The 143,420-nt window shown below is 41.8% G+C and overlaps 5 protein-coding genes and 1 non-coding gene across 8 annotated transcripts; 3 read left to right on the forward strand and 3 right to left on the reverse strand.

Moving 5' to 3' along the window:
• Positions 1-383: 383 nt before the first annotated feature.
• On the forward strand, positions 384-8,232 carry SNRPF (small nuclear ribonucleoprotein polypeptide F). The gene is made up of 4 exons (XM_059080293.2): positions 384-522; positions 2,436-2,561; positions 7,447-7,511; positions 8,102-8,232. Exons 1-4 carry the CDS (start codon positions 520-522, stop codon positions 8,166-8,168), a joined length of 261 nt encoding a protein of 86 aa, XP_058936276.1. The 5' UTR covers positions 384-519; the 3' UTR covers positions 8,169-8,232.
• Positions 8,233-9,224: 992 nt separating this feature from the next.
• CCDC38 (coiled-coil domain containing 38) lies at positions 9,225-51,817 on the reverse strand. Its single transcript, XM_067010627.1, has 16 exons — positions 51,600-51,817; positions 48,564-48,723; positions 44,568-44,733; positions 43,050-43,114; positions 40,738-40,901; positions 40,546-40,626; positions 29,152-29,309; positions 28,418-28,439; positions 27,251-27,333; positions 25,000-25,057; positions 21,813-21,882; positions 20,149-20,300; positions 18,720-18,855; positions 13,690-13,895; positions 11,474-11,567; positions 9,225-9,415 (listed from the first exon to the last, which is right to left on the reverse strand). The coding sequence occupies exons 1-16, from the start codon at positions 51,815-51,817 to the stop codon at positions 9,302-9,304; spliced, it is 1,947 nt and encodes a 648-aa protein (XP_066866728.1). The 3' UTR covers positions 9,225-9,301.
• On the forward strand, positions 51,792-73,567 carry AMDHD1 (amidohydrolase domain containing 1). 2 transcript variants are annotated; one of them, XM_059080291.2, is made up of 9 exons: positions 51,792-51,952; positions 53,931-54,037; positions 55,428-55,492; positions 57,481-57,758; positions 59,854-60,079; positions 61,057-61,181; positions 66,338-66,431; positions 67,038-67,198; positions 68,504-68,613. In XM_059080291.2, the coding sequence occupies exons 1-9, from the start codon at positions 51,816-51,818 to the stop codon at positions 68,589-68,591; spliced, it is 1,281 nt and encodes a 426-aa protein (XP_058936274.1). In that variant the 5' UTR covers positions 51,792-51,815; the 3' UTR covers positions 68,592-68,613. The 2 variants fall into 2 exon arrangements, with proteins under 2 accessions (XP_058936274.1, XP_066866021.1); XM_067009920.1 differs by lacking the exon at positions 68,504-68,613 and adding an exon at positions 73,430-73,567 and having other exon boundaries at positions 51,800-51,952.
• On the reverse strand, positions 72,418-97,402 carry HAL (histidine ammonia-lyase). 2 transcript variants are annotated; one of them, XM_059080290.2, is made up of 20 exons: positions 96,792-97,402; positions 96,060-96,120; positions 95,926-95,953; positions 95,512-95,586; positions 95,347-95,419; positions 95,188-95,254; positions 94,856-94,893; positions 93,883-94,008; positions 91,576-91,715; positions 89,618-89,665; positions 88,820-88,967; positions 87,736-87,831; positions 87,580-87,638; positions 86,624-86,704; positions 84,132-84,197; positions 83,890-84,055; positions 81,228-81,362; positions 77,234-77,342; positions 77,065-77,134; positions 72,418-74,855 (listed from the first exon to the last, which is right to left on the reverse strand). In XM_059080290.2, the coding sequence occupies exons 1-20, from the start codon at positions 97,036-97,038 to the stop codon at positions 74,715-74,717; spliced, it is 1,974 nt and encodes a 657-aa protein (XP_058936273.1). In that variant the 5' UTR covers positions 97,039-97,402; the 3' UTR covers positions 72,418-74,714. The 2 variants fall into 2 exon arrangements, with proteins under 2 accessions (XP_058936273.1, XP_066866020.1); XM_067009919.1 differs by lacking the exon at positions 81,228-81,362 and having other exon boundaries at positions 72,981-74,855.
• A 3,666-nt stretch (positions 97,403-101,068) lies between these two features.
• Positions 101,069-129,720, reverse strand: LTA4H (leukotriene A4 hydrolase). Its single transcript, XM_059080286.2, has 19 exons — positions 129,412-129,720; positions 124,887-125,017; positions 123,107-123,227; positions 120,845-120,913; positions 118,461-118,565; positions 116,735-116,787; positions 114,244-114,316; positions 113,610-113,750; positions 112,741-112,764; positions 112,177-112,247; positions 111,617-111,728; positions 110,918-111,062; positions 109,842-109,945; positions 109,338-109,408; positions 107,285-107,339; positions 105,268-105,363; positions 103,128-103,210; positions 102,407-102,511; positions 101,069-101,472 (listed from the first exon to the last, which is right to left on the reverse strand). The coding sequence occupies exons 1-19, from the start codon at positions 129,568-129,570 to the stop codon at positions 101,355-101,357; spliced, it is 1,836 nt and encodes a 611-aa protein (XP_058936269.1). The 5' UTR covers positions 129,571-129,720; the 3' UTR covers positions 101,069-101,354.
• A 368-nt stretch (positions 129,721-130,088) lies between these two features.
• Positions 130,089-130,160, forward strand: TRNAD-GUC (transfer RNA aspartic acid (anticodon GUC)). Its single transcript has one exon. It is a non-coding gene; the product is annotated as a tRNA-Asp (tRNA).
• The last annotated feature ends 13,260 nt before the right edge of the window (positions 130,161-143,420 follow it).

A 143,420-nucleotide genomic window follows, 5' to 3' on the forward strand; every position in this document is an offset into this window, starting at 1 on the left:
ACAGATTCTGTGGGAAAGTGAGGAGGAAACCCGAGAGCCCCAAATTCGTTCTCCCAGGTGTACAAGGACAAAGGAACCCCCCACTAGCCAAGTTGGCAAGACATCACATCCACTCTACAGGGTACACAGTGCACCCTCGAGGTAGGTGAGCAAACGAGAAACCCGAGCCGCCTCACGGCCTTTGCAGCCTCGCAGGTATCCTCCGGTTGCCGTGGAGCAGCCGGTTTCCCACAGGCCCGCTCACTGCCAGGGAGGCGCGCACCCGCTTGGCGCCGCTGGTTGCCAGGAGACATGCCCAGCCACCTTCTCCAATCAGCACGCACCTCTTTGCGTCCAATCACAGAAGCCAGAAGAGCGGTAGTCGGAGGTGAAAGGTCACGCTGCTATTTGGCGGCCATTTCTCTGGAAGCTAAGCGGCTGTGTCTCTGCTGTGGCTACTGCAGTCACGAGGGTCGGACGACAGCTGGGTCGGCGGCGAGTATCCTGCAGCATTTGCCCACTACTGCAGCAGTAGTCGCGATGGTAAGGAGAAAGAGAGTGGCCAGTGTCCCGTGAGAGAGAGAGAGAGAGAGAGGGCGGGTGACCAGCCTTGCCGGGCCTGGTAGTTGGTCCGCGCGTTTCCCATTCATCCGCGTGAGGCGCGGCGCGCCGGGTGGCCAGCCGCTTTCTCCCTGCTCTGGGTGTCTGAGGCGCGCCCTCCTTCCGAAGCGCTCCCCTCCCCAGGAGTGCCCCTGCCCCCTTCCCCGTCTTCTTCGTTTTGTGTCCGAGCCTGAGGTGTCCTTGCTGCCTGGGGCCCCAGGGCTGGGGTAAAAATGCAGCGGTTTTTCACGTCCCACTTATCACACTCCACAATCCGCTTTCGTCCCGTGATGTTGGGGGGCCCTGCAGCCTTTTGGAATACAGAGACCAGGCTTTGAGCATTCTCCTGTTAGTTTAGCAAAGCTTTACTGAGCGCCTGCCACCTGCCAGGGCCAGGTAACGTTCTAGGTGCTAGGAATATAGGATAAAAAGTACTGATACGGACCCTGCTCTAGGTTAACTCAGACATTAATCAAACAACGATAAATACATAATTTCGAATAACGTTAACTGCTAAGAAGGGAGCAAACAGGGTGCTGTGAGGGGGCGCCGTGGTACGTTAGAAGAGTGGTTACAGATGGCATCCCTTGGAGGAAGGATTGAACCTGAAACCTAAGCGATATGAAATGCAGCCCCGTGAAGAGCAGGAGGAAGCGTGTGTACCTCAAGCTCAGGGAACAGGAGCACAGGCTCTGAGGCCGGAAGGAACACCTGAGTAGCTGGAGGAATTGAGAGAAAGCCACAGCCGCCTGCAAGGATAGTGGTCATGAGATAGGGTCGGGCAAGATCTCTTAGGCCGTTTTAGGAGGTCTGGGTTCCACTCCAAGTGTAGTTGGAAGCCATCGAAGCATTTTAAGCAGAGATATGGTATGATAAAAATAATACTTGCCGTGTGGCTAATAAGTTGGAGAAAGACAAGAGTGAAAACTGGAGACCCATTTGAGATCACTGTGAATGTGCTTATTCTAGAGGGGTTTATTTAGTAGCCAAGTTTCTTGGTTGTTTTCTTTCTTTGGGCCGATGAGTGAGCAGATGAGGAAAGGAAGAAAAGTCTGAATTCATTGGGGGTACTACCGGTTTGCTGAATAAACAAACATTAAGTGACTGCCCATATGTAGGAGGCACTGCAAAGACAAAGAAGACCCAGTCCTAGCTCCTGGATTTCAGTTGAAGTTCGTGGAGCATGATCTGCCCCTGCCTTCTTCTGTAGCCTCATACAAAACTAATTTGTGTGTCCCTGAGATCCCTTGTTGATTCACTCTTCCCTCCTTTTACATAGGTACCCCTCCCCCAACCCCGCCAGATCAGCCCTTTTCCCTCTGGAAATACCTCTCATCCTTTAAAACAGAGGCATTACTTATTTCAGGCAACCCTTCCTTTTCTTTTAACCCTGGATTGTTTGATTGTTTGGTACCCTTGTACGTAGCATATCTTCTCTTACTACATTGCAAAATAATTGTCTATTTGCGTGTGTTTTGGACCTCCCCCCTCCCACTGTGGGCCTGAGGACAGGGACTGTTACCTGCTTTTTTTTTTTTTTTTTCTTTTTTTTTTTCTTTTTTCTGCATTTACCTTTGTTTCTTTATGGCCTTGGAACAGTGAGTGATGTATATTAGGTGTTCAGTGTTTCTTAAGTGAACAATGAATACTTTTACAAGTCTTGATGGATTGAAGGTGAAATTGGCTAACTGGGTATTTAAATTTCTCTGGTGCTCTTCAACAAAAGTGAAAATTATGTAATAATTTGTAACAAGAGTTTTGCTTCATTTGGATACTATAAAATATTGGTGATTTGATAGAGAAGAGAATAGGTAGGAAAAATAATCAATTGGGTTCTTTTTTTGTTCTTTGTGCAGAGTTTGCCCCTCAATCCCAAACCTTTCCTCAATGGATTAACAGGAAAGCCAGTAATGGTGAAGCTTAAGTGGGGAATGGAGTACAAAGGCTACCTGGTGTCTGTAGATGGCTATATGAACATGCAGGTAAGCTGGAGAGTTACAAACATCATTAAATTGTATTTATTTTTCTTCACCTGGCTCCTCAAAGGTTTAGTGTGACTTACAAAGATGTAATTAATTTAATTGACAAACACAGAGCAAAATTCAGGGATAAAGTCAAGGCCAGGGAGAGTGTTGTAACTGTGATAACTATGTATGAGACATATTAAACCAAAATGCAAGCACAGATTTGACTCCTAGTGGTTAAAAGTAAGAAGAGCTCAGACATTTGATTCACAATGCCATAAGACAAATAACACTAGAGTTTGCAGAAAAAGCAAAACTTTTCCCAGCACTTAGCTCTGAGAGAAACTTTTGCAGTGAAATTCTTAAGTCTTTTGATGAATGCTAAATGTACAACATCAAAGTAATTTGATAAAAGCAATTCTTGAGGGAGAAGACAGACCGACCAAAAGAATTGATGAACTGGCTACTTGTCTGTTACACTAGCTTCTGTAAATGTTTCAGCCAGGCTTTGTTTTTAATTGAGGTAAAATGTATATAGCACAAAATTTACCATTTTAACCATTTTCAAGTGTGCAACTCAGTGGCATTAACTGCATTCACATGATTTTGCATCCATCACCATTATCCATTTCAAGAACTTTTTATCATCCCAAAGGGAAACTCTGTACCCATTAAACAATAACTCCCCATTCCCTTTGCCTCCTGGTAAACACTGTTCTTTCTGTCTTTATTCTAGGAACATCATATAAGTGGAATCCTACAATATTTGTTGTTGTATGTCTGGCTTATTTAATTCAGCATGGTGTTTTCAGGGTTCATCCATGTTGTAGCCTGTATCAGAGTTTCATTCCTTTTTATGGTTGAAATATTCCATTGTGTGTAGCGGTGCCTCAGTATCCTTGGGGGATTGGTTCCAGGACCTGCCTGGTATACTGAAATCCACAGATGCTTGAGTCCATAGTTGGCCCTCTGTATCTGTGGTTCTGCATCAGCTCGTTCATTCAGTCTAAAACCTGTGTTGTTCAAGGGTCAACTCTACCTCATTTTAATCATTCTTCTGTTGGTGAATATTTGAATTGTTTCCACCTTTTGACTGTTGTGAATAATGCCGTGAACATAGGTGTACAAATATCAGTTAGAGTCTCTACTTTGAGTTCTTTTGAGTCTGTATCCAGAAGTGGAATTGCTGGATCATACAGTAATTCTTTAATTTTTTGAGGAACTGCCAGACTGGTTTCCACAACAGCTGCACCATTTTACGTTCCACCAACAATGTACAAGGGATCCAGTTTCTTAACATCCTCACCAGCACTTGTTATTTTCTGTTTTTTTTAATAGTCATTCTAATCAGTATGAAGTGGTATCTCACTGTTTCAATTTGCATTTACTTAATGATTAGTGATGTTAAGATCTTTTTATGTGCTTATTGGTCATTTACATATCTTTGGAGAAATGCCTGTTCATGTCCTTTGTCCATTTTTAAATTGGGGTGTTTGGTTTTTTGTTGCTTAATTCAATAGTCTTCAGCCAAGTTTTTTGTTGTTTTTTTTTGTTTTGGTTTTTTTTTTTTGTGGTACGCGGGCCTCTCACTGCTGCGGCCTCTCCCGCTGAGGAGCACAGGCTCAGCGGCCATGGCTCACTGGCCCAGCCGCTCCGCGGCACGTGGGATCCTCCCGGACCGGGGCATGAACCCGCGCCCCCTGCATTGGCAGGCGGACTCTCAACCACTGCGCCACCAGGGAAACCCCCAGCCAAGTTTTTGAAGAAAGAGTTTGAGGTTATATTTTCCTGAAGTGCAGGTATTTATGTGACTGATTAATGGCTGATGAATGAATTTTAAAGGGTACCTAGATACGTGGTCAAACCAATCGTGGCTCCAAGTATTCCAAACTGGTAGTGCTGTAGGCAGAGTACTAATAGGAGCATTTGAGCACTAATAGGCCCAAAGCTGAGATTTTCCTTAATTTAAGAGTTTACCACCTGAACAGACAATGCTCAGGTCCCCAAAGTTCTTATAGAGCATGGTTTTGGCCTGGAAAATTCCCTAAGCAGGAATCATTTTACCAAGGCCATAGAGAAATTTGAAGACTATATCCATTGTGCTGAAAATGTTCCAGACTTAGACAGTGGTGATAATTACATAACTTTATGAATATACTAAAAACCACTGACTTGTACACTTTAAAAGAGAATTTTATAAGAATTATATCTCATTAAAAGAAAGGAATAAAGAATACCCACCAGATACTTGGTTTTAGAAGTAATATAGCTTCCTAGTGAACCTGCCAGAGTTATGAAATGTACCTCTGAGTAACTAACCACATTAGTGATGCTTTTGAGTTTGTTCACTCAGTGAATATTTACTGAGAGCCCCTTATGTGCCTGGCACTGTGAATGCACCAGTGAACAAAACAAAGTCCTTATCCTCAAGAAGTTTGTGTTTTAGTGATGGGAGATGGTAATATAATGTGATATGATATCAGGTAATGATAGATGCTATGGAGAAAAAGAAAGCAGAAATGGAAGAGGGTGACAAGAGTGTATAATATTAGATAGGATATCCAGGGAAAGCCTCTCTGAGGAAGTAAATTTAAACAGAGACCAGAATTGAGTGAGCACCTGAAGAGAGTGTTTGGAGAAGGAGCATCCCAGTTTGAGGGAACAGCAAGTTGCAGAGGCTTTGCGCCAGAAACATGCTTTTTCTTTTCAAGGCACAACAAGAAGGTGAGGGCAGAGTGAGTTACAGGAAGTATGATAGAAAGATTGGAATGGTAGTCATGGAAGACCTTTTAAGGGATTGTAAGAATTTTGGATTTTATTTAAAATGTGATGATATACAAACAGCTCATACAACTCAATATCAAAAACAAAACAAAACAAAAAAACCCTAACAACCCAATCAAAAAATGGGCAGAAGACCTAAATAGACATTTCTCCAGAGAAGACATACAGATGGCCAAGAGTCACGTGAAAAGATGCTCAACATCACTAATTATTAGAAAAATGAAAATCAAAACTACAATGAGGTATCACCTCACACTGGTCAGAAGGGCCATCATTAAAAAGTCTACAAATAATAAATGCTGGAGAGGGTGTGGAGAAAAGGGAACCCTCCTACACTGTTGGTGGGAATGTAAATTGGTGCAGCCACTATGGAGAACAGTATGGGGGGGTTCCTTAAAAAAACTAAAAAATAGAGTTACCATATGACCCAGCAATCCCACTCCTGGGCATATATCTGGAGAAAACACTAATTCAAAAAGATACATGCACCCCAGTGTTCATAGCAGCACTATTTATAATAGCCAAGACATGGAAGTAACCTAAATGTCCATCGACAGATGAGTGAATAAAGAAGATGTGGTACATATGTATCACACACACACACAATGGAATATACTCAGCCATAAAAAGAATGCAGTAGTGCCATTTGCAGCAACATGGATGGACCTAAAGATGATCATACTAAGTGAAGTCAGTCAGACAGAAAAAGGCAAATATCATGATATCACTTAAATGTGGAATCTAAAAAAATGATACAAATGAACTTATTTATAAAACAGAAACAGACTCAGAGACATAGAAAACAAACCTATGGTTACCAAAGGGGAAAGAGTGGGGAGAGATAAGTTAGGAGCTTGGGATTAACAGATACACACTGCTGTGTATAAAATAGGTAAACAACAAGGACCCACTGTATAAAACAGGGAACTATAACTATATTCAATATCTTATAATAACCTATAATGGAAAAGAATCTGAAAAATGTATGTGTAACTGAATTACTTTGCTGTGCACCTGAAACTAACAGAGTATTGTAAATCAGCTATAGTTCAATTTTTTTTAAGTGTGGTAGAAGGCCTTTGGAGCATTATTATAATTTAGAAACCAGTTTAAATGTTGGTGAACATCTGCTGGAAATAATCACTTTTAAAAAAAATTAGTTAATGTTAATATATTATTTCTGAGAGCTGTTGCATACAAAACTAATTGTTGGCAACAATTTCAGACAAAACCATATCCCCTCAGTGTAAGAGGTTATTTTTTGTTCTCTATAGGAGAAGGAATAATATCCAGTAGCATTATTAATTCATTAACATGTTTTAAATGCCTTACCTTATATCCTCTCTAAGACCTATTTTTCTTTCCCTTTGCCCACTTGCCTAGTTAATGAAGGAAACTTCCCTGTTTCCTTTCTATCTTGTTCATTTCTTTTGTGAGTCCCAGTAGCACTGATTGTAATTTTTTTAAATTATAAGTAAAGTTTATTATCTTTATGTAAAAGGAAAGCTAAACATTTTGATGTAAAATTAGAAATAATAGAGTTCTCTAAAGTAACTATAAAGGTCACTCTTAATTAAACCTACTCTTAAGAACTTATTTTTTTCCTCTTTATTAGCACGTAATTTTAAAAAATTCTTATTCAGTTCTTTAGTTTGGCTGTTGACTAATGTGAGTATTTGGTATTTTAGCCATAGCTTTTGTACCCATTGGGTTTCTCAATATGATATAATGCTATTACTCTGAGAATAGTTAATGTCTGTTTCTTTAGACCTGAATTATTCACAGCTTATTCATAAATTGGAGACTGTCTTCCTTGACATGTTGTTTTAATGTTTAATAGAAAGAAATATTACATTATTGTGATATTTTAAAAATTGTGTTGAAACGAGCTTTATTATATATCAGTTCTACATCCATCAATGTTAACTTTACTGAACGTTTATATGAAACCAGAAAGTACTACAGTAGTAATAGAAAGCTAATCTTCTAATTATTGTAGGTAAATGTGAGTCATTGGTACCAAAAGGTCTCAGTTAATAAGTTCTCTCACCAATATTAGGTGTATAATACTATTTTCCTCTTGTGTGATTATACTAATATATTTTATTTTTATTTAAAGCTTGCAAACACAGAAGAATACATAGATGGAGCATTATCTGGACATCTGGGTGAAGTTTTAATAAGGTAACAAAACATCAGTAGTTTATATAAGGAGTTACTGGTGAGAAGTAAAAATACCTGTAGTGCCCCAATCTCAGAATTACTTTTTTTAAATCACTATTAATTTAACATAACATTCTACAACTAGACTTTAAGATTCTTGAAATTGTTAAACTTGTCAAAGCAAATTTAAATATTTTGGAGCTGTTCATTCTTAAGGTTTTTCTAGTGTTGATATTAAACTTTCTGTCTCTTAACTATACCTTTTTCAGTGGTTTTAGTTGCAAAAGCTTGGTTTTGAATTTTAGGTGGGTCTGGCTGCTATTAGGGATTCGTATTATACTTATTTTCTAGAAGTAGCTTCCCATCTCAAAATTCTAGGCATTATTCCCTTTGGAAGATCATAAAGATACCATTTTATAACAACCGCATGGTATAAAAATGAGTGTCATGTGCTCTTTAACAAACCAAAGGTACATTTTTTTAAAAAAGAGAAGTGTATTGTAATTTTAGCATTAATATTTTTGTAATGAAAAAATCTGATAAAAGTAGTTATTCAGATCTTATATGGTTTCTTGTTGGAACAACAAAATGGACTGTTTTTCTGTTCACAGGTGTAATAATGTCCTTTATATCAGGGGTGTTGAAGAAGAAGAAGAAGATGGGGAAATGAGAGAATAGCATCTTTTGGGGGGAATTTTTTTTATATAGATTTGTAGACAATAAAGATTTGTTTGTTTTTCAACTTGACTGTGAGCTATTCATATTCAGATATTTACATGCAGAGCTCAAATGTTGAAACAGTTGAAAAATTATTCACAGAACTAATGCTTTAAAAGCCACCCAACTTTATTCAGGTTGGTTTTCATGTAAGCCCAATGCTGTATTTTTTTTTCTATAAGGGAAATTTATTTATATGCTCTATAAATGTTTATGAAAGTCAATTTTAGCCCTTGTAATTGTATATTAACTGAGACCTTTTAAAAGCAACTGTTTCTTTTAAAGTTATTTTTGAGCCACTTTTGACACATAAAGTTAAATATTTTCTTAGAGTTAATATAGACTGTATTATTTTACTTAGTAGTCAATAAATTACATGTTAATTCTATATCAATGTGAGCTAAATGATATGCATATTACAGCTAAAATTGAAACATCACCTGAAAATTAAAATGGTTTTGAGTATAGAACACAACAGAAATTGTGAACTGACATTTAGACTGAAGACATATGGTTTGTTCACTTAAGAGAATTAAGTTTTCTGAACAGAACCCCTTAATGTGAATTAAAAATCAGTCTCATAGTTGATTATGTCTCATTCTGTTCTCATGAGAACATAATCTAGTACTTTTCATTTAATTTTTAAACTCCTCAAATCAATATTTTAGAGTTGTACGTTGTTAAAATGTATACTCCACAGTGATAAAATTTACACTATGAACTTTCCTGTGGACTGGTTGGAAAAAAAAAAAGATTTAAAGTTTTATGCTGTCAGAATGCCATTATTGCACTTAAATGGTCATTCACCATACAGTTACATCTGTAAGGTCACTTTGGATGTATATCCCCACCTGGGACAACAGAAAGTATAAATGTTTAGCTATATAGAACAATGGTTAGGGTATGGATAATAAAGGTCTTCAACAAAAGAAAATAACTCACATTTCCAATCCTAAGGGCCTTTTAGAGTAAGGACCTGTCTTCCTGAAATTGGTTAGGCCTGTGTGTGGGGCAGAATATTGCCCTTACTGAAAAGCAAAAATCTACAAAATATGCCTAAAGCATTCTGGTTATAAATGTCTTACTGCTCCTATTCAAGTGAAAAAATATTCTTCCTCCAGTGATTTTGTTCTTGTATCCTTGCCTAAAAGTAGTTCACGTTTGTTAACACATGGAGGTTTTGAGCGGTAGAGAAGTCGTCTTCCCAGCTGAAACAAAAGAAAAAGTACTTAATGTTTTCATATGACCATTTTCTATTGAAATGTAACTAAAATACTAATATTAACTTGTTTTTTCCGAAGAATAATATAGTTTAAAATAGTAAATAATAATCCCAGTTACAAAGGGATTGATAACCTAATGGATGTCCATGGTATGCAGAAGACAGGGCCGTTAGGTTTTATGGGGAAGTGGGAGGATTTAGATAAAGTCATCAGATAGCTTGTGTTTCAGGTATGCTAAGCTTAGAGAAACTCCATGTTTGAGGCCAACACTTCATTTCTCAGTAACTGCCACAGCTAATTTCTACTCCATTGGTTGGAAGAGATCACTTTCCTCTGCTAAGCAACAGCTGACTGGCATTTAAAAATCCTGTTAAACAAAAACTTGAGAAAACCATGTACTATTTTCTTAGGCACTAGAAATCCTGTTGGTTCTTGGTCCCACCAGGAGAGGCTTAGGGATACCTCAGTTCATATCTATTTATTCTCTCTGGAGCATATACTCAAGTATATCATACTAATCTTTCTCTTTGAATCTTTTCTCCCCCTTCTCCTTATTCATTTATTTATTTTTTGTTTTGCCTTTTTATCTGAATTTGTATAAATTAAATGGATAAGAAAACTGTTCTGTTGGACATGAAATTTGATGGGACGTTTCCATTGTGCCTCAAAAGGGGCACCAACCCTGTGTGTGACTGTCCCCTGCATTGCAGAATGTTTGACATTCCTGACTCCAGGGAACTAAATAGCACTAGCAATCCTCCCCTCATTATATAACAACAAAAATATCCTTAGAGGACTGGAATCCTTGAATTCCTTTCCTAATGTCATATTTTTCCCCCCACTGGTGATGATCTCCTTTTATAACCTTTGTTATTAATTTCTGTCTGAGAAAATTGCCAGTGATGAAATGTCCTAAATGTTCTCTGAAAGAGTAAAATCTTTCAGAGGTCTTCATACATTGTTGACTTATCAACATTCTTTCTCCAATTTTCTTCCAGATCTAGTTTTCATTCTCATTTTTAGTCTTTTAATTCAGTAAGCATTTATTGAGTGTCCACTATGTGCCAGGCATTGGGGATACAAAGGTCATAAAACTCATTCATGGTCTAAAAGGAAAGATGGATATATTAAAAAATAATCACTTTAATTTGGTGAGTTTAGTAAATAATAGTATATACATGTAGCAGGGTGATGAATGGTTAATTCTCTCTTAGAAGAAGAGGAGAAGCTAGGTCTTCATAGGCAGAGTTGAACTAGATAAGTACAGACCCTTTTAAAGATGAAATGCTTATTTAAATAAAATTAATCATCACTTTTTGACATAGTACATATTAACAGTTACCATACTTCAGAACTTTAAGTACTTACCTCAAAGGCTGGTTGTGAGGCGCACAGCATTCACTATAGGTTAGCTGTGACTATGGTGAGAATCAATGTCCATATTAGCTTTGCAGATAGCTATGCGATTGCCTTCCTGGCATGTACTTCAGACTCTAGCTCGGAGGAGGGAGAGTGGCATATAGAAACAAAAGGCCCTTCACACCCAGGGGGAGTCATAGACCACATGCACTCTGTGACTGCCCAATTCTAAACTTATTGAACAGGTAATCTTGAAATATGAAGAACCTTGGCTTCTGGTCAGATTCTGCTGCTAAATCTGAAGTGACTCTGGATTAATTATTTTAACTTCAACTATAAGTCTCATTATTTTTACAGTGTGAGGATTAAAAGACCCTTCCAGTAATATGTAATTCACTTACTATTTTTTTTTAATTCTCTAGTTTCATGGCACCTGGAGCTACAGAAAAAGAGGAGAGGGGAAAGGTTTCTTTTACCAAAAAGTTAGTCTAATGGAGAACTATAGAACCAGTCATTTGAATCATTCTGAAAGTAGCAAGGAACCAGAGAGAGATCAATTTAAGCTGTTAGCAATCTTACTGAAGTTTAACCTGGATAAATTAGATGAGTTAGGTATTTTGTTTTTGCACCACAGAAGCCCTCACACATTGATGTAGTGGAACCTACTAATAACAAAACACAGACCTTTTTCTTTGGCTGTGCTACTGCTCTGTCCAGAGCAGCTTTTAGCCTTTCCTCCTGGTGTTTTTGTTTTTCTTTCACTTTCTCTTCACGCAACCTGTCAAGAGGGGAAGACACTGTTCTAACTATAAATCACAGAAAGTAAAAAAGACCTACATCATTACTATTTGGTAAAGAATTATCTAAATATTATAAAGTTTCCTTTAAGGTTAAATGAAAATAATACTTCATCTTCACCCAAATCTATGGGTTTTGAATATTCAGGTGAAATTTCAACAACAAATCCTGTTTGTGTTGAAATGGGAAGAAAATGGTTGTCACCATTTTGGAAGAAGTAAAATCTACCCAAATCTTGGTCTAAAACAAGCACCTCAGCAAAGTTTTCTCATCACTCCATTTACAGTTCAGTACTTCGCAGTTAATCCATATGGCAGCCACTTGAATTAATTTCCAGCTATTTCCCCCTCTTTTTAAACCTTTTTATTGAAGTATAATGTGCAGAAAAGTACACAGATCACAAGTGTATATAGTTCAATGGATAACCACAAAAACATACTTTCCAGTAAATCTTTTTGAATGTTATCCTCAAATTAAGGCCAAGAAATAGTATTTGTCTTTGTTCTCTTTAGGGTTGTTATGAGGATAAAATTAAATGAGCTGACTTATGCAAACTGTCTAGTCCAATGCCTGGTGCAGAATAGCCACTGGACAAGTGATAGCTTTTTTATGGATGTATATAATTATCAATGTAACATTCACTGAACATTTTTTATGCAAAATTAGGTGTTATGTTAGGTGCCTCCAAACCATGGGAAAAATCCAGTAAAATTCTCCTTTTGATAAGAATGATAAGTAATTGGAATTAGATTCATGTATCACTACTGGAAATAGTAGTAATTACAAGATTCAAATGCTCTTAGTGTAATGAGTCAAAGGTCATCTTCTGGAAGGAGTGATTTTTCATTTATGATTTCTTAAAAAATTTGCTTCATATTCAATAAAATCCTATCAGGATCACCTTAATATATTCTGGACTTTGTTTTTATATGGAGGAAACAATATCGCCCCCACCCCAGTAATGTAAGCAGTAACAAAGTATCTAATATTAATGGCTACTCTTTGAGTACTTACTATATGCCAAGCATGCTTTAGCGCTTTTACATAGATTATTTAATTTAATCCTCACAACAACCCTGTGAGATAAGCTCCATTATTACTGCCATTTTACAGATAAGGGAACTGAAACTTAAGAGAGGTTGTGTGGCCTGCCTAAGGTCACAAAAGTTGTAAATGGCGGAACCTGGATTGAACCCAGGGGCAGGTCAGCTCTAATGCCCATATGCTCATAGCTGTAGTTCTAGAATGCCTGCCAACATGTTTTTTTGCTATAACATGAACATTATTCCACCTATAAGCATTCTCTATATGCTACATTATACTAGGGCTCATATTATATTTATAATTATCATTGCCTCAAAGGTAGTATGTACATAAAATCCTTATTTAACTTGGTATGGAAATTTGTAAATCAGTGGATTCTCCAAGAAAGGCCCCAAGCTAGGCAAAGATGTGGGGACATGGGGGCTGGGTAGGGGTGGAGGTGTGAGGGTGGTGGTATGTGTTCCAGGGATGATAATCTTCATGAGATTATCTTGAGGAATAAATGAGTTAATGAGTAAATGTGATGTATGTAAGTGTTGGCAGTTAGGAACTGAGGAAAACCCTCATTATATGGCTCTAACTTTCAAACAATTCCTTCATAGATTGAGCCTCCCTGTAGTTTTCCAATGAAAGGCTCCTAATTCTAGTCTTGGGCCTTTCACCACAAGTATAGTTCTCCTTCTACATTATAGCCCTTTGAAAATTTTCATGTAAGTAGTGAATATTCACTCTGAAAATTCACTTTTTCAGGCTAGAAGGACCCCTTGCCCATCCGAAACTATGTCATTTGCCCCTGATGAACTCTTTCCTTCACAGTGCTCATTTTACCATTGATAACGAGATATTTATTTCATAAGAGTATGGATGTTATGTGTCTCCACACTAAATAATAGCTCCATGAGGAGGGCAGGGCTGGGTTTGATTCCACTGTGTCTCTATATGGAGTATAGTAAGAGACTTGCCATATAACAGACTTCCTTAATGTGTGTGGAATCCAAGCAAAAACAGCTTCTCACTAAGTCTTTCACTACATTTATATCATAAGACAGTGACTGTACTTTTGCCATCGTTCTTTCTGTTTCGTCCTCTCAATTGCCTCCACGTTTTCTTTGGGAATGGATTCAATGAGATCACTCAGTTCCACCAGGCGAGACTCTACTTTTACCAGCTTTTGAACTGCGTTGAGGCTGGCAACCTCAGCATCTCCAATGCAGACTTTGTATACTTGATTAATTTTTTTACTAAGAGAGTCTATCAGTTTTTCCTGAGGTTGAGAAGAAAGGAGAGCAGAAAACATAAAATTTCATTACTATTTTCTTGTTCATTCAATAAATGTAAAATTCCCTCTTACTATATTATAATGAAAAAGGCTTTTATGTTCTTCTAAATATTTCCTTTTTTAAAAGAAAAACTTTAATACAACATAGAACAGTGAGAAAATGCAGCATTGAATTTATATTATAATTTATAGTCAGATCATTACTATAGTAACAGCTTGGATTATTTTCTTTAAAAATATTTCAGTCTAGGTATAAAAAGTAACTTAATAGGACAGATTGTCTTTTTGCTTGAATGTTTTTGTGTATCATTCCCATTCAAGTAGACACTACATAAACATTTTAAATCCTTTTTTTTCCCACTCTAACACACTTCCTAGCAGCACAGTGTGTGAGCTCCCTTTTTCGTACTCACTAGTCTATTTGCTAAAACTATGATCCTGTATGATAGTTATTTGCATACACGCCTTCTTATATCTAAAGCAGCACCTTGCACATAACTGTGCACTTAATAAATGTTTGCTGAATAAATGAATGCATTCTCTAAGAGGAAAAAAAAAGTTACGAGCAAACAGATTCCTAAGCTGGCCAATTAAACCTTTTGAGTTTTCGTTCTCTCCACTGGGAAGCCATTCTAGTACTCTAAGCAGAGGCTTAGGCCAAACCTTGCTGATCCCTGTACCTGGCCACTGTGCCGTTTTAACTGTTGGTAGAGATGCTCGAGCTTGTAGGTAACATGTTTCGGGACCATAAGGAAACTCTGTCTCTCCACTGTGTACCCGGCATTCGCAAATAAAAGGATCTCAACAAACTTCTGGGCAAAGTAAATCGTTCTCCAGGTAGCATCCTGCCCCCATTCCTGCTTCTGCTCAGGAACACCATAAAGCCAAGGACAGATAATACTCAAGACAGATGTAGCTCCAGGAGCCATGGGAGACCCCTCCTGAAACCACAGACTCGTTACAGAGCCACCAACACTTAATTACAAGTCAAGATCTGTTACCAATAGTTTACTTCAAACAGCTTGTCTGTCCCACCTCCTAGTTTAACAAGCTTTCTGATGGTCCTGTTTGCCATAAAGTCCCCTGTTTTTCTTCTAAAGTAACACTTACTGTATTCCCTATTTATATTTAAAACATGCTTCTTCTAGGAAATTTGGAGAAATACAAAATAATGTAAAAGGAAAAAGTAAAAAAAAGCGAAAGTCCTATTTGCCATAAAGCTGCTTTTTTCTTTCCCTTTCTAAATAACATTTATTGTACTCCCTGTTTATATTAACACATTCCTTTTAGAAACTTTAGATATATATAAAAATATAAAAGGAAAAAAGTATAAGTAACTCATCAAGGGGCTAAAATATTGTACTTGGATATGAAAAAAATTACTGCAGTGTGGGTCATTAAATATATATATTCTGAGAAAACATCTTTAATATGAGAATGATTAGTAGTTGATGGAAGTTTTGTGGGGAAACTTCTTGAACACTTAGAAAGAGCTTTAGAGATGGATGGGCAGCGACCTTTCAGCATGTCTTGTTTTCTTTTTAAGTTCTGCCTGTCAAACAGGAGAGGAAAAGACAAGGAGAAATATTTTATTAAGATAACAAGTTAAGAACAGTGTAAGAAGTAGGATTGGGGAATGAGGTTAAAGAAAATACTCATGTATGAAAAAGAGATTGAGGGCCTGGCCCAACAGAGCTGAAGGACAAGGAAAAAGGGAGCTCAAAGGCACACAGATGACAGAGAAGTGAAGTATCAGTCCCATCCCTGGAGCTGCCACCAGGTGGTGGGCCCAGCCCAGAGCACCTCGGAGGAGGGGCAGCCAAGAGAGGCTGCAAGAAGTGGGAGGAGCTGCTGCTTCCTGCTGTGAAGCGAGGCAGGATCTTGACGGGGACTGTGAAAGGCTCTGAATACTGGATACAAACTGGATGCCTTCAGCAGTGAATGGGAAGTGATCTGACCAGAGCAATGTTTAGGAGAAATAGTATCAGAACTGGATAGGCGAGGGGGTAGATGTCTAGATGACCTTTAAAGTCCTTTCCAACTCAAGGATTCTGTAATTCTAATCCATGTTATGTTCTGCTGAGTGCTGACTGTAAACAACTTTCGCAATTGAACTTGATTAGCTCGCTGTGCCAAAGAACAATAAAACGAGAGATGAGGATGTTCTGCAAATTTAACAACGGAATAGCTTACATTCCATTTCATGTTCTATAAACAAACAACTGCACAAAACAACATGTATGAATCTCACAAACATAATGTTGAGAAAAAGAAACCAGACAAGCCAGACATATTACATGATTCCACTTATATAAAGTTCAAAAACATGAAAGCTAATCGATGGTGAGAGAAGTCAAGATAGTGGTCATCTTGGGTGTATGGCAGAGACTGGAACGGGGCATGCAGGAGGCTTCTGGGGGTGGTAATGGTGTGTTCACCTTGAGGAAATTCCTTGAGAGATAAACTTAGGATCTGTGCACTTTTCAATATTACATTATAGTTGAGTTTAAAATTTTATTTTAAAAGTAAAATATTGAATCAAGGAAAAATTTTTTAAATAAATTTATTTATTTAATTTATTTATTTTTGGCTGCGTTGGGTTTTCATTGCTGCGCACCGGCTTTCTCTAGTTGTGGCGAGCAGGGGCTACTCTTCATTGTGGTGAGCAGGCTTCTCGTTGCGGTTGCTTCTCTTGTTGTGGAGTATGGGCTCTAGGCACACAGGCTCAATAGTTGTGGCACACGGGCTTAGTTGCTCCATGGCATGTGGGATCTTCCTGGACCAGGGCTCGAACCCATGTCCCCTGCATTGGCTGGCGGATTCTTAACCACTGAGCCATCAGGGAAGCCCCGAAGGAAACATGTTTTTAGGGGATTAAGTACAGTTAAGAGTGTTGAAATTTTGAAAGAATAAAATACTCATAGCTCCAAAATACCTATGATAATTTATGAATATCAGAATTAGACACAGCTATGCTTATTCACTCATAAAGGATTATGTTTTGCACATTTCAACATGTGAAAAGAATGGGAGTGGGGAAGCTGGAAAATTCTTAGGAAAGAATACTTTCCCCTGCCAATTGTCCTCCTCTGCCTCTGCTTCTCTTCCCCAACATTTCACATTTTTTGGGAGACACTGTGAATTATTAGCTCCATTTTCCCAGAGTATATAATACACGGATGCCAAAATTATACTTGTGACCCAAATGTCATAGTCTTTAAAAAAAGTAATTTTCAGATCAATTCTATCTTCTCCAGTTAGGGCTCTGGTTGCTTCAAAGTTTGAGTATTGAAATGCCACTTTTTTTCATAGCCACCCTAAATTTGGATGAAAGGGGCTTGGTGGAGGGTATGGGGAGATACCACTGATATTTACCTGACATTTTTCATGTTAATCAGTTTCAGAATTATTTAAAACAGAATTGAAGGTTAGAAACAACCCAAGTGTCTGTCAACAGATGAATAGACAGACAAAATGTGGTATAAAAATACAGCGGAATATTATTTGGCCGTAAAAAGGAATGAAATTCTGACGCATGCTACAACATGGATGAACCTTGAAAACATGCTAAGTGAAATAAGCCATACACAGAAGTCCAGATACTGTATGCTTCCATGTATATGAGGCAACTTTATAGAGACAGAAAGTAGAACAGAGGTTACCAGAAGCTGGAAGGTGGGGGAATGGGGAATTATTGTTTCATAGGTACAGAGTTTCCGTTTGGGATGATGAAAAATTCTGTAAATAGATAATGGTGATGCTTATGCAATATTGCAAATATACTTAATGCCACTGAATTGTATGCTTAAAATGGTTAAATTGTAAATTTTATGTTATGTATATTTTACCACAATTTTAAAAAAGGTTTAAAAAAAACCCAGCATTGAAGAACTGAGAGGTGGCTGTCATCACACTTCCTGCTCTGGCAGTGCACAGCTCCATCACCTCCTACCTCCAGGTGTTATGCCACCCTAGGAAATGTGGGCTGTGAAGGAGCCATAAACAGGTTTGTCTTTTATAACCCTGCCCACCTATGGGCAGGGCAGCACAGTCATCTTCTGATAGAGTCCCCTTAAATCTAACTCTGTTTGAAAATCAAGTTCATAACTATAATTGTGATATTAGTCTCACATATGAGTTTTGAATTTTATTCATTTGAGATTTTTACAAGAAAACCAGTGTTAGCTGGAGTTTGTTATGGGTCTTAAAACTAACCTAATGATTCATTCAACAAACATTTATTGAGCATGTACTTTATGAGGACACTAAACTTAGCTGACTAGATAGGGTAAGACAATCCCTACCCTGGGGTTTGCATGGAGCTGGGAGAAACCAGCACACAAACAGATAAGCACACATGGATCTATGCAGACCCGAAAGAGGCCACAATCTATTACAAGCTCACTGTTGGGAAGATAATTCCATTCAGTGCTGATTCAGTGCTTCCTCTGTTAATTATTTGCCCCTCAAATTAATACCAAAATGATCACAGGTAGTGAACTACTTCATAGGTATGGTAATATGTATACTGACTAAAAGAAATGTATTTATAGGCGGGGAATCTCAACATCATACTTTGTAACATTTTAAGAGAACTCCAATGCCAATTTGAATGCTTTCTATCTACCGTGTAAATTAGCTATTACATATTGACAAGGTAATTAGTTCCAAGCTGCTTTCCTGGCTCTATCATCAACCTGGGACTTGTGGTTTGCTTTAATTCCCCTATTCCAATGCTTAATACACAGGGAATGCAGATTATTATTATCATGAGCCAAAATAAAATTACTACAGGCAAAGAATGATTACCTGAGCATCTGAATTAAATTCTCCAAAACTAAATAGTCTGGACCTTAATTCCAGTTCTGCTGCTTTTTCCTCTTCTCTTACACAGTTAGCCTTAAGCATTTCCTTGTGTTCCAAAAGAAACTCTATGCTGGTATTTCTATTGCAAAAGAAAGAGACCCTTGTCTGTAATTTGTGGTTTAGTGAAATAAGCCATCAGTCAGGAGCTTCAGCACTCCCTCCAGATCATGTGTCAACATCCTATGTCTAGCAAGCCAAATACAAGTTTATATTTTAAGACATTGACAAAGTATATGCAACTTTTCAGGTTAAAGTGAGAAAAATAAATGCACAGAGGCTTTTAAACTTCCATCAGGAAGCATTTTTCTCACCCCACCCCCACTTCTGTGGTTCCCCCGAGTCCCCCAAATAGAAAGCAGCAGAGCTGAGGTATCGGGAGCCCAAGCTGTGTGACCTAGTATGTCAGCGTTCTCAAACCTGGCTGATAATCAGAATACCTGAGGAGCCACTGGGTAAAGTACAGACTCCTGACTACTCACTTAGAGATTCTGATATAGATCCCCTTTTCCTGCCCAACCATACCCACCCCATCCCCTCAAATCATATTGGCAGAGCAGGGGCCCCATACACTGAGGACTGGGAGAGAGGAGACAAGGATTAAAAGGATACAGTAGTCTACTGGGTGGTTATGAGATTATGGTTTTAGGTTCTTAACTTATGAACAAGTTAATATGTTCCGAAGTTCAATGTAGTCTGACTTAACTATTTAAAAAGATTGCTGTCTTCTGATCCAGAAGACTCTTCCCAAAAAAGGTTCTACACATTTTTAGAATGAGTAGATATAAAGATCTATTCTCTGCAACTTGAAGCTATTTTCCAAAATTATAATCATATAAAATTTTAGAGTAGAAAGGAATTTTATGAGTCATCAAATCCAGCCTCCTTCCCAACAGAAATCCTTTTTTATAATAGCCCTGATATATCAATATGTACATTATAAAATGATATAATATTTAAGTCACACACACAAAAAAACTTTTGCTGAGAGTCACAGCCAAGGAGAATGCATTTATTAGCATTATCCAAAGCATGAATTGATTAGCCAGATGATAACATAAAACTGTATTGAAAAAAAATTAAGGCAGTAGGTGACATTTCAATTCTTTTTAATCTTTTAAATTGTCTTTTATTATGGCTAGCTAGGAAAATATTTTGACAAGTGAAAGTAGGGACTAAAATTAAACTAAAGCCAGTCTATTCTGTGTAAATATAACTTCTACCTTTTCCACTCTTCAATATAAACTATTATTGACAAAAATCCCATCCTAAATCCAGAGAGACCACAAGGAAGGGCCATACATAAATGAGTTGGACTTTATCTCTGGTTAGAAATCGGTTAATAGAATAAGTCTACATGTTTTTAATGACTTACATTTTATCCTGTATAAGTTTTTCTCTTTTATTTACATCTTCAAGATTTTCATCTATATCTTGGGAGTATTGTACCAAAGTAAGATTCTGCTCTTCCAGCTCTGTGAGGACCTGAAGTAACTCTTCGGGTTCTTTGAAATAAAGTTCTGGCTCCTAATCAATCAATAATGAAGAATATAATTCGCTTAAAAACATGCTGCCTGTGTACACGTGACATCTAGGAAAAAACCAGTGGGGTAAAGGAATGCCATTCTGATTATGAGGGAGACGTGGGCAGAGCGTGACAAAGGAGCCTATTTCCATGTGAGAGCTGGCCTTCAGGAAGAGAGCACTTTGGGTTTTGGGGGGAGATGAAGGTTATTAGAGAAGGGGAAAAGGAAGAGGGTGAGGAAAAGAGAAGGAAGAAGGGATGGAGCAGAGAAGGAGGCAGGGGCAGGAAAAAGGGAAAGGCAGGTCTAGGGAAAGGTGAGGGGAGAGGAACAGAAGAACGAGAAAGGAGGCTAAGTGAAGGTCATTTTCTACCCACATTTTAATGATTTTCTATTTTCCAAAATTTTAAGTGTAAGTTTATATTACTTAAGTAAATTTAATTATTAGCAAGATGACTTGGATATTTGCACACCCATGTTTATCATATTTACTATAGCTAAGAGGTGGAAGTAACCTAAATGTCCATCGATGGATGGATGGGTAAAGAAAATGTGGTATATCCATTCAGCCTTAAAAAAAGAAGGAAATCCTGTCATTTGCTACAATATGGATAAACCTGGAAGACATGAGGACATGAGACTAAGCAAAATAAGCCAGTCATGAAAAGGCAAATACTGCATGATTCCACTTTTACGAGGTATATAAAGTAATCAAACTCTTAGAAATGTAAAGTAGACCGTGGTTGCCCGGGGCTAGAGGGAGTGGGCATAGGGGAGTTGTTCAATTGGTGTATAGTTTCAGTTTTGCAAGGTGAAAAAGTTCTAGAGGTCTGTTACACATCAATGTGCTTATAGCTAACACTATAGTACCATACACTTAAAAATGGTTAAGATGGTAAATTATGTTTTTTCTACAATTAAAAAAAGAAGACGGATAAGGTATGTTATACATAATACATGGATGGTGTTTTCAAGTGTTTTTCATTCGTCTTGAGTTTCTGTGGTTGTATTTAGGGTGGGATTAGCTCAAAGTCAGGGCTGTAGCCAATTTATCTCACAGTCCAGCTACCCAGCATACCTCAAGCCCCAGTAAAATGATAAACAATCAGAAGGTGGTTATTTTTACAGGAAGATTGTAGATAATGTATATCTCCTAAATTGTTACCTTCTTACAGACCTTCATTTATTTATTTTTAATTTTTTTTTTATCTTTTGGCCACACCGTGTAGCATGCGGGATCTTAGTTCCCCGACCAGGGATGGAACCCATGCCCCCTGCAGTGGAAGCACGGAGTCTTAACCACTGGACCACCAGGGAAGTCCTGACATTTATTTTTCATTAAATGTCTGATGACAAAGATGAACTGTATATAACTGGAGAACAGTATCAAAATCATACTTTCTTCTGGAAAGTTGTGGAATATTTGGAATAGGACATTTTAATTTCAAAAGAAGAAATAAGCATCTATACTTTTCACCAAACACAATTTTTAAATCAAGAAAGATAATCTGGTTACCAGGTCATTGTCCATATCATCATCTAAAAAGAATTCCAAACTGTCTTCTGAACTGATACTTTCAGCTTGGCTGTAAAAGAAAAGAAAATGCCTGATTTCTGAGCCACTTTCTGTCAACAGATTTGCTTTCATTTCTAAATTGTCTTTGGAACCTAACTGTAACATAGTTCTTTTCAATAGCCTGTTTAGCCTTTTAGGGAATTGCTGATTGCAGGAATCCTTGGATTCCATGAGTATACAAAAGAAAATCAGATTCAGTCCCAGACAAGGGTGACATATGCAAACAGACCACAAGGAAGGGCCATGCCACATGATATCAGTTATTTGAGGTGCATCTATAAAATTTCAAATTTTAAAAAAATTTTAAAAAAACAAACACATGACAATCTACATTGCTACACCTGCTTTGTCCTTTTTAAGGCAGTCTTCTTGAGAAACTAAACATGTGCTCTAGTGCTCAAAACAAAACATGTGTTCCAAGTAACACAATATTTGTTTTTTTAAGAGTAGATTTTACCTTTTAAAATATCTTCTGATCAGGCTGAGGAAATGTTGGTTGGGGGGGTGGGTGATGAGGTACATCCTTAAAGAATAATTATATGGCTTGCAAGGTGGCTCTGGAAAAATGCTTTAAGAAGGATAAATTGAAAATGATTGGAATATTAAAAGGGGCAGGGACTAAGGAGAGAGAGTAAGTCGGCTGTTGGTGTGATCTAGGTAAGTAACACTTTCAAGTAGAGGGTAGTGATGATGGGAAAAGTGAGTAAATGGGTGGGGCTTGGGAGGAGAATCTAGAGATGCATGAAAGAAAGAATTCATGGGAACCAAGAATAGAAAGAGCTACTGGGGCCAAACAGAAGAGACAAAGATGACTCCAACTCTTGTAGTTTGTGAGCCTGGAATAATGGAGGTTGCACTAACAGGAAGGAAAATGGTTAAAGGATGGGATAAGAACAAGATTAAGATCTGCTTTGTTCATGTTGAGTTTGAGGGGACAAAATAACCTACCTGGAGCTGCCCGTTAGGCAATGGGAAATAAGTTGTAGGAAAACTGAGAAAGGGCCATAGAAGTAAATGAATATTTGGGAAACATCCCCTGAGAAAGCATTTGGTACTGCTGTCCATGCCACTCTTCTTGGACTCAGTGATAGCATTTTCTAATCAATCTTCTCCCACCTCTCTGATACTCTCTTACCTTTTGGGGTTCCTTTTCTTTGGGTCTGTGGTTCCTCAGCCTTCTTGCCTCTCATTCTAACCATTCTTTGGGGCTGATCTCATCCTCTCTCATAGATTCAACCACTGCTAATATACTGACTCTCACATCTCTCTCTCCTTCTCTTGAGCTCTGGACTTCAATGGCCAGCCTCTAACTGGACACCAATATCCACTTGGGTGTCCCCTAGGGAGCTCAAACAAACACATCCAAAATCACACTCCTTATCCTCCTCCCAGTCCTGCTCCCCTTACTGTGTTCCCAATATCATTGAATGACAACATCATACACCCGGTTGCCACACTAGAAATTTGGGAGTTATCTGTGGCCACTCTCTTTTCCTCACACTTCCCCCAAAGTGTAGGGGAAGCCTGTCAATACCACTTCCCTGATGTGTCCCACAGCCTTTCCTTCTTTGTTCCCGCTGCCACTGTCTGGTTGAGGCAGTCCATTATCTCTCACCTGATGAACTGTGACAACAGGCTCCTAACTGGCCTGTCCATTTAGGAGTTTCATCCCTGTCCATTTTATTTCTAGTTTCATCCCTGTCCATTTTATTCTCTAAAATACCACCATATCCAATTTTCTAAAATGCAGATCTGATTGGGTCTCTGTCACACACTTGCTAAAACCCTCAGTGGCTCCCCAGGGCACTTGGAACAAAACATAGACTCCTTTGCATGGCACCTGCTTCCCTGTTTATGATACAGTGCCTATTTACCCCTCAAGCCTCGCTCACTTGCACCCTGTGGCCCAGCCATTCTGAACAGAGCCAAACGCCGCCGTCACCCGTGTCCCAGAAGGCCCCTCCCTCTTCCAGAGCTTGTCCTCACTGACCCCTCCTCCTCACCAGATGCAGCTTAGATGCCACTTGATCTGGAGGGTGTTCACTGATCCCGCCCTTGCTTTCCCAGTCCCTCACCTTGTCTGGGCTGAGAGTCCTTCCTTTGCATGCCTGTGGCACCCTGAGCTTAACCTTCCAATGGCCTTATCACATTATAGTGTAACTGACGAATTCCTGTCTTCTATCTCCCTCACTAGATGGTAAGCTCCTGGAGGGCAGAGACAGTCTTTTATTTATTCCTGGCCCTGCAGGGCACTCAATAAATATGTGCTGAGTAAATGAAAGAAACTAGGAGAGTGGTGAGCTTTCTGAGAGAATGAATGTGACATTTGAGTATTACTGTGTGCATCAACATGAAGAATCCTTTTGATATTCTGTATTTGATTGTATCTTGACTCTGTTGATGTCAATATCCTGGTTGTGATATTATATTACAATTTTGTAAGATGTTACTATTGGGGGAAACTGGGTAAACCGTAGTGGGACCTCTCTATTTTTTTCTTACAACTGCGTGTGAATCTACAATTATCTCAAAATGAAAATTTAATTAAAAACACAACAAAACAGTGACTCCTAAATGCCACAGAAGTGCAGTCACCCCAGGGCCCCTGGAATTCAGAGCACAGTGTCTGTGTTGGCTTTTGTCATGGATAATACAATGCTGGCCCAGATTCTTCCTTTGGGGCTGGTGTACCCATCCTAGACATCAATATATTTTCTTAAAAGCTCCCCTGGGGTAGCTAGGGTTGAGAACTACCAATTTATGGAATAATGAGTATAAATGAGTCAATAATCAAATAAGGGAAGAAACAAAAAATGCTTTATAGTCTCATTGCAGAAATTTTGAATGACATGGTAAAATTGCAAACACACAAGTCAGCAGTGGATACTGAGAGGCAAAGACCCAAGATGCAGGGCGCAGGCAGTTTCTGCAAATAGCAGTTGTAGGCCCTCATCAAAGGATGCAGGGAGGCCTGTTAGAGCTTGGCCACATCAGGAGCACATGCACCTCCGGCATCTGTTACGGTGCGTGTGGATACGTGGTACATACGTTAAAGAAAGGCTAAAAGAAATATTTGCTAAAGAAAAAATTCACAGTTTCTAAGAGAGTTAATCAATATGTACTGTACTTTGATAAGGATGATTTCTTTTGCTCTAGGGTGGGAGTGGTCGTCTTGCGTGGTTTTGCTGTTCAAAATGTCCAGAAGTCCATGTCATTGGTGATGGTGGAAGTGAAAAAAATAACATGTAATTAGAAGTGAGTCCTTGTTATTTGGTACAAGATATTCATTTTTTCTGCACCGATATGCCCATTACTTTAAAAATATTATTATTAGAATAATAATTGTATAGGAAATAGAGCTCTTTTATTCTACTACTTTTGGTTCCAAGCATAAAATCAAAGGCACTGTTTGGGGTGGGGGGGTGCATTTTGTCAAAAACATGGCACAACTATTAAAGGTCACAAATCAGGGACATAGATGGTGAAATATAAACCATGGTTCTATTTTTACCTAATCATATGTATTTCTAATCACAGATTTAAAAGATCAATATATAAAATAAAAATGTTGGACTTCAATTATTACTCTTGTGGAGAGACCTACCATGGGCCCATACAAGTTGCCCATGCACTCATTCCCCTGACACCAGTGTCTGGGCCTGACCCTGGTCTGAAACTGAGAAGTGGGCAAAATTGGTCTTGGGTCTCTGCATCCACTGACCCCCAGGTCCCCCCCGCAGCCAGGCCACGCTTCCTCATACCTGTGCTCTCGTGACTTCCAATCACCCTTTCTGCTATTCTGTCTTGAAACCACAGCAGGTCCCACTCTCCCACCCTCTACCTGGGAAGTTCCTACTTATTCTTCAAAATCCAGCTCAAATATCACCTCCTCTTAAAGTCTCTTCTGGGACTTCCCTGGTGGCACAGTGGTTAAGAATCCGCCTGCCAATGCAGGGGACAAAGTTTCGATCCTTGGTCCGGGAAGATCTCACATGCCATGGAGTAACTAAGCCCATGTGCCACAACTACTGAGCCCATGCACCACAACTACTGAGCCCTCACGCCACAACTACTGAAGGCCGCATGCCTAGAGCCCGAGCTCCGCAACAAGAGAAGCCCCCAGTCACTGCAACTAGAGAAAGCCCACGAGCAGCAATGAAGACCCAACACAGCCAAAAATAAATAAATAAATAAATTTATATATATATTAAAAGAGACTCTTCTAAATGCCTCAGGCATAGATCACATTTTTCGCTTTTGCTCCCAGACCCCTCACTATCACTGCTGTATCGTTTGCCCTATTGTATTGTATAGTATAGGTCCAGGGTGCAGAATTATGTCCTATTGGTCTTTGGGTACTCAGAGTCTTAAAAAGTACCCGAAACATTGTATGCCTCCAATATATACATGGTGAGTGGGGGAAGGAAAGAAAATGGATGAGGAACCAGTGGATTCTACCACCGCCATAAATTACCATCTTAAGCTTTTAAACTGATACTGGAACACATATTACTAAAACGTCTTGTTAAGGGATGTTATTTAAACTGAGTGACTTCTATATTCAAGATTTTAAAGAGAAGAAGACATTGACCCCACCACCTACTTCCTCCACCCCCCTCCCCTGCACTCTACTCCAGATCCTCTAACAGGCAAAGTAATATGTCTTAAATAATTTGGGTCCTAATTGGCCTCACAGTCTGAAGGAACTCACTTTCTCAATCTGCTGGCCAAGTGCACTTATATCAGGGTTGTTTCTGGGCACGCAGACTGCACTGTTGAGCTTTACCTGCACCACTAAATACCTCCAGTGGTTGACAGCAGGATAAAGGAGAAAAGGAGTCACCAGAAGTCAGCCTGCATGGGGCGGGATGGGGGGGTGTCACAAACTCGAATGACTACAGGGCAGGGTAGGCTGAGGCTGAAGGCATTCTTGGCGTTGATTATGGGTAGAGCTTCCTCGGTTTTCCCAGTTACTTCCCTGAGTTACTGGCCAATGGCAGTCACCTGGTTGCCATTGACCTGGTTTGCTGGGCCCCGGGAATGGGTCCATCAATACCAGAAGGCAGACCTGAACCAGAGGAATGAGGAGGTCCAGCCAGGAAGGACCTCAGGGGATGTGCTAGTCAGCCAGGGACAACTTATGCCAGATCCTCTGCCCCTGACTTCTCTGCCAGTTCTGTCCATTCGCCCACCTCTCTGAGTTTTGTAATAATGTCAAGAGAGATAGAAACAGAACTCCTAGCTCCCCAGGATTAAGGGTGATGTGGACACTACCCTCTGTTTTCCAGGTTAGTTTATAAGTCCTGGATCTCCACTTTGAGATGGGCACCTTTTCTGGCTTTGTTTTTGTGAGTGAAGTGCCAAAGCTCCAGTGTTACCTTGGCTACCCCTTCCCAGAGAAGAGTCTTCTGAAAATGATATCCTCCTGGACTCCTCCATGTTGCCCTCTCTTCTCCTTGTACTTAATTATAGAACAGAAAATAAACAAGGTGGGGAGGGGGGAACACTTCTGAGAATGACAGCTTTGTTTCAGGGTGAAGGTAGAGTTACTGTGAAAACTTCCAGGGACAGAAATTTAAGATGGGGACATGGTAACCAGCAAATGTATTATGCAGACGGCCAGGGCTGGTCTCTGGAGCAGGCGGGATGGATGAGAACTGACTTGGGGGGCCTGAGGAGGTCTCTCTTTCCCGTATCAGTCTGTCAGAACTGCTAAAATCCAAATGTTAGCCATTCACTCCTCTGGACTGAGACTCACTGCTTTCTGAGCACCCTCTAGTTAGATGACAAGTCTAGGAGCACTGAATCTTAAGTTGTCAAATGCAAGTACTTCTCAGTTTTCCTTTCATGGCTTTTCTGTCTTGTCAAACATCATGTATTGAGTTTAACCCAGTGTCATCACTGTGCTTGATACTTTATACACATGATCTGATTTAATCACACTCAGCATAGTGAGGGACACAAGAGAACTGAGCAGGGCAGCCACCCCTGGTGTGCTGATAAATGTTTAACAACCGGCTCTCTGGGAAAAAGATTCTCCCTGATCTGTAATTTGCCGATTTCAGAGTGTAAAAGCTCTCACACCTAAGGCTCAGGATCAGCTCTCAGCTGAAGAATGCAGATCATCAGAATCCTTTTTCTGTGTGGCTCTCTCCCCTCCAGTACTCTGCTCTTGGAACTCCAGCCACCATGTCCTCCCTATCCCCAGCTCTGCCTTTTCAATCCATGGGGACTGCTGAGTACCCCATCCCCATGCTGTGTCCTGGAAATGCTCTCCAGGCAGTACACTGAGGCCAGCACAGGACTCATTTCATTTGTTTCCCCTCCCTCAGAGATTACTTTGCTTTGCTCCTTGATGTCTGATGTCTTAAAACTGTTGTTCCATATATTTTTCAGGCAAGAGGGTAAGTCTGGTTCTTGTTACCCCAAGGCTGCTGGAAGTATAAGTCTTCTTCAATTTGCGACCCTAGGTTCATCACTTATGAAATTCTTACATGTAATAGGATCTATTCCTGGTCCATTGAGCTGGCTCCTAATGCCAGTACCATACTGTTTTAATTTCTGAGACTGTGTGATAATATATAACATTTTAAAGGATAAGTAACAACACCTCCATTACATTCTTGCTTCAAACGTATTTGTTTATATTTCTAGATGAACTGCAGAATCATTATGCAAAGTTCTACCTAACCCAACTCCCTGACCAATTTTTTGGTTAACATTTTTATTATAATTCCATAAAGCTTATAATTAATTTCAGAAAAATTGGCAGCTTTACAAAATCAACCTTCCTATCTAAAAACATGACACATTTCTCATTTGTCAAATCTCCTGGTCACACAATTAAGGTTATTATTGCTTTCTTGGATTTAATTCCCTTGTATATTTTCTAATTAATAAAATTAATCTATTTAGCTTGACATATTAGGTTAATAAAGTATAATTGACTCTGTGTCCACTTACTCTATAGAACGCTTTAATAAGTCAACTTGTTTTCCAGGTTTTTTTATTGGGGAGAGGTTTGTAGGTATGCTATCATACTATCTACAAATAAGGTATTTTCTATTTTTCCATGTGTATATTTTTATTGCTTCATATCTGAAATTAACCTGAGTTTCCAAATTAATAATTTATAATATCAGAGATAGTGGGATAGTGGGATTGTTCAGGTTCTGCTTAAAATAAAAATTCTGACTATTTAATAGAAAACAAACATTGAGGCAGAATATTTTAGAATTAGGGATATTCACTTAATTGAATTTAAGAATATAGGACTTACTTGTCATTATACTTGGAAGCATGACATTCACATTTTCTTTATTCTTTGACACCCTTTTCATTGCTTGCTGGATTTGCCATTGTTTTGGAGATAATTTCAGCAGAAAAAATCCATAGTTCATGTACTCTTTAAGGAGGAATTCTGTTTTGGCTATTTCACTACTCAAAAGAAATAAAGATATGATTAGATATACCTGTGTGAAAGCATGTTCATTTTTTTAAAAAGGTTTTACAAAAGTCATTTTATTGGTCATGTATTTGAATAATAATTTGCTTAACAAATATTGTAAATATGGCCATAAAAATATGGGCTTCAATAAGATATGAGACGAGAGGCAAGAAACCTGTAGGACAGCTTCCCTCGTGGCACAGTGCTTAATAATCTGCCTGCCAATGCAGGGGACATGGGTTCGAGCCCTGGTCAGGGCAAATCCCACATGCTGTGGAGCAACTAAGCCTGTGCGCCACAACTACTGAGCCTGTGCTCTAGAGCCCACGAGCCACAACTACTGAGCCCATGTGCCACGACCACTGAAGCCCGCGTGCCTAGAGCCCATGCTCCGCAACAAGAGAAACCACTGCAATGAGAAGCCTGCATACCGCAACGAAGAGTAGCCCCCGCTCACCACAACTAGAGAAAGCCCCTAAGAAGCAACGAAGACCCAATGCAGCCATAAATAAATTTATTTTTTTAAAAAAACTGTAGGAATGTTATTTGAATAAAACATGCCCAAGGATATCCACACATAGAATAGATTGATGATCGTGTTACTGGACAAGGGCTCACTGCCCAATGTGCATAGATGCCAATACTATGGCACCAGCTTTTGAGAAAAGAAAGATCTTTATTGAGAGGTTGAGTGGCAAGACGACAGGAGGCAAGGCTCTCAAATCTGTCTCCTTGCCTGTCAACCTCTCAATAAAGCTCTTTCTTTTCTCAAAAGCCGGTGCCATAGTATTGGCTTCTATACGCATCGGGCGGCGAGCCCTTGCCTGGAACAATTTTGGCGACCACAAAGGGACACAGGTCTTCTGAGTGCCTGCCAGAGGCACTGTGGCCCTTAGTGTAGTGTGTGCCTTGCCACCAGTCCAGAGTGGCCACCTAGACCGGATCTGTCTAGAGGGTCACCTGTCAGGTTCCTGCTTCCCCAGCCTGGCACTCCAGCTTCCTTGGTGCTACTTTCACTTTTGAGAAAAGAAGCAACTCCTGGATCAGAGGTCTTTTGGGTGAGTAAGCTCATTAAAATGCACCTGTGCCTCTCTAATAACCTTGTTGGGATTATAGTTTAGAGCTCCAACCTGGGGAGAATTTTGTTGGGTTAGATTCCCGAACCTTGGGTTAGAGTCCCAAGGCTAAGATCGTGGGTTAGAGTCCCACACTAAGGGAGACCATATAAAAGGTTCTAGCCGCTGAGATACTCAAAGGATGGGGTTAGAGTCCCAAACCCTGGGTTAGAGTCCCAGGCCTTTGGTTTCATTGTTTAACTACGTTTGTCTATGTCTGACTGTTTTATTTGTTAGGATTGGCTGATAGCGGTTGGCTCTTGTAGGACTGTAACAAAACTTTATTAAACCAGATATGAATGAGGGCCCTCTGACTCAGGAGACCAAAGACATTGCTCCCTGACTAGAAACCTTGCCTTATGGAGGTGTGGGGTTTTTTTTCTCACTTGTCCCTAATATGATTGCCTGAAGGTATTGATACAGGGGTGTATTCTTAATGGAACCAGCCCTGATTACCTTGTTGGGGTGAAAGGGTAAAGGAGAAATGAGGGAGTGTAAAGTAGGAAAATCCTCCATCCCAGAGGAACATACCCTGTTCTTGGGTTAAAGGAATTCTATATAATTGGACACATTTTGGTTTTTCCCTTACTGAGAATTTTAACCCTATTTTGCATGAGCCAAACTAACAGGGTGTTAGCACTGAACTGCTTTTAAGTCTCTCTATATATAAAAGGAAAGTTTCCTTGGAGGAACAAACATTGGTGGTGGTGCTTAATGCCATGGGCTACATACATGGAGGCCTTGGGCTGAATGCATTCCACCTAGAAATAGCCCATACATCTAGATTAGCTCATCTGTGATCTCTGCTGTGGAGGTAAAATGTTTTGGTCGTCTACCAGGAATATTAAACCCCAACATGCTCAGAAAGGAAGTGAGGGCTTGGGTATTTCAGCCTGTATCTTCCTGAATTCCTCTCTCAAATTCAGCTCTGACTGAGTCTAAGAGAGCCTCCTCACTTCACTTTCTTCAAGGTGGTAAGGTCACCTCTTTCACCCTCCTCATCAGGTAAGTTTTCTGAGCTGGCGAGGGAGACAGTCTGGACTTTCACAGGCCCCTCTGCAATAGGCAAGCCTGCCCTTAGCACACAGGGGAAAACTATTAGGAGCCTCTGGCCAAATTGACTACAGTCTTGGAGCTGCTGGGCAGCTTCCTCAGCAGCTGGTAGCATGCGTGACTTTCAAGCCACAGTTCTTGGCAATCACCTCTAATGGAAAGTTTCCAGTGTTCCCTAAGAGAACCCTCACATCCACCCTGGCCATCTTTGACGCCTCATTGGATTCTCCAGGGAATTCATACAGCCAAGTTGGGAATAGTCACTACTGCATTTGCTTGCTTCTTTCCAGAAACCAAGCTAGGAGATGGAATCGGTTCCCAAATTGTACGGTTCTTGCTTTCTCCCTCACACCTCTTGAGGCTGTCTGCTGTTCTGGGTGGGTTGGGGTCAGGGGGAGTGAGGGAAGGCCATTTTCTAGAGGTTTGCAATCCGTAGACTGTTCTCGGCTCTTGGGTTTGAAATCTGGGGCACTGGCTAACTGTTGACTTATGAGTTGCTTGTTTGCACACTCTCTCCAAATGTCCATTCTCAGGGGGGCAAGCTAACCCCTCAGAATCAGCACTAAGATGGAGTCATTGAGGGGGCAAGCCCCGAGTGTGCCCAGGTGCTTCCTACAAAGGAACAAAGTATGCCCCAAGCCCCAGATTGGCAAACCCTGGTGCTTTCCTTCATCTCCCATGAACTCAAGGGTTTTCCAGGTGCAGCCAGCATTGCATCCCACGGACATCGAGTCTCTTATAAGACTGACATCGGGCCCAATCCATGGAGGCTGGGAAGAGGCGGCAGGCATTTGCTAACGGCAGTTGTTCCAGGCTCTTCCGTGTTTGCTGGCCAAGAAGTAAAGTACTTGGAGGACAAAAATGGAGGCAACCCGGTCAGCCAACAACAGAGCTCCTGCTTCACAAAGGGGCTTTTTTTTCCTCCAGAGGATGGACTTCCACATGGAGAAATCTTGGCTGTCCTACCATCAGCTCTGCCTTGCACTGTGAATATCAACTTTCCTCAGATCAAGAGGAAGCAGGTACAAGTCATTTGATGTTTTTTCTAACTTATTTTGCGAATTTTTCAGCAGCGTAACCAAATTAGGTCTTTATATCAGAATAAGAATTTGCAGAATAGATGTAAAATCATGATTCAGAGGCAAGACCCTCAGAAAAAGCCTGTCTTGCCTGCAGTCAGAGTCTAACGATGATCTCGACTTACTCCATTTGGCTCCGCCTTGGGCGCCCTGTGGCCCTCCCGCCATATGAAGGGGGAAGTCCTGCGTGGCATGCCAAGACTTCTCCCAACAATCCTCCTACAGCCGCAACCAGCTCTACCCTCGTACCCTCCTTACCAGACAGTCAGAAGGGATCGACTCCCCTCCCCGTACATGCCAGTGTATTCAATTCAGTCCACGTGGTCCTCTGCCTCAGGCAGGGCAATATCCCTTAAGACAAGTTCCTGCCGATCTAGATGACCAAGGTCAACCCAGGGGGTTGGTATCTCTGCACTCCCCCCTTTTCTACCTCTGATCTATATAACTGGAAAGAAAACATATTTAAAGCCCAGCTTTCTGTACATGCCTGATGCCCCTGTTCCCTTGTTGGGGCAAGATCTACTAACAAAATTAAATGATTTTCTCACCAGACATTAAAGTACCCCCAGATCAAACCTGCGCCCTCTGAGCTGCACTATTACAACTGGGAGGCCCGTCCTTGAGGAAATTCCACAAAAGGTAAGAGCGGGTGTTTGGGCTGCAGGAAGGCCAGGGAGAGTCAAGATGCCTGACTCAATAGTAGTAAAACACCATCCAGGCACCAAGGCTCCAAATTTAAAGCAATACACTTTAAACAGGCATTCAGAGAAAGGTATAAACCCTCTGATAACCACCTTTCTTAAATGCCAATTAATCGGACCTTGTCAATCCCCATATAACACTCTAATCCCGCTGGTACAAAACTCCGGGGCCAGAGATTATCGTTTTGTACAGGATTTGAAAGCCATTAACCAAACTGTAGGGGATATACATCCCGTGATGCCAAATCCTTATACTTTGCTTCTAGTAAAACTAAGGAAGCTTCAGACCAAAATGCAACCCTCACTTTAAACTTTCTGGCAGACTGGGGACAAAGTCTCCAGGGGAAAAGCGCAAATTTCTCAACCAACTGTAAAATACCTAGGATTTGAGTTATCAAAAGGAAAAGATCCCTTATTGTTGGATCGAAGGGAAGCATTAGCTAGGGTAGCTGTACCCACTACCAGAAGGCGATCGCTAGGATTCTTAGGAATGGCTGGGTTTTGTAATATTTGGATTCCTAACTTTGGACTCATGGCCAAACCCCTAAATGAGGCTCTTAAAGGAAATGACAATGAGCCATTAAGTGCACTATGGAATGCCATAAGGCATCTCATACCATACAAATGACTGAAGAAGTCTATTCTAGCAGTCCTAACCTAACTGATCAGCCTTTAGAAAATGTAGATATGGATATGTTTATGATCGGGAGCAGCTTCGTGGACTGGGGACTCCAGAAGGCAGGGTACACAGTAGTAACTCATCAGGAAGTCTTAGAAGCAGAAGCCTTCCCTCCAGGTACGTCTGCCCAGAAGGCAGAGCTCACGGCCCTCGTAAGAGCCCTGTGCCTCAGAGCTAAGAAAAAGGTAACCATTTATACTGAGTATGCCTTCTCTGTCATGCGTGCCCATGGGGCCATGTGGAAAGAGAGACATCTACTAACATCAGGAAGGGAAGAAATTAAACACACAGAGGAGATACTGGCCTTCTTAGACTCTATTATAATGCTGGAAGAAGTAGCCATAGTACATTGCCCGGGCCACCAAAAGACTGATACTAATACAGCTAAAGGAAATATTTTGGCTGATCAGGCACAAAATGGGCAGCCAGAACCCCAAACCCAGATCCTAAGGCCCTAGCACTCATTTCACTTACTCCTGTTTAAGCTCGGTATTTAGAAATGGATTTAGAGAGAACAGAGTAAAGGGGGATTTCATGCTGATTCTCAAGACTTAGAGGGTGATCAGTACCAAACAACCAAACAAGGCTGGATTTATACTGAATAGGGACTAGTGCTCATTTAATGGAAAGAATTACTACTCATCTACATCAAGGAAAGCATCATGGGAGGGAGGCAACCTATCATTGTCTACGACAGTTTATTGTTGGTCCACAGATGCAAAGGACCATCTAAAAGGTAGTACAGAATTGCAGGATCTGCGCCAGAAACAATACTAAAACCGGGCCACCCACAGTAATAAAAGGGGTGCAAACCCGACAGACAGAACCAGGAAATGACTGGCAAATAGACTTTAATATATGCTGGTATTTGTGGACACCTTCACAGGATGGGTCGAAGCTTTTCCACGTTGGACAGACAAAGCTTCCAAGGTAACAGAGGCCTTACTGAAAGAAATTATCCCTCGTTTTGGGTTGCTTCATTCAATTAAATGACAACAGAGGAGCTTTCATAGCCAAGGTAACTCAAGGGGTGTCTGGAACCCTCGGAATACCATGGAAGTTACATGCTTCATGGAGACCTCAGTCTACGGGAAAGACTGAAAAGATGAATCGTACCTTTAAAGACAATTGCCAAAATATGTCAGGAAATCCACTTAACTTGGGATAAGGTGTTATACCAGTTTCCCTGCTTAGGGTAAGGGTAGCCCCTAGAAGTAAGTTCCAGTTGAGCCCTTATGAAGTGTTATATGGGAGACACTTCCTGAAGACTAAGTATTATTGTAGTCTTGAAAATGATTGTATTATGAAAGAATTAGATACTATAGAATGTGTACAGTCTCTAGGTGTTACTTTATCTGCTATACCTAAATATGTTTCTAGTCCATAAATGTTTCCCACAGACATTCCCCTGCACTACATAATCTCAGGGGATTGGGTCCTCCTTAAAACTTGGAAAAATCAACACCCTGAGAATCAGCTGCATCCCGAGTGGAATGGACAATTCCCAAACAGGGCACACGGGAGGAAACAGGAGGACCCAACCGTCCTATCACGGAGGGAAACCCACTACCGATTTCCCCACGCTCATTACACTTGTGAACCCTTAACTGACCTTAAATTACTTTTCCAAAAGAAACAGGAGAGCTAAGGCTCCACCTGGCCAGGAAGAGAAATGCAGACATCTTCAACCCGAGTCCAGATCAGGCCTATATAAATCCAAATTCAATCACTAAAAATGTTAAAAATAATATGTTTTCTTGCATTCCCAAAGAAATAAGGCCCATTTTTGAAGGACTGTTAAAATTAGGAGTTATAGGGCTTCCCTGGTGGCGCAGTGGTTGGGAGTCCACCTGAAGATGCAGGGGACACAGGTTCGTGCCCCAGTCCGGGAAGATCCCACATGCCGCGGAGCGGCTGGGCCCGTGAGCCATGGCCGCTGGGCCTGCGCGCCTGTGCTCCGTGGCAAGAGAGGCCACAACAGTGAGAGGCCCGCGTACCACAAAAAAAAAAAAAAAAAAAATTAGGAGTTATAATTCTGTGTATCTTAGAGCTAATCCTTTTACTCATCAAATTTTGTACTTATTGTCTGCATTTTAAAAAGGGCTCCCCAGCTCTCGTGATTGCCAAGACATAAGAGTTGAAGGTGGGACTCATAAATAGTTACATTTAAGTGCAAAACAATTTCATTCCTCTTATAAAACTCCAAGCCCTTTAATCAGCAGGGAGCAGGTTGGGTGGTCTTGCCCTCTTTCCCTCAAGACTGAGGAGATGTACAAAGAAAAAGGAAACTGAAACAGCATGTAAAACATTGACCAGGGGCTTCCCTGGTGACGCAGTGGTTAAGAACCCACCTGCCAATGCAGGGGACACGGGTTCAAGCCCTGGTCTGAGAAGATCCCACATGCCGCAGAGCATCTAAGCCCGTGTGCCACAACTGCTGAAGCCCACCCACCTAGAGCCCGTGCTCCACCACAAGAGAAGCCACCGTAATGAGAAGCCCGCACATAGCCACGAAGAGTAGCCCCCACTCACCACAACTAGAGAAAGCCATGCGCACAGCAGCAAAGACCCAACGCAGCCAAAAATAAATAAATAAATATTTTTAAAAAACAACAACAACAGTGACCAACTTAAACTGGTTTGCCTCAAATAGGTTGTTGATTCATCAAACCTTGAGTTATTTTAAAGACGGCACCGCGCATGTGCTAGACAGGAACCCATGTCTCCAAGAACTTAAAGAATAGAAATGTTGCCACCAGAGCCCTTTACAAAGAGAAGAGTCCTTAAATGAGGAAAATCTGGCTTCCAGCAGCTCAAGTAGCTTATGTGGACTGACTTCAGACTAGCCAATCAGCTTATCCCCCCAACCCCTCACATTTCGCCCCAAACCCTGGATCAGGGAGACAGATTTTAGCCCTGCCTCCTGCCTCCTTGTCGGTCGACCTCGCGATAAAGCTTTCATTTCTCAAAAGCCCGTGCCATAGTATTGGGTGCTATGTGCATCAGGCAGTGAGCCCTTGCTTGGTAACAATAGATTTACTCTCATTATTTCTGAGGGAAATATTGTATTAAGTTTTAGACATAGGGAGAAATTATAAGACAGCAAAAGATGGCACTTATGTAAGAAGAAGAAGGGAAACTAACACTCAGCGAGCATCTATGTACCAGGTAATATGCAGGGCACATTGCATGTATGATTTCATCCTCAGTACAGGATAATAGTGATGATAACAATAATAATAATACCCATTATTATTCCTATCTTTTGGAAAAAGAAATGAATGACTTGCAAAGTCATCTGTGTGGTAAATGAGCAAAGTCAGCACACAAACCTGGGTCTGTCTGACTCAGGTGCTGATGCTCTCAACAATACCCAGTGACTTGGACAGAAAGCCTCCCCGCAGCCTTGCACTGCTTTCCCATAAAATCATGTTACAAAATGGACCCAGAAGGAATGTTGAAAATAACAATGAAGGTCTGTGTGAAAGGGAGCTCCACTCTTATCCTTCAGAGCCTGCCTTATCCATACCCTTGTCAATACCCTTATCAATATTACTCTTCTATCTTCAGCCTCAGAACCTCCCTTAAGCCCTGCTGGGAGTGATATTCAAGAGTCAATAAATGGTGGGCTCATGTATCACCCGTCAAAAGATGTTGGAAACCCCTCATTCTACCACCACCACATTTTATTTTATTTTATTTTATTTATTTTTTTTTTTTTTCGGTACATGGGCCTCTCACTGTTGTGGCCTCTCCCGCTGCAGAGCACAGGCTCCGGACGTGCAGGCTCAGCGGCTATGGCTCACGGGCCCAGCACGGCACGTGGGATCTTCCCAGACCGGGGCACGAACCCCTGTTCCCTGCATCGCAGGGGGATTCTCAACCACTGCGCCACCGGGGAAGCCCACCACCACATTTTAGACTGAAAGCCTCTCTGATGTGCTACAAAGAACAGGATTAAAATGGCTAGAACTGCACAGCTTCCAAGCAAAAGCTTCAGAATAAGCTCCCCTTCTCTTTGTAAACAGATGTCCAGCCCTCCCTTCAGCAGAGAACCTCTGTGCGTCATCCTGAGCCCAAAAAGAGAAGAGGAAATAAATAGCAGATGCTTGCATCCCTTTGCTCTGTTACCAGCCTGTTTTTCATGACCTTTTGCACCTTTTTAGGGTGACAAGACACATAAACGACAAGCAAGTTCTCTATGGCCAGGCTGTTTGGAAGGTTTAACTGGGTGGCAATTGTGTATAATTACTGTACTTTATGCAAACATATAGGCTGGTACTCTAGTTCTATAAAGATAATCTTCTAATTACATCATGGAGAGAAGGAAGGTAGGACAGGATTCTTCATCTTGGAGCACTTTCAACCTTAGGCTCCTGACGAAAGAGGCTGCTGAAGCCAGAATGCGTTTGAAACACACATTTTGTTAGTAGCAATAGTTTCCAAGAAACTGTCATCCAGTTCATTTGCTGTGTTTCAGACAAGCTATTGTCTTCCTCCCAAAAAAGTCTGGGATGTAAGTCTAGGACTTAGTTTTAGAAAAGAGAGAAACACTGAGTCCTCAAAAAGAAAAAACAAGTTTTAGCACGACTCGATACCAAGACCAAGTGTCTCCTGGATCGTGAAATTTCTATTTAAGGATGTGACAGAAGGAAGCTTCTTGAGATATTTAAAATTAGATCAAGTTGACATCCACTTGACCATAGAAGAAAATATCCGGGTTTTAAAAAGAGTAGCTGGTATTAGAATAATTTTATCCCAACTCCTGCTCCTGTAATTTTTGTCATTATAAATCCCAGTTTTTTACTCTTTTTTGAAAAATTTTATTTTATTGAAGTATAGTTTACAATTTGTTAATTTCTACTGTACAGCAAAGTGATTCGATTATATATATACAGGTACATTCTTTTTCATATTCTTTTCCATTATGTTTTATCACAGGATATTGAATATAGTTCCCTGTGCTATACAGTAGGACCTTGTTGTTTATCCATTCTATATATAATAGTTTGCATCTGCTAATCCCAAACTTCCAATCCTTCCCTCCTCCTCGCCCCTCCCCCTTGGCAACCACAAACCTGTTCTCTATGTGTTAGTCTGTTTCTGTTTCGCAAATAAGTTCATTCATGTCATATTTTAGATTCCACATATAAGTGATATATGGTATTTGTCTTTCTCTTTCTGACTTACTCCACTTAGTATGATAATCTCTAGGTCCATCCATGCTGCTGCAAATGGCATTATTTCATTCCTTTTTATGGCTGAGTGGTATTCCATTGTGTATATGTACCACAGCTTCTTTATCCAGTCATCTGTCAATGGACATTTAGGTTGTTGCCATGCCTTGGCTACTGTCCATAGTGCTGCAGTGAACATTGGGGTGTGTGTATCTTTTCGAATTATGGTTTTCTCTGGATTTATGCCCAGGAGTAGGATTGCTGTGTCATATGGTAACTCTATTTTTAGTTTTTTGAGGAACCTCCATTCTGTTTTCCATTGTGGCTACACCAATTTACCTTCCTATCAACTGTGTCGGAGGGTTCCTTTTTCTCCTCATCCTCTTCAGCATTTGTTACTTGTAGACTTTTTAATGATGGACATTATGACCATTGTGAGGTGGTACCTCACTGTAGTTTTGATTTGCATTTCTCTAAGAATTAGAGATGTTGAGCATCTTTTCATATGCCTGTTGGCCATCTGTATGTCTTTTTTTTGTTTTGTTTTGTTTTGTTTTTAGGCTGTGCCGTGCAGCATGCGGTATCTTAGCTCCCCAGCCAGGGATCGAACCCGTGCCCCCTGAATTGGGAACTCAGAGTCTTAACCACTGGACTGCCAGGGAAGTCCCCATCTGTATGTCTTCTTTGGAGAAATGTCTCTTTAGATCTTCTGCCCATTTTTCAATTGGGTTGTTTTTTTTGTTATTGACTTATTCGAGCTGTTTGTATTTTTTGGAAATTTAGCCCTTGTCGGTTGCATCATTTGCAAATATTTTCTCCCAGTCTGTAGGCTGTCTTTTCGTCTTGTCTGTTGTTTCCTTTGGCTGTACAAAAGCTTGTAAGTTTGCCTATGTCCAATCAATTTGTTTATTTTTTGCTTTTATTTCTACTGCCTTGGGAGATTGACTTAAGAAAAATTGGTACATAAATCCGGTTTTTAATATCAACCAAGTTAGTTTCAACCAAGTATAAGTATAAATATAAAAAATACTCCCAATTATAATTGTAAGATGACTGTAAAAATATAAAAGCACCCCAATTTCAGAGATGTTAAAATGGGGGAAGAACAGTGCCTTAGAATGAAGAAAAAAGGACACTTAGAAAATAACTTATTGTTTACCCCTAACATTGGTTTACTGCTTTTCAACTAATTTCTTGGTTTCTGTAACAACAAGTTAGAGAAATATTTCAGCCAGAGGTCACTGTGTCCTGGCACCTAGGTAGAGATAATCCTTGATCGACAGATTACTTATTTTTAAAATGTGATAATACTTATGAAATCATCAACTGATCAGGATTAGTCCCACTGAGGTCTGACCAGGCACAAGTAGGTTTCAGTGGGGCAAGGACACTTGATGAGGAGAAGACGGTGCCCGGCCTCACCTTTTCACCGACTGTATCTCCATACTCGCTTTCTTCAGCTCTGCTGTCATTTGGAGTTTGTTTATAGTTTCTTGCGCTGCACTGAAAAGAAACAGATTTGTTAGTTTGTTTTGTATTGGGCTGTGTTCTGAGAAACTAAAAAGAAGAAAGAAGGAGGGAAAAAGGCGATCTGGCCAGAGTGAAAAAACGAACATTTTCAGAGCATCTACAGATCTCTGGTCGTTTTCTCGAAGGAACTCTTCAAAGGCCATTGCGTCTTCTTTGAGCTTTTTTTCTGCTTTCATGAGTTGTCTTTCCTTCATTGTTGTGTGTTTTTCATACTTTTGAATTGTGTTTCTTTTGGTTGACAGAGCATACTAGGAATATTGAAAACAGAAGTGCATCAAGAACATGATTCCACATTTCTAGCACATGTCAACGGTCTCACAACAAAGGGAAAACTAACTGGCCTGGTCTGTGATCACTTGTATTAGAAATAACAGTATGCCCAATCTTGGGGCTACAACCTTCATTGCACGTAGGGATTTTATTTTCAGGATAGTTAGAATGAAGACTCATGCCTTTCTTTCACTTTTATGAAGAGGCTCAATGTTGTTCCAAAATGGTTCCACAGATCAAAATAGCTACGTATCCCCCCAGGCCCTATCCTAAAGAAAGGGTGGGGGGTCCATATCCCTCCAAATAGCAAGTCTACTTAGTATTATTCAGTGTCCCTCCAATACTTTCTGGGCCTTGGGAAATTGGGCTGTCTGTAGCCACAAAAGCTTTCCTGTAGGAAGGACCATGGGAGAGTCAGGTTCCAGTGATTCCTTCAAGGGGGTAGGGGGGTGGGGGGGGGTGTTAAACCAGCCTCAGAGCATCCTGTTTAGATCCCCAAATACAACTTTGATAGCTAGCTGCGGTTTTTTTTTTTTTAGTACATAATATAAGAATCCACTTGGGTTTTTAATGCCATGCATGAAAAATAAAGTATAAACAAAGCTACATATATTATAATATAAATGGATTAGAATATGGAAATGAGATAACTTTAAAGAAACAACAGCCAAAAGTTAGATACTCCAAGTTTACAACCCCAAAATATTTCATTTATTACTTTGTTTGCCAAGTAGTTACTGAGTGCCTAGTGTGTGCCAGGTCTGTTTTAAGTGGTACTGATGGAGCAGTGACCAAAACAAACAGCACTGCGTTTACGAAGTATTCACTCTAGTAGAGCAGGGTGTCGATTAAAGGAGAATAAGTGGTCCAGTGGGCAAGGGCAGGGGTTAGCCCAGGAAAGCCTCACTGATATGGTGAAAATTAAACAGAGACTGGAAGGAAGTAGGACGCAAAGCATGCAGATATCTGAGGGAGAAATGTTCCTCCCAGAAGGAAAAGCCTCCTGTGCAAAAGTCCTGAGGCAAGAGCATGATTGGTGTGTCCCAGGAACAGCAAGGAGGCCAGTGTGGCTGGAGCACAGTGATGGAGTAGAGAGTGGTAGGAATGAGGTCAGAGAGTGAGTGAGCTGGGGACCAGAAAAGTCACCAGAGGTCTTCAGCAAAGGAGGGGCAGGTGTGGAGGACAGACTGACCACAGGGAGCAAAAGTGGGAGCAGGAGACCCGTGTTCAGAAGTTCTAACAAGAATTCATACAAGAGCTACTGGCAACACGGACTATAGTGGCAGCAGAGGAGGTCATGAAAAGTAGCGTGATTACAGATATACTTGGAAAAAAATATATTCCAAAGGATATTTGGGTGTGGGCTGTAAGAAGGAGGAGTTGAGGATAACTCCAATATTTCTGGCATACACAACTGGAAAAATGGAATTGCTGTTTACCAAGATAGGGAGCACTGCCTGAGATTCAGATCTGCAGGGGCAGGGAAGGGTTTAGCAGGGCAGCTTTGGCAATGCGAAGTTTGAGATGCCTATGGAGCATCTAAGTAGAGATGTGAAGAACTACGATGACAGTTGGTGAGTCTGGAGTTGCGTTTGTGAGGCTGGAGTTTAGGAAAGGAGATTAGGCTAGAGAAGTAAACTTGGAAGCTGTTAACAGGGCAGTAGAATTTAAAGCCTCCAGCCTGGAGGAGGGTAGATAGAGCGTGGGGTGAGGTGTGAGCCCAGGGCATTCCAGCATTTGGAGATCAGGGTGAAGAGGAACAAGAAAATTATGAAGGAGTGAGCTGCCAGTGCCATGGAAGAACCAAGACATAGAGAGGCCCGGAAACCAGCTGAAGAAAGTGTTTCAAGGGAGGGTGATCACCTGGGCCAATACCTGCTGGAAGTTGAGTAGGAGGAAGACTGTGAAATGACCATTTGAATTTGGCAATAGAAGTGGTGTTGGTGGAATGATGAGAACAAAAGCCCCGAATGAAGTGGGTTGAGAAGAGGCTAGGTCTTCAAGGTAGGAAAGGCAATGTATCTGGGGCATGAAATGGAAAAATAAAATGTCCAGGTGAAAATTTGGCAGGTATATGCAGGAAGTCTTCTATTCGGCTAATGGGAGAAAGAAATTATTTTAACTACCTCGAGCATAAATCTGTCTCTCTGGTCATTAATAAATTCATGGACAGTCCTTTTTGTGTCTGCACCTTTAAAGAAAATTGAAATCGACTTAGGTTTGATTCATTATCCCTCAAAGATGTTGTATAAAATAAAAGGTATGTAATTAAATTATTGCATACAGTATGTATCTGACTTAAAAAATACCTTCAGATAAACCTTTTCCTAACCACTGAAAAATTACTTTAATAATATTAGCTACCATTTATTTTATGCCCATACTCCAGGAACTTCACGAGACTTTTAAAATATATAATTTAATTCTATTAATAATCCCAGTAAGGTTCTTATTACTATCCCCATCCTGTATGTGAGGTCCTGAAGCTCAGAGATGTCAAGATGCTTGCCCAAGACTGCACAGCTAACAAGTGGCAGAAAGGTATAGTCACTGGTATCACCATGTTGCCCAGCTTTTGCCTCTTTATCATACAATTACAGTGCAGAATATGCACCTCCAAGAGCTTCTAAATAAGTTAACCCGGCTTCCTTCTTCTACGTTAATTATTGAATTCAAAGTCCTTGCCTAAGTGATTTTCTTGTTCTCCGAAGATTTTTTTTTTTCCCACAATTTGGGAAAGTACATGGATTTGGGGAGTCAAAGAAATTTTTTTTTTAGTTACCACCGCAAATGCTGGGCACTCCAAGTGTGTTCATCCTTCCTTCCTTTTAATTTTCAATTTAAAAATTTGGACAAGACACATTTGGGGGAAGATTTTATGACTCCATCATCGTACCATTAACCACTTTAACCTCATTAGCTTCAAACTGCTATCAACCTCATTTATAGACACTTCTTGATTTGACGAGTAAGAAACGCCCATGACATTTTGATGACCAGATTGCCCTCATTCATAGAGCAATAATGAATAGCTTGTAGTATTTTAACAGGTTGCCTTCAAAGAACATTAAAACAGGTTATGTTTTTTTTCAACAACAGGCAAACTTGCTTAATTCTATGAGCTTCCCGATTCTGGACATAAGAGTTTTACAGTCTGGACAGTCAAGGCTCCACTTTAGAAAGTTTCTGTATTTCTATATCTGAAATGACATGAGTGTAAAAGGTAGAACTGAGTGTAAAAGGCCAGAGCTAATAGCTCCAATACTGTATCATTTTGGCCATGACCTTCTTCCTTAGAGCCATGAAAATGAGTCACAGTCTATTTCTTTTTTTTTTTTTTTTCCTGGCTGCACTTCGTGGCCGCTGAACTTCCCTGACCAGGGATGGAACCCGCGCCCCCTGCAGTGGAAGCATGGAGTCTTAACCACTGGACCACCAGGGAAGCCCAAGTCTATTTCTTGGAAAAGGTATGTTTTCTTATTTAAAATCGATTTTCTCCCAACTCTCCAGCCCCATTTACAAAGACCCCCTACCATATTATGAGACTGCATACTTTTTCTCACCTCCAGAAAAGCCCCCAAACCTAACATTAACAGTAAATTGTTCAAAACAATATTCTTAATCAAACAGTAATTTAGCCTTACCTTCTGTTAATCTGAGAATAAGAGTGGGATCTAGCCCCAGTTTTTCAGCTGAGGTACTACCTGTGTCAGCGAAGATTCCTAGTTGGCCCAGGTGTGAACGATTCTTCATTCGGGATGAAAAAGTAGACTTTTGGTAGATGTTCATGCTGCAGGTCATAAATTTTTCCTGCCCAAGTGAAAAAGTTTAACAGAATTTCTAATATATGAAAATAATGTTGTGTAAAAATAGTGATTGTATATAAAATTATCATCTGCAACAAGCCCTTTTCTCATTACTAATTCGTTAAACAAGCAACTTCAAGTTCTTTTGTCTGAAGGATTGTGCCAGTTTTCAATTCCTTCTCATATGAAGCTGAGCACAAAGATAGGAACGTTCAACCTTGATTAAACATAAACTTCACAAACAGGAGACTGGAAAGTGTTCTGGTTTTATTTTCACGATCTCGTCTTGCTCAAAATGCAGGTCTCTTGGAGATTCCACCGATATGAAAGGATTGGTTCTGTGGAACTGAAAACTTGAGAGCAAATGGACCTCCCCAGTAGACATTTTTAAAAAATCAGGCTTCCCATTTCTTGAATCTTTTCTCAATATCAGATACTTTCAAACTATAGAACACATGCAGAAAACCATGACCTCACAGCTGAATTGGTTAGTAAGCATTTCTAGGTTTTTTTCCCCTCATTCTAATTAGGATTAAAAAAATTTTTTGTAATGAACCTTTACTTCTAGTGATAAGCAAAGCAAACCTCATGAAATCCGAACCATGGATCTGCTTCTGTATTTGTATGACCCTGAGAGTGAGTGCCTTACTTGCCACACCTTCGTCCCAGCCCACTGATCTTGTCTTTATTTAAAATTTTGATATTTTGTTCATCGTGGATTTTTTTGCATTAATTTTAATTTCTTACAATAGTGAATTAAAATGTTGCTTATTCTGATTGCTGAGTTTTTGCCTCCCCCTTAAATTTTGCACCCAAGGCAAGTACCTCACTTGCCTCACGCTAATCCTTGTCCAGATTTATATATATATTTTTTATCATTCAAATTTCTCAATGAGCTTATGTAATTTTTACAATGAAAAAAATAGCAATGATGTTTTCATTTGAGGGAAAAAGGGTATTCAGGAGTTTATGTAAAAGGGTGTGCTCACAACAGGAACAATGGGACAAAACATCCTATCTCAGGCTGCCCGTTTAAATTGTTTTTGTTTTAATTAATTAATTTATTTATTTTTGGCTGTGCTGGGTCTTCGTTGCTGCACGCGGGCTTTATCTAATTGCGGTGAGCGGGGGCTACTCTTCGTTTTGGTGCGCGGGCTTCTCGTTGCAGTGGCTTCTCTTGTTGTGGGGCATGGGCTCTAGGTGTGCAGGCTTCAGTAGTTGTGGCACATGGGCTCAGTAGTTGTGGCTCGTGGGCTCCAGAGCACAGGCTCAGTAGTTGTGGCACATGGGCTTAATTGCTCCGCGGCATGCGGGATCTTCCCGGACCAGGGTTCGAACCCGTGTCCCCTGCATTGGCAGGCGGATTCTTAGCCACTGTGCCACCAGGGAAGTCCTGCCCGTTTAAATATTGACATAAGCCTCCATAATCTCAACGAGTCACGTTTAAGACCCAAATGTCCCAGCAGCACTGTAGTAGATGATCAGGAATGCAGACTTTGGAGTGGATTAATCTGATTTTGAATCTTAATTTGGTACTTACAGATATGTAAGCAAGTTCATTTAACATTCAAAATATATTTGTGCCTACTGTGTGTCAGGCACGGTTCTGGGTGCTGGAGAGAGGGCAATTTTTTTTTAAAAGAACAACAACAACAAAAGGTAAAAACCATTGTTTTCATGGAGCCTACATTTTAATCCCTTAGCATCTCTGAGTCTCAGTTTCATTCCATAAAATGGGAATAACAGTTCCACCTCTTAAGGCTTTCATGAGGATTCAATGAGGTTGTACATAAACAACCAAGCAGGATGGCTAGAATACAGGATGAATTCAGTAAATGGGAGCTACCAGGTGCTAATAATTACTAATTAGCCTGTGATTTTACTTCTAGTGGCTATAAACACTAAGATGAACAGGAGAAAAAGAAACTATGTTAAAGCGTATAAAAGAGAAAATATTAATAAAAACCTACAACATTGATACTATACTTTTCCAGATTACTGAAGTTTTTTCACAGGCATTAGGTTCATTCTGACAGGTAGAAAAGAAAGGTTGGTGAAAAATTGATAACAATCTGTTGGGTTGATGTATTTGGAATTTGGATGGCTAATACTAAAGATTTGCAGGAGATTTTCTTAAATTTATGCTCAGCACTCATCCCCCACCCTTAAGATTCTGCTCACCTCTTTCTTGTCACATTTCCCCCCTCTTCAATCCTTCTATTTAAATTCACTCCTTTCCTCATCCCTACTTTCATTCCCTGTATCCTAAAAGTCTATCTGCAATAAACATCTTTATCCATGGGTTCTGGCACTTTTTCACTCATAGAAAACCTGCAAGTTCTCATTCCTCTAAGCCGACTGCTAATAGCAGACGTCTGCTCTTACCCCATCTCTTGGGTAATTCATAGTACACATAAAGAAAATCAGTAGTCTCTAGAAGTTGTTATACTTCTATATTTCCATATGTATTAATCCCCCTATTGATTAATGAAGGGTTGGTGATGATCATAAAGGAGAAGAAGAGAACCAGCTATGCTTAGGGAGGGATTATAAAGTTCCCGAACTAAACCAATATGGTGTACCCACCAGGAAAAATAAGTAGAAGCTGATGAATGTCTTTGTTGTGCAAAATAAAAATAGCAGAATGACTAAACAAAGGCTCTGTACCCAAATGAGAGGGAAAATGTTGGATTGCACAGCAAATGCATTCAAATTCACATCTAAAATACATGTACAAATCCAACTTCTGATGGATGAAAAAGATAAAGAGCTCAGAAAACCAGGGATTGAAAATGGTGGTGTGTGATTGCAAGCCATGTTTTATAGGCTTGTGATTAAGAGCATGGACTCTCATTATGCTCCTTCATCCTCACCCCTCAGTTTCCCCATCTTTCAAAAGAGATGGTAAGAATAGCACCTACCTTGTGGGATTGTTAGTGGAGTTAGTTAGCATATGTCCTGCCCTTTGGACAGCATCAGGAGCACAGTAAGTGTTATGTAAGTGTAAGCTCATGGAGAAAGCACTCTAAGGAGGGAAGATACTTGGTGTGTTTGAGAAACAGCAAGGAAACTAGTGGAGCTTAAGCACAGTGAACAAAGAGGAGTGACAGCCAAGGTCAAAGAGACAACAAGGGCCCTGCAGGTCATTTACTCAGTGGAATAAAGATCATTAAATGAATCACTCTGACTGTTGAGCTAAGAAGAGACTATAGATGAGGTTGAGGGTCAAATCGGGAGGCCTGTTGGGAGGTTACAGCCATTGAGAGGCAAGAGCTTATGGGGTCTCTTGGGATAGTAGTGGAAGTGGTGAGAGGCGGTCAAATTCTAGATATATTTGGAAAGTAGAGACTACATGACTGGCTGATGGTTTGGATGTGGGGTATGAGATTAAGAGCCCAGGAAATAAAGAATGGAGTTGCCATCAACAGAGACAGAGAAGGCTGTCTCTGGGGAAAGGGTTGGGTGGGAAGAGCAAAGTTTCAGTTTAGAACATGGTAAGTTTGAGATATCTATCAATATTAGGCATCTAAGGGGATGTGGGTATAAAATATCCTGTTCTTTCAAGTGAACCCCATGCTGGTTGGTTTAATTCTTGCATTATTCTAACATTACGCAATCACACGTGGTCACCACATTATATAAAAGAGTGAGTCACGTCCTTTGATGCGTGTCATCATAGGGGCAGCACGAATGGCACTGTGGAAAGACCCTGGCCTTTGGGAACAGGCAGGTTTGAATCTTGCCTCTGACTCCACCCAGCTCTTTCTCTTAGGCCTACCCGAGTAAACTCAGCGCACCTTAGCTGCTGCTCCTATCAAGTATGGATACTCATACCTTTCTTACAGCCTTGTTGCAATTTCCAAGCACAGATAATGTATGGGAAGTGCCTACTGATGGCAGACTGATAGGGAAATAATTGCTTATACTTTCTTGAGAGTAGATATCCAGATCTGTCCTCTTTCTGGTCCACTTTGTCTTGTGAGTAACCACAGCACTTGAAAAGAATAGGAGAGGTAAGTGACAACTAGCTTTCCTAAGGAACCCTGAATTAAAGTTATTGAAACCTGGTCGTTTGAGAGGAATTGGCCACCAATATCCACACAAATTTGGGGAATCTGACTCACCTTAGGGCTGATTCTTCTTATTCCAATCTTTGTGGAAGTGGAGAAAGAGGAATGGGGTTTTATAATGTCCAAACCTAAAGTCCTAGGCCAATTCTAAATGAATTCACAATAACGATATCTAGCACATGTTATCTGAAGCAGTTTGTGTTTGATTTTCTCAACAACTCTCTCTACAATTCAATGAAAATGGATTAGCAGATTCTCTTATTAGGAGATTGAAAGCTCTGTTTGCCCCCCACGTGCAAATGAAGATTTAGACAGATTCTCTCAGACTCAATGCCTTTCAAGTTTTCCCCACCTCATTCCGGCCCACTTGGACAAATACTAGGAGAAACGGCTGTGAACTGTGTCCTGGGATAGTGTGTGGAGACCAGCACTAGCAATTTTTTATTTACAGAAAAGCCGGGAGCCACTAGGTCCTTGGCCTGCTCTGTGACCCGCCTCTTTTCATCAGGTCAGAAGCAGAGCGTGATGGTGAGGAAATTACCTTCAGGTTGACCTTTAAGGACCTACTGGCGTCAAACTAGCTATTTGGTATGGGCTTTTCTGTTGACATTTCTGACTGCACCTTTTGCAAACTGAAAATATTACTGGAGTTCAAGAGGAAGGAAGAGTAGGGGAAAGAAATCAGCCAATTTGAGTCCCATGATGTGAAAAGTACTTTGTAAACCAAAAAGTGCTACAGGGATGCTGGTTATTTCTGAGGAAAAATGTGTTATCCTCACCCCTCTATAATTATTTAACAATGACCGGAGGAGAGAAGTCCACTCTTAACCTTCTTGCTTCTGCAAACTTCTTGTTTGCAGGGGCTTTTTGGGGAATGTTGTCTATCTGGACTGTAATTGGATACACTCAGTTCACCCACAGATACAAATTCCCATGAAGAAGAAGTATGATTTCTTTTAGACTTACCAAGAGCTTGTAAGCTTTAAGAACATGGTATATTCCTTGAAGGACTATTGGTTGAAATCAAATATTTAACTTAATTGACCAGCAAGACAAATAGCAGGATTAAAATAAACTAATAGTAATAATAATCATAATACTTCTTTAGAGCTAGGCACTGGGCCGAGTGATTTACATTTCATCTTATTTAAAGCTCAAACAAGTCCATAAAGTAGAATCAATTATTCCCATGATATGGATGAGGAAAATGAGGCTTAGAGAAATTAAGTAAATTGCCCAAGGTCAAATAGCGCATAATTTACAGAAGTGGGATTAGGACAAGTTTACTGAACCCCAAAGCCTTCTATGTGCCTATAATTTCACCCCGTGCTTAGTTTATACCTGTAATTGCAACATCTGCAAATATGCCTATAATTGCAAGATGTAGCAGATTCAAGTCTTTAGCAGAAATTTTATAAACAAAATGTTAATATTTCTCTATGAATTAGTGACTTTATGTGTTTCTATTTTCCACTGTTTCTATGGGTTGGCCAAAAAATTCCGTTTGGATTTTATACTTCTCTTATAGTATTATTTCTCTGTATATATTATACCTTTCTTTTTAAAACTGTGAAAGACACACACCTATTTCTGATTGTGTGTCTGAGCTGTGAGTGATCTATGAATTTTTTTCCCCTTTAGGGTCTCTTTTATTCACATTATCTATTTAATTCTCCCCCCCTCTTCTTTTTTCTCTCTTTCCTACCTGTCTGATCTGTCTCTTTCATGGCCATAATATGAAGCTTAAGTATATTCGTATTTATTGTGTTCATTTAAAGGAGTTTTTGCTTTCTGTTCTTCGTTTTTAAATGGCTTTATAGTGACAAAAAATGGACTTTTAGATTTTGTGGTTTTGCTGGACGCAGCTTTCTTTTATTGTATGTTATTTGCGTCCATAAAGTGTCTTCTTTTTGATTGTAAAGTTTTTGCTGGGCAGGGAAAGGGCCTTCCTATCTTTGAATGTCCTGCAAGGCCTAACACAGAGCTTCTAATAAAAGTGTATAAACAAAATAAAATATTTGACAAACTCAAAACCCAGTGCCTGCCAGTGTATTCACAGCAACTGAAAGGCAGGAAGAGATGTGGCTAAGAATTACAGACCATCTTCCTTCAACAAACTTAATTCGGTCTCCAATCTCGGTGAGGGCAGGCCCCACCGAATACAGTTGCGGTGGGCGACACTGAGCTGAAACCAATCTTACCTCGACGAGTTTGCATTCAGGAGCCGTTCCAACCTATCCTTCAGGAAGGCGGAAAGATAGGGGAAGATGGGCGAAGGCGCCAATCGATATTTTAGTCTCGGCTCTATCCTCCCCTGCCCCGCTCCCCCTTCATCTTGGGGACCGTGTGGTAGGGGATCCGGAAGCGGAGCGGGCCAACCGCAAAGTGCGCGGCACCCGCGCTACTCGCGGCCGCGCGGACCCTGGAGCGACCGCCCCCACCGCCTCCCTCTCCTCCCCATCCCCGGGTTCCCTCTGCGGGCGGCCCCCCGAGTCCCAGGCTGCTGCGAGTTTCTGGGCAGAGGTTTCTCCCCACTCTGTCCCCTCCAGGGACTCTGTCCCAGGTTCCGGACCCTGCCCCTACCCAGGTCCCCCTCCTCCCCCATTCTGCCCCCTCTGGGCCCCCTCGCCCTCGGTGACTCCCTTCCGCCAGGTCGCGTGATCGTCGCAGCCCGTCTTTCTCCCCTCCGCCGAGCCGCAGTTTCCTTACCTGTAAAGTAGGGACAGGACTCGCTACCACATTTACTCAGAGCATGACAAAGCGACCAGGAAAGAGAAGATTCCATTATGACGTTTATTACTAATCATCATTCCAGTTGCTGGTACTCTTATTGCCGGCTCGTTCGTGGGGGCAGGCGCGCATCCCCTGCGGTCTGGACTGGCAGCTGCTAAAACCGTCCGCCCCCGCCCCGCCCTGCTGGCCCCAGGCGGTGCAGCCTGCAGACCTGCCCCCTCTACCGCAGGCAGCCCGCGGCGAGAGCCGCGCAGCCGCTGCTAGACCTGCGGCGCGCGACGACATGGCGGGCGGCCACCGCCTCCTGTTGGAGAACGCGCGGCAAGTGGTGCTGGTGTGCGCCCGCGGCGAGCGCTTCCTGGCGCGGGACGCGCTGCGCAGCCTGGCGGTGCTGGAGGGCGCCAGCCTGGTGGTGGGCACGTAAGTGGCCGCGCGCTCTGGAGCTGCGGGCGCCCCGGGTCGTGTGCTGGGGGGACCGGTCAGCCAAAGCCCAGCTTGGTGCTCTTTCTGTAACTTGTGCGCTGTGGAGGGGAACGCGGTTAACAGCCTTTCCGCACCCAGGGAGTCACTGGCACGCCTGTCTTTTAGGCGCCTGTTGCTAATGTGTTTGGCCGCCTCTCTCAAGCTCCACAACCCACTGGGGAGCATCAAGATCCCGCTTCTGCTGATAAAATAGAATTGCAGCAATCTGAAGGCATAGGGGTTCTCTCCAATGCTTCTTGAAGTGCGGACGGGGGACCACCTGCCTCAGACGGCCTGAGATTTTTTTTTTTTTAAGACAGACTTCTGATGCCCTCCCCCCCTTATCCCCAGATCTTTTTTCTTTTTTTCAAGTTTTATTGAGATACAATTGGCATACAGCACTGTATAGATTTAAGGTGAACAGCACAATGATTTGACTTACATACATCATGAAATGATTACCAGTAAGTATAGTGAACCTCCATCCTCTCATATAGATACAAATTCAAAGAAGTAGAAAAAATTTTTTTCCTTGTGACCAGAACTCCTAGGACTTATTCTTTGAACAACGTTCATAAGTAACATACAGCAGTGTTCATTATATTGATCATGCTGTACATTACATCCCTAGTACTTATTTATCTTATAATTGGAAGTTTGTACATTTTGACTACCTTCATCCGATCCCGTCCAACCAGTCCCCACCTATCCCCAGGTCTTTTGAATCAGGATCTCTATGGGTGGCGTTCTGAGATCTGAATTTTTACAAAGCACGTCTCGTCTCCCACCCCCTTCGTCTGCACCCCAAAGCTTGAGAACCACAGAAAAGCGTGCAGATGGCGATGGTTTGGGGTGATAGATAATTACGATTCAGCCACCAGAAAGAGAGGCCATTTTCAGTTATTTTCATTTACACTTCTGAGAATAAAAGAACAGCCAAAGTTTGGAAGGGTGGACTTGGAGTGGTAATGGGGGTTGGGTGCCCATCTGAATTGGAGAGCCCATGGCACTGCGATTACACAAGTCTCATCCCTTATCTGAGGCTGCTTAGGGTTGTGTAAGAGCCCAGCTTTTAGGGACTCTGTGTGTGTTTGTTTTTATTTTTTTTAATTTTATTTATTTATTTTTTTGTGGTACGCGGGCCTCTCACTGCCGCGGCCCCTCCTGTTGCGGAGCACAGGCTCCAGGTGCGCAGGCTCAGCGGCCATGGCTCACGGGCCTAGCTGCTCCGCGGCATGTGGGATCTTCCCGGACCGGGGCACGAACCCATGTCCCCTGCATGGGCAGGCGGACTCTCAACCACTGCGCCACCAGGGAAACTCTGTGTGTTTGTTTTTAATTAACAAAGGAATAAAAACATTCCCAGTGTTACAGTCAAAAACTTGTTAAAATGAGTTAACAGAATTGCATGGATGTAGGAACCTAGGGCTAGTTGATGGCCATACTCCACGGAGTTATGAGGATCCAGACCCCTACTGTCTTGCTCAGCTGAGCGCTGCCCTCTTGCTCACAGGCACTCCAACATCCAAGATTGCTGTGCCATCTCTCATTATGGTGTCTACATTCCAGCCAGTAGGAGGTAGGCAGAGAAAACGATCCTCTTGGCTAGAACTTAGTCACATGGCCACACCTGGATGATGGGAGACAGGGAAAGGTAGTCTTTATACTGGGAGGTCATGCCTCCAGCTAAAATTTAGGAATCTAGCACTGTGGGAAAAGGGAACATTGATCTTGGGGAACAATTAGCAATCTCTGCTACATCTGATTTGACTTTTTACCTTGCATGTGGCTAGAGTCAATTTCCAAAGACACACACTCAAGAAGGAAATACAATAAATATTGCCTGACACCAAAAGGCATCGATAACGTGATCATTGGTCAGCATTTTCACAATATTTCCCCCAAAGTTAGTAATAATTTCTTGATTTCTATTCAGAGATGGGTTCATAAAAGCCATCGGTCCTGCTGATGCTATCCAAAAACAGTTTTCAGAAGAAACATTTCAAGAAAGAATTGACTGTTCCGGGAAATGCGTCTTGCCAGGTATTAACCTCTTTTTCAGTAAAGCCCTGAAAGCAGTTTTAGTAGTGTAAAGAGGAAGAGTAGTAGCTTGTTTTAAACAAGGTCTCACAATAATATGAAAATATAATAGCTACCATTTATTGAATTTCTACTAGTAAACATCTAGCTGCTTTACAAACGCACTTTCATGTTGAATGAAACCGAACTGCTCTGGAAGGTAAGTATCATTATCTACACATTGCAGATTAGAACACTGATGTTTAGGGGTGAAATATCTTACCCAAAATCTCTAAACACGTAAAGGGCAAGCTGGGAGTCACACCCATTCATTCACTCCACTTCTTCCCATTCATATGCTGAAGAAAACGAGCTGTGCTGGGTTTGGGTTCAAAAGCTGTTGGAAGAATTTTATTAATTCATGGCATAGGGGACACAACGACAGCAAATTGCTCTCTGTAATTCCAGAATATACTCTAAATTTGTATGGAGTATGAAACAAAGGACCCATCTCCAGGCAGAAAAAACATAAACCAAGAAACCCTAGAGATTTCACTGAAGTTCATTTGTATCTTTAGTGATTGATAACAGAATCAGTTTATTAACCATTATCTCCTACATTTTCTGTGTTTTGTGGCTTTATGTAATCCTCTGAAACAAATTTCACAAATTTTGAGTTCTGCGCAAACACAGAGGCTAGGATTTATACTTGTGTGCTGTGCGCATCTGACAGAGCTTCTACTATCTGGCCCTTGGGGGTCAGGAGAGAAAGTCAGGGTGAAAACTCATGAGAAAGAGCAAAATATGGTAGAGAATATATCGTAGGGACTTTTGATTTTACTCCGATCGGAACCACTAATGAGCCATTTAATCCATAAGGCGCTTTGAATATTCTGGAAGGACAGACTTTATCAAATTGTACTGGGATAAACAAACGTTTCATGTGACCATTTTATAGTTTCTCTTTAATTAAAATATTTTTCTTTCTTAAAGAAAGATTCATCTTTCTGATTTTATAATTTTCCTGCTCAAAGTTGAGGGTAGGGATAGTATTATTCTTTTTCACACCCAGATTCTTCCTTGGTCATATAGTCCTTGGTTTTGCTCAGCTAATAGATTTGACATCCTGTTTTAAAAGGTTGCTTGGTGAGCATGGATTTATTGGGCAAAATGAGCTGTATTTCTTTAGGGGACATTTTCATCATGTTGAGTCACCCTCCTCCATTAGAGCCTTCTAGACCAACCATGCAGGGAGTCTTCTTGGAACCACACAGACAAATTCTCCCTTCTCCACCCTCCTTCAAGATGGCTGACCACCATCATGCTTTCCTGAGAACCGTATAGTAGAGTCTGCCCGCTGTCTAAGTGCTTTCTGTTTCTTAACTTTAAACGTGGTTTTATTTATTGATTACAGGTTTAGTGGACGCACACACACATCCAGTATGGGCTGGTGAAAGAGTTCATGAGTTTGCGATGAAGGTAACTGCAATAAACAATGGCAAATCAAAATAAAGCACAAATATAGACGTGTTTTTCTAGAGTTTGTAGGCTGTTAGGCTTTACAACAAATGTCTACATGTCTTTTTAACGGATATGTTTACTGGCTTGGACTGTGGAAATAAATTACAACAAAATTAACCAATTTATAACTTGGTACCAAATCTTTATACTGTGCCCATGGCTATTAGTCATTTCAAGTATAATAGTTTTCAAGATGTTTTAGCTGCCGAATCCTCCTTTTAAAATAGGTCTGACCTGCTTTGCTCACTAATTTCTCCTCTCTTTTCTTTTCCTCATTCCATCCCTTGGTAGCCTTTGAAGGGACTCCAGGAAACAGTTTGAAAATCACCATTCATTGGGGTCCAACTTGGAAAAACATATTGTTAATCACAAAAATAAAATGTCTTATATTGTTCCCATTTTTTTTCCAGAAAAATGAGGCTTATTAAGCAACATAAATTGTAGTCTTTGTCAGTCATTAATTAGCTGCAGTCAACCCTCAAATCCCTGGTTTGAGCCATTTTCACATTGTTTACTTCCTTGGTTTTAGTAGACTTTATTTTTTAGAGCAGTTTTAGGTTCACAGAACAATTGAATGAAAGGTACAGAGATTTCCCATATACCACTGCTCCCTGCCCCCTACCCAAAGCACGGCCTTTTCCATTTTCAACATCCCTGACCAGAGTGGTACATTTGTTACCATGGATGAACCTACACTGACACATCATTATCACCCAGAGTTCACAGCTTTCATTACTGTTGACTTTTGGTGTTGTGCATCCTTTAGGTTTGGGCAAATGTATAATGACATGCCCCCACCATTGTAGTATCATACAGAGTAATTTTACTGCCCCAAACATCTTCTCTGCTCTGCCTGTTCATCCCTGTCTCCCCCCAGTCCCTGGCAACCACTGATCTTTACTCTCTCCATAGTTTTGCCTTTTCCAGAATGTCATACAGTTGGAATCCTACAGTACGTAGCCTTTTCAGGTTGTTCCCTCCATGTCTTTTCTTCACACTGTTTTTTAAAAACCTGTGCAGCCTAACAGCTAAATTGGATTATTTCAGAAAAAGAAAAAATTTCTTCAAAAATTGTCTACCTTTCTCAACAAGCTAGAACTGTTTTTAAGACTTTATTAAATCATTGAATTTCAGAGCCAAAAATCAACCTTAGAGGTTTACGGTACAGTTCGCTCATTCTATGATGCAGAAAGTGATGCCAAAAGGGCCGAACCCATCAGGTGGTGTTGGGTTTTTTTAACACGAAATGAACGAAGATCATTTATTATAAAACGATGGAAACTTTCCTTAAAAGCTGGAGTTTGCAATAACTTGAACGTGACAGAATTCAGAACAGAAGGGAAGGGTGTGACTAAGGGCGCCCCCCAGGCCGGCACACTTCGTTTGCACCACACCCCCTGCTGCCCAGAGTAACAGGGGTCCAGTGGGGGCCCAGAAAGAGCCTCTTTATTTGCTTGAGTGACAGAGGTCAGGCCCGAAACTCTAGGTGGCCAAATACTGAGGGGTGGAAATGCTCTGGGTCTCTTAGTGGGGACTTGAATAACCACAGTGAGGTCCCGAATCACCTAAGCTTTGCTTTCTCATAGGTACTGAGACTAGCTGGTACACACCGGGACAGACTGGGTTGTTAAAATACCAAAATACTTTTGTACCTGTTGGTAAACTGTCGCTAGCCTGAGGCCCCAAGTCCTCCCCACATCTCCCATTTCTGCCACCCCAGTCCCAGCCTGAAACAGCTCTGACCCCTGCAGAGGTCAGTGCCTCCCTCCCCACCACCCTGGCAGAGCAGGAACTTCCAGAACTGTGTGCCCCACCATCCTTCCTGATCGGTTGGTGCCTGTGCCATATCGTCACTCATGTCGAATATCACCCCTGTACGTAGGTTCTGTAGACCTGCCTGCAACCTCCCCGCATTTTGCAGACCTAAGGGTGAACCGTGTGTTCAGTTGGCAGGAGCCACATACATGGATATACACCAGGCTGGAGGAGGGATCAACTTCACGGTGGAGCGCACGCGCCAGGCCTCGGAGGAGGAGCTGTTCAGCTCCTTCCAGCAGCGGCTTGGGTGCATGATGAGGGCGGGGTCAACGCTGGTGGAGTGCAAGAGCGGATACGGCCTCAGCCTGGAGACGGAGCTCAAGATGCTACGCGTGATTGAGCGCGCCCGGCGGGAGCTGGACATCGGCATCTCAGCCACATACTGCGGGGCTCACGCGGTGCCAAAGTAACCTCAGCCTAAGGGACCGGGGTTTAACTCAGGGTATTGAGAACGCAGAAGGGCTCATGTGGTGCCTAAGTGGGGCTGCGTTCTCCAGGCAGTGAAGGTGCACCAGCACATTAGCTCTTGCAAGAGGGACCAGTAGAGCCTTTGGAAAGGTGTTCTGATTTCAACCTTCAGGCATCTCACACACATGGGTTTAGGAAGGCGGGCCCCACCAGACCCATTCGTTTGCGAGTCCCTTAATAGTGAAGGAAGAGGAGATGTTCAAAACTCTTGGTTAACAAAAAGAAATTCCCAATAGGTCCTTTAAAATGACAAATATTAATTTAAATAATTTCCCATGACAGTGAGCACAAAGGCACGTCAGGAATTGAGTAACACCCCGTGGGAGGTAGATCAAATCTTGAAGTCAAGATGACTTGGGGAGGTTTTTATTTTTGTTCCCCTGTTTGCATGTTTAGCAGCAAACATTTTTGTTTTATTGCTGTAAATTTTTTTTTCAGCTTTCCTCTTTATCTAAAAAGTTCCTCCTGTATGGATTTGCTATAGAGAATTCTCTCCGCTTCTGCTTCCGCATCTCATCCATCCGGAGTTACTAGATCAGAAGGCCCGCAGTCCCAGAACCAAACGATCCCAAAGAAATACAGGACTTGAGAAGTCACAGGGCGTCTCCAAAGTCTTAGTGCAGTTTTAAGTTGTGATAACTAACTTAGATAATAAATGCTGCAGGCTTACAAAAATGGTTTAATCACATAAATAGCCCATTTAATTAAGTCATATTAATAAGTTAATGAAATCTTTTAAGGTTAATCATTTAAAAAAATTTTACGTTTATTTAGTTCTGTGAACTTTGACAAATAAAATTTTAATGTTAATATTTCATTTACCATCTTTAATCAAAGGAACTAAAAAAATTAACATTGAAATTATTATGAAAAATTTACAGAACTAAGTAGAAAAGAAATATAAATACTTAATATTTCCAATGATGTTTGTTGTATGTTTTTAGCATTTATACTTCCGAAATTATTATGGCTTGAAACTGCACTAAGACTTTTGGGATATCCTGTCTATTATAGTCTGTTTTTTTTTTTTTTTTTTTTTTTAGTGGGAAAGACAACGTGACATGGCAAAAAAGTCTCAGGCTTTGAAGGGACACCAGACCTGGGTTCGAGTCTAGCTTAGCTACTTCCAGCTGTGTGATTTTGAGTTAAGTTTTGATCACTTAACTTTTCTGAACATGAATTGCTTATCTGTAAATCAGCTAAATAACATCCTTATCCTATATGGTTGTCTCGAGAATTAGAAACAGCATATGTAAGTGCCTGTCTCCTCAGAGCCCACCTCTATCTACCCACCCAGACGGTTTTGGCTGAGAGCCTCCTGTGTGCCAAACACAAGGCTGAAGTTTTACAGAAAATTTCTCCATCTGCCAGTGAACCTCTGAGGTCTGATCTTGATCCCCGAAGATAAAGCCTGAGGCCCAGAGGATGCCAAATGACGTCTACATCATGTGTCCAAAGTTATACGGCTAGCAAGTGGCGCAGCTCTGTGTCTGACTTCACAAGCCCAGACCTTTCTCATATATAACTACCCCAGAATCTTAGAAAGAATTTCAGGGCCTCCTACTCTCTTCTTCCCCTATGTCTGATGAGACAGAAAGCTTTAGGCAGATGCTTCTAGAAACAGTGTGGAGGAAGAAAAAGTCAGGGTAATAGCTTGGCCCAGGTAAGGGGCTCACGGTTGGGTTGTCAGGGAAGCATCCAGGATGTCCTCGACGTGTCCTTGACAAGAAGATTCAGTTTTTCATCCAGGCATTCCCAAGGCAACCCAGGTGTGCCAGAATGGATGAACCATTTGAGTCTCTGCCTATAGGGTCAGTGTCTACAGAAGTCTTATCAATACCTCTGCTATGTAGGCTCATCCCAATTGCTAAGAGTCCTGAGTTATAGCTTTGATCTTCTCTTTACCTTTCTAAGGCTTGGGGTCATTTACCTACAATTTCTCAGGTTCTCTAAGTGCCAAAAAAACCCTTTCTCCAATTAAAAAAAAAAAAAAAAAACTTGCCCACGGTAATCTCACTTTCTTCTTCCCTCAGAGGAAAAACTGCTACTGAAGCCGCTGATGACATCATCAATAACCACCTCCCAAAGCTGAAGGAACTTGGCAGAAATGGAGAAATACACGTTGACAATATAGATGTGTTCTGTGAGAAGGGCGCCTTTGATCTCGATTCCACCAGAAGGATTCTTCAAAGTGGGAAAGATATAGGGTTACAGATTAACTTCCATGGGGATGAACTCCACCCGATGAAGGCTGCTGAGGTATGGGTGACCTTTTGCTTTTCCTTTGTCAACACTCAGTGCTACGGAAAACTTAATGAGTTTGTTCAAAGGAAGAAGTAACCATCTGAAAAGATAGAGAATGGGGAAATTTGTTTGAAATATGTGCAGGTTGGTGTGGTTGAGCCTTGGAATCCCAGACTTTTTTGCTGATCATTTACTTTTATTATTTCCTCCTGTTGATACTAGTAGAAAAAAGAAGTACCTTTGTGATCTCATTTACTAAATTCACAACCTATTTTGATTGGCACACAAAGCCACCCTAGCGCAGTCTGTTAATTTCACATGTAGCTTCTAGGGTCTTTCTGTGGCAGCATTCAGAGGACTTTTAGTGGAGCATACCATTAATAGCCACAGGATGATCTTCAAATCTATGTGTCTTTTCCAGATTAATTTATTCATGCTTTCTACAAATATTTGAGTATCTGTGTGCCGGGCACTGTTCTAGGCACTGAGAATTCAGCAGGAAGACACACAAAGTCCCTGCATTTGGGGGTCTAGCTCTTTCCTCTAAGCCCTGAAGCTACATAAACAACTGCCCTCTGGGGCATAAATACAGATGTAGATAGTCTGCATGTGTCTCGACCACCACACGTTCAATATGATCTCTTAATATCACGTCCAAATCTTGTCCTGTGTTTCCTGCCCCAGTGAATGACGTCATTATCCATCTGTTGCCTAAGTCGAGACCCTGGATATCATTTTGACTCCTCCCTTCACCTACTGCATTTCAGCCAACCAGCAAGTCCTCCCAATTCTCCTCCTAAATATCTCTGGATCCACTTCACAACACTGCCCACTTCAGATCACTGAGCTTGTGCTCGTGAGAAGTAGTTGGCAAGAAATCTTAATAATAGAGTGCTGTTTATTTTTGCAGGAAAAACCATTTGCTGGCACGTTATCGATTTGTTGTTGCTGTTGGTGAAACTTCTCTCTGTCTCTCTGCGCATTCTGTTTAGCTTGGGGTGGAGCTGGGAGCCCAGGCAATCAGTCACCTGGAAGAAGTGAGTGATGAAGGCATCGCTGCCATGGCAGCAGCCAGATGCTCTGCTGTCCTCCTGCCCACCACGGCCTACATGCTGAGGTGAGGTTGCTTCTCCCCCCAACATGAGAGCTGCAAGTGTAAGCCGTGGAGACACAGACTTCCAAGATGCCCCAATATTCATCACCCTTACAAATCCCTTAAAAATGCAGATCAGGAAAACTTAGCTCATGGAAGATGCTATTACTGGTATGATATTTATAATGAATTACCCCGAGGAAGGAGCTTAGACCCAAATTGTGTTTGAGTGGCGGGATTACTGGGGAGAGTGGCGCTTTCTTTTTCTTTCTTCCTCATTTTTGGAATTTTCCAATTAAAAATCAATATGCATTCCTTTTATAATTAGAAAACAGTGATATAGGCTTTATACTTTAAAAAACATGCATAAGATATTAGGGATATTTCACAGTATTCTGAATCTGAATGAGCTGCTTTCTAAGAGGATACAAGTGGGGACCATAATCCTCATAAATCCTAGGAGTGGGAGGAAAGAGGAGATGTCTAAGTGTATTTTGTGGCATCTCCCCGGGGATTTGGCTGTGTGCCCTCAATGGATTGAGCCCATGTAGTCCATCTTTTATCACGGCCATTGCTCCAATTCAGATATGAGACCTGAGGTCTCCTGACTCATTGAACCACTTCCACGACAGCCACCGAATTTGTGGTCAGAAGGTCCAGCATTCAAGAGGCAGTTGATTTCCTCTTAGGACTGGGTGCTTTCTCTGCGGTTGTGATACATGTTTTTTTGTGGGGAGGGGCATGATTCCGCAGTTATGGTCTTAGGACAGTGGTTCTCAACTTGGAGTGATTTTGCTCCTCGGGATATCTGACAGTATCTGGAGACATTTTTGGTTGTCACAACTAGGGAGTGTCACTGGCATCTAGTGGGCAGAGGCCAGAGATGATGCTAAACATCCCTACAGTGCACGGAAAAACCTTCTACAACAAAGAATCATCCAGTCCAAGACATTAATTGTGCTGCGATTGAGAAACTCTGCCTGAGGGATTGGAAATACAGGTTCAAGTAACTTTTATAAGGGAGAAGAAAGGAATATTGCAGTGCTTTTTTCAGATTTATTATGAGTTTATACACACATATATAAAATATTATACATTTCTCTTATTACTATTCTCTTAAAGAGTAGACATAATGTAGGTTACCGTCAGGAAATTATCCATCAATAACTGTTCTCAGTATGATCAGCTGCTTTTCTTGCAAATCTCAATAGTCATCAGAGTCATCAATCAAGACTTAATCTGGTTAATTTTCCACCACCCAAGGAATAAGTTTTTACAAAAGGAAAGGATTCCTTTAACTCACCTTGAATCTCTTAAGACAGAGCAAAAATCTGAGACTTGCGGTGCTGGAGGGCAGTTCAGCATTAAAAGTCTGAACTTTGTCCCTATGCCCGTGGCAGCTGCCATCACAAGATGGGTTTAACATCCTGTTTGGATGACAGGGGCAACCAAAGAGAAAGCCATGCTCTTCTCTGGCTTCTCTATTTCTGTATTTCTCTGATCTCTCCATCAGGAGGAACCTGCAGGTTTCCCCTCTGCACCCTGAACTCTCTTGACTCTCATTTCCAGAATAACCATTGCCTTATGCCACTCAAGGGCTTCTTTTAATCATTATTTTATGCATCTTTGTGTATAATATTTAAATTTATTCAGGACACATTCACCTTAGTTTATCTGGAGCCCCCTTTAAAATTTTACTGCCTTGTACATACATATATTTTTCCTCCTTAAGTAGTTCGGGAAAGGGAGGGGAGGCCAGCAGAGTGACCAGCAGGGAAATTTTAATGTCTGCCCTTTCCTCACTCTGTATCTCTGCTTCACCCACCTCTCTCACGCATTGTCCTAGCAGAGAAACACTACTTTAAGTGGTCCTGGAAACTGCCTGTCGTAGACTGGGAATGCTTCAAGGGCAAGTGTCACCTCTGTACCCCCAATCCTTGATTAATTTCTGTATTCAACACGCATGTTGGGGGCCCACTACTTGTCAGGCACTGTTCTAGGCACTGTGGATCCAGCCACAAGTAAAACAGAGTCTTGTCAGCAAGGAGCTTACGTTCTAGTGGGGAGAGACGGACAGTGTGCAAACCGACCAACGAACATAGAAAATGTCAGGTAATGCTTGGTGCCGTGAAAGCAATCCAAGTGAGGCGATAGGATAGAGGGTGTTTGAGGGGAGGGTGCTGTGTTTTTAGGGTGGTCAGGGAAGGCCTTCGGAGGAGGGGACATTTGGGCAGAGGCCTCTAGGAAGTGACGGAGCAAGCCATATCTGGGGGAAGGAGCCGGGATAACTAGAAGAGCGTTCTGAGTGGATGGACGGTGAGTGCAGTGGTAGAAATGCACTGAGAGTATTTGAAGAACAACAAGAGTGAGGCCAGAGAGGCACAAGCCAGGCAGGGAGAGGTAGGAGACGAGGCCAGAAAGAGGGGCCGTTCTTGAAGGGCTGAGTTCATGGTGCAGACAGGAAGCCCACAGGAAGCCACTGAGAGTGGTTCAAAGCACAGCGACATGATCTAACTTATTTTTCTAAAAAATCCCTCTGGCTGCTAGGAAGAGAATACATTTTAAGGGGCTTGAGGGTAGAAGCAGGAAAGCCAGTTAGGATGGTCTTAACAAATATCCTAGCAAGCAATGATGGTGACTTGGATCCAAGGTGGTAGCAGAGGCATATACAAATGAGTTGGATTCTGGATATATAGTTTGTTTGTTTGGTTTTTTTTTTTTGCGGTTACGCGGGCCTCTCAGTCACTGTTGTGGCCTCTCCCGTTGTGGAGCACAGGCTCCGGACGCGCAGGCTCAGCGGCCATGGCTCACGGGCCCAGCCGCTCCGCGGCATGTGGGATCCTCCCGGACCGGGGCACGAACCCGTGTCCCCTGCATCGGCAGGCGACTCTCAACCACTGCGCCACCAGGGAAGCCCTGGATATAGTTTTAAGGGGGAGCCAACAAGATTTTCTGATGGGTTAGATGTGGACTGTGAGAAATTACTCAAGGGTGACTCTGGGGCTTTAGTACCTGACACCGACTTTTCACTAATGGGATGGTTTTAGAATGCCTGGCTGAATTAATGACCAGGCAAGTTTTATTGCTCTCCATGTGTTAGATACCGTATTCTTTTCATTGAGGCTGCCAAGAAGTCCCTGTATTTTGGGGAGAAAATAAAACTGAAGTGCAATGAAAACACAATAATAAAAAATTAAAGAATTCCTTTAACGAAACATAATCAATCAGCTATTAATACCAGGCACTGTACTGGTACTAGAGACACAATGGTGAATAAGACACACATGGTCCTTCACGGAATTTGCAGTCTAAGCATATGCAACATGATAAATGAATAGACAGTAAGACCTATAGAGGTAATGAAAAGGATAATCACTTCTGGCTGAGTGACCAGGGAAAGTGAGCATGGGTGGGTAAGATGTGAGCTGGGCCGGGGAATATGAATTCATTTCAGGGAGGGGTGGATATTCTAGGCAAGTAGAATGGCAGACTCAGAAATGTACAAATAGAAAACCCCAGTGGTTCGAGTGCAGTATTGGGTAGGGCAGGGATGAGAAAGGAGGCCCTGAAAGAAGTGTGGGCTCAGTTTATGGGGAGCCTCGAATGCCTTAGGTGGACTTTGTATAAAACATAAATAGAACCTATTCTGAGCACAGCTATAAAGTTATTCTATTCTTTGCCATATTTAGTACACTCCTAGAATATAACAGTATCATTCATTCATTCAATCAAAAATGTTAATTAGCCAGAGACAGGACTGGGTGCTGGGACAAATTATAAGAAAAAGAAATAATCTTTCAGTGATCCTTAGCCCCTGCTGGACTTGCCAGCAGAGGGGCAGGTGTAATAGTCTCAATACTTTACAACCAACCGATCAATCAAATTGAACTTAAGGCTAGAGTAGGGTCTCAAAGGAGGGGTCAGGGTTACCCTCAGGAGCTTTTTTTAAAGACAACGCCTGGGCAGTACAGGTTCATAATGGCTGAGTACCAGTCCACTATGATTGTCATGAAACAATAGCTATTGTTTCTAAAATGGAGGAGTGGGGGGCTCTGGGAAAGCCAGAGGAAATGAGGGCCAGCAAGGTGACTGGGAAGGCTTCCCAGCGGAGGTCTCTCCTTGACCAAACTTTATTCAGGCTCCTCTGAGCCCCTCTCTCCACTAAGCCTCCATCTTGCCTATAAACCTACAGGCTCTTATCACAAATGATTTTATTCACCCACCTTCCCCAACATTATGAGACTTGAACAAACACTGGCATAGTTTCTAACAGCTCCAGGATGCCTCCCTAGAATGAGCCCAGGCCCCCTTAGAACACCTGTCTGAGAAAGCCCAACCTGCCAGGAAAATTAACTGTTCCAGTAAAACCTGGTGATAGGCAGATAGGCCTCTGAACTTCCTCTTAGAGCAGTTACTTTAAAAAGCTTGCAAGGAGGGTTTCCCTGGTGGCACAGTGGTTGAGAATCCGCCTGCCGATGCAGGGGACGCGGGTTCGTGCCCCGGTCCGGAAGATCCCACATGCAGCGGAGCGGCTGGGCCCGTGAGCCATGGCTGCTGGGCTCGCGCGTCGGGAGCCTGTGCTCCGCAATGAGAGAGGCCACAACAATGAGAGGTCAGCGTACCGCAAAAAAAAAAAAAAAAAAAAAGCTTGCAAGGAGGTCAGGGAGATACCCAATCCAGGAAGAAGCACAAATATTTTACATATTAGTTTCATGGGCCTTCAAAAATTTAAAGGACCTATAATAATGTTTGAGACCCCCTCTCCCCCGCCAGCAAAAGGAGAGGGAGAGATATGAACAAAAAATGGCAAAATGTTAATTTAAAAAGCATTATTTAAACCTCATTGTTTATATTTGGGAGTCAAAAAAAGTTTATTACATTTGAAAACAATTTTAAGTTTTCTTCCTTTGCAAGAATCTCTGAATATATATAAAGATTGTCATGATAATCCCAAATCTAAAAAGTTAGCCATAGCCAAGTGATTTCAAAAGCAGGATGATAAAAATCGGGAGTCCTGGAGTTCTGCTGGACGCCACCACTAATCACTCAATCTTGAGTTTCTGTTTCTTCCTCCAGAACACGAAGGGGTTGGATATCTTTAAGTCTGCTTCAACTCTGAACATCTGGTCTTCAAAATTTCCACTTCTAGAGACTGACATCATTTTTTTCCCTCTCCTTAGACTGAAGCAACCTCGAGCCAGGAAAATGTTAGATGAAGGGGTAATAGTCGCTCTGGGCAGCGATTTCAACCCTAATGCATACTGTTTTTCAATGGTAATTATTTTTAATGTGCCTTTCATAGTCTATGAAACTTCTACCAAGCATATAAATAATTTTAAAATATTTCACTAACTGTTAAAATGTTTCAAAGATCTGAAAAGATTTTCCTGTGAAACAAGAAGAGAGTGTCAACAGCAGTGTAATTGGATATTTCTGTGCCACTTGAATGCCTCCAGGCTGAGAGAGAAGAGAGAAGGTTCTACTGAATACTATGCTTTGATGCAGCCTTTGGGCACTGTGGTTTTACAGTAACCTATTTCCCCTCTCAGAACTGCATAAGTTCAAGGAAGTTTAGTAAGTTTTAGTAAGTAAATGTGGAGGTGAGCTTCATCTTACACAGTAAGTGGCCTTGAAAAGTAATAAATAAATATTAAATACATATAGGGGGTGGGTGGGTAAGTCATCTCTATAATAAACGAATCCTTCCCAAAGCATAAGAATCTTTACGTGTAAATGTAAATTTAACTTTTCTCATACTAATTTAGCCAGCTCCACTTATACATTTAACTATCATTATTTGTTGTGCTGTGTTGAGAAATGTCCCAGGTGGCAGCTGCCGTTTTGTTGCTTTTCTCCAATGCTGTTCTTTTCCCGTCTTAGCCGATGGTCATGCATCTGGCTTGTGTGAACATGAGAATGTCCATGCCCGAGGCCTTGGCCGCTGCCACCATCAATGCCGCTTATGCCCTGGGAAGATCTCACACTCATGGATCTTTGGAAGTAGGCAAACGGGGAGATCTCATTATCATCAATTCATCCAGGTGAGTGTTCTCCCAGCGGAGCCATTTTATTGTATGCCCACTGTAACACGGAGACTTGGTTTAAATCCCTTTCCACTGGTTATTAGTGTCAGGCTCTGTGTAAGCTCAGCAGCTACCCGGTCTTCTCAGTGTCACCCTTCTCTAAGCAAAAAGTCTCCCTCCGGGTCCTAAACTGCAGGGTAGACCAACTTTTCTGGTCTCTTCATCCATCTTCTATCTTTCATAGATCTCCAGGTTTCTGCTCTGTTTACCTGGACTTTGGACTTGTGTCCTCTGGCCTGTGTTTGTTTATCTTCTTGGATTCTGACCTTTTCTGCTTGTGTTGGGCCACGCTGGTCCCAACTCTGGCATGTCATCCTGGTTCTGATTCATTACCTCTCTGACTTCTCATTCCTGCTGGATCCCAAAAGCCTTGCTTCAGTTTTCCTGCCTCTTGTCTTGTATTACTCACTCACAGCCTGCTGCCTCCTGGGACTCCAGGGTAACAAGTTGAGTTTTATTGTTCTAAATCTTAAAGTTGTGAATCCTATGGTGTCTGGACCCTAGCAAGCCTCTGCCAGGCCTTGGACCTCATGTTCGACAGAAGAGAGTGGCTCCATAATTCTTCTCTCAAGGATCATAAGCCATTGTCTCTATCGAAAGTGATGCTGATGTTACCATTCATGCATCATTGAACTGAAGCAAATGTTTTTTTTTTACTCTTCCGATAACACTTTATTTATGGACATTGAAATTTGAATTTTATATAATTTTTATGTCACAGAATATGTGTCTTTGTTTTTCATTTTAAGTCATAATTTAGAAAACCCCAAACAAAACTATCTTAGCTCAAGAACAATAAAAAGCAAGCAGCAGGCCAGATTTGGCCCATAGACCACAGTTTGCCAGCTCCTAGTCCAGAACAGTGGTTCTCAAAGTGCAGTCCCAGCAGCAAGGGTGTCCTCGGAGAATTTGTTGGAAATGCAACTTCTCAGTCCACCAAACCAGAAACTCCAGGAGTGGGCCTAGCATCTCTGTCTTAAAACGTCTTCTAGGTGAAAAAGATACATGCTAAAGTTTGAGAAGCAATGATCTAGAGTCATTGTTCTAATGTAAATAAAATATTTTAAGATCAAATACTTAATATCATTAAACAATATTGGATTTATCATAGGCTAATTATCATAGTACTCTACCATTTTTTAAAAAGCCCAAATGTTAACTACTAAGTGTAAAAAAATTTTTAGAGAATGTATTTTGAAATTAGCATTTATTGACAGGGTGATAATTTTGACTTGTATACATTTATGTTTGATTTCTTTCTAGATGGGAGCATTTGATTTACCAGTTTGGAGGCCATCACGAATTAATTGATTATGTAATAGCTAAAGGAAAAGTCATCTATAAAAAATGATTGATCTGTAAAGAAAGAGCACACTGTTCTACTGTTTAAGTCATTACAGTTATATTAAAAGTTAAAATACCTTAGTAGTTTACCAGAATGATGTCACTTAAATCTATTTCTGTGTTTTGTTTATCCACTTGAAAAATCCAGGGGATTCACTTATTTTGACATGTGCACCTGGACGTATAAGCAAGTAAAACATTTCTGATGATAATCTAAAAGGATTAAACTACTTCACAAAGATTTTCTATAAATATTCTGCAGATTAATATGATGGAGTATCACAGAAATGCCTTTGTGGGGAAATGCAGCTTGGCAAATAGGTAGACATGGCTTAAAATTCCCATTTTGTTTCTACTTTTCAAATTTCAATTCTTGAACTATATTTACTGAAAATTGTGGGGGGGAGTGGGAAATCCAAGTCAAATGCCACAAACTAAGCTAAAATATAGCCATCTGTAATAAGCAAATAGTTTTTCTTTTCCCCACACAGTTTGTCTTTCTAGATGCTCTTCGAATGCATTAGGGTCCTCTGAGGGAGGGTGTTCTTCTGTTTTCTTCTCAACCCTTGCAATAGAGCTTCACGGCAGAGCTCAAGACTTGTCATTTTGTACACAAGTACAGGGACCTTCTTGTAATGGATGCATTTTGACCAAATCCAGTAATGTAATTTTTAAAAAAGTTTTAGATTCTTCACATTACAAATGTATAAAAAAATCTATAGCTCTCAATAAATATTTGCTGTCACTATTACTGTTGTTGTTTACAGCCCTGGAAGCCAGTCAGTGGTGTTGTCTATTAGAACTTTTCAGGAAATGAACAAATTACAGAAGAAAGTGGATTACATAAAGAAAAAGTGGATGATTATATAAATGGGTGTTTCTAAAGCCATGTGTTTACTTGAAATGTTTTTAAACGCTTTGATCATTCTTACAATCACAACTGTATGATAAAACTTTGTCCTATTTATGAAGAAATGACTAGAGAAGTAATCATAAACTACCCAAATTATCACCTATTTCAAGTTAATAGAGGCTTTACTGTATTCAACATAGATCAACTCAAAATACCCCTTGTCAGAAGGTTAAGGGTAACAGTGCACATCGCTATCACTGGCTAGTAGCGTGGGGTCTCTGGAGCTCTCTTCCTCACATGCTTGGCGAAGAAGCCGTGAGGGGGGTGTGGGAAGCACGAGTTGCTGTGGGAGACGCCTCCCCTATGACCGGTTTCCTAGTTGATGGTGGGAGTTCGGGATGCAGGAGATACATATAAAGGCCAAAACTAAAGATTAGGTCTGTCCTGGAACCCAAGCCACGTAGAAGTATATATCCTTATAACTACTGAATAAAAAGGTGAAGCACTTCCTATTTTCTTTCTAGGAGATATTCACTCTACACAGGTAGTGTTCATGTCTTTTTTGAATGAAAGCAGAAGATACCCACCTGGAACTGCCTTAGTCCTCCCAGGCCAGTGTCCCGTAAGCTCTTGCAACTCATGGGAGCTGGCTAGAAATGCAGAACTTCAGTTCTACTCCAGACCTGCTGAAACAGAATCTGGTCTTAACAAGCCCACAGGTATCTGTGTGCCCGTTCAAGTCTGAGAAGGCTGTGCTTCTAGACCCTAGCCACGTGGACTTGCTCACTGTGCCTCAACATCGCCAGTTGTTTTTGCTGCTCCAGGCCTTGCAGCACCATTCCCTCTGCCTGGAGTACTTGCCCTCTTCTCTAAGTGGGAAATCAGAGCTAGTCACTGCCCCCCACACCAAGCTCCCATTCCTCTACGATAGCCTCTATAGCATTGCAATCAAACTGTCTTTCCCTTTAGATTGTGTGTTAGTAGAGGGCAGGGACCTGGTCATGTCCCCGGGATCTAGTGTAGTGACTGGTTCATAGTAGGTGATCAGTGAATGAATTAATGAATGGCTGCACAAGCATAGAGACAGTCCTAGTGAAAACTGCTTATTAAAACACACTCAACAGGCCAACCCAGGAATGCAGTGTTAAGGAAAATACGTGTTATGTATATTGGAAAAAGCATATGAATTCCTGAATATAATGGATGATGCTTATGGGGGAGTAAAGTGGAAAAGTGAAACCCAGCAAGAAACAGTTCCATGGCTGGGTGGAAAGGGGCATGGCCATCCTCAACTTGAGAGGTTGGAAAGATTTTGATGTGAGGGAAAGGCTCCGGAGATGGAGCATCATGGGGTGTTCAGAAGGGGGGGGGGTGCCTGAGTCTTCCTAGAGTGGAGGGTTCAGTGGGGGCAGGGACTACAAGGTCAGGTCGACTCAGGTTGGGTCTTTGTTGCTGCGCGCCAGCTTTCTCTAGTTGCGGCGAGCGGGAACTACTCTTTGTTGTGGTGCGTGGGCTTCTCATTGAGGTGGCTTCTCTTGTTGAGGACCACGGGCTCTAGGCACGCGGGCTTCAGTAGTTGTGGCACGCGGGCTCCAGAGCACAGGCTCAGTAGTTGTGGCGCAAGGGCTTAGTTGCTCTGTGGCTTGTGGGATCTTCCCGGACCAGGGCTCGAACCTGCGTCCCCTGCACTGGCAGGCGGATTCTTAACCACTGTGCCACCAAGGAATTCCCGGAACTTTATTCTTAAAGTCAGGGGAAGCCACTGCAAGTTTCTGAATAGGTTAGGCCCAGGACAAGAGTGTTGTGGTAGAAATATTAATCTGGTTTTAGTGAACAGAGTAGGCACTCAGGTATGTGCTGTGTGAGTGGATTCTGGCAAGACACCTTAACCAAGTCCTTTGGTGGAGACAGTAGGAGGTATCAGGTGCTAGAAATCTGGGTGGAAAGCTCTGGAAATGGCACAGTGAGATGTGAACGAAACTGAGTTATTTGTAGTGAGGTGGATGGACCTAGAATCTGTCATACAGAGTGAAGTAAATATTCTCAGAAAGAGAAAAACAAATACCGTATGCTAACACATATATATGGAATCTAAAAAAAAAAAAAAAAAAAAAAGATGGTTCTGAAGAGCCTAGGGGCAGGACAGGAATAAAGACTCAGACATAGCGAATGGACTTGAGGACATGCGGAGGGGGAAGGGTAAGCTGGGAGGAAGTGAGAGAGTGGCATGGACATATATACACTACCAAATGTAAAATAGATAGCTCATGGGAAGCAGCCACATAGCACAGGGAGATCAGCTCAGTGCTTTGTGACCACCTAGAGGGGTGGGATAGGGAGGGTGGGAGGGAGATGCACGAGGGAGGGGATATGGGGATATATGTACACATATAGCTGATTTGCTTTGTTATACAGCAGAAACTAACACACCATTGTAAAGCAATTATACTCCAAAAAAGATGTTAAAAAAAAAAATAAGGAAGTTCATTAGCTCCCCCTCGGAATTTCACAGGAAGGACAGGCTTTGGGAGTGGTTTACCCAGCCGCTCAGTAATTCTGAAGACCCAGATCCCTTCCCTCCCTCTGTTCTGTCCCCCAGTGTTGGCGGCTCCCCAAGGCCAGGTCCCCCCAGGTGTGGCTGACCAGCAGCAGCCCGAGGGGCTCTCTGCCTTCTCACTGAGGTCAAGCAGGAGAGGGAGAAAGCCTGGCTGTCACGGCTCTCAGGAGAGAAAGCGTTTTCTCGAGGCTGCAGTAAAATTCCTCTGTCTCATTGGCCCAAATTGCAACCTCCGCTGTCTCTTGAACTAATCACCCAGTAAAGGGAATGGGACCCCCTTGAGACGAACCAGGCCTGTGCCCTGAGCTGAAACGAGTTTCCTCCAACTCCTTTTGTGGTTTTGTTTTTTGGTATAATTTCAGCGTTTGAGTTAATACCTTCAACCAAAGTAAACCCCCAAATGCAAAATGATCGTGCTATTCATGAGATAATTAGAAGGTTTAATAAAAAGGCTAATAATCCAGGGACCAGATTCAGAAAGGAGACACAAGTTTAAAGTAGTAATGAAAAGTAGCTTCCTAGGAAGTTTTCAGGTTATGTGTGGAATTTCATGTATGCGGCAGACTGTGACAGCTACAGCCCCCAAACCACACGCCCACGCCCTTGTGTGTGACTCTCCCAAACTGACTTGGGCTCGATGCCTGACTTGCGTTGGCCAACAGGACATTAGCAAATGTGGCACAAAAGAAGCTTGAAAGTCCCTTGCGCTTTGGGGTTTGCTCTGTGGCTGCCCGGAGAGAACAGGTGATGAAGCCCAGGTGAGCTCACTGGGGCAGAAATCGTGATGCCTCCAGCTCTTCTGGGCTGCTCAGTGGGGAAGAGAGAGAATGTATACCGAATCAATCACATTTTCTTAAGACACTTTGTACCGTGTGAGCATGCACTGACGAAATCTTTCAGAAATGTAATTAACTGCAGTTAGAATAACCTTTCCCTGACAAGGTGTTAAACTTTGTTATAAAAATCTAAGAATACAGCAATGACATAAGACAACTGAGACTTAGTTTATTCCACATTTACCTTGAAACTCCCTTGATGGCATAGTACAGAGCTGTATAGGAAACTCAATGACAGAGGGCCCCGGAGGACCGCGCGGGCCTGTGGGAAACCAACCCGCCCCATACCAGTGACGAACAGCCATCAGACCACTGGGTTTACTGGCTCCACTGCAGCTCGTGGATAAGAATGAAAAAAGGGCTTCCCTGGTGGCGCAGTGGTTGAGAATCCGCCTGCCGATGCAGGAGACACGGGTTCGTGCCCTGGTCCGGGAAGATCCCACATGCCGCGGAGCAACTAAGCCCGTGAGCCATGGCCGCTGAGCCTGTGCGTCCGGAGCCTGTGCTCCGCAACGGGAGAGGTCACAACAGTGAGAGGCCCGCATACCGCAAAAAAAAAAAAGAATGAAAAAAACTTAATTTATGTGTTTACGTTTCAGCAAAGAACAGCATCAAGAACCACCTTTCGGCAAACAGGTTCCTCAGCACATTTCGCTTCACTGAATTTTGGTTTGCACTCCTGTCTCTGCCCTTCCTGTGGACAGGCTGCAACCTAAAAGAAGACTCTACTGTGAAAAGGCTATAATCAGGTAGGCAAGCTGGCAAGTGTGCCTGTCCTTTCCTTGACCAGCTGCAGTTGTTAGAGCCATGGTCTCACATCCCTGCACTTGGAAAGAGCCTTGCTCATGTTTGCACAGAAGGGTGCAAAGTCACAGCTTCCGGAAGCCAAGAAGTCATGTGACCCATCCTTCATGGGGACAATTACACTTAAGCCTTTCCAGGAAGTTCTTTATCTTCTTTTTGGGGAGGGGAGGGAACCGATTGGGTAACATCCCAGGGTGCATCTGACCTTTGTCAACGGGGCCTTGTTTTAATGATTACCATTATAGAGAGGGGGCTGGTTAACTTTTGAACATCAGATTCCTTACCTGTGAAATGAGGAGGCATCTTAAGCTGGGTTATTATTACAAGAATGTGAACAGAGTACTAACACATGGTAAAGTAGCAGTAACACTAACCTCCTACTCCAGTTTAAGCATCTGAATCCTTTTTCTGATATGTGTAGCGACATCTGATAAATGTGAAATGCACAATTCATTGAGAACCACTCCAACAGCGATCTTTATATTCATTCCTTAGCTCCTGTACACAGAATCTCTTGTTGACCTATTGACTATTCTTTACTATGATTCAAGGAATAAAAGAAGAAGCAGCTTAAGAACTAATTATGACTTAAAAAGTGTTGTTTACAAAGACATATTAAGGAACATTCATCATAGCATGGCACAGTACAATCAGCCAAAGTTAACTAGTGGAGAGTTTGACAAAGCTAAAAAAAAAAAAACACAAAAACAAAAGATTCACAAAAGTCTAATGTTTTTCGAAAACAATGCCATCAATCTGTCTTGAGATTTGAGTTCATCTAATATTGAGTCAAAGGTCCATGCAGCTGTGGTTAGCTTTCTCACCCTTAAGAGTGAGTGGCCTGTAGATTTCGTTAAGAAACAAGAAAACTCCTATAATCTGGAAACACCAGCTTCATCTGTAACCGGTGCTAGATTTAGTAAATGTAATACCGTCACCAGCCTCACCAGAGCAGGTATTAGAACTGAACTATATAATTGATTGATCCACCTGAGAAAGTTCTCAGGTTTCTCCTTCAGCATAATACTGTTTGCTGTTAAACTAAGTACCATCTGATCTGCTAATTCGTGACAAAAAGCATTAAAGATCCTCAGACTCTGAGATTTTGGTCGATTTCTTGTGCAGAAATTCCAATGAAAATGCTGTTGGAGAAATAGGTCTTGATTCCGGAATATGCTCCATTCTGTATTTTTCGATGTATGGTGCCGCTACTTCCCAAACCTGAAATGCAAGGACAAAACCAAGTGTTGACAACATTGTTTGCACATGCCATTAAACATCAACTTCATACGAAGTCAAAACATTATCTCTACCTGACTAGATAACACAGCAGCTGTTTGCTTGCTTTTATTATAAGCCATTTGACACATGATCTGTCAATGAGTCTTTGGTTGCTTTAACAGCTTTTAAAATACAAAGTCCAAAATGTTTCTAAAGTTACCATGAAGGTTTTCAGCTGCTTGCTCTTCTAAAGCAAAACAAGCCAGGAAACAAACGAAACCTAGAGAATTCAGTGTGGATGGAATTAAGGAAAGTCGCTCAAGGATGGGACTGTGTGTTTTCTAAGGCAAGCCTTAGATGATAAGAGGCAGTGGATTTCCTCTTTGCTCTCTTTCCATGCCACATGCCCTCTGTTCTTTGGACCCTTGCTACTCAGAACGTGGCCCCTGGACCGGCAGCGTCAGCATAGCTTGGGACAAGTCAGAATGTCAGCCCCACTGCAGACCTACTGAATCCGAACCTGCATTTTAACAAGATCCCCTAGAAATTCACGTGCACTTTACAGTTTGAGAAGCACTGTTTCACAGCCTTGTTTAGTGTTTACCTCCACCCACCAACCTATTTCCTTTCAAGCAAAACATCTTCTCAAACTAAAGTCCGGCTTTTTGTTTATATTATAGCTGCTTTTAATCTGGTTGCGCTGACAGGGAAGGAGCATTTCCTATTCTTTTGTATTACCTTAGAAAATGTATTCTTTCAAAAGCTAATCTCCTTGAAAAGATATCTGCACCCCCAGGTTCACTGCACTATTTACAATAGCCAAGGCACAGAAGAAACCTAAGTGTCCATCAATGGATGAATGATACAGAAATTGTGAGATACACACACACACACACACACACACACACACACACACACACAGGAATTTTATTCAGCCCTAAAAAAAGAAGGAACTCTTGCTATTTGCAACAACATGGATGGATCTTGAGGGCATCATGTTAAGTGAAATAAGTCAGACAGAGAAAGACAAATATCGTACGATCTCACTTATATGTGGAATCTAAAAAAAAAAAAAAAAAGAGCTCATAGATGCAGAGAACAGATCGGTGGTTGGGGTTTGGGGGAGTGGGTGGAGGGGGTCAGAAGGTACAAAATTCCACTTATAAAGTAAACAAATCCTGGAGATGTCATGTACAGCTTGGTGACTATAGTTAATAATACTGCACTGTATATTTGAAAGTTGCTAGGAGAATAGATCTTAAAAGTTCTTACCACGAGAAGAAAATGATTACTATGTGTGGTAGTGCATGGTAACTAGACGTACTGTGGTGACCATTTTGCAATATATGCAAATGTCAAATCATTATATTGCAAACTAATATAATGAAATATGTCAATCATATTTCAATTAAAAACAAGGCTGAGCTCTCACACACCTCTCTTCTAGCACCAAAGTTGGCAGCAAGCAAGGGAATTCCCCTCAAAGGGTACAGGGAACACTTAGAAATGACAGGGGTGAAGGTCAAAGGAAAAAAATTGTTCCCCAAGAGCAGCGCATTGGTTCCAGGGGAAAAATCAAGCAATTCTAGGGAACATGATACCTACAAATTAAAGGCTTAAAGAACTTTAAAACTCTATTTTAAAAATGAGTCCTCATTCTAGGCATCTGTCCCTATCAGATGCATCTGCAGTCAACGTAGCCAGAGGGAAGAAGCAATAGAGAGACGCTGAATCTCACCCAGTGTGATGGGGCAGGACACACCAGTGCACTAGACACATCCAGATCCCTTTGAATAAAAACTCGGGAAATTTGTTTTCTCTTCAGGTCTATGCAGTCACTGAACCAGGTGGTGGTGGTGGCGATAGCATTACAGAAAGAGAATGTATTTTTAATGAGAGAGAGCCTTCTTGATGGGGAGGAATCCATGAACCTTTCATTTTCTCCCCACAAATACTTGTCCCCAAATTCCATTTAAAATTCATTCCAGCTTCTAATCCTCAGATAGTCCGTGTTTGGGTGCAACATGGGACACTTAAGAGGGTATCGAATAGCTTCTTAGTGACCTTGAAAGTTGCATGAGTACCTCTTGGTTCACTTCCAAGGAACAGCCAGGAAGCAAAAGAATATGGATGTTTTTCCACTCTCCACTCCCACTTTGCTTTCCCATAACGACCCCAAACTAAGAACTAAGCCAAGTAGCCAATTTACCTTCTGCTCTATGAGCAGTCTGTGTGCTGCCTCGATGTCTGGGGCCATGAAGCGATCTTTTATCCAGGGCCTGCAGAGACAGCACATCAAACCATGAGCCAACGTTAACTGCTGCCAGGATTCAAAGTTCTAAAGCAGTGTCACTTTCCAGGAATCTGCTTGACTTTACCTTACGACTGAGCGCACCAGGTCATAGACCTTCTCCAGTGGAGTGGTAGTTTTCAAAGGGCGTAGAAACTCTATCCCCTGGCAGGCTGCAAGAAGCTCGATGGCCAGCACTGAAACAAGGAAGGACGAGGGGACGGCTGATTACAGTCTGACTTCATGCTTGAGGGATATAAATCCCATGCAAGCTGATGGCCATCGCCAGCCAACTAACAGATGGTCGGTTCTCCCCGTCTATGAGGAGAATGAAGATCCCTTGGTATTTGGTTACCATCTTAAACGTGCTCTTCTAACCCCTTGGATGCGTCTTTAATGGTGAGAAGGGGAGGACTATCCAGGTAAATCAGCTTTCCCCTTCTCCCCTCAGCTGATCAAGATGGAGGACCTGCTTCCTGTTTCTACCTTTGTGTCGATTTTAATTTGTTTTCAGTCCTGCTGTTCCCTACGGCCTGAAATACCTGGCAGATAGACTTTCATCAAAGGATTGAAGGAGCCAGTGAATGAGCAGATGAGTCTCTGGTTGCCCTGGAACTAATTCTCCAATGTCTGTTTCAAACCTTCAAGCTTAAAGGCTCCCAAATCCACTAAAACTGAAATTCTAGCCATTGGCATCTTGCCAACTTTAAGTTTCTTGATAAAACAATCTTTACACTGTCTTTTCCTAGCTATGAATGCTTGTGGAATGTACCATACCTTGAGATCCACTATGAATATTGAAATCTAAATCTCTCTACATTTGATACAGTCTAATGAAGAATTTTTTATAGAAATATAATTCAAAATTAAACCACTTTGGGTTCTGTTATTTGCCAAGAAGATAATTTAGAAGCTTAGGGGCCACTTAAGTGATCTCTTGATCAGGCCACTTAAGTGGTTAACCAAAATGGAGTATTAAAAATATTTGACTTCTTGTCTTAAAATTTATAAAGCACATTCCAAACTCTGGTGAGTACAGACAGGTCACGATGGGAGAGGATGAAGTTACAGAATCCATTAGGACCTGGAAGAAACTTCACATCTTCTAGCCCAGTCCCCTCACTTTACACGTAAGGAACTGGAAACTTTGAGAAGTAAAGCATCTTATTAAATAGGTGCTTATGCTTATTTCATAGAGCTGAAGCTCAAGATCAGAGCTGGCTAATCTTCCTGATTTGCCCTCACCCACATGACACAAACCTGGCCTCCTGGTTGGAGAAATGTGAGTAGGAAAATGGCAGATTTTGCTAGTGCATATAACAGACAGCTGCTTAGGTGGGGTTGCAAGATAAACGTGAAACATGTCAGGAAATCCTTGAGCAAGCATCTCTCAACATTCGGTTAACTGCTCTTTGTTGCTATTCACAACCATACGTTCTCCCTGATGCCATCAGATGGGATTTAAAAACCACACACTTGGGCTTCCCTGGTGGCGTGGTGGTTCGGAGTCCGCCTGCCGATGCAGGGGACACGGGTTAGTGCCCCGGTCCGGGAGGATCCCACGTGCCTCGGAGCGGCTGGGCCCGTGAGCCATGGCCGCTGCGCCTGCGCGTCCGGAGCCTGTGCTCCGCAGCGGGAGAGGCCACAACGGTGAGAGGCCCGTGTACCGCAAAACAAAGAAAAAAACCCACACACTTCATTGATACAGATGCAAAGGGTTCAGTGTATCTTGATATACCTGGATTTTAAAAAATACGATTCTCATTTATTTTGAAATAAGCTGATATTCAGTGGCCTAATAACCACCTTTGCCCTTCCCTTCCAAAAATTTAAATACACTTCAAATATCCTAAGAATCATGGAAATACCTTCTAGTTTCCCATGAATATTTTCTTCACCTTAACAGCGTATGAGTCACATGAACTAAAACCATCCTGAGCAAATAAATAATAGTTCTACTTAGATATATTGCAAGGACGTTCTTAAAAGTTTTCAGAACTGACGCTCTTCATTTTATTGACATCTGAGGCTAATTTAAACCTGAGTCCCTTTCACTAAGAAAAGACTGCTTCTCCTGACCTTACATCCCCTTCCTCCCCACCTCCCCACCATCCCCTGGCCTTGACTGATGTCTGTGCTTGGGCTTCAGACTCCCTCTCACTGCAGATCTTTTTTGGACCGCCGCAGGCCATGCGGATCTTAGCTCCCCAGCCAGGGGGATGAACCCACGCCCCCCCGCAGTGGAAGCGCCCAGTCTTAACCCCTGGACCACCAGGGAAGTCCCCACACTGGGTTTTTTAAGCTGCTCCCTTTGAAAAGTTTTCCCTCCTTCCTCCAGTGGGCTGGTAACATTTCAGGTCTTCTTTTCCCCTGAGTGCAACCACCTCTCTGTTCCTGGTATGCTTCTCACCTGACCTCCTGCAGCCGTCAGCTGCCTCCACGTAGAGAACTGGCCTTCGTCATCCATCCCAGTTCTTTCCCGAGTGTGGGCATCTGTACATCATTGCGACGCATCCCAGAACAATGTATTTTGTGCACACACATCCCCTTTCCTTATTAAATACTGCTCCCCTCTTCCCAATTAGCTGGCCCTATTCGTTTCAGGTCTTAATCTTAAATACTCCTTTGGAAATGCCTTTTCCCATCCCTTCAGACTAGGTCAGGTTCAGTTATAGCCTCCTATGACTCAATCCTTTAGTCAGAATTTTGTTAAATGCTACAAAGCGTTGCCAAGTTGTTGTTCAATGTCTTCCTCTTTAGGTAGACTCTAATTTCCAAGAGGGCAGAGGATGCCTCATTCACCACTTAATCCACTGCGCCCAGTGATACATGCCTTTCCACCCCAACCAGGCCGGATAGGGAGGAGAAGGGAGTGATAGTATAGGGTACAAGGTTTCTTTCTGGGATGCTGAACATGTTCTAGAGTTGACTGTGGTGTTGACTCACAACTCTGATATATTCACAACTCTACTAAAAACCACTGAATTGTACAATTTAGGTGGGTGAATTGTATGGTATATGAATTATATGTCAACAGAGCTGTTACCAAAAAAAGAATACTCAACTCTCTCACACTTATCTTAAAATAGTGGTATTCTTTTGTCAGCCAATTGCTTCCAATACAGTTGCACAAATTTAGGAATTTAGAGAACAATGCCTAAAGGAAGGCAGTTTCTCTTTAAGAAACCAAACAAGCAGTGATTAAGAAGGCTGGAAGAGGTTAACTCAACAGGGCTCCACCTATGAACTCTCTGTGCTGAAAAGGCTGGATCTAAATCTCCTCAAGTCTTCAGGACCAACTGCAACACCCAAGAAATGATGGGACAGAGAACAAAAGTTACCACCACGAGGAAGCTCACAGTAAGTCCAGAATATCAGTCTCTGTCAGAAAACTGACGGGGTTTTTTAACTAGTCAATGGCATGAATTTAAAAAAAAAAGGGAGAGGGGACTGTTGTAAATGAAAAGAAGCTTAAAACCTTGGCCACCAAATTTAAAAGGTGGGTCTTGAATCCTGATTTGAACAAACTGTAAAGACGTTGAGATAATTTGGGAAAATTTGACTATGTACTCGATGATACCAAGACTTATTGTTGATTTTTTGTCGGATGTGATAATGGCATCATGGTGGATAAGAAAGTGTTTGTATTTGAGAGAGAAAGTATGCAGGAAGAAAACATGACGACAGGGATTTGCTTGAAAATAATTTGGAAAAAGTAAAAAAAAAAAAGAAGCAAATGTGTTAACTGTTGAATTAGAGTGAGGCATATGAAGGTTCCTGGTACTAATCTCTCCACTTCTGAGCATGTTTTAAAATGTTCATATTAAAAAAATAAAAGCCAGCCGATGAACTGGCTTAGCCAGCGGGTGTGGTTCTTAATCTTCCCCGAGCATGAGAACCACCTGGAGGGCTTGTTAAACCCAGCTTGTTCTGTTCTCTTTCCTGGGGTCTCTGATTCAGCAGGTCTGGGACAGGCCCTGAGTTCCCAGGTGATGCTGATAGTGCCGGTGGGGATCCCACTCTGAGGACCGCTGGCGTATAGTTTATCAGGGAGGCCTGCATCCCGGACTGGCTGGGGTTACCTTGCTCCACGTGTTCAATGACCCTGAGGGCTTTCCTTGCTGCCCATCCTCCCATGGAGACATGGTCCTCCGTGGCGGCACTGGTGGAGAGAGAGTCCACGGACGAGGGGTGGCATAGAGCCTTGTTCTCAGAGACTGCAAGAGGCCAGAGACGTTAAGTTAGGGACATACTTATGTATGTTCCCAATAGAAAAATTGCCAAAATGACACATGGCTTCCCAAAGTGCTCCTCGGCGTGGGGTACCCTCTCCAGGAGCTCTCGGTCGTTATCAAAGCACCAGATGGTCCAAAGGTACTTTGGGAAAAGGAAGAAGGTTGGGTTTGTTTTTCCTTCCCAAAGTGAGAAGGACTCTGAAACTCTAGTGAGTTCTGAGATAAGGCCAGGATGGGAACCCTCATATTACAAAGCCAAGTTGAAAACACTAGAAGCATTTAGCATGACAGGGAGACTTGGGGTCAAAAAGGTGATGGTCATTTCCAGGTATTGGAGGACACTCTGATTATGTCACCAGAGGAGGCGGGATCAGAATTCAGGCGTGGCGTTTGGGGATTGAGGCTGGACCCACAGATCTTGAGCGAGAAGATTTACAGTTGAGACTGTGCAATGATGACATAAGTGGATGTACTGGGTTTGAGCAAGGGCTTGAATGACTGCGGGGCAGTCTTGGGGAGGTGGGGGGAAGTCTAGAGTTGGCCTAGGTTGCTGTCTCTCAAACTTTATCATGCAAATGAATCACTGGGTCTTGTTAAAAGTGCAAATGTTGAGTTTTAGATGGGGCCTGATATTCTGCTGTTCTAACAAATCGCCAGTGATGGCTGTATTTGGGGCCAGAGGACCACACCTTAAGTAGCAAGAACCTAGATTACAGAGTTCTTTCTCCCCAGCTTCAGAAGCTGGAAAAGGTCAAACGCAAAGAGTTTTTTCCCCTCTTTTTTTGAACTTTGAGAGCAGCTCTGAGTGAAGCTGCAGTTCTTTTCTATGCTATAGGGGATCCTGAGATAATATGCTATAAACTATGGTGATCCACTCATCCTGGTTTGCCCAGAACTTTCAGGTCTCAGCACTGCAAGTCCTGGGCCCCTGAACCTGCTATGTGGATCACCTGGTTTGGTGGGGCTTGTTCAGAAACGTAACTTACAAGTGGCCAAAAAGAGAAAGCCACCAGTTTTATTACAATGAAAGCAAGCTGAGCAACTTCAGATGACAGGGCAGCTAAACACATTCAGAAGAGGTTCCCCAAATTCCTAACGCTTCTCTGAAAATCAGTGACCACCTCCCATGTTAATGTGAGAAGTTGCTGCCCCTTAGAGGGATATTTTAGTAAGGAGGTAAGTGAGTAAACAGAAAATACTGGACAGAAAATGAACTCAGTGGCTCTTTGTTGGCTGTGTTGAGTCTTAGTGTGAGACTTAACTGAGGAAGGGCTGAGTAGTAATAGTAACAACAACTAATATTAATATTAGTTAATATTAATATTAGTGTTCATGACACTCCAGGCACAGTTCTAAGGCATTCCACGCATTCATTAATTTAATCCGCGAAACAGCCCCGTTGGGTAAATTTATCACCCCCATTTTACACAGGAGTAAACTGAGGGTCAACAGGATTAAGAGACTTGCTCCATATCACGCTGCTGGTAAATGGGCAGACCTGGGATTCGGACCCAGAGTCTATGCTCTTATGAGCCACTGTGCTATCCTGCCTCTTGGGTACTTTTGCCAGAAAAAAATACCAGATGCCCAGTTCAATTCGAATTTCAGATTAAAAAAACAAATAATTTTTTAGTACCAGATAATATGCTGAATAATTCAAATTTAACTGGGCAGGCTGCATTTCTATTTGTTAAATTTGGCAACCATATTTTAGGATTAAGTATTGATTTAAAAGAGATCCTCATTAATTGAAGTGAGGGCACAGGTTTGCCAGCCAAAATGCCTGGGTCTGAATTCTGCTTTACTTCTTACTAGCTGTGCACTATTGAGTAGGTCACTTAACTTCTTGGATCTTCAAGTATTCATCTTTGAAATGGAGGAAATAATAGTACCTGTCTCTCGGTATTGTTTGACGATTGAGTAAATATAAGTGAAGCCCTTTGTACTTCCTTTGTGCCAGTCTCTATTCCGATGTTACTTCTCTGTCCCTGACAGTCTCGAGTCAGAAATCTGCTATATTAAAGCTCAGATTTCATAGAGGGCATCTTGCTTCTTACAAGCATTTGTGCATGTTGTCATCACATCCTTACGTTTTTAGTGGTTGGTGTGTCTTACGGAATGTAGCCAAACTTTAATCATTTGGATCAGCTCAAGTTTCACCAGTAGCTATAAATATCTTTTGCCTTTTTCCTTCTGATAATCTTCAAATTGAGATTAGTGAAAAAACTACAAAGATGAAGTTCACGTGTGATGTCACATTGCTTCCTACAGAGAAATCGTGGAAACCTCCTTATTTACAACCTCATTAGTGTGTTATTATGTTTCAGTATAATGTTGCCTAGGTTTTATTTTATATTTTTTTCTCTAAACCTGCTGCATTTGTATTGAGGATGCACACGGAGGTGGTGAAAATGTTAGATCTCAAAGACAAAATGTGACACTTTTAGGTAAAATGGAAAGGCCTTGAGGTGGATAGGCTTGCATTCTGGGCAAAGTGCAGTGTCCTTACCCAGGGCTGCAGCCGTGCAGTGGGCTATCATGAATCCAGAGTTCAGACCACCTTCAGCCACCAGGAAGGCAGGCAACTCGCTGAGGGAGGGGTTGCAGAGCCTTTCAATTCTTCTTTCACTAATTGCAGCAAGTTCATGGACGCCAATGGCCAAATAGTCCAGGGCCTGAAACAGTGTCTCAGTTCAGTTGGCCTATATTAGAATATACTTTCAGGGTCAGGAGCAATTCTAAAATGCTTACTTTGGCTGGATATTCACCATGGAAGTTTCCTCCAGAAACAGTCTCTCCCCTTCTGGCAAAGACCATCTTTCAAAATAGGTTAAGGCTTTCACATAACACTTGGTGATCACCTCAAGTATAACTCTTTCCCCAATTGCTCATTTCTAACATTGAGATGGTAGCCCTTGTACAAAGGGAGGGTGGAGAGAAGGAGAGTCTTTCCATAGGCAGCTGTTGACATGAAGGGGTACAAAGGTAAACAAAACAAAACAAAAACCTTAAGGATGATTGTGTCCACCCAACTGGGGGTCAAAGAAACATGAAGCATGAAATGATGTTTTCTCTTGGGATGAGAGATCCTCAAGCGCCATAAGATTACTAGTCTGGTGGTCAGTACTTGCCCTCAAAAAGTTTATAATCTGAAACTAAGAACAGAGATCGGGACACCAGTTTAAAAGCAAATTCTGTTTCTTCAGTGGGCACTGCGAGCTTGTGCTCCATCGAAGAACCTGCTGAATGGAAGATTCTGCTGATGAGCAACCACCAAATTGTTGGAACAATCAATTCTGGGAAAATTTTCAAACCTTCCACTCACTGATCCTATGCCAGTGTTCATAGCAAATGGCGGCCATGAGGTCACTGCAAACCCATTTAAGTCAGTGGCAACTTTGGACTCGCTAAGCATTAATACTCTCAGGGATCATTCCACCCCATCATGTATTTTACTTAAGTCAACAGGAACCCTGACAAAGGCAGCAAAAGACTTTCCAAAGAGCTCATTTTCACCTACTGGACTCAAGACTATTCACAACCTATTAACTAGGAACTCACTCTGTGTAGGAAAGGTTCTGACTTTCAAAGAGGGAGAGGTGCATGTGTTACTTAACAAGTTTGGAATTACCCTTTTGTGTGCATATAACTGTGAGCCTCTTAGACCTAGCTCCTGCCCTTTTCCATGGACCCGCCCCCAACGACAGGCCTTGGTCTTCTCTCCATTCTCAGAATCCTTATAGCAAGGGATCTCTGCACCAGTTTACAACGTAAGCAACATCTGTTGTTCTCTAGTTGTTCCAAATTTGTTTGTTGGCTACTAGGTTATAGCAATTAGAAGTTAACTCCTATAATATCCAGCAACTGTGTAATAGATGGTCTATATATGCAACAGAAGATTGAGAAAAATATTCTTTTGGGTAACACCGGTATTGCCGGAGAACTCCCAAGTATTAGCCAACTGGAAATTCATCAACAATTAAGAATCTTTCACTGAGAAAGTAAAGGACTTTCGGCTGAAATTTTTGCTGAGGCAAGTGGTGGGGGAGGAATTTAGCAGGGAATGATCCTCCCTCCCTTGGCCAGTAATTTAATGGTATTTTTGTTGATTTGTTTTGCTTTTTATTACTCCATAAGATACCCTTTCAAGTCTAAATTATGTAAGTGTAGAATGGATACCTCTGCTCTACAGTGCAAGAAATAAGAGATGAGAGAAGAATGCATAGAGTTCATGAAAACTACTTCTCCATTTGGGGGTGGATGGTGTTGAGGAGGGTTAGTGAGTTGAGGGGTATTTAGCTTGGGTCTGACTTCACTGTAAAACAACCTGAGAGGACATAAAACGCACATCCCGAAGTAAGCTTGTGAGAGAAGCCACATTGAAAAGGTCTAGTGAGAAACCTTATACAGCTGCTCTCTGCTAGCCCGGGCTGTGCAAGGCTTTTAGGGCTACTTTCTCCAATGTTAAGAACTGAGGCAGATGTGAGGTAGGAGAAATAGATTCCTAAAGGGTTGGATGGTCTTCAAAGGCAGTATTGTCTCTGTGAAGACTTTGCCTGTGTGCCTCCTGACCGATCACATCGACTTCTGGGGGAACTAAGCCATCACAGAACCTTCCATAGCAAAAACAAGATGACGCTGAGATACCCACACCGTGAAGGAAAAGAAGGGCTCCATCCTTGAGAGACAGAAGCATTGTTACTCTTCTTTGTACAAATATGGGAACACTGATTTGAGTAAACTCCACGTCAGAAATATACTCAGGATGAGGAAAGCCATAACTCTTTGATCAATACTTAGGTAAGTGTTAAAAGGTGGCCTCTGTTTAGTGCACCATGGTATCACTAGCCCTAGGAAGGCTCACATAAATGCCATCCTACCCAGGGTCTCTACAATCACACTTGTGATGTAGATCTTCATCCTTCTACCAACAACCTCAGCAGTGGGTTTTAGGGCAGAGGTCTTCGTGAAACCCTGCAGCCAACGTTGGAAATACCCCCCTTTAATCTTTCCTCTGTCAGTTTTGGAAGCACAGCACGTTAGACTCCGAACCTGAGACTAGGTTCACAGATCTGCCTCTGCCACTTACCAGCTTGGCTCTAGAGCAAGGCATTTAACCTCGGAGCCCAAGGACTTAGTCTATGAAATGGAGCAACGGAGAGGCTACACAAAACGATCACTTAGATCTTAAAATGACCAGCTGGAATTCTATAATCACAGCTTAGTAAACCATCAAAAGATACAGGATTATCTGTTGCACTGTTAATTTCTGTGGTAATGATGTTCTTCGCAAATGCTATTGTGTCGTTCACCACACCGTGGATCTAAAAGACAAGATCAAATGAGCGAATACATGGAAGACACTGATAATGGTCCCTGTCACATAGTCTGATATTCTTATTAGAATAGCAAGAACATTTAAACTGGGATTTATTCTTACTGTAGAGCTAATCTGGCAGTTCTTCCCCAAAGACGTTTTCAGTCTAGCTAAGCTAGAACAGAACTTGCTGAGAACAAGGAAAAGAGGGTATTTATGCTAGGGAGGACTCTTTAGTACCCTACAGATTGGAACTTGGTACAACCTGAAATATTGTTTCACTCTTGAGATGCATGTTAGTCTGTCACTTAGCTAATTGCCATTTGCAAATGAGTTGGAACATCTGCAATATAGGTTGCGTCACGCCAACCCAGGTCATCTGCGTTTTATATTTAAGGTTATGACTCACAGATTCATTTATAATGGTTTATGTCTGCCTATTAAATGCAGATAAGATCTAACCATGGATATGCCCTTGAATTGTGGTTAGATTTTCCTGTGGATGTTCCTGGCAGACTGCTTCTAGTTCTATCTAACAGGTAGAGCCAGTAAAACTCCATTAACTGGTTAGGATGATGCTATTACTAAGAATTTTTTAAAGTTAGGGCATTAAACCAAAACAACAAGCTGTCCATCGGACTTCTCTACACAGGGGTTGAGCAAAGTAATTCAAAGGGAAACAAGCAGCTTATCATATAGAACAGAAACTTTATGATAATTGGAAAGTGGAAGTATTACATATACATCATTTTTAATAGAGGCAGTAATGAAATCTGGACTACCGCTGACCATTACATGACTTTCTAACACCTTCCTCCCTTTCTATTCCCCACCCCGACAAACTGGGGGAAAGAATAGAAACTTGTTAGCTTTTTTGTTTACCTGTGGACAGCAGCGCAAGGTGTAAGCATCCTGAACACGATCACAGAACCTGTGACTTTCTGTGGAAAAGATATAGGGATGGCAGGGGGCATGTTAGCAGTTCTTTCCAATTATTTCCAAAAGCAAATAAGCTCACTCACATAGGCACGCCCAGACCTGCTATTTCAGATGGGTGGTGATCTGAGTCCAAGAGGGACCGAAACCGAAAAGCGACTTCAACTTGCCCACGATGAGGGCGAACAGCGTGAATGTCTAGAATTGATGAAAGAGAAAAAGTCTGAGCAATTCTTGTATTGAATGAACTACCATCGCTGGCACAGAACCATCCACTGTGCTGACACAGCCCTCAAAACTCCAGGGGTCCTGAACCATCACTCAGGATTAGAAACTTAACTCCAAAGCAAGATTTTCCTTATGGACTTTATTCTTTCTACTTTAAATATCTGAGTGCAAACTATGTGTTGAGATCTCTGGGAATTCAACTCAAGACACTGGGCCTACCCTCAAAAGATTGAGGCTCATAATGGAAGGGAGCTCAATAGTGGCCTAATTTAACTAAGTCATTTTTAGACAGTTTTTTTGGTCCTACTACACAGAAGAGTAGGGAGTCTTTCCAAGTCATTATTTTCTAGAAAAGCTACGACTTCTACAATTTTTCCTCTCCTGATTTTCAAATGGGGACCAGCACTAATCCTTCTCTAGTTCTCAAATGCTGTCCATAGATTTTTTTTTTTTTTTTTTTTGCGGTACACCGGGCCTCTCACTGTCGTGGCCTCTCCCGCTGCGGAGCACAGGCTCCGGACGCGCAGGCTCAGCGGCCATGGCTCACAGGCCCAGCCGCTCCGCAGCATGTGGGATCTTCCCGGACCGGGGCACGAACCCGTGTCCCCTGCATCGGCAGGCGGACTCTCAACCACTGCACCACCAGGGAAGCCCCTGCCCACAGATTCTTAAGACAACATGTAGTTTAATGGGAGTCAGAGCTGGTGATCTGGGGCAGGTCACGTAACCCTCTGGGTCAGCATTTGTCTGTGAAACACGGTCGTTTCAAGGGTCAAGTGTGGCGTAACTTAGATGAAGCTGCAGCAGTCCTACGAAGGCACAGGCACTTGGATTTTCTTCTTCCCTACCATCTACCCCCACCACTCCCGCGTCTGAACACCTTGACCAGCCTCCCCTCCCCCCGTGCACCCGAGCTCTGCCTGAATGAATAGCAAACTAACGGAAGAGCCATGCTGACCAGTATCGAAGGCTTTGGTGGTGCCCTTCAACACCTCGAGGGTCAAGGACGCCACTATGTCAGCCTGCCGAGCAATGGCACTGGCTCTCTCCACAGCTTCACAGCCCAGGGAGGTAATCATCTGCGTCCCGTTGATGAGCGCCAGACCCTTTGTGGAAGGGGAGAGAAGTTTCCTCACGCTGTTTGTTGTAACAAGTGTATGTGCAAGTTGATTTCATATCTTTTGCTTTCATAAGAGAAAAGTTAGCCTGTCAGCTGAATAATGTTGATCCATGGTTTCTAAAGTGCAGGGCAGTAATGCTTATTTAAGTATGCAAGGATGAAGTGCCATCATATGTGAAATCATTAGTATAAGTCTAGCAGATGGAAGAGCTGTTAAGTATCCCCGTCATTAAGGCAGCAGTGGTGCTCCAATGTAGATGGCATATCAAATCTTTAGCTCTGAATTATGCTGCATTTCTTCCACTTCTCATCATTATCGACAAGACACCTTGAAAAATTTCTGGTCCGAGACTCTTGGCTTAGAGCATCCCAAGGGATGTTGGCTTACAGCATCTCTTAGGGGTCCTTAGAGATCCCGATTTGAAAGTTTAAGTTCTTCTGTAAGAGAACCCCTAGGCATCTGTGGCCCGAAGAGTCTTTTCAGTGCTTATGGCAGAGCCCTTTCTTCAGCGCCCAACTTAAGCAAACATGGAAGCTATGTTTATTTTAAGAGACCAGTGAGGCTGATATTAAGACTGAAAATAGCTATTAAGTAAAGATTTGTTAAAACGAACAAATTTTCCTTAGTCTCCTTACCTCTTTTGGCTTCAAAACTATTGGTTTCAATCCATGAGCTGCCAGGACCTGTAGAATGATTTAAAAGGTAAAAATGGGTATCAGATGAAATACCAGCGTATTTCTAATTTCATGTGGAATCCAATAAAAGACTTTGTGAGCCCAAAGGTCTGTCTTACAAAAGATTAGACCTACACGAATTGGTTCTGTTTATCTTCGCTGGTCTATCCTCTAGTTCCATTCTTTAGTCTGCAAGCAGACTTAGCTTTCGAGTAATTTTTGCACCTACATCAGGGGCCAGTGTCTACAAAATCAACCCTGAATGTTGGTTTCTAGGTCCTTTGCGTTCAGTTTCCACTTTAGTGATTCTTTTTTTTTTTTTTTTTTTACTGCTGCTTCCTGAGCAGATGCACATCCAGATGCAGGTGCGCTAAGGCTGAGCTCCAAACTCTGTCCACATTCCCTGGCCTCCAGAGCTTGACCTAGAAAGTCCTCCACCCTCGTCCTACTTGTCTGAACACTAGCAGAACCTCAGAGCAGGGCTTCTCACTTGTATGGCAAATGTGTGAGCACCAGTGAAGAGGGACTTATGGGCCCAAGAGATGGACACAGAATCCTGAGGGGAAATGGGCAGAATGATCTTCCCCTGAAATAAAAGAGGTGAAAGCAATCACTAGGTTAAGGTCCCTCTAGGGAAGAAGGAAGACACGGAGGCAGGACCACGGACTCTGTCAATTTCACAAGCTCATTAGAATATCTATCACATGATTAACTCTGTCCCAGGAGTGGGGCTGAGGGTAGGAAAAATGGAGACAGCCAAGCTCAAGGGCAAACACAGCCATAGTATGTTAAGTGTAACAGGAGGTAGGAAGTGGGTCAGGTTCTGTGGAAAATAATCACATAAGGTGCTGGGAGGGCACAAAGGAGGTGCAAAAGGGACTTGACGGGGTGGGCCTATAGGGAAAAGAACCAGAAGAGCAGAGAGGGAAGTTTCTCAGAGGACTTATCAGAAGCAGGAAGAGAAGAATGGACATGGCTGGTCCCTCTGTCTAGGACACAGGGCACGCCAGCTGCAGGCCACCTCTCGCTTCTGTGATGTACAATGTTGCTGGGGAAGGATTTGGTTGGGAGGTGTGGATATGACAAGCAAGACTCTTGTAAGCCACTTCAGTTTTGGACATCATCCTGAGGACAGTGAGAAGCGTTACACGTTTTGGCCAGGACATGCTTGGATTTGCTGTGTGAAGTTGGTTGTGGGAACACTGTACATAGAGAAGTAATCAAGATCAGTCTGCATAGAAGGAAGGTGATCTGGAACCCAAACCCCCGAAGGACTATCTGTTCCCTTAACTTCTTCCTCCTTGGTCCTCTGCCCCTTCAGTTACTGTTAGGGGACCTCCCAGCAAGAGATCAGAGATGACACTTCAAACAATTCTTTGGGCTGCTCTGATGAATTTGGAGATGAACGAAGAAAACGTTAAAGCCTTACCAAAAACAAGCCTTTCTGATTGGCCAACAGATGACAGCTTGCGGGGAAAGGGGGGGAGTGGAGCCTCCTTTCCAGAGGTTATAAGTCAGTGCTATGATCACAGCTCTGTACCTATTAGACCAGCAAGTAAATAAACCTGCAACCACATGTGACCTGGAAAGGCACTGGAAATGTTTTAGATGCAGAATAAACTCCCGCAATTAAGACTGGCTGCTGTACCTTTTTACCGAGGTGATCTCCAAGTCCAGAAGGCTGACAGTTGCATATGGAAGCTAAGAGCCTTGCCTAGTTTGACATCTGTATTGTGCTAAGGCTGAGCTCCTGACTCTGTCCACGCTTCTAAGCTTCAGTTGTCACAGCCATAAAATAGGGATAACAGTGGCTCCCGTGTCAGGCTGCTGTAAGGATGGAGTGCTGGAAAGCATGCAAGTACGCCTGGTGTCCAGCCTCGGGAAATTACTGCAGGTGGAAGCTGTTATTAAAATCTTACGTATTTAGCGTCAGCCCAGCCACTCTTCGGCGACCACATCTTCCCTTCCCCGATTAGCCCAAGAGCAAGATGAGAGAGTGGGGCAAGGTCTCCACTGGCACCGACAGTTCCTTTCTCTGGAACATAGGGCAGGCAGGAGGCTGGGAGAGAAGGAGGCACCGGTTACTTCAAGAGTCCTTCATTCTGGCGATTCTCGCTTTAGGGAAAGACAATTCCTCAAGCACAACTAATGCTTAAGGGACCTGGCTGAACTGCTATAGAAAGAAAAAGGAGAAGGGGAGACAGAAAGGCAGGGAAGAGGGAAAGAAAGGAGGGAAGGAAGGAGGACCCTGCCGGGAGCAAAGCTTTCTCTGTAAGCCACTTTAAGTTTAGACTTTATCCTAAGGACAACGGGAAGCGTTACAGGTTTTAGCCAGGACATGCTCGGATATGCTGTGTGAAGGGGTTGGGAGAACACTGTACATAAAGAATTAAGATCAGACTGCACGGAAGAAAGGTGATCTGGAACCCGTACCCCCATAATGACTACCTCTTCCCTTAACTTCTTCCTTCTCTTTGGTCCTCTGCCCCTTTGTTTACTGTTACTGTGCATGTTCTAATCTGACCTAGGAATTGCTAGAAATTCTAGCAATGTATCTTAAAGATGTGATCAGGAGCTAGCTGTTATTCTTTGCTGCCTTATTTCTAAGAACATAAAGTTTAAAATGATCCAGATAGGAAATTACGAGACTTTCATAGGACTGATTGGTGTATGTAGCCATTAAAAACGATTGGAGAATGTTTGAAAACATGTAAATGTTTAATTAGAAAAGTAATACAGGGACTTCCCCGGTGGTCCAGTGGTTAAGACTTCACCTTCCAATGCAGGGGGTACGGGTTCGATCCCTGGTCAGGGAACTAAGATCCCCCATGCCTCGAGGCCAAAAAACCGAAACATAAAACAGAAGCAATATTGTAACAAATTCAATAAAGACTTTAAAAAAATACATTAAAAAAAGTAATACAAACTGTTCTAGAAAGATAAGGTGCACCAGGGTTTTAACAGGGGTTCTCTGGGGAGGTAAAGTCATAGTCAATTTGCTCTCTTCTCTTCTGCCCAATTCCTGGTCACCCAGTCTGCCACCTCACCAGCACTTATACATGGACGTGTACTGTTTTGGAGGAAATTCCCATTAAGTTACTCAAAAAGGAGGTGACATTTCCAAGGTAAACCAGACTACTGATAGCAGTTTTTTTCCAACTGCTACGTAATGTCAGTAAGATAAAGCAGTGCCACCGATAGGTCAGCTTCCAGGTCATGGTTCACCCTGGGGAATTCTCAGAACTCTAGGACCCAGAGGTCCCCTGGGCTCACCCATAACGCACAGGTGGATTCACGGCTGAAGTTGCACTATCTGGGATTTTAGGCGTATAGTCGGGCAGACTAGGTGGGAGTAGAAATAGGTGTTGAATCACTGCTGGTTGGTTCAGCACAGCCTTGTATACTATATATTGTTCATTCAATTGCTATTCACTGATTGGCATATCACATTTATATGTCACTTGTGCCTAAAATCTAGCATGTGTTTTGCTCTGTGTGACTGCCCAGCCCTGCTTTTCCTCCCACTCCTTCACCCCAAAGAGTCCCCAAGTTTCCACTGACCTAGAATGTTTATCCTTATTTGTGGGAAGGGACAATGGCCTCCCACCCATGTCAGATCTCATCTCCACACTAGAATTATCCCAAGAAGCAAGCTCCGAAGAGTTGAACTGCCTCCTATCTTGGCACTAGACAGCTTCCTGATCACAAGCAAGTCTTTCATCTTCATATTTCTGTTCTACCTTTGTAAGAGACGGAATTTCAGTTATTCAAGTCTGGCTATCCCACCCCCTGGGGAGCATGCAGATTTCAGATTCCCAGGCACCAACCAGAACTACTGAATCCGTCTCCGGGGTGGACATCCAGGAATCGTTATGTTTCCCAGATGATTTGATGCAACTTATCTAACCACATTCAAACACCACTGAATCCAATGTTCTCTCCAGCCCTGAACTTAAGGCCAGACTTAAGGGGCTCGTTCTAGTCTTTAAGATGCCAAATGCTGAGTGAAGGCTGATAGAGAATGGGTGAAAATCCACAGGAGTAAGAGTCTCTGCCTCAATCCTACCCCATCTAGCTAACCTCCTTCTTGCCAAGTTCATTTTCCACTCATCTCCATTAGTTTATGTCTTCTTTTCTCACCAATTTCTCACCACCCTGTCAATCAAGTCTACCTGTGGTACACACACAGCCTCATCGGAGGGTCAGTTGGGTATCTGTTGCATTACCATTAAATACTTCGATAACTTGCTTGAGAGTCTCCAGGGAAATGCCACTGTATCCTTTGGCTAAGACATTGATCCTTAAAGCCAAGAGCATCCGACATCTCTCAGGGATTAGTGGCTTCCCAACACCTACAAAACAGAATTGATGTTTTCTCCAAGAAAAACAAAATCTTTTCCTTCTCCCAGCCGTCTCCATCTCAAATTTCTCACCACGTCTTGGCTCAGATACTTGCACTGCTTTCTCTCCTGATTCTCTTGCTTCTTCAAGTCTCATCTTCCAGACAGATATGAGAATCCAGTTTTGCCTTCTCACTTCCCCTTCTTGGAAGCGTCAGCGAACGCCCCGCCCTCCTCAATACCCTTAGAATAGCGTCCGGACTCCTCAGCACAAGCTCTCTTGCAGTCTGATGGGATTCTTGACAGACTTTCCCGTCTCACCTCGTCCCGAACAAATCCTCCCTGAGTTCCAGCCTTAATTTCGTCCCCTGACTGCATCACTCTCTTGGCACGATGGTATTCACGCTCCCATCCCAACCCCATCCTTTCACCTGGCCCATTCCTTTTTCTGAGATTCAGTTGAAAGGTGGTCTTGTCTGATGCCTTCTGCTTCCCCCCTCTCCGCCCCGCCCCCACCCCTCCCCGGAAGCAGAATTGGCACCTACTCCTTGGAATCCGCTTGCTTCCGGACGCTGTTAAAGGATGCCTGACACTGTGCCACGCAGTCGTCCGGGTATTGGTTCCAGGGCCCCCAACCCAACCCCCCTGCTGATACCAAAATCCCCGGATGTTCAAGTCCCTTATATAAAGTGATGCAGTAACAGTCGGCCCTCAGCATCTGCGGGTTCCTAATCTGGATCCAGGAACATCCCAGGCTGGTTGAGTCTGGGAATGCAGAACCCGGAGATACGGAGGACCGACTGCACTTCATTCAAATCAAACAAGATCTAGGAGGCACTGAATGCTTGGAGTGAGTTACCTGAAGAATGTGAACGTACTAGGTTGACCTGGAGCTCCCTGGAAGAGGAAGAGAAAAAAAACCCTCTTAGATACCTCACCGTGAAAATGTTCCCTCAGCTGGGAACATAGTTAAATCTTCGGAGGGACAGAATAGGCATGCTGGGGCAATGGAAGAAACCAGCAAGTCTGTGTTTCCTATATCAACTCGTGTGTGAGTTAACCCGAGCCTCACCCTCCTTATCTGTAAACTGGGGCAAATGTTAATTAGTTCTGTTGTTGAAAGAAATCTCCAAAATGAGAATAAGTGGCATGTGACTGTGTGTGTGTTTGGTGGGGAGGAATCAAACTTACTCTAGTTTACTGACAGGAATTACAGTTCTGGCAAACTTCCCAAAACCTGTGGTAATGCCATAAACAACTAGAATAAAAACCAGACGTTATACAGTTAGACACAGGCGGCATTTTTTAAGCCTATAAAAAGAACTGCGTAATACAAAGAGAAAAGGATACCAGTTTTTTCTTTCACGATGCTTTCTATGACTTCCCTGGAGCTTTGCACCTTCTTTTCAGCAGTGGGGGTGAGCTAGGAAAACATTGGTCAGAGCTGAACCTGTCAAAGATTTACGCGTACTACAAAAACGGTCAGAGGATGTCCTTCCCCTCCCTCCAGCATACCTTGATTTTGTAGTGTCCTTTGCCCAAGTTGACCAGATCCTCTGTGGTCAGGCTGTCCCCATCTAAGGCAATGTACTGCACAAAAGAAGGGAATCTCCGTGAGTGCAAACAGCTCAGTTGCTCAAAACAGTAGGGAAGCCTGAAGCAGAATAAAGCTCTGACACGTCAGAGATTTTATCACTACTATCAAACACTAATGTGCTAGTTACAAAGACAGCTTGCTGAAGAGGAGGTTGAGGAAGGAAAATTAGAAGTGGAAAAGCATAATGCCTTTCCCTATTACACAGAGCTGGATAAAGCCCTGTCCTCATTGATGATGCTTGGTCATACATTTTGCTAGCCCTCCTCCTCCTTAAATGAGGGGTGGGGGGGGGACTTAATTTTCTTAAAAAAAGGAAGTGGTTTGAAACTTACCTTTTCGGGTTCCCGGTATTTGCTGTATCTGTAGCCAGGTAAAGGAAAATACTGGGTAGTGTGGAAAAGCCCCAGCCCCATCATCGGCAGCAGTAGCCCCCAGAGCAGACCCACACGCCTGCAGGAAAGGATACAGGTAAACTCCTTCTGGTTGCGATGGAATGAAGTCGGAAGACATGGCATCCCCTTCTATAACTGAAACAAGAGTGCAAGATTGACCCCCACTGTTGGCATTACTGCTAAACCAAGAAAAGGGCTCTTCAACTGCCTTCGAAATTCTACAGCAATGGCTGCTTTAAAACGACTTCTCATGCTTTTAAATTTACAAAGGAGGAGAGCAAAAGGCAGAGATGTAGGTGCCAGGCATGCATGAAAGGGTTTAAGTGAAAGTTCAAGATCCAAACCCACCTCCATCCCCATCACCGACTTTATCTTGTTTTAAATCTATTATTTTAATATTTTTAATATATTTAATATTTAAATCTATGTGTTTTTAATATTTGATAGTTTCGTTCAACAAAATAGATTTAATTTTGTTTTAAATCTATGCTACTGGCCTCCAGTCCGGTGAGGTTCTTTTGAAGGGGCTAAGGGATTTTCAGAATGATTCAGTAACTGCAAAAGGCTTCAGCCCTGCGGTCTATGAGTTCAAATCTAGTATTTGCTACTAGTAAGAAGTCTCCTCCTTTCCGAGTCGGCTGCCTCGTTGTAAAAGGTGGATAAGACTCCTGCCTTCCTCGCAGGGGTGTGCGAGGATCCCGCCCCCTTCCCCGCTCCCCGCCCCCCCCAGTTGGGGAGGACAAGGGACCGTCCCTCCCGGGAATGCCCGGCCGAGTGATTTGCACCCCTTCCCTCCGGCCACTCACCCACTTCCACGAACTCGTTGTCCTCCAGGGCCACCTCCAGCGGGTCCTCGTGGTCCAGCAGGCCCAGGCCCTTGCAGCGGCGCACGAGGAAGCTCACACTGTCCACCGAGGCGAAGCCACCATTGTCTGGCTTGTTCTTGATGTACCTCCGCACGGCCTCCCGGCCCAGCCAGCCCACCGTGAGCTGCGCATCCTGGCAGGGCACCGCCAGCCACTCTCCGCGCACGTGCACCGTATACCTGGGCATGGTGTCCGCTGGCGACAGTCACCGGGAGGGGAGAGTTTTATCGGGGGAACGACTACTGAGGTGTGGTTGATAGGGAGAGTGGGATGGGCTTTCAAAACACGCCCCCTCCCTTGTCTTTACTCATTCACGCATTGGACAAATATTTACTGAGCGCCCCACGGTGTCCCTTTGATTTTTTTGCAGCAGAGCGAGGGGCGGGAGAGCGAGATGCAGGCCGCCTTTCCACCTGCCTTTCCACCTGCCGTCGGGGTCTGCTGCCAGCACAAGGCCTGGGTTCTCCCGCCCTGGGGTCCTAGAGCCTGCCGACCCCGCAGCTGGCCCTGTCTCCGCAGGGGCCCTGATTCCTCCCTCCCCTGGTTTCTGTCTGCGTTCGCCTCCATTAAGGGCAGCTTATAAACACCATGTTCCTGTCTTTATCTGGAATTACTCAACTGTAAAATGCTCTTCACCTGGCCAACTGTGACACCAGGGAGTGTGGCAATCTTCGTGCATTTGTTTACTCCCAAATACGTGTTGAGCAACTCCACCCTTACCACTATGAAGGTTTTCTGAAGCTGTCCCTCTACAAAGGGAGAGGGCAAGGCCAGAGGTCATTTTCACAACTAAAGGTCACCATTTGGGTGACAGCCACTGCAGCTTGGACTCCAGCTCCATCGCTGATTACCCTGGAGCAGTAAGTTATTGATTAGCCTCTGTTTCCTCATCAAAAGGCAAGGGGGCTAATTGCCTCACTGCACTGTTTGCAGTATCTACCTGGGATCAAATCCTGGTCCTGCCACTTCCCAGCTGTGTGACATTTAAGCAAGTTACTTGACTTCTCTGGGCCTCTGTTTCTTCACCTACAAAATGGGGATGATAATAGTACCTATTTCAAAGGGCTTTTGGGAGGATTAAGTGAGTTCATATATTTAAAGCCTTTAGAGCAGCACCTGGTACAATGGGAATGCTACGGAAGTGTCTGTGATGACTATTGTTTGGACTTTAATATATACCTATACTGCTTTATAAATGTTCTTTCATCGTGGTATCCCGAATGGATATCCCTAATCCAAGTAAGCTTCCTCAACAGAGATGACTGCTCCCGGCACCCGATTCATTATACTAGTATTAAGGAACTCTGAAGAGCATGAAAAGGGAATCAAGGAAATGTTGGCACTGTTTTAACTAGGCAGCATTTTAGTAGTAAGCCAGTGTCTAGAGATTGGATTATTCCAGTGGAAAAATCCTAAAAAGTCTGTTTCCACTAAAACAGACTTCTGTTGGGAATAGAGACACAGTTGTGATATCACAGAAAACACCCACACCCAGAACGTCCTTCTCTGAAACCTTCCCGGGGAAGTGTACAAAGAAAGAGCTTCCCTTCCTTGAGCTTCATTAAAACTTGCACTTCAGCCACCTACGCCCTGACCACACTCTGGAATTCGTCATCACCTGAATTTCATCCACATAAGAAATCTTAAATTCCGGTACCCCACCTTCTGACCACTGCCTCCTCGCCTTCCCGTTCTCCCCTTATGTCAGTCACCTCTGACCTTGAACCTGGCTTCCGCTCAGTGCCTTCTTCTTTGCACTTCCCACTGGCTTTCTCCCTTACTTTCCTTGGAAGCTGGTCCCCTAGTTACTCACCTGGGCCACTTTCTTCAGCACTTTGAAGTTCCTTTATAACCCTAACCCTATTCCTACACTCTGAATAAACAGCCACCCATCCCCCACCCCCAGGGTTAGCACAACAAACTTCCATCTGTGTTCACCCGGAGAGGCAGGCTCTGCTACAGAAAGTCTTGTGATGGGTGGATGGTGGCCCTGCCTCCTAATGCCCCTCCCCCTTAGAAAGTTCCCCAAACAGTCACCCCCCCCTCCTCAAGGATCTTCTCAATAGCTACCTCCTCTAATTCTCAGAGGAAGACCTTACCAACTGCGTCTCCGAAAACTGAGGCCCTTAGATGTGAAGTACCTTAACTTTCTGTCCTCCTCCATTACCTCATCCAACACATAATTCTTGAATGCCTGTTATGTCCCAAGCACTATGCTAGGTGCCGGGAATGAAATAAATAAGTTACATCCTCCACTTTCATGGCGCTTACTCTCTGGTGATGAATGCAGATGTATAAAGAAGGTTAATAAGAAGTCCAACTATCCCCTGTGCTATGAGAAAACCCAGACTACTTGGGCACTCCAGTTGCTGGCCCCAGCTGAGCCCCGTTTCTGAGTAATCCCAGGCCAGACATCAGACATGTGAGGGAAGAAGCCACCTGATCATACCAGCTCCCAGCAATTTGAGTCATGCCCAGCTGTTTGAGGATTCCCAGCTCTGGCCGTAGACACCGTGGAGCAGAGACAAGCTATTTCCACTGACCCTGTCCAAATGCATGACACAAAAAACCCATAAGTCAATACCTTTACTTATGTTATTTCTTCACCCAGATGGAACACACTTCCAACTTTCTTTGCTTGGCTAGGTATTTCTTATTCCTTAAGACTCAGTTTAGGCCTTCTCTTCTCCAGGAAGCATTCCCTAAACGCTTCAATTGGGGTAAATGGCCCTTCTCTGGGTTGCTTTACTTCTTTAATATTATGTAGAAATTACTTATTTTTGTTCACCCAGAAATTATGTGTATATCCAGCCTGGTACAAAGACATTCAACATATGCTCATTAGCTGAAGTAAGTGTAGACTCTACTGCATGGACCCCAGGTAAATCCCTACAAACATTTGTCTTTAGCGCCTTCTTCCTCCTTCATAGCGTCCTTCAAGACCACCCTCAAGCATCCCTCGCCCCAATTCACTTTCAGTATCACTAATCACTGTAACTGAAAAATGACATTAGCTTAGAGTATGGGGTACACTTATGGGGGGGGGAAGCCTCCAAAAGCATCATCCGGGTCCATGGATTTGCTAAAGTCTAATCACTTCGACTGTGATTATATACCAGGGTTTTGAGCTGAACTCTCTCCTCTGATATTCCTGGCATGGAGACAAGTGAGAGCAGAGCCTGAGAAATAGAAGCACACTGCAGTGTAGAAACATGTCCAAAAGGAGAGAACCATTTGGGAGAGTGAGAACAGGGGAGAAGTCAGGGTTACAGGAAGGGCCAGAGTGTTTGCTCCTATTTAAGATTAAAAAAAAAAAAAATACATTAGCACTTCTGGAGGGTATTTAATGATGATATGCCCCCACCCACATTTATGCTCTAAGACACTATTTCTCTTTGCTACAGTTTAGTTGGCCAGGGGTGGACCAAAGCTAGGTCAGAGTCTTACCTTTGGGAGTTTGGAATTGAGACAGTCTCTCCATGTGGTAAGAACTACTGGCAACAGTAAAGCTGGGGTAGCCAGACTATACAATGTAGACCAGAGAGACAGAAATGGGAGATAAGGGTATTGATGTCTCTGCTGTCCTGGTGTCTGTTCCCTTCTGTCTGTCCTCAGATTTTGGTAGCCTCCCCCTACCCTGTATCCTTAATATAATCCTCCTTTTCCTTTTCTGACTTCTAGTCATTGAGGTTGCTGTCACTTACAATCAAAGAATCCTAACTAATACAACAGTGGTTCCCAAACTGTGTGCTGAGGCACCTGGGGGCACTGCATTACACTCATAGGGGTTCTTTGTGACTCTCTCACTTGGATAAAGTTGTTGTTATTTTTATCTCTTTCTTTCTTTGTGCTGTATGCTGATTATGGATGGAAAATGTTTGCTGACCACTAAGGAGATGAGGCTGGTTGAATAGACTGTCGGGTATAACTGAGGGGAGAAGCAGTGGTATTCAGGTTGGCCATGTGACCCTAACAGTCAGGAAAACAGGACAGCAGGTGGATTCGGGTATGAGAAACAGCGCTCCCACTAGTTGATACATTTTTGTAAAAGGGAATTCATCCTGTGTCCACCAGCTGGGTGATGAGCAAATCTAACCAAGTATTCATCTATAAGGTTATTTAAAAAGCAAAATCCTAATTATGTTGAATTTTGGGTGTGCAACAGATGCAAATTAAAGAGCTCAAAATAAGAGGTAAATAACATGTTGACATATCTTGTGACCATAGTGGGAGAAAATGAATATGAAATTTATTAAAATATCAACATTTATAAATCAAAAGGTTAAGCTTTGCTAAAATTCACTTTACAAAGAACATGCCACCAGGGGTAGGAGGGGAGATAGATCAGCTTTATTTATGAAAAAAAAAAGAAATCACTGACCAAACAATAAAAAGCCAAAACTAAAAAGACATTTTTAGTTACAATGTGAGCTGAAATTTTGTATTTCTTTATGAATTCAATTTTAAAAAGAGAAAAGTCTTAAATCAGCAATGGACAGGTCCTTAATCCACTTTTAAATCCTTCCCCACAAGCATGGAAGTCACGGGGTGCATACACGCCTTGTGCTCTTGGTAGGTACAGATGGCTTGATCATGGGATTTGTCAAAGGCAGCAAGGTCCCTGCATTAAAAAAAAAAAAAAAAAGGAAGAAAGAAAGATGGATAATGACTTGACTTATTTTAGCAAATTTTATTATACTTGCAAAGCAGACAGATTAATAATAGATATTTATGTCTTGGTTATATTGTTTTCAGAATTCCTGCCAAAATCATAGTCAAAACAACTTCACTGAGATATTCTTAAATTGTATCTTGTTGCCAAGATACAACTTTTTTCACTTTTACCAAGCATTCCTTTATTATATGTCAAGCAACCTATTCTACCTTATTGCAACTTTTTTTTTTTTTTTTTTTTTTTTTTTTTTTTTTTTTTTTTTATACGCGGGCCTCTCACTGTTGTGGCCTCTCCCGTTGCGGAGCACAGGCTTCGGACACACAGGCTCAGCGGCCATGGCTCATGGGCGCAGCCGCTCTGCAGCATGTGGGATCTTCCCAGACCAGGGCACGAACCTGTGTCCGCTGCATCGGCAGGTGGACTCTCAACCACTGCGCCACCAGGGAAGCCCCTATTGCAACATTTGAATCAAAAAGGTTTGGCTTTACCTGTTTGATCCTTCTTGCATTTAATTTCAGACACTTTTTTCTTGTCCATCCCTACTCGTCAATTATCTTCTACTTGCTTCTAAAGATCTTTTTGTGTATATAAGATTATCTTCGATTTATTTTCTTTTCACCAGGGTCTAACCCTATTTGGCCCATAATAGGTAATCCATATATAATTCTTCTAAAAAACTAATGAAATCATCTCAAATTTTAAATATTTAGAAGTGTTAATTCCTATTCCAAAATTATATCTATAATCCTTAACAAATTTAAAAATATTATTTTTAAATTGCCTTTTTCAAAGTATTTTAGCAACATCAAAAACATCTGTTTAAGATTTTTCTTCCCCATTCCTTATATAAAGTCAAAGCATAGTGAGACTTGGTTCTTACTTGAATAAGGGTCGTGTAAACTTCATCCTTCCTTGTTCAGTCGCCATTTTTAGAGCCAAAGGAATTGCTTCCTCCCATTTCGATTGAATGCAGAGTCGTAACCATCTAAAAGGAGGGTTTTTAGGGGGTATGGGGTAGGAAATGAGGAGGAAGAAGAAGGATATGACAGGTATATCTGAAAATTACTTTTGTAATGATGAATAATCTCATTACAGTTACGCTGTACACCACTTTATATTATGTCTTTATTCTGAGAATCTCAAATCCTTATACATACCATTTAAAAATTGGAGAAGAGAAAGAAGAAGAGTTTGTTCTTGAAAAAGATCATATGTTTTAAAAGGTTTGGATTATGTAGGTGCTCATCGATTTAAGCTCACGCTACAAATTTGAATTAAAAAAGATGAACAGAATCAAAGATTTCTAACTATTCCCATTTCAGAGTCCAATGGGAAGAATGCCTATTTACCAATGAATCCTTAATTCTAATTTTTTTAAAGGCAAGAGAAGCTTAGAGTAAATTCTAACCAAAAAATTAGTACTATCATCTTACAGATATTGCAACTATTCCTTAAAGACCATTATAATTATGTATATAGATGCAGTAAATTTGAAAAGGATTTTTCAAGACTCATGTATGTCTCATACGCTGCTTTCCCTTTCTCCACTTTTTAAACTAGTTTTCCACTTGCTTCCACAGAGACAAGTTAAAATGATGTACCTGAATCGTATTTCAGAATTGTTAATGGCATTGAAGTTGTACACCTCTTGCATTCGCTTTATGTGTCCCAATGGAAGAGGTGCCTAGAGCAAAATAAAGAAGTGTAATGTATCATTTCAACAGGATTCCTTGGAAGAAAGGAACTGGAGAGAAATTCTTAGCCAGATTAAAATCCTCAATATTTTATACAATAGAAATAAGTTAGATAAAAATAAACAAATGGCACACTAAAATAAATTTTGTGCAAATTCATTCTGAATAAGGATATTCTACTAGGAGCCAAGGGATAATTTAATTTGCGAGGTACATGGAGAGGTAAATGAGAAGTACGCTCTTCAGACTTTCTGGTATATGTAAACACTAACTTTCCGAACCTCTCCAGAGTCTTTCAAGTTCTTCCTTATATCTTAAATATCTTAAATTTATTCTGGTCTCCAGATTCAATCACTGTTAATTTTTTTCCTCACTGATTCCCCCAGCTTTATCTTTGTATGTTTCCTCCGAAATCCCTTTTGAATGATCTATACCCCTACAAAATAGCAGTTTTTAAACTTTTATATCACAGACCCTTTTCAGAATCTGATGACTAATACGGACCCTTTCCTGAGGGGGGTGGGATACATTTACCGTATAAACACAAAGTTGTATGTACAGTTTCAGGGGGTTCATAAACTCCCGCGCCCAGGTTAACCCGCGCTAAAGGGAGAACAAGCTTGGGTGGAGGAGAGAAAGCAGCGCTCAGGGCGGCAGGCGGAGCGTCGGCGGTGCCCGCGGGATGCGGGCGGAGGAGTCACGAGGTAGACGGACACCGCCCGCTCCAGCCGCTTCCGCGTCTTTACAGAACGCTCACCCCACACTCGCCTCTCACTGACTGCTGGACCCTTCCCAGATTGTTTCGTTTCAACCAATCTCCAAGTCCAGCCGGGTGGGCCAGCTGGTTAAGGTCACCTCCTAGGTCACCTCGTTACTTTCCCACTGTTGGCTGTGCCTGCTCGCCACTCAGCGCATCGTGCTTTCTCTCTTCGTGGTTCCAGGCCACACGGCAGGCGGGGCTACAGAAATGTGTGAACCCGCGGTGATGGCTTCGTGCACTAATGGGTTCTCTAAGACTCCCGTTGCTTTAAATTCCTGTTCCTCATTTTGCATCAGTTCCACGGGAAATTCTGTTCAAGGTCTTCTTCCATCCCTCTCAAGGTCTTTAGACCTAAGAGCTCCCTGTCATGCAATAGTAAAGACCCCTATCACCATCTCCCTCTCAACATACAGCATCTCCTCTCAGCTTCGCATATTCTTTTAGTTACCTGGCTTTGAAACCTTCAAATCTGCTTGGACTCCTTCCTGTTAACCCCCAATCCAGTCAGTCCCCAAACCCCCTGCTCCATCCTATGTGTTCTCCCTCTCACTGTCCTGTCCCTTCCCTTCCCGCCAGCTCCCTCCCGCCTGTCCTGTGCTCCTGTGAGGCTCCCAACGAACTTCACCCCCAGCGTTCCTCATGTCAATCCAGCCTCCCCAACACCAGCGGAATGGTCTTCATTATCCACCATTTCATCAGATGACTCTCTTGTTAGACACGTTAAATCCTCTGCGACTGCCTGGAATCACATCTAACATCCTTAGCCTGGCATTCAAGACAGCACGTCAGATCCCAGCAGTCTTTCTAGCGTTCTCTTCATTAACCTCTTTCCCAGGGCCACGACTTCCTCCTCCGGCCACGCTCTGTCACTTGCTGCTCCTTCCAACTTGAATTTCTATCTCCCTGCAGACTCTGCTCTTCTCAAATCAAGCCCCACTCCTCCAGAATCCTTCCTGATTACCCCAGTGGAAAGGGAGTCCTACTTCCCTTTTTTCTCAAATGACACCTAAAAATCCCTCCTTTTATTGCTAAATTTTGCACTTGTGACCGTTCCTACTAGATTATAAACTTTTTGAGGACCCGGCATATTTCTTTCTTACGTATTTTTATATTCACAATACTAAACATAGCAGGCGTTCAACAAATGTTTTTAAGTAAACGAATGGATTTTACCAAACCATTTTTTCTGTTAGTTTCCACATGGATATTTTTTCCAAGTGGGGTTCAACCATAAATGCTGTGCCTTAATGCCCATTTTAACTTCTAATATTTTGAGCTAGTACTTACTTTCTGGAGCATCTGTGCTACAAATTCATTCACCTGATGAGAAGAGAAGTCTTTTAGGTCTGCTGAGCTGAATGAATTTAAATCATCTTCTTTGCCCTGAAACAAATGTTGCCTGATTACCGCCATTCGTGTACGATTCAATAATATGTATTGGTTTATCTGACATAAAAGTAAAAGTTAAGAAAGAGAAATACAAGGATGCATAAGATTATAAAAAATAAATTTGAACGTTAGCTATTTTAATCATTCTGAGATGGCGTCACTATAACTTAGAGCTGATATGACTCCTAAATCTATATTACTTAAGAAAAATTAGACTATTAATAGCAACAGTGGGGGAAACTTTTGACAAAGTATGTACAATTCATGATATATAGATTTCCAAAGCAAAGAAGTGCTACAAAAAGCATGTCAACTATTTATAGGCCAATTTGAAAATTTGGGTAAATAATCAAATTGCATATTCTTTTAAATATCACACTAATGAACTCGTAAGGCCACAAACAGATCTTTCGCTTCATCTTCACACATTCTATTTTCCCCACTTAATCTTGGAAATCATTTAAGGAAAAAAAAAGTGGGTCTGTGCTTTTCAATTTAGGATTCATTGCGAATTATCGTTGAGGAAATGATTGAGGAACATTAAAAAAAGGCTTATCAAAATAAGTATTTAAAAAATCTTTTAAAATAGTTTTTAAACTAGGGTTTCTTTTAACTTTAAAAGAAATATATGCAAAGGTTAAAAAAAAAATCAAATAGGACCAAATGAAAAATTCCTTTGCTCTTGCTCCCTGTCTCCAAGTCCCACTCCTCAGGAACCTATATTAATATGTATATCCTTCCAGAAAATTTAATGTATGCATATACATCCTTGTAAAGAATCATTATTTTACATCTTCCTCCCCCTTCAAAACACCCTTAATATCAGAACTTCCTCCCTCTTTAGAGCCTCACCTAAATATTAGAACTTACAGATCTCATTCTCTGCTCAAAAACATGCAAATTTAAACTACCTATTTTTTTTTTTTTTTTTTTTTTGCGGGCCTCTCACTGTTGTGGCCTCTCCCGTCACGGAGCACAGGCTCCAGACGCGTAGGCTTAGCGGCCATGGCTCACGGGCCCAGCTGCTCCGCGGCATGTGGGATCTTCCCGGACCGGGGCACGAACCCGTGTCCCCTGCATCGGCAGGCGGACTCTCAACCACCGCACCACCAGGGAAGCCCTAAACTACCTATTGAGGATATATATATTAGTGGTAAAAACAAAGAGCAGGGGAATGATAAACCAAAATTTATGGTCATGGTTACATGGCAGGGCAAGGTGGGTAGAGAGACGGATGAGATGGGGAGGGCAAAGTATTGACAGAGGAGGTACATATGTGTACAACCAGCCTACTGCCCTGATAAGACGTTGTTAGATTTTATATTCACTTACAAAAAAATCTTGAAGTTAGATCTAAAAAGTCAGTAATGTTCTAACTTTGTTATGAGAATCTCCAAAAAGATGTTTATATTTTATTTAAAATTAGGGTATCTTTTGCCATGGTTTCTTGTTCCATTTTCCCGATTTGCCTTCCTCCTGATTTGGTTTCTCTTCCTTCCTCTGACCCTTAATGGGTCTCCCAAGACCTGGAGGTTTCTACTCCTCTCTCTTATTCTCCACACCCAGACAAACTTTGGTGCAAACTATCATACCTCCCTATCTCTTCTTCTAAGAGCCCATTCATCTTTCCTAAAAATCACTTACTCTCCTCTAAGAGGCCTATATTCCCCCACCCCTTTCCCTTTTAAGAGCAAGAAAAATCAGAACTAATACCATCAACATCCATTTGTTTTCCCCCTCAAACTTAACTTTACACTTTGAGGGCTGGTATAATATCATTTTGGATAAACTTGACTTAGGAATAGTAACTCCAAATACATGAGTTCATAAGTAAAGCACCACTCCCCCACTTCATTGAGAAGAGACACATTTGTACAATTCGAAAAGGAGTCAAAAATCATACAATACTACTCACGGTAATCCATCTTTGACTTAAGGCAATACAAGCATTGGTCAGAGTCATATCATAACTGCAAAGATTCAGAATATTAGAGATTACATTTTATAAAAAGGCACATGCTTTTGCATCAGTGCCATTTTGAAGTTACAGAACATACTTAAATTTCAAAGTTCTTTGAAAATAAAGATAAACAATTCCAGAGTGATGGAAATAGGAAATCTTCTACCTGACTTAAAGATTACTGGTATCCTCTAAGAATACAGAAATCCAACTGGATACCAAATTAATGAAACCCTGGTTTATTCTTTGGAGAGAATGCCGAAACGTCTCAGCAGAGACTGTCACATGCTTCTGCAGTGTATGCTGAAGGGGCTGGGGCTGAGTTGAGCATATTGCTTCCCGGATGGCAGGAACAGTTCCAGTCACTCAGGACAACATGGTAAACACCACAAAGTCCTTGCTCTCATGGCCTTTCCTTTCTGTCGTCCCAACCATCTAAACATCCAACAGATCTGCGAGCAACTGCTATGTGACAGGCACTGTGCTAGACAATGGGGAAATAACGGTGACACCCTTGGAAGACTCCGAAATCATGTGATTTTGATCCTCTCTTTTCAGAAGAAAGCAGAATTCACAAACTCTGACCATTAAGCAAAGCAAGTTATGCTAAGGTTTATGTGTTCTCAACTTGGAAAACAAATCATGCATTTTGCAGCAATGGAAGAGACCATGTAATGTGTGCAAAATTCTTGTAAAACAACCCTCTTTGTCCATAAGTCATGCATACTTGCTGTGAAATGTTACTGTTAGAGAACAGACGGGTACCTGCCCTGCAGGGCCTACATGAGGTAAGTTTTGATTAGAAGTGACCACTGAACTTGCTTTCAGAGAGTTTGTGCCCTGGGGGAGATAACAAAGGGGTCAGAGCAGTGACCTTCTTTGAATCAGCTTCCAGTTTATCTTCATGAAGTAGGCTGTGGACAGTAGGCAAGCCCTTTTGTTTGCCCTCAAGACCAAGTGGGACCAGAGGTCCTTGACTGTGCAGGCAGTTCATCACCTTCAGTTAGAACATGACTTAGCACTGATTTCATAAGGAACACCAGGAGAGTGAAAAAAAGACCTTTGGCTGGTCTGTTTCTTGGTGCCTGAAACTTCCTTCTCATTGTAATGAAAAAAATTAAATAAGGATTAGCCCAGAGAGGGGAAGCAACCCTTACTTAGGGCAAGGTCCTAAGAAAAGTAATGAGTGAATCAGGTATGAGCCCTGTTCTCATGGTGCTTCAACGTAGTGAAGGAGAAAGACTTAATACTCACTCACACAAATCTAAGATTACGACTGTGGAGCTGTGAAGAGGCGACACACAGCACTGAGAAACCCGAATCGGGAGACTTGACCTAGTTAGAGAGGTCAAGGACTGCTTTCGTGAGGAAGTGGTTCTAGAGTTGCGATTGCAATTAAGTGGGTAAAGAGTACTCAGGGTAGAGGGAACAGCAAGTTCCTGGCTGCAACATGGAGTAGTTAGCATCTCCTAATACGATTCTTGGAAGACCAGGGTTCAGGTCCCAGATTTGAGGAAGGTGCTTAGTTTAAAAGACAGTGTAATGGAGCGTTTACGACGACGAGGATTTGAATCTCAACTCTCATGACTTGCTGTGCAGCATTCGGCAAGACATGTTACCCTAGCTCAGCCTCATGTGCCTCCTCTGGAAGTAAGGTGGTAACTCACAACACTGTTGTAATGAGGAACATGATGCTTCTATGTTATTTTTCTTACTGCAAACGTTTTCAAGGAAAGGGCAATATCTTTTTCTTTTCTGTATCTCTCACCATCCTTGTGCAGAAAGGAGGCACTCAATAATGACCTGCAATGAGCTGAACTAATTTATATTTATAATATCATGGAAATGACTTTTTTGACCTCAGGGTTAAGGTTCTAACTCCTAAGAACTCAACTCTCATCACAAACTAGTAATAGCTTAAGGAAGGCATAAAACCCTTTCAGATATTTTGAGGAGCTCTAGGATTTAGGAGAATGAGAAGGAAAAGCATTAGTAGGTAAGAACTGACTTGGGCTTCACAGGGGGCAGTCCAGGAGAGTACAGCCAGGCATTCCAATCAACTTGATTTAGAATATCAACCTGAGAACAGAAGAAACACCCAGTTTGCTACAGAACAATCTTTTCTCTTGAAAAACAAAAAATCTAAAACTGACTTTTAGGACCTCAAATCTATAATTTTGTCTACACTGACATGTCAAGATAATTTCTAAGTCTCTTTTCTAAAATAAATTTATGTTAATCAGTAATGTTCTTTTAAATAATTAAAATAGGAAAATTAAGTACACACACAAATTTCTGAAACATACCACTGTAGATTGCTCTGAAATAGGAAAATTCTACACATTAGTTCATACTGTTGAGATCACATTTTAAACAGGAAAACACTGAATGAAAGATTGAATCTTAAATTCTAAACTAATATTACTATTAAGTAATTCAAGTCAACCTAACAAATAGCCATTAAGTAAAGATATATTGAGCATGCACAATAAGAAAGGTTTTAAAATCCAACCTTATCTTTAAAGTGGGAATACAGGAAATCCTTCCAGTCATCAGTGGTTATGCTCTTGTAGGAAAATTTCTCAACATAAGCCTTTAAGAATCCTAGGAAAACCTCTAAGAGTTTTTAAAAAAAAAGAAGAAAAGAAAAAAGAAGTCAATTAATAGAAAGGTAATTAGTTAACACATTTTTTGGTACCTTGCATTGTACCAAACCACAGAGAACAGAGAACATTCAGAAAATAGGGATACCAGTGAGGACTTTAAGAGTAAAAGAATGTTCAAAAACAGAGGTAGGACTTAAGTTGTACCTTGAAGAACATACGTAATTTGTTGGAAGGCAGAAGAGAAATCCTAATTAGAGGTAAGGGGATGACACAAGACACAAAAAAGGAATACACAACACAAGTTCCAAAACCAACAACGTTTGTATAACTTGAAAAGAGGAAAATAAGATTGGACAGACAGAATGGCTCCAGATGGGGGAGGGCATTCAAAGTCCATTGACTAAGGAGAGTACTTTTAAATGCCCATCAATGGGGAAGGTTACATAAACTCAGCACACATATAGAATGAAATACTATGATGGCATTAAAAAGCACAAGATAGATTTGTAAGTTCTGACCTGGAAGGATGTATGTAAAATATTGTTGAATTAAAAAATAAATGTAGAAGAAATATATAGTATGATCCACTTTCTGTAATTAAAGTAACTATATGTATATCTATATATGTCTGTCTGTTCACTTACACTTTGAAAAAGATCTGGAGCCATACACACCAAACTGAAGGACTCTCACTTATGACTCTTACAAATTTCTGTACCACACAAAATTTTTTTCAATGAGCACATACTAGTTTCCTAATTTTTAAAATACTGACGAGCTTTTTATAAGTCAAGCAGCATAATTTAGAATGCAGAGGTTAGTCAAGGTTTTAAGTAGAGAGGTAACATTACAAAACGATACAGATCTCTTTAGCAGCTACATAAAAAATGAACTGGAAGAATAAAATGGAGCAAAAGCAACAGTTAAAAATTCTTTCTATTACCCTCAAAAAAAAACAATCAGAAAAATGCCAACTGCTTGCCTGGTCCTCCAAGAAGCTGTTCAAGGTAAAAGAGTAAAGCAAAGCCCTTCTCATAGGGAACTGAAGAATAAGCCACATCAGGGTCTACGTTCGTCAGATCAACCACAAGTTTGGTGAAAGGATGTGTCTCTCCAAAAGTCTTTATCTGTCAGACGCAAAATTACAAGAATGTTCAAATATGAAGTCTGGTTACCACCATGTACACAAGCTAGTAAGAAGTGTTACTACACCCAGTGGCATAACTTTAGGGGAATTTAGAACTTAAACTAGACACTGGAAACTGTAGGATATGTTAGTACACATTTCTGGAAGTCTGTTAATGGAATGCCTACTAGCATAAGGTTCCGTGATATTTCTTGCTCAATAAAAGACTAGAAAAATGTTTTAATGCCTGGTTAGCAAATTCAGCTCTCAGGAGAGAGCATTTAAAAATGACATAAATACACCAAATAAAATTCAAACAGAGTAACCAACTATATTATTGCAAAGCCCCAGTGAGGTCCTACTGGTCATGAACATGACCTTACACAGGATAATGACTAACAGGTAACAGCAGAACATCATACCAGTATCTGCTTGACTTCCCACACTGGTAAAAATGACTTTCTTAGTGCCACTGAGTAAAGCTGCTTTACAAACTGAATTTTTGAACACCTACACAACTTGGGATGAATGCTTTTAAAAGTATGACTCATTTACCGAATTCTGGAGTTCTCCCCATCCTCCCAGAGCATGAAAATGTCTGAACTTTTCACCAAACAACCGTCCACAAATGTGGCGTTCCAAGTATACAGTATGTCCTTCATTTAACCTGAAAGTAATTGAAAAATAAAAACACGGACACAGCTGAGAGAAAAAGGCACTGCAATCAACAAGATATTTTCTTTTTGGTGTTTCTACAGAGCAAAGCAATTGTAAAGTATGAATACTCAAGTCTAAGCAGACTGCTCTGCATGGCTTCCTTGCATTCAGTTCAGAACAATGGGAAGCCCAGCCCAGAAGATGGAAGCAGGGGAAATGAAGCCAGGGCTCTGGTTTTCTGTGTCCATGTATTAAAATTTGACCATACCAGGAACCAAACAGCATCAACTGAAAACCTCTATTCTACCTGACATTGTGATAAGTATTACAGAATTTTTAAAAAATCCCTGTCTACCAAAGAGATGATAACAAAGGTATACACAAAAAACAATTCAAGGTGGTGGAAGGCAGGGAAAGAAATCAATAACAAGAACCAATAAAGAAATAATAAATCTTACCAAAAGTGATCCCAAGTTTTGTTGGTCACTAGATTTCCTGTCCAACTATGAGATATTTCATGTGCAATAACCTAAAGGAAATAGTGGAAGTGATTAATGGTGAAATTGATTATCTTAACCGAAAATAACTCATTATGTAAGCATTCTAGTTCTTCCAATTCCACGTTGTTCAATTTATTTTTTTCCACATTGTTCAAGTTTTTTTAACATTAGCTGAGATATTCAAGGAATTATTCAGTTCAGCAAAAAAAAAAAATCACAATTTAGCCAAAGATAAAAATATGTATAGTATAGTTTACAAAATTAGAAACAATATTATTTAGAAAATAATAAATGGATACATCACTCCATTAAAAAATATTGCATAAACATATGAAGAGATCAAACCATAAAATGTTATTAAATCTGTTAAATCCTACTGATTATGTAGTAATGTCTTGCAACTAGAATCCCCAAGTTATCTTTTATAATCATGTCTTCAATATAATGACACAATGGACATTTTAAAATCACTTGACTTAATACTTCTTGAAGATAAGACCATGATAATACATTTTAACTTACGTTGGAGAGTGACTTGTCACCTGCCTAAAAAATAAGAAAATTACATTAGTATTTCAGAAATCAAATTACAGACTATATCTAAAAGACTGCCTACGTCAAGACATAGTATTCCAGCATTTATGGTCCACTGTATTTCTGCTGTGGCACTCCAAAGAGTTCAAAAGCAACATGTACTGAAGAAATTTTTTGAAATGCAGGATAAAACATAGCATTATTCTTTCTCTCCCTAATCTTGGGAATTTTTCCAATACCACAGGAGCCAGTATACCTGTCTCTAATTAACTTGCAGGAAACATTTCTCCTCTTCTATTTTTTTATATCCACTCTTAGGTACCTTCATTCTCTCCTTATTACCTGCAGTATATTTAAGAAAAGTCTGTAGTGTCCTATAGTGTGTTTTACTTATTTAGCTGCTAATCCATTACTCACTTGGTTCTAGAAAGGGTTTAAAGTAGCGAACAAAGGCATATAAAATATAGCTATATACTGTGGGCTAATTCTTTCCTAGTTATGGTAAACTGAGTTTTGTTTTGTTTTTTAACCCATACCTATATGCCAAGTGTAAATGGTATAGTTTCTTTGGACACACAATTCATCAATAGACTGTTGTTACACAGCCCTCCTCCCCCAGCATCCCAAGGCACCTTGAACACTATATTCTTTTCTCCCAAATGGCCAAATTATTTTCTTTAGAAAGTTGAGGTGATGATAATAACCACAAGAAGCAGTCAAATAAGAAACACAGGTTACATAAATAAAAGACTTTTATTGTTTTAAAAAGTCTTTATAATTAGGAGTCTAAGGTTCTTCATATCTAGGTTTATGTTTGAGGAAAAGTCAACTTCAAATGAAGAGAAATTTACACTTACCAGCAGAGTAGGAGTTACAAAAGTGAGGCAAGGATGTTCCATGCCGCCATAAGGGAAGGATGGCGGCAGGACTAGTAGGTCATACTGCCCCCAAATATATGGGCCTCCCAGATCTTCTGCAATTTTAAGCATAGATTCAGTCTGAAAAATTAATATATATATATTTGTATGTCTTAATCAATGCCATAATAAATTTCTTAAAAGTGTACATTGCTTTCTGTGAAGGCTACGAGTTAATGATGCTTATTTTAAATGAAAATGATACCCCAAAATGCATCAACTGCAAACACCTAAAATAAGATATACTAGTTGATTCTTTTACATTACTTAAAAGCACCGCATTTCATACTCAAAATCTTAAATCTACCATCTACCACAGTTATTAAAAAGTATAACTTTGGGCTTCCCTGGTGGCGCAGTGGTTGAGTGTCCGCCTGCCGATGCAGGGGACACGGGTTCGTGCCCCGGTCCGGGAGGATCCCACATGCCGCGGAGCGGCTGGGCCCGTGAGCCATGACCGCTGGGCCTGCGCGTCCGGAGCCTGTGCTCCGCAACGGGAGAGGCCACAACAGTGAGAGGCCCGCGTACCGCAAAAAAAAAAAAAAGAAAAAAAAAAGGTAACTTTATGACGAACCTCAGAAAATTCGTAAGCAGACTTTTCCACCTGCTCTCTCTCAGACCATACCAATGTCCTTGGGCCAATCTGCCTGCAAAATGGAAAAGCTTAATAAAAATGAAATTCAAAGCAAATTACTCACCTGGTTCTAGGAACGATTTAAACTGTTGTACACAAATCCTTATAGAAGCAGTGTGATGTACTACGTGCTTATGGGGAGGAGGTGAGGCTAAACGGCTTCTCTGAGGTACAAGCCTCCTGCTGTGAATGCGGCCATAAGTCTGCATGTCTATAAGGGGGTGCAGTCTGGGCCACGCGAAAACTTGACGTGAAGCAGCTTCAAAGGTTAGCTTACTGGCTCTGGTAAGACCTTTAGGGATCTAGTTTCTTCCCTCAATCTTACAACTATAGAAACCCAGTCACGGCTCAGTAAGAGATTATTCCAGAAGGGGGTGGATGTAAACTCTGTTATGCACTTGAAGGTTGAACACTTTTAAATAAGAAGAAACAAACAGAGAGAGACGGAAATCCTGTCACATGCTGTAACATGGAAGAAACTTAAGGACATTATGCTAAGTGAAATAAGGCAGTTACAGAAGAAAAGTACTCTACGATTCCACTTAGGAGGTATATAAAGCCGTCAAACTCAGAGAAACAGAAAATAGAACAATGGTTACCAGGTACTGGAGGGAGGTGGAAATGGGAGTTGTTGTTTAAAGGGTACAGAGTTTCAGTTTTCCAAGATGAAAAAGTTCTGGAGATCTGTTTCATAACAACATGAATATACTTAACACTAGTGACTACTGAACTATACATTTAAAACTGGTTGAGACAGTAAATTTTGTGGAGTTTTTTTTTTTTTAACCACAATAAAAAAAGAAGAAACAAATAGAACTATATATCACTTATATAGGACTAGAACTCAAACATATTTTTTTTCATGTAAATTTCATCTTAAAACTGTTATGCAATGCCAAACCCCAAACAATAAGTCTTTGCCTTGATATCCTGGCCCAGAGAGGCAGTGGATTCTAGGGCAGGGCCTCTCAAACTTCAACATGCATACAAACTATCTGGGGAGGTTGTTCAAATACAAATTTTGATTCAGTAGGTCTGGGGTAGGACCCAAGAACTTTCATTTCTAACCAGCTCCCAGGTGATGCCAAAGCTATTGGTTTGTAGACCACAGTGAGTAGCAATGGTAACCAGTGCTAGCCAATATAAATGAATGAGAGCCACAAATGTGAGCCACGTGTGTAATTTTAAATTGTCCAGTAGCCACATTTTTTAAAAAAGGCAAAGGGAAGCAGATGAAATTAATTTTAATAATATATTTTGTTTAAACCAATACATCCGAAATAGTATCATTTTGACATGTAATCAGCATAAAAGATTATTAATGAAATATTTTGCAGTCTTTTTTTTCATATGAAGTCTTTAGAAATCCAGTGTGTATTTTACACTTTCAGCACATCTCAAGCCTCATGTGGTTAGTGGCTGCCACTCCAGACAGCAGAGTTCTATGCTGCATGGGCTCTAAAGTCAGATGGTCTAGGATGGGTCCCGGTTCTGACATTTCCCAGCTCTGTGACTCTGAGGCAGTTATTTAAACTCACCGAACATCAGTTTCTTTAGTGGTAAAATGAGGAAGAGTAATTGTATCCATTCCACAGAGTTGTGAGGATTCAAGGGCATAATGCCTTGAAGTTGGTACCTAATGAGACCTGATAACTGTCAGCTGCTGTGACAATTATTATAATTATCATTTAGTGAGTGCCTCCTATAGGCCAGGACCTTTACATATGTTAGGTCTGTTAATCCTCACAAAAATCCCTTGAAGTAAACATGATTATTTCTAGTTTTTAGGCGAAGAAGGTTAAACTCAGAGAGGTGAGTTGCCCAAGGATGTAGGTAGTTATTAACTGCTACAGCTGGAACTGGAATCTATATTTGCCTGATTTGTCCACTGTGTCCACATCCCTGGCAATTTAAAGAATGTGATGACTATAGCCATTCTTAATTTTCAGTTGTTCAGAAATAAGAACAAACAAGAAATTAAGAAAGAAGGGCACTCTAGCTGCTGGTAAAATTTTAACAAAATATCTTATATTTCTGTAATATTTTTAGGCTTCCAAGCGCTTTAAAATAATTTATCTCATTTGTTGCACATAACCACCCAATGAAGTAGGAAAGGGGATATTATAATTTTGAGGATGAGGAAATGGAGGTTATGAGAAATGACTTGTTCAAACTTAGATTCCAGATCTATAAAGGTAAGACCATGCTCATTCTATAATACTTGGAAAGTCGAAGGGGTGAGTGGTAAAGATTTTTTTAATTTAAAATTAATTTGTTACTTACATTTCATGATTAGATTTGAATGTTTCTAGAGCTGTTGGCTTGATATCTTGAGAAATACAAAAATGATCTACCAATTAATCCTGACAGAGGTTCAATACACCTAAGGTTTAATATTTTCATAAACTTCAAAATGTGTTCAAAGGCTCACCTGCTTTCTAAAGCTCCAACAACCAAAGCAATCAAGTAGCAGGGGATCGGAACCTAAAGGGGGCAAAAAAACCACACACCAAATGCTCGAATTAGTGTTTAAAAATGTTACAGAATAAGACAATTCGTATTCAGAAGTAACTAAATTTCCTTTCAAATCTCCAGACATTAGTGTGGATTACTTTCCTTTTGCACTTCTCAAATGGTTCTCATTTCTGAGGGGGTCAAATAGTTCAAAACTGCGATATAAAAACATTTCAAAACATCTATTTCCCTTTTATCCCATTAGCAAGGGAAGATTCTGAAATGTGAAGAACATGATTGCACAAAGTATTACAAGGTACATTTTAAGCATTTCACAAAAATTAATGTATAAAAAGGCAACTATGCTTTTAAGTTTCTTGTGATTTTCTCTTGAATTAAAAAACTTTGTCTTAAATTCCTTTTTAAAACCACTCCTGGTATATTTGAGAGACATACAAAATAATCCAGCAACGAGAGGATGCTGAAGGTTTTGGAATCCCAGAAGCTGGGGTAGGGGCAAAATTGTCCACTGTGGCTTAGTTACCTGTTCTGCTAAGGAAGACAAAAGAAAACCATAATTCAAGAAGAGTCATGCACCCCAATGTTCACTGCAGCTCTATTTACAATAGCCAGGACATGGAAGCAACCTAGATGTCCATCGACAGGTGAATGGATAAAGAAGATGTGGCACATATATACAATGGAATATTACTCAGCCATAAAAAGGAACAAAATTAAGTTATTTGTAGTGAGGTGGATGGACCTAAAGTCTGTCATACAGAGTGAAGTAAGTCAGAAAGAGAAAAACAAATACCGTATGCTAACACATATATATAGAATCTAAAAAAAAAAAAAAATGGTCCTGAAGAACCTAGGGGCAAGATGGGAATAAAGACGCAGACCTACTAGAGACTGGACTCGAGGACACAGGGAGGGGGAAGGGTAAGCTGGGACGAAGTGAGAGAGTAACATTGACATATGTACACTACCAAATGTAAAACAGATAGCTAGTGGGAAGCAGCCGCATAGCACAGGGAGATCAGCTCGGTGCTTCGTGACCACCTAGAGGGGTGGGATAGGGAGGGCGGGAGGGAGACGCAAGAGGGAGAGGATATGGGGATATATGTATACATATAGCTGATTCGCTTTGTTGTACAGTAGAAACTAACAACATTGTAAAGCAATTACACTCCAATAAAAATATTTAAAAAAATAAAAAGCATCAGTAAACACACACACACACACACACACACACACACACACACACTTCATTAAAGGTCAAAGATACAAGTCAAACTACCAGCTACTTAGGAATTTTAACTTAAAAGGACTGTAACAGAGTGCTTTCTGGTCTAAAACAGCTCTTCCATCTGTAAACACTACACCACCACACGCCCGAGCTCTGGTACCAGGGCAGGTCAAAGTGTAACTTAGAAACAGGAAACCTGCTCCTGACTGGGATGTAGGGAAATGGAATCGCCCCCCTGCCATGCCTATCCGGCACCCTCCTACTTCAGTACAACGCTGCGGGCAGAACCAAATATTTTTAAAGCGCAAAAGAAAAAGAAATGAAGAAAACAAAAAGTGGGCGCTGCTTTCTAAATTCTGAAATATTTCAAAAGCCATTTTTCTCTCTGGATGGGTAAAAGCTATTTGTAGTTCACCACCAACTAAAACACAAAATCTAGGCCCTAAGATCTTACTTTTTGGCTGAATCTGTATATCTTCCTGCTCGTGTCTTCTGGGTCAGGTGCTTCTCCATCACGAATGGCACTCATAAGTGCAACCAGTTCTTTAGGGACAGACACCTAATTGAGAAGGAAAAGATATAAATGAAGATATAAATGAAAAGTTCTATGTAAAATAACCTTTCCCCCGGCTTTTTGACTATCGATACAATAGACTCTGAACCCAATACATTCCTCTATGTCACTTTTATAAATAGGTTTGACAATATGTAAAACTGGCTTCTTTAAAAATGATGGTGACATATCTACCTATCCATTCATCCATCCATATTAAAGAGCATTTGGTAGAAACTAGATTAAAATCCCAGCTCCGCACTTACTAACTTCATGCACTTGGGCAAATAACTTCCCTGAGCCTCAGTTTACCCCATCAAATGAGGGTAATAGTTCATAGGATTGTTGCAAGGAATAAATAATATAAATGAAGAGCTCAGCACCATGCCTGGCAATGGCAGCCACCTCCCCTCCACATCCTCAGAAGAGATTCAAAAGGATGCTATACTCACTTTAGATCAGAGAATACAATTCTGAAAAATTTAATATTTAAAACATAAACTTGGAGTTACAAATTCCACTTTTTTTTTTTTTTTTTTTTTTTTTTAAATATGTGGGCCTCTCACTGTTGTGGCCTCTCCCGTTGCGGAGCACAGGCTCCGGACGCGCAGGCTCAGCGGCCACGGCTCACGGGCCCAGCCGCTCCGCGGCATGTGGGATCCTCCCGGACCAGGGCACGAACCCGTGTCCCCTGCATCGGCAGGCGGACTCTCAACCACTGTGCCACCAGGGAAGCCCACAAATTCCACTTTTTAAGGGTCATGAGTGTGAGAAACTTTTAAACTTATTGCTGAGAAATATGAAATAATTTTCTCTGGAAGTTTGTATGGAAAAGGTCCTTATGGGGCAAACTGTATGGTCACTTAAGTGTGTACCCTATCTCCATGATTCTCCAAGTCTTCCTTCTAATGAATGCCAGAATAAAGGACCATCACATGAGTGTTAATGATCTAGCAAACATCCATTCCAACAATGCTAGGCTTTCATGTTCTTCTGGCATGGCCCAGTCCTCAAAGCTGTTACTGAGGCAGGCACAGAATCAGGACCTCCAGAATCAGTGCTGCAACAACCATAGATCCTAGAGCTAAAAACTATTCAGGAAATACCTTGGTTCTGCTTCCTCCCTTCATTTAGGCAGTGATAGGTTATACAGATGAGACAACTGAGGTTGTGAGGTCGTAAGACTTGCCCAAGGTCATGCACTTATTAAGTGGTGGAGAAGAGTCCAGGGATTCTTTTTTTATTATTATTTTATTTTTAACATCTTTATTGGAGTATGATTGCTTTACAATGGTGTGTTAGTTTCTGCTTTATAACAAAGTGAATCAGCTATACGTATACATATATCCCCATATCCCCTCCCTCTTGCGTCTCCCCTCCCACCCTCCCTATCCCACCCCTCTAGGTGGTCACAAAGCACCGGAGTCCAGGGATTCTTGGCCTCTAAGTACAGTTTTCTGCAGCACTGTGCTAGGGGTGGTTTGGTTGTGGAACGATGTGGGAATCAAGAAGGCCCCATAAATACAGGCTGGTCCTCAATTCTATTTGCCTGGTCTAAGTAAGTCTAGCCTCTGGGATAGTATTTATTTATTATTTATAGTCTATCTTTTCCTAAAAGGAATAGCAGTACCTACAACAAGAATAAGCTGGAAATGTACACAGATAAGTCTGCAATATATGCGCATTAGGATACCTAGATAGATATTTACATGGCTGTAAAGTACATTTATAGAAACTTTAATTCTACAAATGTCAATTTTTTTAAGTTAAAAAGAGTTGCTCCCAAATTCTTGTTTTTAGGTCCAGAATTCTGAATTCCTTTTAAAATCAGAATGATTTATTTTGTTTCATTTCATTTTTTGGCGGCGCCATACAGCATGTGGGATCTCAGTTCCCCGACCAGGACTCCCCCGGCTGCGGAGTCCTAACCATGCGACTGCCAGGGAAGTCCCTGACACCCCTTATTTTTATACTTATGTTTGAAACTGCCTTTAAAACAGAGATTCAAAATGGGATCCATAGCCTCTTTCTAACATATTTCAGGTAGAATTTAATTAAGTAAAGTATTTCTAGCTATAAAAATTCAATTCTTATCTCTGCTTATCATTTATACCACATTTACTTACATGGATCATTTTGGAAAGATATCCCGTGTTCATGGATTGGAAGAATTAATATTGTTAAAATGTCCATACTACCCAAAGAAATCCACAGATTTAATGTAATCCCTATTAAAATAATTGTATGGATCATTTAATTCAGTGAATAATTTCAGTGATGTTTACCTCTGCACTGTAGGTTAATTTCACAGAAGGAGTGTCCTGGCAAGGAAGAATTGCTCTACAATGGATTGCCTGGGAGAGGGAGGAAAAAAAAGAAACAGCTATTTCCCTGTCTCATAAATCAAGTCATTAAGAAATCATTACAATTGCAGCATTGTTCTTAGACACATTCTTTTTAAAGATCAAAATGTCTCACATTTCTTCAGCTCTTTTAAAGTAGCAAAAGTAGATCTGTGGATTAAAAAAATCTGGCTTTCCCTTTTAATGTAATTGTCAACCATTACATTAATTAATTTGAGAACCATGGCATACTGCATGTCTGGGGGAGTCACTAAGAACATTAGCCTCCTGAAGCCTCTGAAAAGACCGATAATAAAGAAACCTGTTCGAATTCTCATACTTATTTCAACACGAAACCCATTTTCCTCTGGTTAATTATTAACGTCTAATGGGGCGCCAGTGTGCTAAGGAACACTGCTTGGGAAATGTGGTTAGAGTCTTGACATCTTGCAGCAAACTTTGAAAGTAAACACTAGGAAGACAAGGAAGGAGAAAGAAAAGTCTCTTTCAATACCATCTAGACATATTCATTCCCATAATATGTAGAGTGTTTCTTTGCTTCCGTATCAGTCTGTCATAAAGATCAGTTCCACTAAGAAGAATGACCAGAGTACCTATGATTTTATACCCTGCCCTGTTTACAGATAAGTCTGCATCTATTGCTTGTGAGCAAAGGAATCCCAGTCTCACTGAGATGGTCTACAGAGCTTAAAGGAACACTGATACTAACATCTCTCTCTGAAGTTGTTATAAACCCCAGACCTACTTCACGCCTCTGCAAACTTCCTTCTATCCTCAAACTCCAGCCCTTTTCCCTTCAAATCTAATAGATTCTCCATAGATAGGAAATCCCAAATGACCTCTAGATGGATTAAGTAGAACCAGAAGAACCACCTGGTTCTCTCTCCCAAAATAAGTTTCCAAGACTATGCCTTTAGGGTTCCTTAAGGGTCCCTGGTTATGTGGCTCAGCAATGCCAGGGGTGGGGTTTATATGTATTTCACTGGATAAGACCAAACCCAGAAAAATATGCATAGAGAACGGCCGTAAGCAAACTCATCAAACAAAATCATGTCTACCTGCTTCCTATCAACTATAGTAATTTCTTAATTTAACTGAAATCTCTTTCCTCAATATCAAAAACTGTCCAACAAGAAATGGAATAGTATGTTCAAAATTCACATTCTTCTGACTCACAAATCTTGCATTTCTTGCCAACGGACATTCCATACGAATTACTGATGAAAATCAGATAAGAGACAGAGAGTACATAATTGGTACATTCTTGCCTAGAACATGACATCTCTTCCAGATTAGTGAACTATGAGTTTCCTAGAAAAAAAAAATTCAATTGGCAGTAGAAAGTAAACACGTCTATACAGGTGTCAACATTGCTTCCTTTTTGATAGACTTGTTTTCAAATGTGAGCCTACCATAGTATCTATCACAGAGGAATAGTAAAAGGATTAAATACGTGAAGTACCTTACACAGTGCTTGGAAATATAGTCAATGTTGAATGAAGCGAGTTCCTTTAATTGTAAACTATTTGATTACTAAAAGAATTAGTCTTTTTTTTCAGAAGAAAGTTTGATACTTATTATCCTTGTGACAGATTGTCTCTAATTATGTGGTTCTTTATTCTTAGTTGTTAAACAGAAAGCAGATGTAGTCTAAATCATATCATTTTAAAGGTACATTCAATATATTTACATAATATGTACACTTGTAAATGTATAAGAAAAATCTGGAGACTACGCGCCAACTCAATGGTTACCTCTGGGCAATGGTGTCTGGAGAGGAATGGGAAATCTGATCTTTCCCTTTCCCCTTCTTTATTGTTAGCAATTTTCATAACTGGTACCTACTTCATTTAACAGTCTTTTCCTTTCATTTTATGACCATTTATTGAGGTCTCACTCTCTGCCAAGTGCTATGCTAGGTGCTGAGGATGTGAATATAAATATGACCTAGAAAGTCCAATCTAGGTAGACATGTTTTCAAATTTGAAGGAAGTTTCTTTTTAAAAGTAATATATGAATGTGTCAATAATGACAGGTATAAATGAAAATATATGTAGTTTTAATAATATAAGATAAAATAAAGTACTATCTTAGGTAAGACCCATGTATCCATAAGACCATGTCCACTTTGCTTCATTCAACTGCATGAGCTGGAGTTAATAAATCATTCCAAGTCCTTTTTACCTGGCACTGACTAAAGAGATAGGGGTGTTTCTTCCCAGAAGTTTGTTCAGGAGTGAGCCACTGAAGAGCAGAAGATTTTGGAGATGTCTCAAAAGAAATTTCTATAACAATTTCTTGATTTCTGTATGAAAGGAACAAATACATTAGTAGAGTACAATTCAATCTAACTAAAATTTGAATTCAAAATACATAAATAACACAAATAATATAAAATAATATTTTACGAGGTCTCATCACTGATTGAGAGTAAGTTTTAGGAATGTTTGCCTCACATGTTCCTACCTGAATGCCAAGCCTGTGGGTTCTTTTCTCTACATGGTAACTGCTTATGAAGATGTAATGGGAACTAATATTAGGTGAATACCCCAACTTTTTTTTCTGTGATATCATGTAATCTTTTATAGTGATGGGAAGGTAGAAGAAATAATTTTGGAACTTCAGCTACCACCGTGGTGGGTGCCAGAGTATAACATAGGGCAGTGCTAGTCTGCAAACTGTTACTGGACAAGTTAAGTCAAGAGCTTGAGAATAAATTCTTACGTCTCTTGAACCTATAATAAAATGTATGTGTTTGTATTTAATCTCTTCTTCCTAGGAATTCATTTTTATTGCATTTCACAAAAGTATCAGCCTGTGGTGGACTGGAACTAACAAAAACTGGTCCTTCACCCCAGATAGATTGAGCAGCACTGTTAAAGAGGAAACAGCAAGAGCCCTGGAGACCAGTGGCTGTGCCTGTGCTTAAATCTACCACTAACTGGTGCTGTGAATTTGGACAAATTATTTGACCTCCCTATGCGGTAGTTGCTTCATCTGTACAATATGGTTAATGATAGAACTCACAAATTATGTGTGAGAGTTTCCTTTCTTTTTCTCAGATAGGAAGAGAATGCATGAAAACACTGACCGCTGAAAGGTGGGGTAGATTGACCCTGTTCTAGGCCAATGGTTTTCCACCCTTTTTTCCCTCCCCAGTATATCTAGGAGTGGGATGTACTCCCAATATGACAGTTCTGGCTACCACTTTCTTAAATAAGTTACCTTCTCCCTCTGAGGTTCCCTTTCCTCGTCTATAAAATGCAGATCAGGGCTTCCCTGGTGGCGCAGTGGTTGGGAGTCCGCCTGCCGATGCAGGGGACGCGGGTTCGTGCCCCGGTCCGGGAGGATCCCACGTGCCGCGGAGCGGCTGGGCCCGTGAGCCATGGCCGCTGGGCCTGCGCGTCCGGAGCCTGTGCTCCGCAGCGGGAGGGGCCGCAACAGTGAGAGGCCCGCGTAACGCATAAAAAAAAAAAAAATGCAGATCATACCACAAAGGGTTACTATAAGGATTAGATGAAAGAATACATCTCCAGCACTTTTTAAGTACATAGAAATGGTTCTATGTTTGCCACTGTTGTTATTCCATTAATAAAAGTGGCTGGCCTCTGGGGAGAAAGTGAAAAATGTGCAGCTTGTAAAGCTTCCCAGGCGATCCTGAAATGCCTCCTTAAGGTGGCATGCTTCCACCATCACTCTAGGTATTACTAAAATGATGAGTAAAGAAGTTAACAGTTATCAAAAGTCCTCTTCTGGAGTATCTTATACAATGAATTTCTTTAATATCTTAAGAACATATAATTTTCACTATAAGCTTCAATCGGAACAGCAGATTGGTAGAAGTAGTGTATCAGTTACTACATACACAGAAACTAAAAATAGGAAATGAAAAAACATCTAAATTAAATAGAAATGTATATCCCCCTTATTTAGCTATAAAAGAGAAAGATGAGAACATTCGTACTTGCACAGAGCAATAGGAAGAGAGATTTCCATTGGTGACCCTTTGTAACTTTGTCTTTCTCCAAGAGCATATTTGACTTCTTGTCCATTGATGACCACTTTTTCTATTGTAAGGTCCTTTGTATCCAGAATCTAGAATTAAATTAATATTTTTATATGATAAGAATATAGTTTTAGGCACCAGAGAAAACTAATATAGCATATAGGCTAACTACAATAGAACTAGTTGCTTAGGGAGAGTAAGACAGTGAAAGACAGGAATTAAAGGAATTAAAAGTTAGCATAGGTCCCAATTCATGGGACTTTAAACTTCCCGAAATTTTTTGGGGGGCTCTAAGATTTGCATATATATTGTGAAGTAATTCTGGGACAGTTACACAAATTTCCAGCTTTAAGTAAAAGTCAGATCTAAATTAAAATGCCTTTGCTTCTGTCTCCTAAAACTTAACTTCTCTACTAGGAAAAAAAAATCCATCTATAACTTGCTTCTTTCATCATGACTCCTCAGTATATCTTACCATATATTTCTACCTAGAATTCAGATAGTCTCACTGCTCTGCACTACCTTCATATATCCCCAAATTTAAACAAACCTTGGCACCTGTTAGGCAAATAAGTAGACTGTACCTCACTGCTGTTGTGTATCTAGAAAAAGCCCAACTTGGTATGGCAACTCTAACCAAATGACCCTATAGAGGAGTGGGAGGGCATATTTACTTGCTATGGTCGATTAAAGACAACTGCTCTGGGCAGGAAGGGAGGGTCAGCAAGTGTCTGAGGATTTTCCATCCCAAGAATCCTCTATCTGAGCCCTAGAAACATTTCATTATCTCTCAACTACTTTTCTAGAATCTTCAATCTTCCTACGCCACAAGACTGTCTCCAATCAGCCTAAACCAGCCTTCCATATTATTGTTAAAACTTCACTCAATTCTTCTGTCCACTCTGATAATTATTCTATTTTTCTCCTTCCTTTCTTAATCTTCAAGGGCAATCTATGGCTGCTATTTCCAATTCATCATCAATCTCTCCTCCCTTCCCCCTCTTCAATCTGGCTTCTAGCTCCTCTGCCACAGAAAGGGCAGTCCTCCTGAACAACAGGTCTCTTCTGTTCAGTAACCTTGACCTCTGCTGCTCACAGCCCTAATGGACCACAGCATCTGTTTGAAGCCCTCTCCTTTGCTGCTTTGACTTTACACATCAATGGTTCTCCTCCTTGTCTAGTGCTTTTTTCCTCCCCCTCCTTTCTAACTCCTAAATATGGATATGTCCCTATGTGCTAGCCTTGGCCTTTTGGTTTTCTTACCATACTCTGTATTCTTCATTCCCTAGTTCTCACTCATGCCCACATCTTCACCTAGAACCTCTGTGCAGATGACTACCCGTCTATTTCATAGCTTCATCCCCTGCCCAGGACTTCAGCAGGTATCTCAAACTGCCTGCTTGACATTTCCATGGAAAACGTCATCTCATATTCAATAGGCTTCTAGAAATTCTACAAACAAAGCCACCACTGTGTCCCCTAAGTTTGCTCTCTCTGCTGATTTCTCTAGTTCATTGATGGACCTCCTCAACTTCCCTAAGGTTTGAAACATTCAACTAATCCACAACTGATCTTACTTCCCAATCTCGCATAGCCAGTTAACAAGTTTTTCTTTTACACTCTGTCCTCATACTTTTTCTTTTCTTCTACCACCACCCTAGGTCAGGCCCTGGACTATTAGAACTGCTCACTAACCTTCCTACCTCTGGCATCTTTCCCTTGAAATCTGGCCTGGAATAGCATGAGGAGTTAGACTGCCAAGAAACAGCCACTGTCCAGTCACTTTTCTTTTGACTCAGTTAACTGTGGTGATAAGCTCAGGAAATTTTAACAATTTTATTCTTATCTCTATAGAGTCAACAATTTTTGGTTGGGAAGAAATTTCCATCCTGGTTGTATTATTCTTTCCCTTTCTTTTTCTTCTTTTTTTAAGAGCAGCCAAATTTTTTATGAGTATCATCTGTTTCCCTCCCTCTGGGCAATTATTTCTTTGGGGGTACTCTCTTTTTTGGGGGTCCCTCAACTGTTGCCCTACTCGAAATTAGCCTGATATATCTTCCTGCATTTGCATATTCAGAAATATTAGATTTTATAGCTTAAGTTACTCCTTTGTTATATTCTGGCACCTATTTCTGAATATCTGATTTATTGTAAAAACTTGATTGGAGTATCTTATGTATATAAACTACGTACGTTTATACTACTCATAACCATAAGGGTGAATTATTTGGGTCATTTCCCAGTGGAACATATTCTGTTTTCTGTATTTCCGAAACTTCTCAAATCTGTTCTGAATCAGAAGACTACTCTACCTATTTTTTGTGAAACCATTTTCATATCCTCTGTGTTTGTTATAGAAGTTGGCCCGACCCTTTCCAGTAGCACTTACTGTACCACATTATAATGATTTATTTCTCCCTTAGACTGAGGGTTCTTAAAAAGAAAGTTACTTAGGCTTGCATTCCCACGGTTTAACACAGTGCCGGAGAAACAGCACGTGCCAAGTAATGCATGAAGCAAGTCCTGGACCAAGAGAAAATAGAAAATGCAATGTTTAAGCTGTATATCTCAAGCCCTGACCTCAGCTAGCACTCCCAAATTACTTAAGAAATTTCCCTTCAAATTTCACTGATAAGTGTTATTAAGCAATTGATCAATAATAGTAATAAGAAAGAAAAACAAAGGAAACTGGATAGTTGACAAGTTGGAATTAGTCATTTGAAAATCTTCTCTTGAGATTTAGGGAATGCAAAAACAGGCAGGTTTTTAGACTGGGACATTGAAGGGACATTCTTTTCAAAATTTAAGCGTCCTGACTCTTGCTTACTCATGGAACAGAGGTAAAGGTTTTATTTTTATAAATAAGTGAGAGTGCAAGGTCATATTAAGCAGTGATAAACGATCAAAATTCCCTTTCTTTTAATAAAAAGAGAGATTGTATTGAAACAGGACTTCAGTTTAGCTGATCCTGCCTGGGCAAAGCTGTCAATAGCAATAAACGATAGCCTGGCACTTCAAGCAGACCAAAGTACAGCCTATAGGGAAATAGTTATCATCTTGCTTATAATGCTTTAATTATTTATTTTCCTTACAGTACTTGTGGTGACTGCAAATCAATACCTAGAGGAGTCGACCTATTTTTCAAACCATAATGAGTCTAGCAAATTGCTAAATCACAAAGTAAGGAAGTTACATGCTATATTAGTTCATATTAATGAACTCAAAATACAGGCCTATTACTCAAGCAGGAAAAAATCATGAAAACCACCAACTCTTATCTAAACTTATTATGCCCAATTAACTGACCCTATTCATTTCCCTCCATTAAGTCTACAACATACCTTATCTGATTGTTTATTGCTGGGCTTTGGTAGCTATCGCCACACTACTCTATGCAAAATACATTGTGCCTGGCCTTTTCTTGTTCCTCTTATTTCTAAAATGCTTATCTATGAAATTCTTCAGGTGAAAGGTACAATCCAAATACTATCAGACAATTTGAGTAAGAACACTGAAAACAGGTTATGTTGTACAGATAAAATAATTTAATAACATTCCACAAATCTAAACAAGTTTTTCGTCATTCAAGTGGCTAGAGAGCTTGTAGAAGTCATTTTCTAAGAAGCGCAATATTATTTGCTTCTGGGAACCAACTATTAATAAATTGTATTGAGACATCCTTAGGAAGCTTGAAGAGCTTAAATTACTAGAAGAGAAGAGTGATAAGAATCAAAGGTAGGAAGGACCATGAACCCGGAGAGAGCTGCATCTGGAGTTAGAAAGTAGAGACTGCAAGTATCAAAGCAGGGCTGGGAATTCTCTAGGGCGGTTGAGAACTGGCAGGGAGACGGTGGATCGGTCGTATCCGGCAGACCTGCGGGTTGAAATAAAGGGGCCTGGGAGGGAAAGGTGGGACTGAGAATCGGCAGGATATAGGGCCTGAGACTTAGCTGAGACTGTGGACTGAGGAAGGAGCACTGGGGACTGGAAGAATTCTGGGGCCTGAGGAGGCAGTTCTGGGCTGCAGGCCGAGGATATGGGGAGACCACAGGGGCCATGAGTGCTGGGAACTAGGGTTAGCGGGGAAAGAGGCATTCATGCTAAAATGAAACTTGAGCGCTGGGTGAGCAGCGGGGCGTGGAATGGGCCCTGGGATGTGTCCAGGGACTGGGAAGGAGGCTTTGAGAGGGAAGGGGTGGAGGAGAAGGCAGGAGGTATACGTAGTGGGTGAGGAAGGACTGCAGAGACTCAAGTTGGGTTGGGAGGGATCGATATGGGGTGCGTGGGGTGTGAAGAAGGGGACGCTGAGAAATGAGTGTGGGCTGAAAAGGAGGTGCAGAACACGGGTTGCGGGCTGCGCAGGAGCACCGAGGGATGCGCAAAGCAGGCGGGGGTGTGGGACCGGGAAAGGGCCGAAGCGGGGTGAGAGACGAGAGGCAGGTGGCCGGGGAGAGGCGGGTACTGGGAGCCTGTCCCACCGTACCAGGCTGCGCAGATTGTCCTCCTGGGACTGGACGGTGAGTGCGGCGGTCCCGGTCAGTACCCGGCGAGTAAAGTCGACGCTGCAGCGCAGGTGCAGGTGCTTGGTCCGGCAGACAGACACCGGGGAGGCCAAGGAGCACGTATCCACTACCTCGGGCATGGCTGTGCAGAGTCCCGCTGCACGCGATCAGCACCCCAACACTCAGCTGCCCGACTGACTACTCGATGGAGAGCGAGAGAAGGCGGGAGGGAGGTAAAGCAGAGGAGGAGGAGTTCGCGGCGCCCGCCGGGAAAGGAAGTTCCTTGAAGTGGGAGGAGAGTGCGGTACGGCATGGATGGAACTACAAGTCCCGTGGTGCAGCGCGACAAGGCGTGCGCTTTGCTCTCTGGGAGTGTGTGTGTTGAGGGATGCAGAGGTGGGTTGATACTGCTCCCGGAGGGGGAGGAAGAGGAGGAGGAGGAAAAGGAAAGGAGTAGAAGTTAGAGGAAGGTTAAGCCGATGGAAATAAGTGCGGCGGGGAGATCAAACTGAACACTTCCATTTTAGTTCCATTCAACTTCGATGGAAGTTGCAATAGCAGCAGAAGAATTTTAGGCCTACGGGTGGTTGCAAATGGCAAGGGAGGGGCGGGGTAAAAAGGGATAAGAGGCCTCCCAGAAAACCTTCGTCCGTGCAGTTCCTCGTTAGTATAGTGGTGAGTATCCCCGCCTGTCACGCGGGAGACCGGGGTTCGATTCCCCGACGGGGAGGCACGTGAGTGTTTTTTGTTTTTTTGTTTTTTTTCCCCTCGCTAATAAAATGAAAATGTTCATGCAAACATTTCAAAAGCAATTGTGAAACAAAGAGTCAACGTCAAGATTTATATTTTAAAGCTGTTTCGTTACTGCTTTCCATGTTGGCAACCCAGTGTAAGTGAGCTCAGTTCTGTCAGTTCAACAAGTATTTATTTAGTGCTCATCATGTACATTTCCAGGCCCTGGAGATCTAAAATGGAAATAAGCTACATTTCCGCCTTAGAAACTTAGAAGGATTACCTCAGTATACCGTAATGAGAGAATTCTATGGTATGAGTGTGCAGTGGCCGCAAGGGGAGTGCAGAGCTGGGACATCCTGGAAGTGAGGAAGGGTTGAAGGACGACATGCCTAAAAAATGGGACCTCAGAGTTGAAACTGGCAAAATTGGAAAAGGACGCGTGTCAAAGGACCTTAAACCGCTGGACCTTTAATCTTGAATGCATGAATGGGGGACTCATTGAAGAATTTTAAGCAGGGGAATGACATGGTCAGATTCATGTTATCAAAGGAACACTGGTAGTGTTCAGAGAATGGGTATGAGGTAGCAAACCAAAGTCAGGAGAGTTGGGAAACCACTGTTAAAATAGTCCAGGAAGAAGATGCTGGGGGCCTGACATAGGTAATATATAATAAGTACGGATAGAGAGGAAGGAATGGAAGGAATACTTAGGAGATAAGTGGTTTCACATCAAGAAGGAGCCTAAGATGATTTCTCAGATTCTTGGCTTCAGTGGCTGGATTATCTTTAAACAAAGGAAGAGACTACGTGAAGAGGACAGATTTAGGTGGGAAAGCTCTAAGTTTAATTTGGGACAAATGGAGTTTGAGACTGTATGGGAGTCAGAGTGGAGATGTCCTTGAGACACTTGGGTATTTAAGTCAGTAGCTCTGGGGAAGTTTCAGGTAGATATGAGAGTATCACATAATGTGGTGGGTGAAACTATGACAGTGGGTAAACTCAGCCCAAGGACAGTGTATAAAAAGAGCAGTGAAAACAGGTGGGAAGCTGGGAGAACACCAGAATTTAAGAAAAAAAGGCTAGAGGAGGGGAAAAATCCTTTCACAATGTATACTTATAACAAATCACCACGACGCGCACTTTAAATATCTTAACATTTTATTTGTCAGTTATACCGCAATAAAGCTGATATTTTATTTAAAAGTGGGGTGGGTGGTGCTAGAGTAAGAGGAACTCATGAAATAAACTAGAAAGAGCCAAGAAGCAATGTCAAATACAGCCTAGAGGGCCATTACAATAGGAAGTAAAAAGTCTTCCTTGGATTTGGCAGTGGGGTGGAGGTGGGAAGATGGTGGTTTTGTTGACTTTTGTGGTTTAGTCAAAGGTGGGTGCCACAGAACAGTGACTGAGCAATAAAAGAGCAGAGAGGAAATAGGGCAGAGGCTGTTCTCTCAAGACGTGTGGCCAGTGTGAGAAGGGAAGAAAAAAAGAGGAATAGGGAGGAGTATGGTGCTGAGAAAGTGTTTTTTATGTTTTTAGGGAGAGGGAAACTTTAACATGTTTAGAGGTGAAAGGATTTCTAGAGAATATGAATTGAGCAGTTGGAAAGTGCTGCATCACTCCATTCTGTATCAAAGTGATCTAACAATTAAATTTGACCCCAGCAACAGAAAGAGAGGCTATACATTTACGTATCCTTGTGTTGGCCCCTGCAAGCCAGAGGAAAACAAAATAAAAACATCCTAAACTATGACATGGAATACCTTACATGTGCATAAATCCTAATTCCATAGGGCCTAAGAATCCATGGCATGATTGATGTTAGCAAACACTTTTTGAGGCCTAAAAGTGTTTTTGGTGTCACCAAATCTAGGGTGACAAATATGATGCAGTAGAATTGATTTAGTAGAAGAATACACAATCAAATTCTCTTCCTACTGGAGAAAGTATAGTTTGTTTGTTTTAATAAAAGAATGTCAATATCATCATCTTCCATTATTGATTACCAGTAACCCACGGAGTTTACGCCTCTGTGTTCCAGTTACGCCTCTGTGTTTCTCTCTGTACGCCTCTGTGTTACGCCTCTCTTCCAGAGATATCCACAGACAACCACAAATGAATTCCTCAAATTGATTAATAGATGAATCAAAAGATAGATATGCAGTAGGAATTGTTTTCTAAGATACCAATGACTCCCAAATATAGAGTGTACAAAATTGACAATTTACAAACAATAGGAGTGTTATTCATATCCAATGGTGGATTGAATTTTTAAAATGAAGCTTTCCATGCTTCTGTAAAATAAGGATAATATCAGGGTGTATATACAAAAGGAGATTTTAATTTTATAGAAGTATAGTTGATTTACAATGTTGTGTTAATTTCTTCTGTACAACAAAGTGACTTAGTTTTATATATATACTCTTTTTCATATTCTTTTCCATTACGGTTCGTCACAGGATATTGGATATAGTTCCCTGTGCTATACAGTAGGACTTTGTTTATCCATCCTGTATATAATAGTTTGCCTCTGCTAATCCCAAACTCCCATCAAAAGGAGATTTTATTAAGGATGAAAAAGATGAGTTACATAAAGTTTTATGAAAAGAAATGCACATGTATTTACAGAGTCATATGAGCAGGAGGTATTTCAGCTCTATTGCCCTGCGACTCTACCTGGAAAAGTTACTTAATCCTTCTAGGCCTCAGTCCCCTCAGGATAATTGAGATACCTCTGCCTTATGGGGTTGTTGAAAGGATGAAATGAGATCATGTCTGTGAAATGCTCAGCACTGTGCTTGGCCTAGAATGATCCTTTGTTATGTGTTAGCTGGTATCATTATTTCGGCTGGCTTTTATTTTGTTTATTTTGATCATTTTAATATATATTTTTCCCTTGTTTTGTTAGCATGAGTTTTTAGGAAGACCTGGGAAATGAGAAGCAAATCACACTAAATTAGGCCTCTAAAAAGAGTCTGCAACATTAGCAATGATCATATGTTTTGAAATGCATTTACATTCAGGAAATTCAGGGAATTGCAATTGGTGCATTAACACTTTCCTTAAAAGGGTATAAAGACTTCCCATTTCTTTTCCCCCTTACTTCACATAGACCTTTCCCTTCTTTAAATAGTCGTACAGTTTGCAGATATTAAGTGTGTTCTACTACACTGTGCTACCTAGAACACAGTGAGGGGAGTTTCTGTCCTACCTGCTGGATAATTTACACTCCGTTATAAGCTATGCCAATGACCTAAGATAGCATGATGTTGAGGTGAAGGCCAAGGCCCAAGGAGAACTATAAATGAAGTTCTAGAGGGACAGGTTCTTTCCCTTTAGGGAAGGTCAAGAATAACAACATGGCTGGTGTAGCATTTGAGATGAGGCTTGAAGGACAAGCAGGATTTTAATAGGAAAAGTGGTAAGGGCTGTAGGATTGAGCATGGGGAATGGGAGGTGGGCAGCTTTCCAGGTAGAAATAGTAGCAAGAATCAAGGCATTGCCCTCGCGCCTCAACTACTGTAGCCCATGCACCCACAGCCCATGCTCTGCAACAAGAGGAGACACGGCAATGTGAAGCCTGTGCACCGCAATGAAGAGAAACAACTAGAGAAACAACTAGAGAAACAACTAGAGAAACAACTAGAGAAAGCCCGCACGCAGCAACAAAGACCCAACGCAGCCAGAAATTAATTAATTAATTAATTAATTAATTTTAGAAAAAAGAATCAAGGCATGGGGCAAAAAGCAGAGATGTGTTTGGGAAAGAACATTTCTGGGAGTAGAGAATCTAAAATCCAGGTAATACATCTGACGTGGTAGAGACCGTTAGCCGTTCCCCAATAGATATATTTCTTTTCATTTTTAGTAGTAAAACCTTCAATGTTTAGCTGGATACGTGGCCTCCCAGGAGACTACGTTTCCCAGCCTTCTTTGAAGTTATGGCCATGTGACTAAGTTCTGGCCAATGGAAGGTAAGCAGAATTGTCAATTATGACTTGTAGGAAGTGTCCTTAACAGGGATTTCTTTAATGAACGCTTTGCCTATTCTGCTATCTGGAACGCAGACTTGATGGCTAAAGCTCTAACTATGACATTGTATCATGAGGTTGGGACCATTGCGAGCATGGAAGGAGCTATGGGCTGGAAGTAGCCAGGTCTCTGGTGATCGTGGAAGGCCCCTGTGGGCTGGGTTTCCTCTCCTTAACAGACAAATAACTTCCACTTGGTTTAAGACAGTTATTTGGGGGTTTCTATCATCTCCTGGGAACTCAGTCTTTACCAAGACACCTGGTCTCTGTTGGATGGGTTTATCAATTTTGCCCCAGATACTTACTTTTGTCCATCCATTTGTCACCACTTTATTGTGGACTATTGCATAAGTTTGAAAAAAGTTATCAGATTGGCTTTCTTCCTCCCATCTTGTGTTTTCTGCTAGAGCATTCTTTCTCATCACCTCACTACCCTGCTTAAAAGCCTTCAAGGTCCCATCAATATCTGCACTAGATATTCTCTACCTTTTGGGTAGACGTGGCTGCCTAGGGGTGGTTTAGTGAAGCGTGGCAAGGGGCAGACACCAGAGGTGTGAGAGACCATGAAGAGGTAGAGGCAGCGGATTAGAGTTCCTGGCGGGCCAAAGGACGTCTGGAATCAGGGTCCATAACTGGAAAGATAAGGGCTTGTGTGTGGTCGGGGAGTCCGACAGAATAAGATTATGGATGACTGCCTATTTTTATATAAAAGGGAGAAGGAGAATATATATCAAGTTTGCTCATACCTATGTAAAATATTCCGGAAGGAAGCTCAAAAAACTCATGCTATGGTTTGCCTGGTGGGGGGGGAGGGGAAGTGACGTGACTAAGAAGCAGAGGTGAGAAGGAGATAGTTCAACCAAGTAACCTGTTAAGCCTTTTGAATTTTGATGTATGTGAACATATTACCTATTCAAAAAAAGTTATTTGTGGATATTTAAAAAAATAATGTCACCAGACCCAAAACCTGCAAGCAGAACCAAAACCAGCCTTCTGTGACTTATTTACGTGAAGCTCCCCACCTGCCGCGCTTCAGCCGTGCTGAACGCACGCAACTTGCCCAAGATCTCCGCTCTCTCTTGCTCTCCCTTGAGCTGGAAGCCTCTACACGCTTCCCGGCACCCCGCTGCTCCACGGCACGGCCCTCCCCTGCCTCCTCAGGACGCTTCCTCCCTTCCCTCCAGCCTGGGTCTGGGTGGGAGTCTAGTAGGATCTCTTTCCCTAATGGAACGAGGTATGTGTGATGCCCTTCACATCCTCCTTCCAATGGGTGAGAAAACAGAAGGTTTCAGCCACCTCTTTTTATATTTAGCTCCCCAAAGGGTTGAGGCAGCCCTGACTCGTTTCTGCATTTTTCTGTCAAATCTGGTTTTGCTTGTGCAGCCTTGCGCAAGAATTTTAGATGTACATTCACATTTCCAGCCTGTTCTTCCTGTCGAGAAAAGGTTTGGGCACCTGGGGAGGCAGAAATGAAAGGAACACGAGACAAAGTTCTTCCGGTTTCGTAAAACACCCGCCCCTCCACCTGCCCCCTCTCCTTGCACCGCGTCTCTCTCTCTCCCTCCCTCGCACGGTGGACGGCAGGCCGGGTCAGGAGGGCCTCATCAGTTACCTGGTCTCCCGCCAAGGCCTGTCTTGTTTCTCTGCCTGTGCCCTCGGGAGAGACCAGCCCGAACAAGAGAGGTTGTCAAACTGTCCTGGGTTCGAGCCCAAGAATCACTCTGGTCACGTGACAGTCGCTGGTAACCCACACAGAGTGGTTCCAGCACCAGCAGCTGTCAGCCCCGCCCCCATCCCGGACCTAGGGGATCACAGTCTGCATTCTAACAAGACCCCCAGGTGATTCACGTGCACATTAAATTAAACCACTGCCTTAGAGGCGCAAAGGATACTTTGGAAGTTGGAGGAAATTCAGTTCCGGAGTTAATCAGACTTGGCAGGACTCCTTCTCTTGGAGTTCACAGCCCTAGACCCTCAAATCAGTACCTCCCACAGCACCTTAACGTCATCTGCAGCACAGCGCTCGACCGCGCTGTGCGTAACTGTCAGTAAATATAAGTCCCAGACGTATATTTTCTCTCTCAAAGCATGTTTGTAGTAGGAATGAACAAATGCGTAAATGAATGAATGAGATTTCGTATGAGGTTCCAGGCATCCTTGGATTCAGTGCGTTGCTCTGTGTTGACTACGGCGCAGAGAGAGAACTGCCCTCTGAGCACTTCTTTGTCCCCTGACGTCACCAGGCAATATGTCTGCTTGCAACAGGGAATGCGCTTACCGCCCTCTTGCTAATGGTATACACTTTAAAAACATTTTTCTTGAAGCAAACTATCCATTCATAAAATGGCACCTAACATAAGTGTATAACTCTCTGAACTTTATGAATTGAACACACCAGTGCAAGCAGTAGCCAGATGAGACACAGAACGTGACCACCACCCCACTAGATGCCCCGTCAAACTCCCTTCCAGTCTCTATAAATCTCACTCCCTAGGGGTAACTGCTGCCTGACTTGCAGTAACTTATTACTTCTACCTGTCCTGCTCGTTCTATTTCCTTTATGTAAATGGAAACGTGCAGGAGGTCCACTCGAGCCTGACTTCTTTAGCTCGTGACGTTTGTGGACCCTCCATATTGTTGTGTGCAGTTCCAGGTTGTGCATTCTCATTTGCTGTGTAGTATGACACGTGTGGACAGACCACAATTTATTTATCCATTCTACTGTGGATGGATATCAGAGTGATTTTCAGTTCTGGGAATAACGCTGCTATGGACATTCCAGAACATGTCTTTGGTGAACATATTGTAGCCAGGTTTTGATGTGCTGCTTTGAAGTTCGGACAGCTTTTTTCCAGGAAATTTCCTGTGGGACCCCTGCACCAAGGGAAAAATCAGTCACTGGGGCAACACAGGATCTCTAGTCATGGACACAAACCCAACAACCCTCCAAATTGTGAAGGTGGATCAGGCAGGGAGGGAGGTTGTTTTCAAGTTATAAGAACAAAATTCTTCACAAGTACTGGTTTAGATCATACTTTATTGCCCCCTCGGTCACTTCTGTTTCTTTATTAGGTGTGACTGATTGCAAGGTTTAGCTCTACCGGGTTTTTTCCTGACTCAGAGATTCCAGCTCTACTTACATTTTTCCTACAAAGAGGCCAGTGGTATTTCATCAGAACAGGTACTTCCACCTTTTGTTCTAAAGCATGAGCTGGATTTGACAAGTGTCTACAGGGTTGCGTTTTCAAAAACAAAATTTCTGTCTCACATTGGATGGCTTTGAGCCCAATTTCTCTGGTTTTGCCAACAGAGCCTGTTAACACTACTTGCTGGTGAAATATGGTTTTCAGCAAAGACCCCCCTAATGGCTTTCCTCCTAAACATTCTTCTCATCTACAAATCTGTGTTTGAGGAACTAACTATTATTCTGTCATTTCTTATAAAAGGCCCCTCTTACTCAGTATTTGGAGTTGAGTAACTCATGTAAGAAGCTCACAGTTTTGACTTAGTCTTCACCTTCTCCCGCAGATGGGTCTCGGTATTTCTCAAGCTGAGGCACATTCTTCCTGTTCCACCTGGTTCCCACCACCCTCCCAAGCTGCTTCCTCTTGGCTCCCAAGCGCAGTTAACTTCTCCAGCCAGACCCCACTTCCTTTCCCACAGACACACCTCACCATGCTCAGCTATACTCGTCCAGGTCCCTGCTAGAAGAGCCCCTTCTCTCACCTCTGTTCACCGCCCCCTTTCTCCGTGAATATTTGCCTAATATATTTTCCTTTCCCTTTGGGTCCTTAAATTTTCTCAGTGCAAACTTCGCAGACTTCGTATTTGTGAGTTTGTCTACTTGCTAAAATTTATTTTCTGCCCCCAAATCAATACTTGGATCATCTGTGCACACAAACAGAGCTGTAAAAATTTCGACTTGCACAGCTGAGGTTGAGCTCAGCTTTCTTGTTTCTGCTTCTTATACTGTGAATACTTGTCATTTTGTGGTTTACTTAGTCTCACGTTTTTCACATTTTCGTGCTTTTTGTTGGTGATTTCGCTGTTTAAAATATCCTCCAAGCCAATGCTGGAGTGCTGTCTCGTGTTCCTAAGTGCGAGAAGGCTGCGATGTGCCCCATGGGGAACGCACGTGTGTTACAGATGAACTTTGTTCGGGTGTGAGTTTAAGTGCCGTTGGCCGTGAGTTCAATGTTAATGAATCAATTGTATAGTAAATAAGGTGACTTTAGACAGAAACACACATGAAACAAGGTTATATATTCACTGGCTGATGAAAATGTTATAATCAGAGGCTCTCAGAAACCTACTGTATTTCCCCTGGGAGCCATGGTTCAGAATTCACTAATCCAGTGTTCAAGGTGACTTTATGAAACATAATTGCTACAAATAAGGAGAATCAATCAACTGTATATACTTCTCCTCCTTCAGTTAGTTTGCATTTGTTTGTTTCAACTTCTCTCCCTCTGTTCCCAGAGGAGTTAGCTGGTAGGCTTCCTCCAAGCCTACCTTAACTGTCTCACAGCACCCAGATCAGTACAAACAACGTGGTGGGTCCTCAGTGGATGTGGAAGGAGAAACAGGAGGGAGGGGAGGGAGGAGGAACAAAGGAAGGAGAAGGACGGAAAGAAAGCCCTAATCAAGGAAGCTGAAGTTATTGCTTTGTCTAAGACTCTTTGGGTCCCCAGAATTCTCAGTCTCTCAGTCCTCAAATGCTTCCTCTTTATTTCTGAGCAGAGTCATTAAACTAGAATAATATAAAATTGGAAATTAAGTGATATTTTGTGAGAGATTTGACTTTTATTTCCGTTCTTGAAGGAATCAAACAGAGCAGATCTTCCAGATTCTTTTGAGTTTTTCTATTTTCCTTCTCCTCACCTCCCTGCCACCCCGCGCCGCCCCCCAACCGTGGTCTTCACTTGGAGAGAGAGAACCACAGAACTTCCAAACTTAGGTACTCACAGCAGGCATAACCACAACTTGGCAGCAACATCAGACACCTTTCGTGGGCACCAAGCAGCATGGATGCCTGCTTGTCCCTGGGAAGTTCATAAACCTATTGGGAAAATGGAGACCATAAAGTGAAACCACTAAAGATCAGTGTGTGAGACTGAATAATCAACGGGCATTCAGGTGGACCAGTCTGCAAATGCTGTAGCGATTCAATAGAGAGATCAGTGGGCATCTTCCTGGAAGCAGTGAGGCTTGCATTGAACCATAACGCAGGGGTCTCTAAATTTTTTAATTGCTAACTAATATCAGTAAAAATTTGGGGGACACCCTCAATACATGTTTGCTCATTTATAACTTCCCTACATGTGTTAATATAATTAATGACTATCTAAGGCACAAAATACACTGAGGGCAAAGTTCATTGTCAGGGATCGTGAATATAAACATTTATTTTAAATAACCATCTTGATAATATTGATTTGGCATGTGGGGGGGTGGATACCTTCTTGTCAGATCTGATTTTGATCATCATTGTTTTGTTTTGTTCCTTAAGTCAATGTGCCTACTTCATCTTGGAGTAGGAGAATCTTTAGTTCTGTCATTTTCTTGTGGCTCATTTACGCTACATTCTACCTTCTGCTTTTGAGTCTGCAATTTGTGAAACGTGACCTTAGACCTTTGAGTGACCTGAGTGTCCAGAAAAGTCAGAAGTCTGCAGAAGGTTTTAACCAGGGGCAGGGGAGATACCACCCACAGAGAGAAGTTAAAGAAACAGTAGAAGAACAGAATGTTGTTGCGTATGATTACGTCTCAGAAGTCATGCCTATGAAGCAGAGCAGAGACATAAATAATATCAGATATTTAATATTTTCTGCCCACACCCAAATGATTGCTGTGTGAATATGTTCATCCTACTCTGGAAAGCCTTTCTGGTTGAATGTGTAAAGTTTGGATGGGTAATTGAAAGGGAAAGTATTCCCAATGAGGTTGGTGGTTAAGAGGAAAGTCAGATACCAAAGGCAAATTCAGAAAAATAACACACTTCTTGAACCTCCAGATGGATTTCCAAAGGATGGCTCCACTGCCCTGGGACTACGTGCCCTGGGACTGTCCACTCCACCCCGCCTTGGTGATCAGGGGAGGGATTCATTGAGGTTTCCTGTCCCCTAGAAGAGGAGAAGTTACCGGCCACTGGAAAGCTATCTTTCCCGCTTTAAGCTAGCATCGTTGAGCCTTGAAAGTGACATACCAACACTTTGCAATGTTCTGTTGGTCACATAGAAAACCCCTGATACAATAGGACGGAGCTACAGAAAGCCACAAATACTAGGAGGTGGGGATCGTTGCGGGCCTTTTTGGGGGCTGGCTACTACCATGAGGTTGGCATTATTATCACCCTCAGCTTTTAGAGGAGGAAACCGAGGCTCTGATAAATAATTTGCTCGAGTCACCCAGTTTGCAACAGGCAGAGCTGGGGTTCAAACCCAGGCATTGTGACCCCAGAGCATGTCCTTTTTTGAGCACTACCCAATACTCTGGCCTCACCACAAGCCTTTCTCTAACTTCCTTTCTTTCCCCCACTGCATCAAACCTTGGGAATAAGGTGTATTTCCTTTTGCTTAGACCATTTTGAAAGTCATTGTTTCTTCAGGGTGGAGGTTGGAGGGTTTCCAAAGAATGAAATATAATGAAAACATCTGGCCAAAGTCACTAATGTGTACACATTTATTAATTAATTAAGAAGGTGTAACACACAGACTACAAATAACAAGATCATTGGCCCAATTTCAGAGCCTATCATTTACAAAAGGTATACAGGCAGAAAGTTGGTTGTGTGTATAGTCTGTTAAACTCCTTTTCTTCATGGTTGTTTGGGTCAAATTGTTGTCTCATGTGGCTGGGTGGGCTCAACTGAGCAACATTTAGCTTAAAAAAGTCTGCAAGATTAGACCTTAGGAAACAAAAGCCGGAAAGAGAAACTACATTTCCTATAAAATGCGGAACCGTGGGATAACTGCTTTGACAAACAGTATGACTGGATAGAGGCCAATTCTTATATGAGAAGGAATGGGATTATATACGATATATAATGTCACCTGTATAAATGATCACGTGAAAGATAAAGTTTTGTCGTTCTTTTGTTGTGATCTTTTTTGAACCAAATTTGTGCTGCATTACACGTTCCCATCGTAAGCCTGAGGCTGCTGGCTGCCTTCTTGCCATCATGCTGTGCTTGAGAACGACACCAGAATAGAGAGAGTGAGAAAGAAATGAGAGAGTGGGAGTCTACCGGTGACATTGTTAGAACCTCTGGATCACACCCCACCTAAATCCAAGATATACTCTTGGACTTTATGAGCCAATGAATTCCCCTTTTCAGCTTATGCCAGTTGGAATTTTCTATCATTTGCAACCAAAGGAATACTAACTAACAGATATATTCCATTATATATCTATATGTCCATATCTATTTCATTGTATCACTATGTCTCCCTACTTGACCATAATTCTTTGAGGGCAGTAGATGCTCAATGAGTATTTGTTGAATGAATTTAGTTGAAGAGTGTTTTGAAGGGGACTGAGCCTAGAGCAGGGACATCTTTTTTTTCTTTTAATTGAAGTGTAGTTGATTTACAATGTTTCAGGTGTACAGCAAAGTGATTCAATTATATACATACAACTGAATATATAGATTCTTTTTCAGATACCTTTCCATTATAGACTCTTACAAGATATTGAATATAGTTCTAGAGCAGGGACATCTTTTTTTAAAATTAATTAATTAATCTATTTTTGGCTACATTAGGTCTTTGTTGCTGCGTGCGGGCTTTCTCTACTTGGGGTGAGCAGGGGCTACTCTTCACTGTGGTGCGTGGGCTTCTCATTGCGTTGGCTTCTCTTGTTGTGGAGCGTGGGCTTAGTTGCTCCACGGCATGTGGGATCTTCCCGGCCCAGGGCTCTAACCCATGTCCCCTGCGTTGGCAGGCATATTCTTAACCACTGCGCCACCAGGGAAGCCCAAGAGCGCAGACATCTTTAGGGAGGATAACGAACTTGGTGCAAGATGTGATCAAGGGACTCAATCAGGTTGGAGTGGGATTGAAAGGGAAGGGACACATACCAGATGGGGAATTCTCAAGGCAATGATACAGTGTGGGGTGGAACAATAGTTAGCTTAGGTGCTACCCCATTTGGTGTGTTTGTGTCTGTGTTGTTTTAGTAAGCTTTTTTCTGGCCTAAATTAACATTGAGTTTTACCAGCCTGTCTAAAGCACGCATCTCTGCCAGTTTATCGCAAGTGGAAAAATTAATGTTGGAGAATCAGAGGCTCGCTTATGAGCAAATAAGCCTGATGGTCACAAAAAAAGAGCTTTTACTAAATAGACACCTTCAGGTCTTCATAAAGGCAGGGCCAGGAGCTCAGAGGCCTGCAGAATTCAGTTTGCAGTGACAGGCAGCTCCTGGACAATTTAATGGAGCATCAACTACAAGCAAAGGCCCTGAGTGAAATGGAGATTGGGAGGTGAGGTTGCCCTTGCTTTCTCTATCCACCAGCCAAGAAGGAGACGCATAAAAGGTATGAATAACAACACCCTCCAATCAGCTCCAGGATCCAGTGGAAAGGAGGAACAAGGCCCCTCTTTCTTCCATCCCATCACCTTAAAAAGGAGCTGAATATACCCTGAGAAAACCATAATTCAGAAAGATACATGTACCGCAATGTTCATTGCAGCACTGTTTACAGTAGTCGGGACATGGTAGGAACCTAAGTGTCCATCAACAGATGAATGGATAAAGAAGATGTGGCACATATATACAATGGAATATTCCTCAGCCATAAAAAGGAATGAAACTGAGTTACTTGTAATGAGGTGGATGGACCTAGAGTCTGTCATACAGAGTGAAGTAAGTCAGAAAGAGAAAAACATACCGTATACTAATGTACATATATGGAATCTAAAAAAACAGTACTGAGAAACGTAGCGGTAGGGCAGGAATAAAGACGCAGACATAGAGAATGGACTTGAGGACACAGGGATGGGGAAGGGTAAGCTGGGACGAAGTGAGAGAGTGGCATGGACATATATACACTACCAAATGTAAAATGGATGGCTAGTGGGAAGCTGCCGCATAGCACAGGGAGATCAGCTCAGTGCTTTGTGACCACCTGGAGGGGTGGGATAGGGAGGGTGGGAGGGAGACACAAGAGGGAGGGGATATGGGGATATAGGTATACATATAGCTGATTTACTTTGTATTACAGCAGA

This window comes from Kogia breviceps, chromosome 12, assembly GCF_026419965.1.
Source record: "Kogia breviceps isolate mKogBre1 chromosome 12, mKogBre1 haplotype 1, whole genome shotgun sequence".
Classification (NCBI taxonomy): Eukaryota; Metazoa; Chordata; class Mammalia; order Artiodactyla; family Physeteridae; genus Kogia; species Kogia breviceps.

Coding starts and splice junctions, on each gene's coding strand:
- HAL (XM_059080290.2), bottom strand. CDS start 97,038: ATGCCCAGGTATACGGTGCACGTGCGCGGAGAGTGGCTGGCGGTGCCC. Junction 89,666..91,575: donor GCTGGGCTGACGCTAAATAC/GTAAGATTTTAA, acceptor ATCATTCTACAG/GTCCTGGCAGCTCATGGATT. Junction 87,832..88,819: donor CACCAAAGCCTTCGATACTG/GTCAGCATGGCT, acceptor CATCAATTCTAG/ACATTCACGCTGTTCGCCCT.
- LTA4H (XM_059080286.2), bottom strand. CDS start 129,570: ATGCCCGAGGTAGTGGATACGTGCTCCTTGGCCTCCCCGGTGTCTGTC. Junction 103,211..105,267: donor TAGCACAGATGCTCCAGAAA/GTAAGTACTAGC, acceptor ATTTTGCTCTAG/GCACCTCTTCCATTGGGACA. Junction 101,473..102,406: donor TTTACACGACCCTTATTCAA/GTAAGAACCAAG, acceptor TTTTTAATGCAG/GGACCTTGCTGCCTTTGACA.
- CCDC38 (XM_067010627.1), bottom strand. CDS start 51,817: ATGTCGTCGCGCGCCGCAGGTCTAGCAGCGGCTGCGCGGCTCTCGCCG. Junction 21,883..24,999: donor AAGAAATCATCCTTATCAAA/GTACAGTACATA, acceptor TTTCTTTTACAG/CCAAGCTGAAAGTATCAGTT. Junction 13,896..18,719: donor AATTTAATTCAGATGCTCAG/GTAATCATTCTT, acceptor TCTCAACCTCAG/GAAAAACTGATAGACTCTCT.
- SNRPF (XM_059080293.2), top strand. Junction 2,562..7,446: donor ATGGCTATATGAACATGCAG/GTAAGCTGGAGA, acceptor TTTTATTTAAAG/CTTGCAAACACAGAAGAATA. Junction 7,512..8,101: donor CTGGGTGAAGTTTTAATAAG/GTAACAAAACAT, acceptor TTCTGTTCACAG/GTGTAATAATGTCCTTTATA.
- AMDHD1 (XM_059080291.2), top strand. CDS start 51,816: ATGGCGGGCGGCCACCGCCTCCTGTTGGAGAACGCGCGGCAAGTGGTG. Junction 55,493..57,480: donor TTCATGAGTTTGCGATGAAG/GTAACTGCAATA, acceptor CCGTGTGTTCAG/TTGGCAGGAGCCACATACAT. Junction 66,432..67,037: donor ATGCATACTGTTTTTCAATG/GTAATTATTTTT, acceptor TTCCCGTCTTAG/CCGATGGTCATGCATCTGGC.